This window comes from Balaenoptera physalus (assembly GCF_965194825.1).
Source record: "Balaenoptera physalus genome assembly, chromosome: 10".
NCBI lineage: Eukaryota > Metazoa > Chordata > Mammalia > Artiodactyla > Balaenopteridae > Balaenoptera > Balaenoptera physalus.
The window spans coordinates 113595202-113696988 of record NC_138889.1 but is presented as its reverse complement, the minus strand read 5'-3'; the positions used below and the strand labels follow the sequence as shown (position 1 = coordinate 113696988).

The window sequence follows — 101787 nt, the reverse complement described above, 5'->3', positions numbered from 1 at the left end:
CCGGAATTCCACGTTCTCTATTGAACGCGGGAATCGCCTCTCCAGGCTTTCCTCCTACCGCCTGGTGGCCGCCCCCCAGCCTAGCCCTCCTCCGTCAGCCCCCATGTCTCCCTGGGTGAGCTCTTCTCACTCTTTGGTTTTGGTCACCATCCAGGGGCCGGTGGTGCCCACAACGCTGTCTGGAGCAGGGACACGTGCTCCAGGCCCTCTGGATGGCCCCTGAACATCGTAAATCCCACATATTCTAGAGTCAGTGCTTTCTCTGTCCTCGCCTCCAGGAACTGTGGCACTTCTCACATGTAGATCCCACAAAGCTGGAACTCTCCAGAGGCTAACAGTACCTCCCCCCCCCCCCCCCCCCCCCGCCAACATCTCAGCGCGCCTCTGGGACGGATTGAGGGCACAGTGGCCAGCAGTTTTAATCACAAGGCATTTTACACCTGATACGTGCTGACAGATCCTCCACCCATCCCTAGCTGTTCCCAGCAGTTTCCTGCAGAAAACCGCATAGCCCGTCCCTGCTCGGCCAGCCCTGGGACCTGCTGCACGGCTGTTTCCCCATTTCTGCTGCTCAAGAGGCTACTCCCTGAACTGAACTTCGTTCTCTTTCTTCCTACTCAGGTTTCCTTCTTTCTCTTCCTCCTATTTCTGCCAGACGACCCCCACGGTCTTCCCAGGGGCTGGGGGCTGGTGGGTGTGATGAAGCATGTCATGTACCAACCGTCAAATGTCACTGGGCATCTCTGCGTTCCTGGCACCCAGCTCAGCCCTGAGGCCTGACCTGTGGGTAGTGACCCCAGGTCAGGCAGAGCTCTGGAGAGGGCCCCAGGAGGCAATGCTGGATGCAGCCCTAGGAATGCCAAGGAGATCCCAGCAAGGGCAAAGTTCTCTTAGTGAGGAAGACATTTAGTCGCCTTAGGGTCCCTTGAGAGCAGAGATATTTGGAGCTAAAGAACTGCAAAGTTGGCCTTCCCTGGTGGTCCAGTGGTTAAGAATCCACCTGCCAATGCAGGGGACACGGGTTCGAGCCCTGGTCCGGGAAGATCCCACATGCCACGGAGCAACTAAGCCCATGCGCCACAACTACCGAAGCTCGAGCGCCCAGAGCCTGTGATCCGCAACAAGAGAAGCCATCGCAATGAGAAGCCCGTGCACCTCAGCGAACAGTAGCCTCCACTTGCCGCAACTGGAGAAAGCCCAAGCACAGCTGCGAAGACTCAGGGCAGCCAAAAATAAATAAATAAAAATTTACAAAAATTAAAAAAGAATTGCAGAATCCACTCAGGGTTCATTCTGGTCCAGCACGGCAGACCCCAAGAGCAGGCAGGAAGGAGTGACAGGGAACCTGGCGCCAGCCCCCCTCTCCAGAGCCCCCACTGGGCAGGGTTTGGGGGTCTTCGGAGTTGTGAGCACAAAGCTGTCAGCCTCCCAGCTGGCAGAGCTGGTGCCAAGGGGCCCCAGCACCTGGATTGAAAGGTGACTTCTTTAAATGGGTCCAGCCACAGGAAGATTTAGAATGAAGCATAGGAAGGTTTAAGAGAATCTGAACCAAAGTGTTAGCATTTACAGATGAAGTGAAACTTGAACACATTTGGTAGTGCATGTTTCTGGAACATTTGAGACAACTTGGGGTTCACCATTTTAAATATTTAATCTATTGAGTGTATGCGTTCTTGAAGCACCTGAGATTTTGTTGTCAGTTCAGACAAGCTAGAGTACATAAATGGAAATGAAAGATACTTAATTTATAAATTCAGTTTGAAATGCTGAAAATGCTTGAGTTTGTCAATGGGACCAAATATTATTCAGAGGCCCCTTAAAAACAACTATAAAATCTGCTAGGCTTATGAAGGGAATATGGACTTGTAAAACTGAACTTAGCAGGTTAAAAAATTAGGTTTTGAAATTATAACTTTAATAAATCAAATCCTAATTATTTAAATTTAATGTAAATCTGAGTATAAACTCCTCGCTCAGGCCCGAAACCCTAACCCTCAGCCCCCATCCCTGGCCCTCTTGCCTGAGGAACAGCCTGCCCTGCCAGGTCCAGGCTCTGAGCTGCAAGCCCAGGTCTGGCCCACCCTCGCTCCATCCTCCTCCTTGTCCCCCGCCTGTTGCAATGGGCACCAGAGGACACGCAAGGGCAGATACAGGCCCCGTGGAGCAAGAGGGCCTTCAGAGGCAAGCTCTCCTGCTGCCACTGGGCCCCTCCCCCATGTTCTGGGGACACCTGCAGGGCCAGAGCACCCCACCTCGGGGGCACCCGGCCAGCCGAGGATCCCCAGTCTGAGGCTGCCTCTCCAGGAGGGCCTGGAGGGCATCCCTGTCTTACTATGGGGAGCCCAGTACCTGGTCGACACCCCAAGAGCACTCGTACCTTGTTGCTGGAGGTGCCCGGTGGCCGTGGGGCTTCTGGGGTCAGGCTTGTATCTTCCCTGGGGTGGCCAGTGCTCCCGGGTAGGGCAAGGGTGGGGTCCCTGGCCCCGTGGGCAGCCCTGAGCCTCTCTTCATTTGCCAAGTCAGCACAAGGTAAGTTGTTTTCCTGGCAGGGGCCACCCGTGACTTGTCGTATTTTAATGGGGAAGGCTTGGCCGGGGGTCACGCCAAGGGCAGGGCCCAAGCCACTATCACTGTCCTATCACTCCTGGGCCGCAAAACATTCAGCTTTGAGGCCGGAGGGCCAGGAAGAGGGACGGAGGCAAGGATTTCCTGCTGCCAAGCCCTCCTCCAGCTCGTGGATGGAGACACCCTCCCTGGGTGCTGGGATAAGCAAAGTCCAGAGCAAGAAGGGAGAGGGAACAGGGCGTGTCATGTGCAGCGGAAGCTTCCAGATATGGCTCCAGAGCCAGCACAGCAGATCTGCTGTGTCACACCCCCACCAGCCCATCTGGCCGGGACTGGGGTGACTGCCGTGACTTGGGCATCGTGTGCTGTCTGGCATGTAGGTGTCCAGCCAGTGGCCGGGCAGGTGCTAAGCCCCGAGGTAGGCTTCTGCGATGGGCAAGTGGCCGTGCACAGGGTTGCGTGCTCTGTGGTGTCAGTCATGGGTTTTAATGCTTCTCGCCATCCCACAACCCACGTGAAAATACCCCATAACGAAGGGGAGGGGTGGTACGTGTGTCGACGAAGCCAAATGGGCAGCGTTTCTTGGTGGCTGTCATGGGGCACGTGGAGTGGTGGACCCTGGAAGGTTGTCCACGTCCCTACCCACAGCACCTGTGACGGTGACCTTCTTTGGAAATAGAGTCTCTGCAGATGTGACTTAGGATCTCGGGAGGAGTCCGTCTTGGATTTAGAGTGAGACCTCAGTCCAGTGACTGAGATCCTTGTAAGAGGAGAGAGAGGAAGGTCCAAGATGCAGACGCAGGGGAGAAGGCCACGGGCTGAGGGGTCCCGCAGCCACCAGAAGCTAGAGGAGGCGGGAAATGGAGTCCCCCTCAGAGCCTCCAGGGGAACCAACCCTGCACACATCTTGATCTTGGACTTCCGGCCTCTAGAACCGTGAGAGAATCCATTTCTGCTGCTCCTAAACCATCAGCTTGTGGTTATCTGTTATAGCAGCTGCAGGAAACTACTATAGTGGTGCTGAAAGGCCTGAACTGATATTTTTAGGTATGTTTTCTTTCCTAAAGCTGTTTTTCTCAGGCTAATCTTAAAATTGGCTTATATTCCATCAGCCCACCCTGGCTGGGCCCTTAGAGGAAGGAGCTGCAGTGGGTGAATGTCGGCCTGCGATGCCACAAAACACCCCACAATATGAGGCCCATTCAGTGATGGACGGCTGGCTGGCTACGAGCACGGCTGATCCAGCCTTTAAGGTCAAGGGGTGTATCTTTCAACAGGTACCTTAGGGAGACTGGAGGTCATGATTCCCTGCTCTGGGGGTGAACAGGATGCCTGAACTGGCAGCATCCTGGGGGGATGCTCCCCCCCGCCCCTGGTTGGCGTCATCAGCTGCGTTGCTCCTGAGGCTGATGATTGACAGTGCTTGTAAGGCCCCTTCAAGCCCAAGGGGAACGGACGTGAAGTGGTCTTGATGACAGGCCACAGGACAGGATGGTGGGGGCATCCCGACGTGTCCTAGGCCCCTAGAGCACCAGAAACCCCAATGACACAGCACCCTCGGGCATGGGAATAGGTGTTAATTAGTATCTAGGTTCGGCCGGTGTAGCAGAGCCCCCAGCCACAGTGGCACAAACACGGGCAGCTTGCGGGCTAGCGCAGTGCAGGGTGTGGTCCAAAATGGAGCTTCAGCCATCAGAACCGTGCTCCAAGTAGGTAGGATGGAAAAGGAGGGGCAAGGATTCAAAATCATGTCGCCAAACGTCTGTTTTGGGTTGAATTGTGTCCCCTGAAAGTTCACATGTTGAAGTCCTCAGAATGGGACCTTATTTGGGGTCGTTGCAGATGTAATTAATTCAGATGAGTTCGTGCTGGGGTAAGATGGGCCCCGGGTCCAACATGACTGGTGTCTTTGTTAAAAGGGGAAATTTGGACACAGAGAGAGACATGCATCGAGGGAAGATGGTGTGAAGAGACACAGGGCAAAGATGGCCGTCTACAAGCCGAGGACAGAGGTCTGGGTCAGATCCTCAGTCACAGCCTCAGAAGGAACCAGCCCTGCCGACACCTTGATCAACAACTTCCAGCTTCCAGAACTGGGAGATAATACATCTCTGAATTCCTTTCTCTACATCATATGCAGGAATTTCTGGCATCTCAACCTTGTTTTTTTTTTTAACATCTTTATTGAAGTATAATTGCCTTACAATGGTGTGTTAGCTTCTGCTTTATAACAGAGTGAATCAGTTATACATATACAATATGTTCCCATTTCTCTTCCCTCTTGCATCTCCCTCCCTCCCACCCTCCCCATCCCATCCCTCTAGGTGGTCACAAAGCACCGAGCTGATCTCCCTGTGCTATGCGGCTGCTTCCCACTAGTTATCTATTTTACATTTGGTAGTGTATATATGTCCATGACACTCTCTTACCCTGTCACATCTCACCCCACCCCCTCCCCATATCCTCAAGTCCATTCTCTAGTAGGTCTGTGTCTTTATTCACGTCTTGCCACTAGGTTCTTCATGGCCTTTTTTTTTTTTTTTTCCCCTTAGATTCCGTATATATGTGTTAGCATACTGTATTTGTTTTTCTCTTTCTGACTTACTTCACTCTGTATGACAGACTCTAACTCCATCCACCTCATTACAAATACCTCCATTTCATTTCTTTTTATGGCTGAGTAATATTCCATTGTATATATGTGCCACATCTTCTTTATCCATTCATCTGTCGATGGACATTTAGATTGCTTCCATGTCCTGGCTATTGTAAATAGAGCTGCAATGAACATTTTGGTACATGACTCTTTTTGACCTATGGTTTTCTCAGGGTATATGCCCAGTAGTGGGATTGCTGGGTCGTATGGTAGTTCTATTTGTAGTTTTTTAAGGAACCTCCATACTGTTCTCCATAGTGGCTGTATCAATTTACATTCCCACCAACAGTGCAAGAGTGTTCCCTTTCCTCCACACCCTCTCCAGCATTTATTGTTTCTAGATTTTTTGATGATGGCCATTCTGACCGGTGTGAGATGATATCTCATTGTAGTTTTGATTTGCATTTCTCTAATGATTAATGATGTTGAGCATTCTTTCATGTGTCTGTAGGCCATCTGTATATCTTCTTTGGAGAAATGTCTATTTAGGTCTTCGGCCCATTTTTGGATTGGGTTGTTCGTTTTTTTGTTATTGAGCTGCATGAGCTGCTTGTAAATCTTGGAGATTAATCCTTTGTCAGTTGCTTCATTTGCAAATATTTTCTCCCATTCTGAGGGTTGTCTTTTGGTCTTGTTTATGGTTTCCTTTGCTGTGCAAAAGCTTTTAAGTTTCATTAGGTCCCATTTGTTTATTTGTGTTCTTATTTCCATTTCTCTGGGAGCTGGGTCAAAAAGAATCTTGCTGTGATGTATGTCATAGAGTGTTCTGCCTATGTTTTCCTCTAAGAGTTTGATAGTGTCTGCCCTTACACTTAGGTCTTTAATCCATTTTGAGTTTATTTTTGTGCATGGTGTCAGGGAGTGTTCTAATTTCATACTTTTACATGTACAACATAATAAAGGCCATATATGACAAACCCACAGCCAACATTGTCCTCAATGGTGAAAAACTGAAACCATTTCCACTAAGATCAGGAACAAGACAAGGTTGCCCACTCTCACCACTATTATTCAACATAGTTTTGGAAGTGTTAGCCACAGCAATCAGAGAAGACAAAGAAATAAAAGGAATCCAAATCGGAAAAGAAGAAGTAAAGCTGTCACTATTTGCAGATGACATGATACTATACATAGAGAATCCTAAAGATGCTACCAGAAAACTCCTAGAGCTAATCAATGAATTTGGTAAAGTAGCAGGATACAAAATTAATGCACAGAAATCTCTTGCATTTCTATACACTAATGACGAAAAATCTGAAAGTGAAATTAAGAAAACACTCCCATTTACCATTGCAACAAAAAGAATAAAATATCTAGGAATAAACCTACCTAAGGAGACAAAAGACCTGTATGCAGAAAATTATAAGACACTGATGAAAGAAATTAAAGATGATACAAATAGATGGAGAGATATACCATGTTCCTGGATTGGAAGAATCAACATTGTGAAAATGACTCTACTACCCAAAGCAATCTACAGATTCAATGCAATCCCTATCAAACTACCACTGGCATTTTTCACAGAACTAGAACAAAAAATTTCACAATTTGTATGGAAACACAAAAGACCCCGAATAGCCAAAGCAATCTTGAGAACGAAAAATGGAGCTGGGGGAATCAGGCTCCCTGACTTCAGACTATATTACAAAGCTTCAGTAATCAAGACAGTTTGGTACTGGCACAAAAACAGAAATATAGATCAATGGAACAGGATAGAAAGCCCAGAGATAAACCCACACACATATGGGCACCTTATTTTTGATAAAGGAGGCAAGCATATACAGTGGAGAAAAGACAGCCTCTTCAATAAGTGGTGCTGGGAAAATTGGACAGGTACATGTAAAAGTATGAAATTAGAACACTCCCTGACACCATGCTCAACCTTGTTTTAACACAGGGCCACTGAGTCCAGCTTCCAGGCAGTCGGCTGCCCAGGCAGACTCAGCTGACCCAGATCGCTGGGTGCCCTGTGGGACTGGTCCACTCTCTCGGAATCCATCCTACACACATTCTGCAGAGTTTGGTCAACAGAAACTCAACTTCCTGCAGTTCTCCTGGCAGCTAAGCCTTTCCAATCCTGGTCTGCCTTTTTTTTTTTTTTTTAATAAATTTATTTATTTATTTATTTATTTATTTATTTTTGGTTGCGTTGGGTCTTCGCTGCTGTGCGCGGGCTTTCTCTAGTTGCGGTGAGCGGGGGCTACTCTTTGTTGCAGTGTGTGGGCTTCTCATTGTGGTGGCTTCTCTTGTTGCGGAGCGTGGGCTCTAGGCATGCAGGCTTCAGTAGTTGTGGCACGCAGGCTCAGTAGTTGTGGCTCGTGGGCTCAGTAGTTGTGGCACACGGGCTTAGTTGCTCTGTGGCATGTGGGATCTTCCCGGACCAGGGCTTGAACCCATGTCCCCTGCACAGGCAGGCGGATTCTTAACCATGGCGCCACCAGGGAAGTCCCTGAGTCTGACTTTGTGTTGGGACTTGACTCTCTCAGGTCGTAAGGGATGGAGCCGGGACAGGGAGCTTTGGGGGGAACTGACTTTTCTCTTACAAAGTAACCTCTTCAAGGGATGTCATGACAGGGTCTTCAAGTATGGGGACAACTTTGCCCAGAGAGGGGAAAGGGGCCGTGAAGCGTGATGGGGACTCCTGGAAAGCAGGGGTTGGGGTCCCCTGGTCTGCCATATTCCCCCTACCCCCCTTCTCTGGGCCCCACCAGTGCACCAGCTTTTCCTGAGTGCAGCCGGGGAGGCCACAGATTCACCTTCTGTGTCTCTTTTTTTTTTTTTTAAATAAATTTATTTATTTATTTTTGGCTGTGTTGGGGCTTCGTTGTGGTGTGCGGGCTTCTCATTGCGATGGCTTCTCTTCTTGCGGAGCACGGGCTCTAGGCGCATGGGCTTCAGTAGTTGCAGCACACGGGCTCAGTAGTTGTGGCTCACGGGCTTAGTTGCTCCGCAGCATGTGGGATCTTCCCGGACCAGGGCTCGAACCCGGGTCCCCTGCATTGGCAGGCGGATTCTTAACCATTGCACCACCAGGGAAGCCCATCTGTGTCTCTTTTGTAACAATCTGAATCTGCCGTGTGTGGCTCTGGGCTCAGTTTTATGGCTGCGAGAGATGAGACCCGCTGTCATAGGCAGGTTCCCACCTCCCTAAGGTGAGCGGTCAGGGGCTTGAGCCCGTCCCTGTCCGCCAGGTGGTTGGGCTTCCTTCGAAGTCCCCACCCACCACAGAGTTCATATCATTGGCATATCATTCCTGGTCAGCACAGGTAGCCACTGGGGGCCCAGGACGCCACATCCTGTCCCTGAACACGCATGGCTGCTCAGGGCCTCTAGCCACGCCTGGACCAGGCTGCCAACCCCAATTTTCTGGAAGGTTATTGTCTGCAACGCACTCCAGAGATTATGGAAAGGAAACTGGGTCACTCATAAAACTGACAGGCCCAGGTACAAGTGGAGACACAGCCAGCTAACGCCACAGGAGCCCCCTGCACACCACGGCTCCCGGCTCTGGGCTCCCTGGCTTTCATTTCTTCTCCTTTACGATGCAAGTGTTGGGGCCCTCCCCTCCTGCTAGACACAGAAGGAGAGCCGGGGAACCAGCAATGGCTAGAATGGGACACATGTCCAGTTCAAACAACCCAAGAAACGAAGCACTGCATGCTGCCGAAAGTGACCTGTCCCTCGCTGAGGAGTGACCGTGCTCAGGGAGGGCCGCATCGACTCAGGCCCGAAGCCTGATGACTGAGTGATCTGCAGGGCAGTGAAGGCGGGGCAGGAGGCAGGAGGTTGGGGGCTTTCGCACAGCCAGCTGTGTGTCTCATCAGGCTCTGGGACCACCCCACACATACACACACACTGGTGGGAAGGAATCCCAGGAGGCTTGGGAAGCCCAGGGTCAGCAGTGAGAGGAGGTGGGATGCCTGCCCATCTCCAAGCCCCTCCTCCCAGAAGCCCCTCCACCGTGGGCTGAGCTTGCCCTCTGTCCATGCCCTGCATGAGCCCCTGCAGCCTCTCTGCATTGCCCCGCCCTGTGAGTGGCTGCCAGGGGTGGGTCACAGTCTCCTCCTTTGAGTCCCCTGGCCTGGCTGTGGTAGGATAATCTTCCAGCCTGGGGATGCAGGCCCTAGGGGTCTCTCCCTCAGGAAGCCCTCTGCCGGCCAGCCCTTTGGAAGGTCTTGGAAGGTGGTGAAATTGCTGCCTTATAAGGATTCGGGTCTCCATGGCTTCCGGCTCCCCCCCAAGGGGTCCCAAAGGACCAGAGCCTGGGTGCTTTGTCCTCCTGGCCAGGGTCCACCCGGGCCTGGCCTCTCAGTGGGAACTGAGGAAGTGAGCCAGGGTGGGTCTGGGCTGGTTCCAGGTACAGGGCCTGGGTGATCCCAGATGAGGAAGGATCCTCTTCAAATCCATTCTACTTCATGAAGGAGAGCTCAGCAGGGCCCCTTGCTCTCCAAACTCCCTGGATTCTGTGCCTGCCTAGGGCCCTGCAGTGCGCTGCAGGTGGGCCGCAGTGGCCGTCCTCACCTCCACCTCCCCAGGCTGCAGAGGTCCATGGTGCCAACAGTGGAGTGGCAAAGGGTGTGGTTGGTCAGTGAGGAATCGGATTCAAGACTGGGCCCTGGTCACCTGGTGCTGTCAAGGGATGGGGGTGGAGAGTTTTCTCGGCTCGTCCTCTGTAAAGGAAGGGGCTGGCTCTGGACAGCCCAGGTGATGTGCAGCAGGCCCCCAGAGCTCTGATGGAGACTGGTCCCCCAAGGCCGGCAGCAAGCTGCCCCAGGACTTCGGCTGGGCAGGGCGGTGAGAGGTCTGGGGTAAGGGTCGGGGCGGTGGGGTCAGGGTGGCGGTGCGTCCCAGGCAGGGGTCGGGCGCTGGGTTCTCTGGTGGGAATCAGGGTACTGGGGATCCGGCTCGGTGGAGACTGGTGGGCGGGATCGTGGCGGAGGTGGCCCAGAGCAAGAGAACCCGCATCTCCTAGCGCAGCCCCGCCCGCGGCGTCGGTCTTCGGGGCCGCCCCGTGCCTGCCTTTACGGGCCCGCCACCGACGTGCTCGCCCCCGCGCCCCGGCCGCCATCTGTGGCCGCGCGAGCGAGCGTGCTCGTGCGTGCGGCTGCGAGCGTGCGTGCGTGCGCGCGCGCGCGGCGGCGGCCCCGAAAGCGGCGCTGCAGCCTGGGGCGGCTCGGCTGAGGCGGCTCCTCCCCGCTCTCGCTCCCGCTCCCGCGGCCCGCGGCCCGCTCCTGCTCCGGGCCCGCCAGCCCAGGCCGCTCCCCGGGCCCGAAGATGCCGGCCGTGTCGAAGGGGGACGGGATGCGGGGCCTGGCGGTCTTCATCTCGGACATCCGCAACTGTGAGTGGCCGGGAGCCGGACCCGGCCTGCGTGGGGTGGGGGCGCAGGCCGGGGTGAAGGGCTGGCCGGCGGGGGCCTTCGGGGCCTGGGGTCCGGGGCGCGGACCTGGCGGGCGGGGGGCGGGTGGGCAGCGAGGTGAGGACCTGGCGTAGGGGCGGGGTCAGGGGTGCGGGGGTGAGGGCGGCGTTCCGCAGCCGCGCCGGGTCTGTGGCACCGCTGAGGGGCTTCTGGCGAAGGCGCCCCTCCCCAGCATGATGTCATCTCGAGCAGTCGGCCCGTCTTTCTAGCAATGGAGCATTTAACCCAGCGTTTTCCAAAACAGCGTGGCTTTTCCCTGGGAGTGGGACTAGCGAAACCCGCGTCTTGCCGAGGAAGCAGCTCCTTGACCCGGGTTCTGGCGGCTAATTAGGCCCTGATTAAAATGACTCGTTCCCGAGGGAATCTGGACACCGGGCGGTGGGGGGTTGGGATGGCTTAGGGGAACGGCTCCTCTGCCCGCCGTCTTCCATCAGGGCCAGGGTTCTTAGCGATATGTGTCCCCTCGGAGTGGAAAAATCCACCCCAAAAAGTGCAACGGCCGGGAGGCCGGTGGGTGCACTGTTGGTCCACCGATACATTTGACTTTGGTGCGCAGAAACTCCTGTTGCTTTTCAGGTAGCTGTCCCCTTTATGTAGTTAAAAAGATAGACACAAAGCCAGTTTCCTGTCTGGTTTTATTTCTTGTTTGTTATCCACCAGACGTTTGTGGATTTCAACACCTGAGGTTTCGGTATGTTTTAAAGAATGCTTGTGACTTCATCTACTGGTAAATGCTGTTGTCCTGAACCCTCCCTTGATCCCGTCACCTCCTTAGACTGGGATGGAGGACCCAGACTGTGGAAGGTTAGATTTTCTGTCCCTTCCCTTTCTCTGCAAGAAATCGGTGTGGAAACACACCCTGAGGTCTGTGTTTTTACAAGTCGGGCAGTATCCTTTTTCTCTTTCTTTGCTGTGTAATGTGATTTCATAGACAATAATATTCGTAATCGTAATGCGTCTTGGAAAGCTAATTGTGGGTGTGCTACTGCTTCAGGAGACCCCTTGGGCCAAAGCTTAGCCGCCTTAAATTAGCCATTACATCTGTCCTTCCATTTTGGAGGAAAATTGCATTGGGCAGGTCACTGAGATTGAAACCCATTTTCTTGGACAAGTGATCATCTACGAACTAGATGTGTCCTGTGCTGGGTCTGCCACATAGCGGAGACTTGGTTGTGGACTGAGTGTAGACAGAGTGTCCCCACCCCGCACGGTGGCATTTGGGGCTGGTCACTGGCTGTGCGGTGCTGTCCTGTGCTTTGCAGCATCCCTGGCCTCTGCCGCCTAAATGCTTCAGTTGTGACAACCAAAAGTGTTTCCCGCTGTTACCCTGCAGGGCACAACCCCTGCCCCCCCCACGCCCACCCTGAGTCCCTGGCGTAGACCCGTGAATAAGACAGTGTCTTCCTTGACGGGGCATCTGTAAGAAGAAGATGCGCCTAATCCTTCGGAGGGCGCGGGTGGGCGGCGGGGTTCTGTTTAGTACGGCCCCCTCCTCAGAGCCAGCTTTCCTCGCCATCCTGTTACCCCCTTGTCGGCCGCGGCGCTGTCCTCTCCCCTCAGAGCAGCGTCAGCAGATCGTGGCCCCGTGGCCCGCAGTGGAAGCCCCACGGGGTGGGGGCCACGTCTGTCCGGCCCACCACGGTGCTCCCCCCAGCTGGCAGTGTCTGGTGTGAGACGGCACCCGGTGGATGAGGAGACAGCGCCCATCTGGGGCCTGCACTGGCTGAAGGGCATCGCGGGCCGAGGCCGGGCGGCAGGCACACAGCGGGGAGGAGGAGCAGGTCTGACTGGGAGATGGGATCGGACAGCGTGCCCTGGCTGGAGCTGCCCCGAGCCGAGCCCTTAGTAGCAGGGAGAGGGGTCCCTGCTGCCCCCTGCCTGGCCGGCTCTGCTTTCCTGTTGTGAGGGTGAGCCAGGTGGCCGGGCTCTGTGGGGAGAGGGCAGCCGGGGCCACGGCCACGGAGCTTGGTCTTCTCCACTGACACGGATGGGTGGATTTGGAGCTGAAGTATCACTGAAGCGTTTCAGCCCTAAAATCGCAGCTCCCTTTTCCCTTTCTGCACAACGTAGTCTCTTGAATGTCCGCCTTAGGAGCGAGCTCTGCCTCGGGTTGTGCCTCACTTTGGGATCCGCTTCAGTGGACGGGCTTGTGAGCTGCGCCTTTTTGCGCTGGTGGCCGTGATTGTGCTCCAGGATTTGAGAGGTGCCCGTGTCCTCGTGTTCCGTGGAGCTTTGTGGCTCAGGTAGCGAACCAATTTCGTGCCCCAAAAATTAACTTGGGGACTTCCCTGGTGGCACAGTGGTTGAGAGTCTGCCTGCCAATGCAGGGGACACGGGTTCGAGCCCTGGTCCGGGAAGATCCCACATGCCGCAGAGCAACTAAGCCTGTGAGCCACAACTACTGAGCCCGTGTGCTGCAACTACTGAAGCCTGCGCGCCTAGAGCCTTTGCTCCACAGCAAGAGCAGCCACCACAGTGAGAAGCCCGCGCACCGCGACGGAAGAGTAGCCTCCGCTTACTGCAACTAGAGAAAGCCCGTGCACAGCAACGAAGACCCAACGCAGCCAAAAAAAAAAAAAAAAAAAATTAAGGTTCATTTTACTCTTGTCTGTACATTTAAAAAATGCTGACTTTTTGAAAAAATTGCTCTTCTTGCATGTTTTCTTTTGCACTCTTCTGCATAATTTACATTCCTTAGAAACCGATTTAGGAAGTATGTGACGAGGCTCCTGGGAGGGACGGACCACCGGGCTGGGGGAGGAAGGAAGGCTTTGGTCTGGTTGAACGTTTCTGCTAAGGCTGGTGGTTGCTGCTTCTAGGAAATACCTGTGTATTCTTCCCTGTGTTTCCCTTCTGGCTCTTCTGAAGGGGTGGGGGGGTCACTCTGCTTCTCTTACGAGACGTTGAAATGCCCTGGTGATAAGTGTTCTCATGCCACATACTCAGCATTACTTTTCTTTCCTCTTAAAATGATTTTCGCTCTGTTTTTTTTGGCACCGACACGTGTCAGGATTTTGTAGTTGCGGAATTATTGGAAAGGCTGTCTTTGTGGGATTAAAAGGCATTTCTGGGCTTTAAAAAAATCGAATAGAGTCAGACCCGAGGGTAAGATTCAGGAGTGCCGTGGGGAAAGGCGTTTTGCATTATTGTGACCAGAGAGAGGGGCTCTGGCGGGAGCTCTGAGCAGGAGGGGCTCTGTGTTCCTTGAATGTCACTTGCAGGTTCTTGGGCACAAGGCCGGCCTCCCAGAGCTCAGATTTCAAAACTTCTAAGCCGCCAAGGGTGGAAAGTCTTTTTGTGAGTCTGTGGCAGACTTGTCTGGCGCTGTGCTGCCATGAAGCTGTGGGGTCCCTTCCCTGTGAGCTGGCCTCCGGGACACCCTGGGGGCCCACGGTCACATGCTGTGCTTCCTCCGAAAGGCTGAGCGGTTCTGAGTTCTGGGACAAGGTGGGCCTCAGGTTTTGGATAATGGGTGGCATCTGGGCTTGTTGTGGAAATGCTGCTGGGGTTCCGAGAAATGGAGCATGCAGCCCTGGTCTCCTGAGGTGCTTGCAGACAGATGGACAGACAGGGTGGGAGGTGAGTTCCCACCAGCACGTCCTTGTGTATCGAGCACCTCCTGTGCTCAGGACTCCCGCGACAGGCACGCGCCCCTCCCGTCCTGCCCCTCCCTCTGGTCAGCGCTGGCGTTGGACACGGACGCCGCATGGGGAGCTAGAACGTCAGTGGCTTCTGTCAGCCTCTGGCGGCTGCAGCGCGGAGTAAGTTAAATGACTTCGCTGCCAGCTCAGCACGGTGAATGGGATGGTACTCACTGGGAAACAGAAATGAGCAATTTCCGCTAGGCCACGTGACGCCTACAACGTCGGATTACAAAACTGTATTTACTGATTTTGGCGTTTTCCCTTTTCAGAATCTTCCTGACTTTGGTATGAAGGTTGGCACAGTTGAAACGTGTCATTTTATTAGGAGGAGAATTGAGGGATAGGTTCCAGTGGGCATTCCCTCGTGGAGGTGGGAGCTGAGGCTGTGTGAAGATATCAGCTCTCGCCCTCTGTGCTGGAGAGAGGGTCGTAAGGGTTCGGCCAAGGTGCGTCAAATAAAGACCACGTAAGGAGGAAGCGGCCCTGTTTTAAAACGGTGCCTTGGAGACCGACTTGGGAAGAGGACCTAGAAGGGTATGGGGATGGTGCTGTGGGGTGCCAGCAAGGGAGAGGCGAGGCCCAGCCTTGCCCCAGGCACCGTCACTGCCCATGGGGCACCCCCTCTACGCAGCACCTAGATGCGGCGAGGGAAGCGGGGCCACCGAGGCTTCTGCGGGAGCCGCCAGCGGGGACGGCGGGAGACACACAGCTGTGGGGTGGGCCCGTGGTCTGGTCCTTGCAGTTTGTGTGAGTCCGGGTGCTACGGATTTAAGGAGGGCAGTGATGTGCCTGCAGCTGCCCTGTGCCCAAGAAGGAGAGGAGCCCCTTTGCAGGGAGGCTGACACCCTCTTCCCTGGTGCGGTTCTGGCCCCGTGTAGCTCCCTTAGCCTCCTGGCACCTCAGGAAACAGGGAGTGGCTGGCTGACTGCTGGATGTGTTCATTAAGGCGGAAACTTCTGGCCAGTGGTTTGGGTCAGATCCTGATGCTGTCCCTTTTTCTTTCTCACTTTTGCAAATTGTGGCCCTAGACAGCCTGGAGTCTTCATTTTGCCCGACATTTAAACCCAGTGAGGGAACTCCCTGGCGGTCCAGTGCTTTCACTGCCGAGGGCCCAGGTTTGATCCCTGGTCGGGGAACTAAGATCCTGCAAGCCATGCAGCGCGGCCAGAACAAACAAACAGACAAACAAAAAAACGCCAGTGAGACTTGCAGTGGTTTTGCGTTCAGCCCTCTCCTTGTATTCGGGATGTTTCCCGTGTGCGGTTCTTTCCACCTACCCCCATCTGCAGGATTGCTTAAAAGTGTGGAGACCAGAATCCAAATTGGGTTGCTTGGCTTGTATTTTGCATTGCAAGGTCTTTTTTTTTTTTTTCCCCTTTAAAATCCTTTCTGATGGCAACAGAAGGGTGTCGTGAGGTTTAGTTATTCAGTGTACTTACAGCACCTTGAGCTCCTTAGGGCGGGCAGTGCTGTGTGGGGATTTGTGTTTTGCTTTTTCTGTGGCCGGCCTTCCTTTGTGTGACGGGGTTCAGAGGGCAATTATGTGTTTCTATTGCAGTTTAAACAGCATTGAAAAAGGGCACTATGTTGATGTTGAATAGTTTTTTTAAAGCACAGTAGGAAAAATAGAGCAAGAAAATGAGTATTTTGGAATACTTTTAGATTGCATTTATTGCTATTGAAAAATACAGTTCAGTAGCTTTTTTGGGGGGGAGGGAGTCTTGTACAGTACAACCAGATCAGAACCTTCTTTTGAACCTCACTGTGCCTGTGAGAGCGAGCGTCTCCGGGGATGGAGCGCGTGCTGACTTGGGCCAAGTAGTCTGCATAAGCCCTCCTTCCCTGGAGCACATTTCTCACAGTCTCAGGGACTTCTGTCAGTTAGCTGGCAGCTTCTGTTCAGTTCATTCCCGGGTTCAAACTTGCGTCGCCTCATTACTTTACTACAGTTTGAGTCGTCCTTGCCTGGAGTAGCACAGCCAGCTTTCCCAGCACTGGGAACGTGGAGGAAGAGGGAGGTGGGAGGGTGATTGTCTGAGGGTCCGTTGGTGCTGAGTCGTTCAGTTCCCGAGGCTTGGCTTTTCTGAGGTTGTCGTCCATGGGGTGGGGCCGTAGGTCCCTTGCGTCTGTGGCTTCCTGAACTGTCTTACGGGAAAGCTGGTCACAGAGGGAGGAGATGCTCTTTTGTAGGAGCTGACGTCTGTCTGATGTGCGTTCTCTGATGTAGCATTTGCTGTAGATCTAATATAAATCTGCTTTATAAGTAGCCAAGGAAACATTGTTTTTCATATTATGTTCTTGTTGTTTTGCTATAATTTGATACAACCCCAAGAGTGAAGGGTGTTTTGAAGGTGTGTATTTCAAAATTTATTTCTTTATTTTTCTGGATTCTATTTTTTGACATAATTGTTTAATTCATTCATTCATTTGAGAAATCTTTTGGGTGCCCATTGTGTGCGGGCATTATTCTAGGCACCGGGGATTCAGTGCTTAACCAAATGGACAAAATCTCTGTACTTTCAGAAACTTAAATTCTTGTGAGAGTAGACAGACAGAATAAATGACAAGATGGGTTTTTCTCGTCTATTTTGTCTGTCTGCTCTCACAAGAATGTGCATTCTAGCCTCCTGTGCCCGTCTCCTCACTTCAGTGACACCTCTGGGCTCCATTTGGGTCCCCTGTCCCCAGGCAGTGAGCCGGGCAGTCGTAGGCTCCTCTTGTTTGTTTCCTGACTCTCAGTGACCGCTGTTTTCCATAGTCTGTTGTCCAGTGTCTGAAAGCTACTGTTTCATATAATTTTGTTCAGGTTTTTAGTTGCCTAAGGTGGGAGGGTAAATCCTATCCCTGTTTCTGGCCAGTAGGTTTTGGGGAGTTAGACAGCCAAGACTGGAATTCAGAGGCAAGGTCTGGGCTAGAGGTAAGACCACGGCTGCATTGTTTATAGGTGGCTTTTGATACCAGGAGACTGGGAAGCTGACCTGGGAAGCTGACCGAGGGGGTGGAAATCATCACAAGCGCTTTACCTTTGTTTACACATCTGATCTTCATGATGATACTGTACAGCAGGCACTGAGTTCCTTCCTGTTTTACGGAGGAGGGCGCCGAGGCCCGGGAGCCCAGGGCCCTGTCTCTGGAGTGGTTGCGCGAGGACCGAGACCCAAGCTGCTGGGCTCCAGGTCTTTCCCCTGAACCACAGTGCTGGGCCAGCTCTCCAGGCGGACGGCCAGAGCTCCCGACGTGCCAGCCCTAAGCAGCTGGGCAGCCTGGGCCCGTGAGGAGGGCTGGTCAGGCGGGTCACAGGAGAGAACTGAGCAGGGCTGAGCCCGACGGGGTGGTTTACAGGAGAAGAATTGGGAAACTAGAGTCTCAGGTCTCTCGGAGCTTTGCTGTAAAGAGGTGGTGATGCAGAGGGTAGAGGGCAGGTTGGCCCCTGTTGCAGCCCTGACACAGGAGCACGCTTTTCGCAGCGCCCAGCAGCGCTCCTGTAACCTCTCGTGTTCTGTGGATCAGAAGTGGGCACGGCCTGGCAGCAGGGTGCTCTGCCTGTCTCCCAGGCTGACACCAGGGCCCCTTCTGGAGACTCTGGGGGTGACGCTGCTTGCACTCGGGCCCCACATGCCTTCTCTCGCGGCCCCTCCCCGGGCCCCTTGGGGGAGTCCCTCTCCAGATTTGGCTCTCCGTGACCTCTCCCTCCAGGCGGGGGGAGCCTCTGCTCGGAGGGCTCTTGCGGTTAGACTGGGCTGCTTGCGTGGGCTGGCTCATTCCCCAGCCTTAGTGACATCTGCGGAGTTCCTTTTGCCCTGCAAGGTAGCTCACGGGATCCTGGTACTGGGGTGTGGGTGTCTTTGGGGGGGCATTCTTCCCATCACAGTGGGGTCAGGAACGCTTTTTTAAGATTAGTTCATTTGCTCAGCAAATTACTGGGTTCCTATTTTACACAGGGAGCAAAAAACAGATACGAGCGCTCCCATGCGGCTTACGTTCTAGTGAGGTAGACGTAAAGTAAATAAGTGTAACGTACAGTGCATCGCATACTATATTAAAGGGAAGATAGATAAAGGGGGGTTGCAATTCAGATAGAGAAGCTGAGGGTCAGGTGTCCCTGGGGTGCTGGTGGGCAGGTGGGGAGGCCACAGGGGCCGGACTTCAGAGCCGGGGGATGGGGAGAGGCGCGTGGTGCGGATCTCGGAGCCGGTTAGGAGAACTCTGGCTTTCACCCTGTGTGCCAGGCCGAGCCAGTGCAGGGTGAGCAGAGGCGGGACTTACCTCTGGGGAGAACTCCTGACTGCTGGGTTGAGAAGAGCAGGGGAGACCGGTTAGGAGGCTCTGAACCAGGTGAGAAAGGTGAGGACCTGCTAGGAGGTGGGAGGTAGACCGTGTTTGTTGGCTGATGGGAATGACAGGGGCCAGGGGGAAAGTGGAGAGGCAGAGAGCGGCAGAGGTGCAGGGGGCGGTGGTGCTGGTGAGGGACCAGGTGCCCCAGCCACCGGTGATGGGGGAGGGAGGAGGTGTTGGAGGAGAAGCTGTGAGGGGGCCCCTGGGAAGAGCTGGCAGGGCCTCCCTGGGCTTCACATGTGAGGCCAGCCCAGCAGAGCTGGGGGTGTGTCACCAGGCACGCTCAGATCTCCAGGCTCACCTGCCAGTTGACCATGAATTGGATTCAGCAGGGAGGGGTTTGGCCAGCAAGTGCTTAGATGGAGAAGGAGGGTCGGGACTTGGTTTATGTGATGGGATTGAGGCTGGTAAGAGGGGGTGAGGACGGGGAGAGGGACAGAGAGAGAGTGGGTCGTAAGTCCTGGGGGCGGGGCAGTGGGGTTCAGAGTTTGCTTACCTGATGTAGTGAGCTGAAAGGATGGGCCCGTGGGGTCCCTGCAGTGGAGCGTGGGGAGGGTGACTGTTGGAGCGGTGGCTCTGGCGGGACCAGATCTTCTGAGGAGCCAAGATCAGGGCTGGCGGGTTTGGGGGGGGGTCATTCATCTTGGTATGGCAGGGAGAGGGGTAGGGTTATAGTAAGTACTTGGGCAGGTCTTCCGAATTATATTCATTTTTGCTATTTTCTTGTCCTCAATTAAATGTTTAAAAAAATGAAAAAAATTAAAATCAAGAATGTAGTTTAAGAAGTTAATTATAAAACACTTGACCCTCACCTCATTCCCCCATTCCTAACCTCTGAGTCAATTATTTTCATTTTTATCCATCTCTTCTAATATTTACTTTAAAAAATGTGATTATTCTAAATTACATACCATTCGTGGGTGTTTTTCCCCATTTAGTCATTATTTATTAACTTCTTACTGTGGAAGATGAGGATTTAACTTACCTAAGCTTTCCTTTTCCCATTCTCTAGTAGGTCACAATATTTTATCTAATTAATCTGTAACATTTAATTAATGTCTGAAAATATTCTTCTTAGCTGAGAATAATGGTTTGACTTTTTTTAATTGAACTATATTTGATTTACAGTGTTGTGTTAATTTCTGCTATACAGCAAAGTGACTCCGTTATACATATGTAGTCTTTTTCATATTCTTTTCCATTATGGTTTATTACAGGATATTGAATATAGTTCCCTGGGCTATACAGTAGGCCCTTGGTGTTTATTCATTCTATATATAATAGTTTGCATCTGCTAATCCCAAACTCCCAATCCATCCCTCCCCAACCCCCTGCCTCTTGGCAACCGCAAGTCTGTTCTTTTTGTGACTCTGTTTCGTAAATAAGTTCATTTGCATCGTATTTTAGGTTCCAAATATAAGTGATATCATATGGTATTTGTCTTTCTCTTTTTATTTCACTTAGTATGATAATCTCTAGTTGCATCCATGTTGCTGCAAGTGGCATTATTTCATTCTTTTTTATAGCTGAGTAGTATTCCATTGTGTATATGTATACACACCATCGTCTTTATCTAATGGGTCAACTCTTAATTTGTTTGGCGTTAGCTCTTGCCCTTTTTTTTTTTTCCTGGCTGGGCCACGCGGCTTATGGGATCTTAGTTTCCCAACCAGGGATTGAACCCAGGCCCTCCGCAGTAAGAACACAGAGTCCTAACCGCTGGACCACCAGGGAAGTCCCTGACTTTGCTTACCTTTTAACGCACCCATTGCTCTTCAGCCCCAAGCTTTCGGACACGACTGTAAGGTCCCCCTTAATGTGATTGGACACAGCAGGTGGCCTCTCAGCCCCGCCTTCCCCTGGCGGGAACGCCCTTCCTGAGTGGTCAGTTCTCTTGTCTTCTGGACAGGTCGTTGTTGCTCACACTGTCCTCTGGGGACTTCCCTTCACATAGTCCTGAGGGTTTTGTCTCTGGCTGAACTCCTGTTTTTTTGGAGTCTGCCTGTCTGTCCTCTGGGCTTGTGCTGGTTTGCACTCGATTTGGTGGTGCACATCTTTTGTGCACGTGAGAAAGAGTGCATAGGAGGTAAAATGGTTTTGAGGTTTTGCGTTTTTGAAAAAACAAAAGCATTTTTTACCTTCATACTTAATTGAGAATTTGGCTTGGGTAGAATTCTAGACTGGAAATAACTTTTCCTCAGTTTTGAAGGCATAGCTCTACTCTTCGTTAGTTCTTAGTGGTTTGGAATGTTAACATGCTGTGCCCAGGTATGGCATTCAGTGGCTTTACTCATTCTGGAAATTCATGTCCTTCGGGTTTGGGGAAATGTTTTTGTTTTATTTCTTTGATAATTTCTTTTCACTTTCTCCTTTTTCAGTAATCCTCTAATAATAGTTGAAATGTGGACCTCTTGGCTTACATTTTCTTACTCTTTTATCTCTCGTCTTCCATTTCTTTGTCTTTGTGGTATTCTTTTTTCTGTGACTCTAGCCCTTTTGAATTTTTCTTTCTCCTATCACTTTTACAATTTGAGGGCTTTCTTTTTTTTTTTATTGAACTATAGTTGATTTACAATGTTGTGTTAGTTTCTGGTGTACAGCAAAGTGATTCAGTTATACGTATATATTCTTTTTCATATTCTTCTCCATCATAGGTTATTACAAGATATTGAATATAGTTCCCTGTGCTATACAGTAGGACCTTGTTGTTTATCTATTTTGTATACAGTAGTTTGTATCTGCTAATCCCAGACTCCTAATTTATCCCCCCTCTTCCTGCCCTTCCCCTTTGGTAATTGTAAGTCTGTTCTCTATGTCTGTGAGTCTTTTTTTTTTGTAAATAAGTTCATTTGTATCATATTTTAGATTCTACATATAAGTGATACCATGTGATATTTGTCTTTGTCTGACTTACTTCACTTAGTATGATCATCTCTTAGTCTGTCCATGTTGTTGCAAATGGCATTATTTCACTCTTTTTCATGGCTGAGTAGTATTCCATTGTATATATGTACCATATGTATACCCATTCCTCTGTCGATGGACACTTAGGTTATTTCCATGTCTTGGCTATTGTAAACAGAGCTGCTATGAACATTGGGGTGCATGCGTCTTTTTTTTTTTTTAAATATAAATTTATTTAGTTATTTATTTTTGACTGTGTTGGGTCTTCATTGCTGCGTGCGGGCTTTCTCTAGTTGCGGCGAGCAGGGGCTACTCTTCATTGCAGTGCGCGGGCTTCTCACTGCGGTGGCTTCTCGTTGCAGAGCACGGGCTCTAGGCGCACGGGCTTCAGTAGTTGTGGCACGTGTGCTTAGTAGTTGTGGCTCGTGGGCTCTAGGGCACAGGCTCAGTAGTTGTGGTGCACGCACTTAGTTGCTACACAGCATGTGGGATCTTCCCCGACCAGGGCTCGAACCCGTGTCCCCTGCATTGGCAGGCGGATTCTTAACCACTGTGCCACTGGGGAGGCCCTGCACGTGTCTTTTTGAATTAGAGTTTTCTCTGGGTGTATGCCCAGGAGTGCGATTGCTGGGTCATGTGATAGCTGTTCTCCATAGTGGCTGCACCAATTTACATTCCCATCAGCAGTGGAAGAGGGTTCCCTTTGCTCCACATTTTTTTTTTTTGGCCCCACGTGCGGCACGTGGGATCTTAATTCCTCGACCGGGGGACCAGGGATTGAACCTGTGCTCCCTGCATTGGAAGTGTGGAGTCTTAACCCCCGGACCGCCAGGGAAGTCCCCCTTTTCTCCACATTTTGAGGGCTTTCTCTCTCTCTCTCTCTTTTTTTTTTTAATTGAAGTATAGTTGATTTACGATGTTGTGTTAGTTTCAGGTGTACAGTAAAGTGATTTAGTTATACATGCATATATATCTATTTTTTAACAGATTCTTTTTCCTTATAGGCTATTACAGAATACTGAGTAGAGTTCCCTGTGCTGTGCAGTAGGTCCTTGTTGGCTCTCTGTTTTATATACAGTAGTGTGTGTATGTTAATCCCAGACGCCCCATCGACCCCCCGCCCCCCCGAGGGCTTTAGTATTGTCTGAGTGCTCCCCTTTTGGTGGTGTCTGGTTCTTACAGCTGCGTTTTCTTTTATTTATGTAGGAATATTGATTGTTTCGGAGTTTCCTTCTCGCCGTAGCCTCTTTACTCTGCATTCTGTTCCTGTAGGTTTGTTTTGGTCTCTGGCTCGTGCTGTGAGACCGTCCTGGACGCCTGGTGGTCCGTGTCTGTCCACTCACGTGGACCAGTGTCAGCCAGCACGGGTAGGGCTTTGGTGGAGGCCTCACTGTGTGGTGACGGGTGAGGGCTCCCAGTTTCACGGAGGGAAGCTGCGTGGCAGCCGTGTTCTCCAGAAGAAGTTCCGGGCTCCGCTCCGGCTCGGTGGGGTGAGTGAGTGTGGGGAGTCCGGCGGCCGTCGTTCTGGGTGTGGGCGTCTCGCCATTCAGGGAGTCCGTCGCTCACTCGTGTTTTCCGAGCGTGGAGCTTCACCCCAGCACGCGGTGGCGTCACCAGGCCTAGAGCTCCTGTGTTCCTGCTTTTCCAGAGGGCGGGCCTGTTGCCTTCTGCTGGGATTAGGGGTAGAGGTGGCCTGGCTCTGGGGTCCGCTGGAGGGGCCTGCGGCTCCTTACGTAGACTTCCAGGCCACTTCCTGATGGCCGCCTCCTGAGGCACCTGGCGTCAGGTTCTGTGACGGACAAGGTTTGCTTTTTACTGGTTCCCCCTCTTGCGGGCGGCTGGGTCCCAGTCTGCTCTGTCAGGCTGAGTCAGTGAAGCACTTGGCCATCCTTCCAGTGTCCAGAGCTGTTGTGGCGACTGCTCTCGCGCTCTTGTCATACAGTTTTCTCCTTTTAAATAAGTTTTTGACTAATTTTATACGTTACACACACACACACACACACACACACCCACACACACACACACACACACACACACCCACCAACCATGCAGACCTTCATAACCTTTGGATTTATACTTTGGATTAACCACTCCTTGAGGGAAGGTCTTGGGAGAGAATAATTTGACTTTCTGCACTTTTACCTTCTACTTCCTAAGTGGAGCAATAATACCTTTTATTATTAAATTAATTTGGGTGGGTGGTTCTCACTATGCAGCTCGTTTGGCACGAGTTTCTAAGCAGAACTTTAAAGAGAACATGTGACTCTGTGGCGCTTACTTCTTACTTGAGGAAGGCAAGCAGGGTGGGCCTTGTTCTCCGCTAACAGAACACTGCAGCCTGTACTTCTGCACACCTACTTCTTATGGTTCAGTTTATAGGACTCTGAGACCCAGAAATCAAAGCAGGGGAGATAGGCATCTCATAGGATTTTGTTTCATAGACATGGTCTGTGTTAATGAGGCAGTTTCTTGCCGGTGGTGGAATATAGTGAATGGAAATTTGTTTTTGTGGTGAAGTCAGTGGATTCTATTATGGGTAATGATGAGTCAATCCAGGAGAGTTTGGATACTTAACTTTTCCAAAGAGTTACTTTAAACCCTGAAGTGAAACTTTTAAAAATAGAAATATTTTTAGAATATACTTCATCATGGTGGAGGATGGAAGGGAGACTCCCTCAGGTAGGGTGTTCATAAAGGGCCTCTCTGAGGACGCAGCATGTGAGCTGGGTCCTGAGGGGAGAAGGGCCTGGGGTAGTCCAGGGCTAGTTCTGCTTCAGGACCTGAAAGCCAAGTGCAGCTGGAGCATCCTGAGTGAGAGGGAGAGGAGCAGAAAGGAGCCAGATTGCTGGGCCTTGGAGGCCCTTCCCTGACGGGAAATCTGAGTTCCTCTTAGGTGTCCTGTAGGAGGCGGCTGAAGAGAATCAGGTGAGTGACAGGTGTACCTGTATGTGAAGATCACCCTGGCTTCTGTGAGGAAATAGATTGGAGGAGGCCGGAGTGGAAGGTGGAAGTTGTTACAGTCCACACAAGAGACGTTGGTGGCAGTGGAGGTGGTGAGAATAGAGTCTTTTTCTGGAGGAAAAATGGACAAGACTCCCTGATAGGATGGATGTGAGGGAGAGGGAGGGCCTCAAGAGAGAGTTTTCTGTTGGAGATGAAAACGTCACCCGCATTGGTGGCAATTCTGGTGCTCAGTAAATATTAGTTGTTTCCTAGCTCAACTGCTTAAAAGCTCTTGGGGCAGTTTTTAGCACAAGTACTCAGATGTCTGCTGCTGTCATTGAGCACACACTCTACACTGGGTGTGCATTCCTCACCAGATATCTGTTGAGCACCTATTAAATGCCAGGGGCTATAGTGGTGAATAAAACACACAGAACTGCCTACTCCTATGGAGCTTACATTCTGGTGGATGGAGATAGAAAATAAAAAGAAAATCGTATCGTATGTTAGAAGACAATAAGTACAAGAGAGAAAAATTAAGGCGAGAAGGTGATGGGGAACATGGGGCTGTGGGTTTTCAACTTCAAATAGGCTGACCAGGATTGGTCTTGCTTTAAAGGTAACAGCTGAGCAAAAGACTTGAAGGCACTGGGTCATGTAGAAATTGGGGGGGGGGTACATCTTAGACAGAGGGAACAGCAGGTACAAAGGCCTTCACTGGGGGGGAGAGATAACCAGTGTATGGAGGAAATAGTAGGAGGCCGTGTGTCTGCAATAGGGAGCCAAGAAGGAGGTTAGGTAGAAGGTTAGGTCGGGGGTATTGGAGGTGGGGAGACAGGGGTCATAGGGCCTGTGTAGAGCATTGTAAAGGTCGTGGCTGTTTTCTTCTCACATGCTAAACACTGAAGATAAAGAGACTTGATCTCTCTCCTCAGAGTAGCTCAAGCCCTTGTATCGCAGAGTGGTACGTGTGTGAGATGAATAGTGAAAGTGAGGGATGGTCAGCTCAGCAGGATGGGCTGCAGATGGTCAGGAGAGGGTGGTCAGGCATCGTGACATGGGGTAATGCCTGGCCTGGGTCAGGTCTTGCTGAGCTGACAGGGTGTAGGGGGGTGGTCCATGAAAGGGGGGAGCACCATGCGTCACACTGCAGAGCGGCGTGAGTGGCAGCGGGACACACTCAAGGAGTTGCGGGTGGTTCCTGGAATGAGTAGTGCCTGGTGGGTCGGGGGATGTGGCAGGAGAACAAGGCGGGAGGAGCAGGCCATAGCCAGACCACGGGGAACTTCCTCTGGGGGACGTGGACCACTGCCATATCTTAAACAGGAGAGTGACACTGTACAATTTATTTTTTATTAGTAGAATAATAATTTTGAATGTGAAGGATGGATTTTAGACTAGGTTTAAAGGCAGGAAAGCCAGTTAGGAGAAGATTGATTGCTCTGGTCTAGAGGAGATGGCAAGGGTCTGAATCAAGGCAGTAGGAGTGGAAAGGTAGGGGTGGATTTTGCAGATACAGAAATCAGAATTGACAGGGGGGCGAATGGTAAAGTACTCTTTACTCATAGTGGCTTTGACTGTATAGCAGAAACGCCGTTTAGTAAGAATGGTGGAGTGAGGACCTCTGTAAATCTACTCCTCCAGAAAAGCAGTGAAAACACTGGTAAAAATGGTCAAAATAAACTTTGTTGGAACTCTGGAAATGAACCAAAGGTTGACATAATCTCAGGAAGATTTATTCAAGAAAAACTGCTGAACCTCCAACTTGACCTACTGTCATTCTCCTCTCCCATGATCTGTGGTAGCATTGAAAGCCGTCAGCCTTACAGCCATGGTAACTGTGAAAACCAGCAGCCTTGCAGCCATTGGAAGGGACAGATGAGATTTGGAGCCCCTCAAAAGTCCTCTTCTCAGAGTGCTGTTACTCTGACTGGCCTTGCAGCTTTCTGGAAAAGCCCCATTTGCAGAGCTGTCATTATTTGATCTCACTCACTGGGAAGAGCCCTACCCTTAGTGTCTTTGTGGCAAACGATCAGTGGCGGTTAATATCACAGTTGGGGGCAAACAAGAGCCTGGCCAAAATCTTAGAAGAAAGATACGAAGAATGACATGCTATTAGGGGGCTTTGAAAAGCTCTGATAGATTCCTGTGGATCTCGAAGGCTGCACAGAGGCAGGACTGTGTACATGCCTAGGAAAGACTTGAGAGGGCCATAGTCTCTCACCTCTCTCTAATCTTGAGTCCCTCCACAAATAAGAAGTGAAGGCAAAGGCAGAGTTATAGCTGCCTGAGTATCGAAGGTGTGCCTCAGTACTCGCACAGTTTCTTGGCAGTGTCTGGGACACTTATTAGTTCAACACATTTAAAGAAATTCCTGACCAATCATTAACTGACCACTAAGCTAACTGAGCAAAGACTTATAGTAACTGTAAACTATAGGGAATTGTAGACTTTACAGAACTAGTTGAGGAAAGTCACTAAACAAATAACTATAGCAACAACAGTCCCTGGGAAAGAGGAGAGTCTGAATTCCAGGGTTGCCACAGTGTATTACCTGAAATACTAGTTTTCAATAAGAACTTATGAGATGCACAAAGAAACAGGAAAATATGGTCTATACACAGGAAAAAAGTAGTCAATAGAAACTATCCTTGAAAGGGTCCAGATGTTGGACTTAGTAATACTAGGCAAGGACTTTAAATTGGCTACTATAAATATGTTCTAAGAACTAAAAGATAAAAGAAACTATGTCTAAATAATTAATGTATGAGAATATCTTACCAAGTAGAAGCTATCAATAAAAAGGTAGAAATTATTTTAAAAAAACCACCAAATAGAAATTCTAGAGTTGAAAATACAATAACTATGAAAAATAAAATAACTATGAAAAAATGAAAAATTCACTAGAGGGGCTCAACAGTAGATTTGAACTGATAGAAGAAAGAAATCAGTGAATTTGGGAATAGGTTTGTTAATATAATTAAATTAAGATCTCTATTAAGGTAAGTTCAGATCCAATCTGAGGAACAGAAAGTAAAAAGAATGAAGAAAAATGAACAGAGCCTCGGAGACCTGTGGAGCACCATCAAGTATACTGATACACCCATAACTGGAGTCCCATAAAGAAAGAAGTAGGAGAAAGACGCAGAAAGAATATTTGAAGACATAAACTCCCCAAATTTGGTGACAAACATTAATCTACATATCCAAGATGACCTCCAAATAGGATACACTCAAGGAGATCAATACTTAGACACATCATAGTCAAACTGTTGAAAGAAAAAGGAAAAAAAATTTTTTTTTGGGGCACACCGCGCGGCTTGCAGGATCTTAGTTCCCTGACCAGGGATTGAACCCAGGCCACGGCAGTGAAGGCACCAAGTCCTAACCACTGGACTGCCAGGGAATTCCCTAAAATTAAGTTTGTATCAAGCTAGATTGTTTTAAGTTAAGTGTTGATTATAATCCCCAGGCAATTACTAGGAAAGTAACTAAAAAAAAAAAAAGTAAAAGAAACAAGTGAATTGAAATGGTGCACTGAAAAATTCTTCTTAATGCAAAAGAAGACAATGATGGAAGAATGCAGGAACATGACAGAAGACATATAGAAAACAGCAAAATGGCAGATGGAAGCCCTACCTTATCAGAAACTATCTTAAATGTAAATGGATTAAGCCCTCAAATTAAAAGGCAGGATAGGCAGAATGGGTTAAAAAAAAACATGATCCAACTAAATGCTTTCTTCGAAAGACACTATAGATTAAAAGATACAAACAAAAGATACTAGTGAAAGGAAGAAAAATGATGTGCCTTGCAAATAGTAACCAGAAGAGAGGTGGAGTGACTATAGTAATATCAGACAAAATAGACTTTAAGACAAAAATTGTTATTAGAGTCATAGAACAACATTTTACTGTTGTAAAGCATCAGCCCCTCAAGAAGATATATCAATTCTTTTTTTTTTTCTTTTTTTTTTTGGCCGAGCCTCAAGGCTTGCAGGATCTTAGTTTCCTGACCAGGGATTGAATCCAGGCCCATGACAGTGAAAGCGCCGAGTCCTAACCACTGGACCACCAGGGAATTCCCAATTCTAAACATATTCATACCTAATAACAGAGCTCAAAATTCATGAAGCAAAATACATGAAGAGGGACTTCCCTGGCGGTGCAGTGGTTAAGAATCCACCTGCCAATGCAGGGGACTCAGGGTCGAACCCTGGTCCAGGAAGATCCCACATGCTGTGGAGCAACTAAGCCTGTGCGTCACTACTGAGCCTGCACTCTAGAGCCCACGAGCTGCAACTGCTGAGCCCGCGTGCCGCAACTACTGAAGCCCGCGTGCCTAGAGCCCATGCTCCACAAGAAGAGTAGCCACAACACCGAAATGAAGAGTAGCCCCCGCTCTCTGCAACTAGAGAAAGCCCATGCTCAGCAACGAAGACCCAACACAGCCAAAAATAAATAAATAAATAAATAAATAAAATAAATTTAAAAAAATACATGAAGAATTGAAGGGAGAAATAGACACTTCAACAATAATAATTGGAGACTTCAATACCCTGCTTTCAGTAAGAGATACAAGTAGACAAAATCAGCAATGAATAGAAGACTTGAACAACACTAAGTCAGCTAGACCTAACAGACATCTATAGACTGCTCCACCCAACAAGTGCAGAATATACACGTTTTCCTCAAGTGCATATGGAACATTCTTCAGAATAGACTGTATGTTAAGCCATTAAAAAAAAAGCCTCAGTAAATTTAAAAAGATTGAAATCATATGAAGTGTGTTTGCCAACCACAATGGAATGAAATTAGAAATCAGTAACAGGAGGAAATTTGGGAAATTCACAAATATGTGGAAATCAAACACCCTCCTAAATAACCAGTGGGTCAAAGAAAAAAACACAAGGGAGATTAAAAAAATAAGTGAAAATAAAATCACAACACATCAGGGGCTTCCCTGGTGGTCCAGTGGTTAGGACTCTGCGCTTTCACTGCTAAGGGCCCGGGTTTGATCCCTGGTCAGGGAACTAAGATCCCTGCAAGCTGTGTGGTGCAGCCAAAAAAAAAAAAAAACCAAACAACCCACAATGACATACCACTTCACACACACTAACTAGGATGGCTAGAATAAAAGTGATGGACAATAGCAAGTGGAGAAATTGGAACCCTTGCTCTTTTATAGTGGTGATGTAAAATGGTGCTGCCTTTTGGGAAAACATCTTGTCAGTTCCTCACAGTGTTAAACACAGAATTGTCATATATGACCCAGCAATTCTGCTCCTAGGTGTCCACTCGAGAGAAATGAAAATGTACGTTCACACAGAAACTTGTACACGAATGTTCATAGCAACATTATTCTTAATAGCCAAAAAGTGGTAACAAGCCCCAAATTCATCAAGTGATGAACAGATAACAAAATATGGTATATCCATATAATGTGATATTATTCAACAGAGAAGAGGGATGAGGTACTGATTCATGCTACCTTGAAAACGCTATACTTGAAAACAATCATTGGGATTTCCCTGGTGGTCCAGTGGTTAAGACTCCGAGCTCCCAATGCAGGGGCCCGGGCTTGATTCCTGGTCAGGGAACTAGATCCCACATGCTGCAACTGAAGATCCTGCATGCCACAACTAAAGATCCCACACACGGCAATGAAGATCCCGAATGCCGCAACTAAGACCCCGCGCGGCCAAATAAATAAATAAATATTAAAAAAAAAAACCCAACAATCACGCTATCTTTTGTAAGTGGTGAAAGAAGCCAATCACAAAAGAACATATAAAAATTGTATTTATATGAAATGTTTAGAGGAGGTAAGTCTATGGAGATGGAAAGGAGATTAGGGGCTGAGGAGGGAGGGGTTGGTGAATGACTGCTGTTGGGTGTGGTGTTTCTTTTGGGGGAGATGAAAATTTTCCAGAATTAGATAGTGGTGATGGATGCAGAACTCTGAATATACTCAAAGTCATTGAGTTACGTGATTTAAATGAGTGAATTGTTTGATACGTGAATTGTATCACACTAAAGCTGTTAAAATAAGATATACCTGTTAACATTTGTCAGGGTCAAACGTGGTTTTATCTTCTGTGGCATAGCAGCTTTTAATCTTCTTTGCAGTCTTTTGTTCCAGTCTGCTGTTGTTGAGGCTTTCTGTTCGGAGGCCCATCCTTCCTGTGCACAAGTAAAGAGAAAACAGAGAGAACAGTCCCGATGATGTGCGTGACAGCCTCCCGTGCAGGCTGCTCTGTGTGTGCTTTTTGATGGTCGTCTGTGCGGCCCTCATCACAGCACTCTGTGGTGCCTCATGCGAAGAAGGAGAACTGAGGCTCAGCGAGGTTAGGTTGCTGGCCTGGGGACACGGAGGGGCATTCCAGGGCAGGCTTGCTTCCAGAGTTTGCTCTGCTTCCTGCTGCGCTGACCGCCTTCAGTATCATTTTAACAGTGATACCGTCCTTCAAAAATAGGCTTTTGTTTGCTCAGTTTGGGGCTTTGGGCTTACTCAGTGAAATCATTTTATATAGAGACTAAACTTTATTTCGACCAAATTTTACTGTAAATTTCAGACTTCCTGCCGTGCGATTTTGGCGGTTTGGTGTGTTAGTTATAATAAGCTGTGATAGGCCCCTGTGCCCTTTGTCTGGAATCAGGCTGTTCCCAGAACACTAGCCCTGTCAGTTGATGAGCTCAGCTTGCAGGCCAGAAGAAATCGTCAACCAGCATGTTATTCCGGAAGAATGACCAGGGGCGGTCATTCTAGAAATCCAAGGGCTTTTTTCAAAGCTTGTCCCCCTAGAGTGCGTTCTTTGCTATTTACTGGACCAAATTGTAGCTTGTTTTCGGTCAGTGGTTGTGGGACAGTCTAGGTTACTCATTAGCTACCAGAGCGCCGACATCCACTGTGGGAATTGCCTGTTAGAAGCTTGGTATTTTCTGTGGCCGACAGACCTGCCGCGTTTTAGGTGGAGACAGCACGGGGTGGCAGAGACCAGAGCCTCTTCACTGTGGAACAGAGGTCAAGCTACAGGCATGGCGAGGCTTGTCACCGTGTCCCAGCGACTCTGGCTGATGCCTTTACCCTGTTAGAATGGGCTTCAGAAGCCAGGGTAGGGCAGTGACCTCTCCCGTGCTCCCAGAGCTGATTCTTCATCTAGAAAGATCGGATTTATTGCTAGGTCTGCTGCCAGCAGTGTGGGGTGGCTGGGCTCCCGTCGGGAGGGCAGCGCAGCTTGAGTGGGCACGAACTGGGGGCGGCGAAGACCCCAGGGCCCCAGCGCTGCTCCCGGGTGTCCTCACCGCCTGGAGGAGGGTGGCAGTTCGGTAAATTTCGGGCGTAAGTCTGATTCGAACGCGTTGATCTGTGTGCGGTGTCAGCCCCCCATGGCCATACTCGACTTTCTTTAAAGCCTCACCTTGGACGGGAGTGTGGCAACCGGAGCAATTCCCAAGGGTGTTCCCAGGGCTGCCGCTCAGGCACAGCCTCGCCCCGTCGGGTGGAAGCAGCCCCACCAGCCAGCAAGGGCCAGCGTTTGTGGGCTTGTGTCCTTGGCCCCCGAGGTCTTGTCTCCCCTGTGTGATGGGGGCACTCAGGCACAGTCCAGTCAGTGGACCAGGTGTCTAGCCCACACCTGAGCCCGCACCAGTCTGAGGTCTGAGGAAATCTGATTTTCCTCCTTGTATCAGCTGCTTTTTTTCCCAGATGTTCAAAAGATTTTTTTTTTCTTCTTCTTTTTTTCTTTTTTTTTTTTTGGCCGTGCCATGTGGCTGGTGGGATCTTAGATCCCCGTCCAGGGATTGAACCTGGACCTTGGCAGTGAGAGTGCAGAGTCCTAACCACTGGACTGCCAGGGAATTCCCAGGATTTTTTTTTTTTTTCTTTAAAGTCCAATAGTTTTATTAAAATATGTTTTGGTGTGTGTTATTTGGGGTCGGTATTCCCAGGTATGTGGTGTGGTTTTTTATGTGGTTTTAAATCTTTTATTTACTTTGTTTAGTTTCAGGAAAGCTTTTTCAAATGCCGCGCTTCAGGCCGTTGCGCTGCTCAGTTGGCTGTCTTCCTCAGGGACTCCTACTGTCCACGTGCCGCATCTCTGTCCGTTTTCAGTATTTGCTACTTTCTCCTGTATCCTTTATCTCTTTATTCATTTCTTTTTGCTTTAAATAGTTCTGTTTCTTTTCATTCTTTTCATCTTCTGTTTCTCTCCAGACCTCTGTTGTGTTTATTTCTTCTTCTGTTCCTTCTGTTTCTTAATTTATTTATTTTTAAAATTTATTTATTTTTGGCTGCATTGGGTCTTTGTTGCTGCGCGCAGGCTTTTTCTCTAGTTGCGGCGAGCGGCGGCTACTCTTGTGTGCGGGCTTCTCATTGCGGTGGCTTCTCTTGTTGCGGAGCACAGGCTCTAGGCACGTGGGCTTCAGTAGTTGTGGCTCACGGGCTCAGTAGTTGTGGCACGCGGGCTCAGTAGTTGTGGCTCGCGGGCTCTAGAGCACAGGCTCAGTAGTTGTGGCGCGTGGGCTTAGTTGCTCCGCGGCATGTGGGATCTTCCCGGACCAGGACTCGAACCCGTGTCCCCTGCATTGGCAGGCAGATGCTTAACCACTGAGCCACCAGGGAAGCCCTCCTTCTGTTTCTTATTCCTCTTTTTTTTTTTTGGATGCACCACGCAACCTGTGGGATCTTAGTTCTCCGACCAGGGATTGAACCTGGGCCCTTAGTAGTGAGAGCGCAGGGTCCTAACCACTGGACCACCAGGGAAGTCCCTCTTATTCTGCATTTTTGAAATGATTTTTTAAATTTCTAATTTACCTGATTTCTCTTACCTAACATCTGAGTTTTTCTATGGAGTTTTAAGTGTCTTCCCTGTTTTTCTTACTGTTCTCCAGCTTGTTTGGAGATGGAGGCCCCAGTGTTGCTCTGGTCTGTGTGCTGTCTGTCTGCTGGGTGTTGCTTTGCTCTTCCGCCTCTTGCTTGTCGTCTCTGTGTGGAGTGTAGCTTGCTTGTTTCACGTGGAGTTCGTCCTCTGGGCTGTGGCAGGGTTGGGGGGCAAGGTCCAAGGTGGCTTTCCTGCCGCACAGACTCCCTCCTCCACCGTCTTCACCAGGCGGTGCTTCCGGGCTTTCCTGGGCCCTGTCCACCGGCCTCTGTGGCCCTCCCTGTCCCTTGTCGCCGTGCCAGCCCCCGGTGCTCACGCTTCGCCCCGTGTAGTCCCCCGGATCTGTCTGGGGCTCTCCCTTCTACCTCCCCTTGCCCAGATGTATTGCTGTGAGGTCTTGTGGCTTTTAGTGGTTTCCCTTTTGAGGGAACTGTGCTCAGAGATGCGGAGTCATTTCCCCTTGGTTGCAGAGTGAATCAGAGTCTGCTTTTGTCCTCGGACCCCTGTGCCTCTCCTCTGGGGGAGCCTGACCTCCCCTGATTGAAACAGATGTGTGTGTGTTTGCTGTAAATGGGCTGATTTTAAAAAAGCTTTGGTTGGAAAGCCCTAGCTTCTTGCCCAGCCCTGGTTTTGTTGCACAGAGGGAGTGCAGCTTATGCATTGGCTTCTGTTTCTCCTGCTGGTTACCCCTAAACTCCAAACTACATGCTTTTGGTTTTATTTTGTGATTTACCAGTCTCGGGTAATAGCTATAGATCCCTGTAGTTTGTTTAGCATGATGCCCCCTATCCACTACCTCCTAATCTTTTTATGATTTCTGCTCTGGATGTGACCCGTCTTGACGCTGCACAACAACAAGTTCCTGCCACGCAGGGGTCTCTGTTTCCCTTGGGCTTGGGCGGGTAGAGCAGAGTGCGAGTACCGGAGAGCAGCACAGACACACAGGTTCCTGCACCCTTGTGAGAAGCACACGCGCACACAAATGTGCACACGCAGGCACGCACACTTGCACACACACGTCGGCCCTCCTGTGCGCTGTGCTCCGTCCACACTCAAGCCAGGCTGTGGGCAGGAGGCGCCCATGACCTTGTTTTCGTGGCCCTTTCAGTCAGGTCAGAAAAGCCTACTTCAACAAAGGTGTTACTTTTTCAGGAAAACTTAAGAAAAAATTTGCCCTTAACCCGCCGCCCCAGGGCATCAGGCCCGCTGCTGTATACGGTGCCCCCTTGGGTTCTCGGGGCGCCTCTTCCAGATGAGGAAGTGGGCACAGCTGGGAGCTGTCTCCCCGCAGGGCACTCAGGGCTGAGAAGGAGGGTCAGGGTCCCCTCCTGGCTGCCCCCCTGGTTCCCCAGAGCCGCCTGCCGGGCTTGTTTTGTTAAAGATCTGCAGCCCCCCCCCCCGCCCCCCCACTTGGAACGGCAGCTCCCGAGGGCAGGATGTGTTGTTTTAACCTAAGTCCTGGCACCTTGAACAGCACCTGGGGGGTAGCCTGCCTCTGTGCCCTGTCTGGGCCAGGGGCTTTCTAGGGTAGGAGTGGCTCAAAGGAGGGTTCCGTTACACTTGGGCAGATGTTAAACCCTGTTTATTAGCGAGTTAGTCGTGAAAGATAATGTGTTGTGGGAGTGCCCTGGGGAGTGGGAGGTTGCCTCACTGCGAGGTGAGATAAGCTCCAAGAGCGGCAGTGATGGAGGCTGGGCGGGTGGGCGGCGAGTCTGCAGGACGGCCTGGCGAGCCCAGCGTGTGGGCACCTGTGAGGCCCCAGCCTGGCAGTGCTCCAGTGCGGGCGGTTGCTGTGGCAGCCTTTCCTTCCCCTGGGAATAGAGTCGCCGAGCCAGGGGCTAGCCTGGGGAGGGCCTTTAATAGTGAACTTCATTCCTGCTTTCCAGAAGCGATGGAAATTTACACAAGTGTGAACTTACAACTCACCTGCCCTGTGTGATGAACAGCTTCTTACATTTTTACAGTACTTGTTAAGATGTGTGGCCCTGGAAAAATGGTCTCTGCTCTCTAGGCCTGTTTCCACACCTAGTCAAGGTGGGCTGAAGCGGAACACACGTGCTGACACTTGTCGAAGGAAGGCCGAGTTAGCACTGGATGCAGGGCGTAGGGGAAGTGTGACTGTCGTGTAGTTGTTTAATGTACCTTCCAAACTTTTTTAATGTATTGGATGATTCCCAAACTTCATTGAATATTATAAAAGTGAACCTATCAGATTTTGTAGATTGGTGAATTTCATAAAGAAAAAATTCGAAGCCTACAGTAGTTAAACCTTTATACTTTAAAAAATTATCTGTGGCAGTAAAAGTCAATTTTAGGAGTAAACTAGTAGCTGATGACGATAGCTAGCACTGCTTTGAGAGTCTCCAGGTCCAGGACTGTGGCGAAAAGGCAGAGCTAAACGTGTGCTGTGGGGTGGCAACTCCCCTCTCCCCTGGGGGCTTCGTGGACTTGCCGGTCCTGGCGGGGAGGGGCCGCACCAGACTGGGTCAGAGCCCGGCTTCTGCCTCACCCACCTCCTGCCTGGCTTCAGGTGGAGGCCGGTTGCTTCTTTCCTTGGGCTCCTAAGAGACGTGATTCTGCATTTAATTCTGATGTGTCCATTTTGTCAGGGAGTGGGTGTTTGTTTAGAAATCAGTTAAAGCAAGATGCATTTGTGTTCTCTTTTTTTAGGCAAAAGTAAAGAAGCAGAAATAAAGAGAATAAACAAAGAGCTGGCAAACATTAGATCAAAGTTTAAAGGTAAGTGTTGAATCTTTGTCATGAAATGTTCTTTTGTCAAGTTTATAAAGTAGGGACTTCATCTCATCTTTATTTCTTTTTCACTTCAAACCAAAGTGAAGGTGGCAGCACCGTTACTGCCCTGGCTTTGTTGGCGTTTCAAGTCAAGCCAGTGGTTAGTCTGGAGTCGTTCGATGGTTTGTGTAGAATTGATCAGACAGCGGGTCCCCTCCTGGGACCTGCCTTTTCCTGGAGCTGGAAGGACGCTTGTGTAGCGCGGCTGTCTCCCCCCGGCCCCGGACTCGGCTCCACAGGGTGCCGGAGCGCGTGAGCCAGTGGACCCGATGCGGGGTGTGCGTCTCGGGGGGGGAACTGCTCTGCGTAGGAGTCCTGCACAGTCACCTGAGCTCTTCCAACGTGGACGTGTCTTCCTCTGCGGCAGTGGGTAACGCACCATGTTGTCGGATCCGCTCAGGGAGACAGCCGCTCTGCGAGCCAGGATTTGGGGCGGGCGCCTCCCCTGAGCACCTTCACTTTGAGGAGTCGTCAAGTGTAGATTTTCAGCCTTGGGGCGTGTTTATGAGAGACCGGTGAATCCCTGATTTTCAGCCTTGGGGCGTGTTTATGAGAGACCGGTGAATCCCTGATTTTCAGTCTTGGGGCGTGTTTATGAGAGACCGGTGAATCCCTGATTTTCAGTCTTGGGGCGTGTTTATGAGAGACCGGTTAATCCCTGATTTTCAGTCTTGGGGCGTGTTTATGAAAGAAAGACCGGTTAATCCCTTAAGCCTTAATTTTCCGTTGAGTGTTACAGATTTGAGACCTCGTTCAAGTCTCTGAGCAGACGTTAGCCACGGGAGTGGCTGAAATTGCCCAGAAAGAATGAGTAGAGGAGGGGGCCAGGACCGAGCCCCAGGGAACGGGGGGCAGCAGAAGACAGGGTTTCTTGGGGTGGGAGCTTTTTCAGGGTTTGAGAATGGACGTCCTGTGTGATCAGATGATGCGAACACTCGTGGAATTTGAGTTGTTACTAACATATATCCCCTGCTGAGCCCTCGGAAGGTTCTACGCTTTACTGTTAACCAGGCCCGAGGATCCGCTAAGAAGGTCTGTGAAACTCTGAAATTGTATGTGAAACAGTTTGGTTTTGTGTGTGTGTGTATGTGGGGGGTGATGTATAACTTTCATGGCTTAAAAAATTTTTTTAAATTTGGACTTAATTTTTTGTAGAGCAGTTTTAGGTTCCCAGCAAAATTGAGAGGAAGGTACAGAGATTTCTTGTACCCACCCCGTCCCCACACATGCACAGCCTCCCCATTATCTGCTTCCCTACCAGAGCGGTTCATTGGTCACAGTGAACCTACATGGGCACGTCATCGTCACCCCAAATCGATACTTCATGTTAGGGTCCCTTCGTGTTGTACGTTCTGTGGGTGTGCACAGATGTACGCCGACAGTGCCCAGCATTATAGTCTCACACAGAGCACTTTCACTGCCCTAGGATCCTCTTGGCTCTCCTTATTCATCTCTCCCTCCCTCGACCCCTGGCAACCACTAACCTCTTTACTGTCTTGGTAGTTTTGCCTTTTCCAGAATGTCATAGAGTTAGAAGCATATGGTGTATGGCCTTTTCCCGTTGCCTTCTTTCACTGAGTTATACACATTTAAGGTTCCTTCATGTCTTTTAGTGGCCGGACAGCTCATTTCTTTTTAGCTGGATAATATTCCACTGTCCAGTGTACCACAGTTTCTTTATCCATCCACCTATTGAAGGACGTCTTGGTTGTTTTCAGGTTTTGGCAATTATGAATAAAATTGCTAAAAACATCAGTGTGCAGGTTTTAGTGTGGACGTAAGTTTTCAGCTCCTTTGGGTAAATACCAAGGAGCATGATTGCTGATCACATGGTGAGGGTATGTGTAGTTTTGTAAGAAACCGCCCAGCTGTCCCCCACAGTGGCTGCACCATTCGCGTCCCCACCAGCGCTGGACGAGAGTTCCTGTTGCTCCACGTCCTCGCTGCATTTGGTGTCGTCAGTGTCTGGATTTGAGCTGCTGCGATAGTGTGTAGAGGTATCTCTACACACTATTTTATCCTATGCATTTTATCATATTTTATCATATGCATTCCCCTGATGACCTGTGACGTGGAGCATCCTCTCACGTGTTCATCTGCCGTCTGTGTATCTTCTCTGGTGAGGGGTCTGGAACGTCCACTGCTTCCTGAAAGGGAGCGTACAATGTGGTGGTGAGAGCTAGGCTGCCCTGACTACCCCCAGCTCGCACCTGCTCTGATGGCCAGTTACTAGCTGGGTCACCCTGTTGAGTGACTTAACCCCTCTGCGCCTCTTTTCCCAGCCGTTAAATGGGGTGCTGATGGCCTCAGGCTGGGTTCTCTGTGAAGCAGGCCCTGCGATGGGGTTGGAGGACGGAAGATTGACTAGAGAGTGACACTGCGGATTAGAAACAGAGGAAGCAGGTTGGCTGGAGGCAGGGGACGCCACAGATAGAGGTGTTGGTCTGCCAGCGTTGTCACTAGCCCTCGAGGGAGCTTCGGAGTGCAGACTGCCTGGTAGAGGGTCTGGCATGGGCTGGGGACGTTGCTTGGCCGTGGCTCGTAAGCCAAGGAAGGCAGATCCTGACCCCGACAGAGCTGACCCACTCCTGGCACCTCCAGGCCTCCGCTGAAGGGGCGGGTGGTGTCCACTGCTGCAACTGTGTGCGTGTGTGTGGAGACACGGGCTCTTCCTGGGGAGGAACACAGCGCCTAAGAGATGTTCACCATGTGGTTAGAAGAGAGTGAATCTTCAAACTGTCTTTAAATGTTTGGGGACAAACAAGACTTCTGTAGTTTCTTCTGCCCCCGAGCCTGTCTCAGCTGAGCCCTTCTGGGTAGGGAAGGAGGCTCGCTCTTCTCTGTTAACCAGTTGGCATTTATGGAGCGTGTGTGCCCTGAGTGGCAGCAGACAAGGGAAAACCTACTCCTTGTTCTCAGAAGTATGCGCTCTGGGGGCTGCACTTGCACTTCTCCGTCCGTGCTGTCCACCGGAAACGCAGGCATACGCTGAATTCTCAGTTTGCTGGTAGCCACATTAAAAAAGAGTAAGAAGCAGCAGATGAAACTAAATTTAATATATTTTATTTAATCTAGTGTACCTAAAATATTATCATTGCAGCATGTAATGCGTAGAAAAGGTTATTGAGATATTTTACATGTTTTTCATGCCCGGTCTTTGGAACGTCCCGCATGGAACACATGCAGTTCAGACCAGTGCAGGCCAAGTACTCAGTAGCCCCACGCGGCTGAAGCTGCCACGTCGGCTAGCGCACACCTCAAGCAACTCTTCCACTGGAAGCGGCTTAAAAAGAGACACGGTATTAAAAAAATCTTGAAAGCATCACAGGGCAAGAAGAGAAGAGAACTCGTGGCCCACGAAAGCAAGCAGAGCACTCGTCTCTCTGTGCCGGGAGGGAGTTTGCTAACCCCAGGGGAGCAGCCCTGAAACAGAGCCTGGTTTGGGTGACCTTCAGTGTCTAGAGGGGCGGTTGTCCATCAGGGTGGTTTTGCCCCCAGGGGACAAAGGCCGTCGGGACTGGGGATGGGCGTGCTGCTGCCATCTAGTGGCTGGAGGCCAGGGAGGCCGCCGGACACCCCACTGCACACGGGACAGCCCCCCAGAACCAGCTGGCCTGAGGAGGCCCAGCGCTGAGGTTGAGCTGCTGGGGTCTAGGAGGGGAGTCATCCCAGAGCCCGCAGTGTGAGGCCTTCTTCCATTTTAAACTGAGGCCCTAAATAAAGGCGGTGCCCTTAGGGCAGGAGAGACCCGGGAGCGAGCCCGTCCTGCCCCAGGCCTGCAGCGGGACTTCGCACGCAGTCCTCTGGAGGAAGAGGTTACCATCACAGGCTGAGTGATTCCTACAGGTAGCTTCTCAAGGATGTTGTCCAGCACCTAGTCACGGACAGTCAGGCACGCAGAGTCAAGACTGCACAGCAAGAACCAGCAGAGAAAGCAGAAACAGAATCACAGAGGCCTCCGAGACCAGGTTCAGATTACAGTGAAGAACTAGGTTTACTGTTTTTAAAGAAATAAAAGACAAACTTGAAAATTTCAGTGGGAAGCTTGGGAAGTATAAAAAGTGACATAGCACATTTTGAAATAAGACCAAATGGAAATTCTAGAACTGAAAGATGCAGAACTAAAATGAAGAACTCGGGTGGCTGTAACCACAGGCGTGTTCTGAAAGATGGGTAAGGAAACAGCCCGTCCTGAATGCAAAGCAGCAGAGCGGGTGAGAGACACAGGCGTGTGGTCCAAAGGCCTGCAGGGTTAAGTGACCTCCTGGGAGGAAAGGGGGGCTGGTGTGACAGAACTTTCCAGAATTCATGAAATGCACTAAACCTCAGATTCAATAAACACAGTTACAATAAATAAATAAGATGAAATCTACACCTAGACACGCTATTGTGAAAATGCAGAAACCCAAGACGGGAAATCTTTGAAGTTGCCAGAGGGGGAAGAGATGGGCCATCTTCACAGGGGCCTCGTGGAAGCCGACTTGTCACAGGGACGAGGGGCAGCAGAGTGGAGGATGGTCCCAAAGTGCTGGACAGTAGCAGCTGGCCAACAGTGTCCTTTAAGAATGAGGCTAAAAAAGACCTTTGCCAGACAGAAAAGGAGAGTTTCCCATCAGAAGGCCTGTGCTGAAGGAGAGTCTAAAGGATGTGCTTCGGACCAGAGACAAATGGTCCCGGACGCAGACGGAGGAAAGGTGAAGTGGGCGTGCAGGTGAGTGCACAGGCTGCAGGTGGCCGTGGCATCTGGTGGAGTCCTTGACGGCAGACACACAGAGGTGGTGACGCTGGGGCAGGGCCCGGGGCCTCAGGGCAGCGCCCGTGTGAAAGCCTTGCCCTTGACAGAGTCGGGCCATGCCCTCACGTGCGCTGTCGACCGCTGAGGGAGGACGTGGCGTCACCTTCTAGCCTAAGCTCGTCTCCCCGGGCAGGCCCACCCTGCCCTGCCCTGCACACCCGCCAGCCCGGCCGGCCTGCTTGTGGAAGCCGCCGAGTGGGAGGTCATTAGGGCTGTAGTGGGCCTGCCCTCAACCTTGGAACCTCTAGAAAACAGCTGTTGTGTTGTCCTGCCCAGAGGTGGGAGAATGTCTTCTGGCTGGTGGCCTTCGGAGGTTTACCAGGTAACAGACGCTCACTTGCTCATTCACTGCTGGGCGCTCACTTGCTCATTCACTGCTGGGCGCTCACTCAGTCCCAGGTGCCAGGGGTAGAAAGATGAATAAAAAGCGTTTCCGTAAAGAATGTATGTTTTTACGGGTATAGAAAGACTTGGAAAAGCCACCCCATTTTATCGAGGGAACGCGAACGTATACGTATGGGGGGGCGCTGTTCCCTTCCCCGCCTGGCGGCCGTCACCTGGCTTCACCGCTTGCCGTCATTTTGCCCATGTTCTTTTTTTTTTTAAATAAATTTATTTATTTTATTTATTTATTTTTGGCTGTGTTGGGTCTTTGTTGCTGTGCACAGGCTTTCTCTAGTTGTGGCGAGTGGGGGCCACTCTTTGCCGCAGTGCGCGGGCTTCTCGTTGCGGTGGCTTCTCTTGTTGCGGAGCACGGGCTCTAGGTGTGTGGGCTTCAGTAGTTGTGGCGCGTGGGCTCAGTAGTTGTGGTTCGCGGGCTCTAGAGCACAGGCTTGGTAGTTGTGGCGTGCGGGCCCAGCTGCTTTGCAGCATGTGGGATCCTCCCGGACCAGGGCTCGAACCCATGTCTCCTGCATTGGCAGGCGGATTCTTAACCACTGCGCCACCAGGGAAGCCCCTTGCCCGTGTTCTTTCATCTTTTGCTCTTCTTTTTTTCCTGGGATATTTTGACAGAGTAATTTTTTAAAAATTGGTTTTCTGATATACAATTTGCTCACAATAAAGTTCACTTGTTTTAAGCGTGTGCTTTGAATTTTGGCAAAAATGCGTGTGTTCGTGCACCCACCCCCACAGACAAAACAGAGAACATTCCCACCCCCAAAATGTTCCCTCGTGTCCCTTTGCACCTAACCCCCTCCCTAGCCCCCAGCAGCCCCTGATCTGCTTTCTGTCACCGCACTTCTGCTCTTCCTAGAAATTTCACATGAAAGGAATCGGGCAGCGGGAGGCCTCTGGTGTCTGCTTGCTGTGACTTGCATTTGCGTTTGGGGTTTGCCCACGTCGTGGTGGGTTGCCCCACGGTGTGCTGGCTCGCTAGGGTGGGCGTCTGGGTTTGTTCCTGTGCTGACGGCTAGGCGTGGAGCTGCCGTGGGTCCTGGTGTGCGGGACTTGTGTGGACGCCTCGTGTCATTCCCATTGGGAAGGGACCTGGGGATGGAGTCCCCGGGCCACGTGGAAGGTGGATGTTTAACCTTTTAAGAACCTGCCACACGTTTTCCAGAGTGGCTGCATCATTCTGTGCCCCCGCCAGCCGTGTGTGAGTTCCCAGTCCCTCCACATTCTTACCAGCACGTGGTATGGTTAATCTTGTAAATCTTGGTGTTTCTAGTGGGTGTGCAGTGACACCTTACTGTGGTTTTAATTTGCATTTCCCTTTTTTAACGACTGAATTCAGTTAAGCGCTATGGAGAATGAAGAAGACACCCAGGTCTGTGGGGATGCCGGGGAGGGAAGGGTTAATACCCTGGTGCCAGCAGTTCTGAAGCATCTCACAGCCCACGGGGTGCTTCAACTGAGCTCCAGAAAACGACAGGGGCGCCCTCCTTGTCCATCCTCGGCATCTTAGTCTTTTTACTTCTTTGAACATAAGAAGATACTCGTTGAGGGTTAGGGTCAGGGTTGAACGCCAGTCACAGAAGTCCTCCAGAAGGATTTGGTCACCAGGGCTCAGATGCGTTTCCCTAGAGACACTGGCTCTTATCCCGTGTCACGGCAGCACCGGGGCCGAGACCCTTGACTGTTCTTGCCTGCGCTGTGGCCCTCACCTTCCTGTGCACTTGGCCTTCAAGTGCGTGCATCTGTAAGTCTCCCAGCGTTGGGCAGGGCTGTGGGAGGGACCCTGGGTCCAGGTCCTGAAGCAGCAGAGAAAGAGCCCCTTGGGCCTCCAGGCCGCATCCAGCACACAGTCTGGCCGGCCGTTCCCTGGGCTCTGAGTGGCAGGGACCACTCTCCAGGGGGTGAGAGGAGGGGGCGGCACTTTTGGCTTGCTTGTCAAAGGAGGCTTCCAGAGGTGATGGAATTCAGGCTGGTTCTTGAGGGGTGGCCGGGTGGGTAGGAGATGGGGGGCTGCTGCTTGCCGTGGGCTGCGTGTCCTGCGTCTGCAGATGCTCTCCCACGGAGACGGGGACGGGTCCCAGCCAGGAAGTGACAGAGCTGGGCTCCTCGAGTGCAGCAGGCAGATGAGCGAGTGGGGGTGGGGGTGGGAGCCAGACCTGGTCTGACGTTATGTTGTTTGGTCATTAAACCATAAGCCAGTTTGCTGCTGGGAAGGAGGGAGGGTTTCTCAGAGCCCCCCAGTGTGAGGTGTCCAGCTGGCTGGCTGACTCGTGATCCGCTGTCACCCCGGGAAATCTTGGTGGGGGGTCTTTCTTCTAGGCAGCGCTTTGAGGTCGGCCAGCGCTTGTCCCTGGAGCACGAGCGACCTGACCCCTTACCATGAGGAGCTTTGCTGTCCTTGTCGTCCTGGTTCCCGTGTCCGGCCCTTGACGGGGTGGCGGTGGCGTCACTGTGATGCCTAGCTCGGAAGACGGCCAGACTCTCTGGCTGTCATCTTTGTAGTCTGCTAAGGAACGTCTTACACTTCTCGGGGGAAATAAGAACCTCTGGTATTTAAAATGACAGTGTTTAGTGGTCCTTTTTAAAATGGCATCTTATATTCTGCCAGCGACACGTCATGAAGCCGCCTTGCTGTGGTCTCCTGTGAGAGGCGTAGTCGTGCTGTGATTAGGGTGAAGACACAGAAGCCCTTCTGGTCCTTTTGTGTGCGACTTTTAGGGTGGGTGATTTGTTCTAAAACTGGGTGTAATGAAAGATTATTTAGAATGTGTTCACCTGCCTGCCTAAATTAGTAAATGTGTTTAAAAGGTTAAGCTGCTGGTTAAGACAGGGTGGCCCTGGCAAGGTTGTGGCGGGTGGGAGTGAGGCCCCGGGGCCGTCCTGGGAAGGCCGCGCTCCGGCTGCCAGGCAGGGGTTCTGGCTTCTGTTTTGTCAGGGAAGCCAGACATTAGGATTCCGACGTGCAGCACCTGGCTTAGCAACACCGTGCACGCACGACGCTGGCCTCCTGGAGGCCGGCCCCGCGTGTCCCGCTGTCTTGTTTCTGCCCTGCCCCGCCTCCTTTCCACAGGCGACAAGGCCCTGGACGGCTACAGCAAGAAGAAGTACGTGTGCAAGCTGCTCTTCATCTTCCTCCTGGGCCACGACATTGACTTTGGGCACATGGAGGCCGTGAACCTGCTCAGCTCCAACAGATACACCGAGAAGCAGATTGTGAGTGCGCGGGGGCGGGGGGGTTTCTTCTCATCAGGTGGCCGTTCAGTGTCTTGCTCTTTCTCTGCACCTTCCGTCTAGTCTGGGGATTTCCTGTGGGTTTAGGCGGGAGCTGCACCAAACCCCCGTTTGACGCGAGGGGTGCCGTTTCCCATGGGTCCGCCTTAGAGGGCAGAGGAGAGCGTTTCCTTACCCTCAGCGCCTTGCTGATGCGTGTCCCAGATGAGTTCACCCAGTGGCCCCTCCGGCCACTGCCTGTTTCTGAACCAGGCCCCACACCCACATGGTTTGAGAGCCAAGGGCAGGTGGGGGTCCTCGCCTTGCTCCCAGCTGGCCGGGTGCCTGGGCCCTGCCCACCCCAGGCTTTGTAATTGTAGCCCTGCATTCTCTTGGAGTAACGTTATTTGTATGTTTTCTTGAGTGTTACAAAGTAACATTTTCCTCTTGTCCAAAAATTTAACTTACAGAAAGTGAAAAAATACCCTAAATGCCCCAGGAGTTCTGTTAAGTATTGGTATTTACTCAACAGGAATTTATCGAGTGTCTGCCGGACCCAGCAGTGTGCTGGGGGTCCCTCGGGACATATGCCCATAAGCAGGTGTGGACCCTGCTCTGTTCCAGGGGGGAGACGGCATCAGACAGTCCCGTACACAGAGAATAGAGCTGTGGGCAGTGCCCAGTGAAAGAGGCGTGTAGAACCCTCCGGACCCTGAGAGGCGGGTGGCTAATAGGGAGGGCTTCCGGGGGGGCGTCCTGAGCTGAGACTGAGGCCAAGGGGTGCACTGGGGGCCAGGGCAGACAGAGCAGCAGCACCCAGTCAAGGCGCGTACGCGGAAGGGTGGAGCGGCTGGAACCCAGCGAAGGAGGCGAGCTCCTCCTGAGACCGACAGGGGCTGAGAGGTCAGCGTGCCCCTGCGTGGGGAGGGCGTGGACAGTGGGGGTGACAAGGGGCTGGAATTTGGCCTGGTGGTAAGCGGAAGATGGGGCCCAGAGACGGAGTGGAGAGAGGGGAGAACGGCAGTCAGCCGGGTTGCTGGAAATCACCATAGTGTCCCCGTTCCAGCTGAGGTAGGCCTTTCCGTCCTGGTCAGGCCGTGGTGAGCACAGGTCCCCGTGGATGAGTGAGTGGGATGGGGGGCACCAAGGTGTCTGATGCCGGTGGGGACAGTGCCTCTTAGGTTCGTCCCACAGAATCGTTCGCGGCGGAATCCGGGGGCAGAGCTGGCACGTTCAGCGGAAGGCAGCTGGGTCCTCCGTGGCCTGCCGGCGGCAGCGCCCCGAGCAGACTGAGACGGTGCTGGGGCTCGCTGAGGGCCGAGCACGTCTGCCTGGAGTGTGGGGCGCGCGGGCCGTCGCGAGCGCTGTGCTCTCTCGCCCCTCTGGAACCCAGGGCTACCTGTTCATCTCGGTGCTGGTGAACTCCAACTCGGAGCTGATCCGCCTGATCAACAACGCCGTCAAGAACGACCTGGGCAGCCGCAACCCCACCTTCACGGGCCTGGCCCTGCACTGCATCGCCAACGTGGGCAGCCGGGAGATGGCCGAGGCGTTCGCGGGGGAGATCCCTAAAATCCTCGTAGCCGGGTATGTGTCCGGTGCCCTGTTGAGAGTGTGGCCACCTCTCATGTTAAGTAGATCAACTGCGTGACTGCTGAAGGATTTACGGAGTGCGCTAACCTCCCCGTCTCACGTCTTACGTGGTGGGGAGATGGGGAGGCCAGGTGGACCTTCCGTCCAGGCAGAGGGAGCACGGCCGTCCTGCGGGCACGGGGCCCCTTCTCGCCCTTTCCCAGAAGCGTTCGCGCACCCCAATCCTGAGACTTCCCAGCACCCCGCACCCCCATCCTCTCCAGTCTGGAGGGAAGCTGAGTGGGGCTGAGCAGGCAGGTCTGGAAGAGTTTCCAACAGTGCTGTGCCGGGCTGGGCTCTGCCTTGCCCCCCGTCCTGTTCCAGGACGCTCTGCGCTTTGGGAGGGTGAGCCAGAGCCCACACCCGGGCGGCACGCCTGGCTGGATAGGGGTCCCAGCCCAGGGGGCGCGTCAGGACTCAGGGGACTGGCTTCTCTGGGACGACCCGCGAGCACATGGAGCGGGGCTCGGCACCTCCCAGCGCCTCTGGCCACGGGGACGCGGGAACGACCCGCGGGCAGCGCCGTGGAGAGGCCGGGGGGTGTCGGGAAGCGCGCCCACACCTCGCCAGAGCACGTGGTGTAGACGCGGGGTTCTCAGTGAGTGCTGTTGCCCCAGCACGTTTGGTTGTCACCACAACGGGTGTCTTCCTGGCATCTCACGGGTGGAGGCCAGGCATGCAGCTACACCCCCTACGGTGCACAGAGAATGGTCAGCCCGAGGTGGCAGCTGTGCCAGGCTGAGCACCTTGGCCGTGAGCAAGAAGCAGTGCGGTGGCAGGGTGGCCACAGGCCCGAGGAGTGTCGGCTGTGTGGCCGCAGGCCTGGAGGAGTGTCGGCTGTGTGGCCGCAGGCCTGGAGGAGTGTCGGCTGTGTGGCCGCAGGCCTAGAGGAGTGCCACCGGGGTGTCGCACCAGAGGCAGACGGAGGAGCCAGGCTGGAAGAGAGGCCGCGGGACCGCCTGATGGAGAAAGCGTTCCCGAACGTGAGAGCGCAGAGGTGGCGGACCCCCAGTAGCACGAGCACGGGAGAGGCGTGGCAGAGCTGAGCAAGCACGTGGAGAACCGAGGCGACACCGTTACACGCCTGTGAACCGCAAGACGCAGAGAGCACAGCGGGCGCCCCGAGAATCAAGTCACCGAGGTGGGAGAAAGACTCGGTGTGATCAGAGTGGGCCTGAGGGGCAGGCGGGGCTGGAGGTTGGAGCGGGACAGGAGGCGGCTGTGTCCTGACCCCCTCCTCCAGCCCCGCGCCAGCCCGAGCCCCGCCCCCGCCCGGGGCACAGTTAACCTGGCTGCGGGTTGCCGGTCTCTGCTTTCAGAAGCAAGCTCCCTGGGCTCGGTAAATACATACCTGTTGGATGAGTGAAATGTAAAATAGAGGTAATCTCTGCAAGTGTTCAGATAATTACAGAACACTTCCCTGAAGTAAAGGGTGGATTGCACTGCGGGTTGAACGGACACAGAAGGGTGCGTGCTGAGACACAGCCTGGAGGGGCCGAACCCGAGGTGGAGAAGAGAGCCTGCAGCAGGAAGATCGCGGACGGGTGTGCGGGGTGTGCGGGGAGCCGGCCTCGTTCTCTCAGTGTCAGCATCACAGGCAGCCGCTCTCCCCCCAGAAGCTCAGGTTGTGTGGACCTGCAAGCCCTCCTTGAAAAAAATGACCAACGCTTGAAATCCAGCGACCTAATAGACTCAAAGTGGAGTTGTGGGGACGGAGGTGCCCAGGCGTGGAGCTGCAAGGCTGAGGGCGGTGGGGCAGAGCCGGGAGGTCGGGGAGGGAGGGACGATGGGGCGCCCTCCAGGCCGGGACTGAGCTCTGGGCCCCGACCGGAGACAGAGTTGAAGCTCAGGGGGCAGCGGTCTCCTTGCCTCGCACCGTCCTCCGGTGTTCCCACCAGGAGAGGCTGTACGGGCAGGGTGGGCCGCCAGCTGGTAGGCCCCGTGGTAGAAACCAGCCGGCTTCTTTCAGCCGCAGTGTGTGGGCGCAGACGGCAGACGCCCAGGAGGCCGCGAGGCCTGGAGGTTGCCGCTGCCCGCTGCTCCTGGTGCACGCGGCGCGGGGCCAGAGAGAGGGACAGGCGTCTCCCCCTGCTCCCCAGAGGGTTTACATCCAAGAGAGAGGTTTTTACTGAAGTAATTTTTCTTTGGCATGGAATGGGGGGCAGTTTAGGGGTTTGTCATATCCGTTGGGAGTTATTTAGGAATAAAAAAGCTAAAAGGAGGTAAATGGTAATGACAGCCCCCAGACCCTGCTCTTCCCTCCATGGAACAGGAACCCCACTGCTTCTGTCAGCACTTAGGGGGCGTGGACAGGTTCTTCTCAGGCGTACTTTGATGGCCTCCTCTGGAACGCTCCTCGGTGGGCCTGCTGCTTGCCTGGCTGCATGGCAGCGTTTGGCTGGGGTTCGGGAGGAGGAGGGGTAAACAGCGTTGGGACCATCTCTGTCCTCGGTCAGCACTAAAACCAGGACAGGAAACCTTCCAGACGCCCCTTGCCCGGCGTAGCTGCAGTTGTTCCCGGGCCTTCCCGTGTGCTCCCGCGCCCGCCCGGTGTGTAGCGGAGGAGATCTCTAGGTGGACACGCAGCTCCATGGCCGTGCAAGGCTCTCTGATACTCTCCCCTTTGGACTGTGTGTTATTAAGTGAGCTTAAAAAATACTGTAATTCAGTTAATCAGTCCTTGGAACGTTAGCTGTCAGCCTGCGTAGCTGAGGTCGTGCACGGCACTTGGGGATCGCTGCTTCGGCGAGGGGCAGGTTAACGGTGCCAGGACCCCTTCCCGTCCACCGTGTTCGGGGCGACGTCCGTGGAGGTGGCCCCTCGAGCGGACGGCTGTCTGTCACTGTGCAGGCGTGGTCCCCACCGAGACCCAGCGCGGGAGGTGGGCCTGAGCTTGTTGCGTGGAGAGCTTGAAGCGGCCTTGCCCTGAGTGTCCCTGCAGCCCCCGCACGGGTGCGCCTCTGCTCCCGTGGTGACTCTGGGGGTTGTCCGTGGGCTCTGGGCCGGGCCGCCGGCTGGGCGCAGGAGTGACTGCTGTCTGCCTTGCAGAGACGCCATGGACAGCGTGAAGCAGAGCGCCGCCCTGTGCCTGCTGCGCTTGTACAGGACGTCCCCCGACCTCGTCCCCATGGGCGACTGGACGTCCCGCGTGGTGCACCTCCTCAACGACCAGCATTTGGTAGGTGCCCCTGGGCCAGGCTGCAGCCCCTCCCGTGGAGCAGCCTCTTTCGGGCCAGCGCCGTGCGAGCAGCTGCGTGTGACTTCCGGATGCTTGGGGCGACGTCCACGACCCGTCCATCGGGCCCGGGAGCCCCTGCCCTGGGGACAGACAGGGTGGGCTAGACAGGGCCTCTGGCTCACCCGGTCCCCAGGCGTTGGGGGGTCTCCAGCTTGCCGGCTGCAGGGACGAACAAGGCATAGCCCAGCATCTTCTGGAAACACCGCGCCCACTGAGGGCTTCACAAGGCGTGCCTGTCTGCACCCTGCTTAAGGCTGTCAGAGGGCCGTCCTGTAGCCCCCCGGGCTCTGGCGTGCAGGCTGCCTAATGCACATAGCTGGCGCCCGAGCCAGGCCCGAGCCCTCCCCGCGTCGCAGGCCAGGGCAGGGAGACGTGGAGCCGTTCGGGGGCTGTGGTTGGCCGTGAGTCACGGGCCCTTGTCCACGCTGACACCGGGAGGCGGGGCCGAGTAGGAAATGACGCTGGACAGAGTGGCCTTGTCCTGCCGGAATCCCGTTGTACAAACGAGAGAATCGAGGCTCCACACAGAATTTCCTGCTGAGCTGATAGATGTTAGCACGTTAGCTGGTTACTCCATTGTTTCCCAGAAGAGAAATCTCCCTTAAAGATTAAATGAAAAGTAACCCATCGGCATATGTAGACTCAGAGACGAGAGCTGGTGGTTGGGCGGCTTGCCTGTTGGGCTGCCCGGCGAGCTGCCCCTCCGTCGTTTCCGACGCTTACCAGGAACGTTCGAGTCTGCACAGGGCAGCCCTTCCTCGGAGGGGAGGGGGCGTCTGCAGGCCGTGCTGCGGGGCTGGGGGCCTCGGGCCGGGCCATGCTCCATATCTTCGGGTTCAGGCCCTGCCGTGGAGCCGGGAGGCCAGGCTGGAGGCCGTGGGGCGTTTTCCAGTTTTGCAGACGAGGAAACTGAGGCTCAGAGAGGTTGGACGGCTTCACACAGGTCCGGGCTTGAACCCGGAGCTGACGGCAAGGCAGGGCCGTCCAGAGCCCAGGTGTGGCGGGGACGCGGCCCAGTGCTCTGAGCAGGCGTTCTTGGGTACGGTTCGTGGCATTTTACCAGGAGTTGTCATCACTCCTGCCTTGTCGGGGGAGCTTTCTGCGGCCACACGCCGACAGGTGCCGAGGCCCAAGGCCAGCGACATCCAAACCGAGCGCTTTCCAGGGTGGCGGAGCCGTGTCTCGCCGGCCAGGAGGCTCTCCTCCTTTGACGCTTCTGTGCCCGGCTGTTTGGTTCGCTTTTGTATTTTCACGTACCCGGCTCTGTGGCCAGGTGCACCGCTTGGCGCCTTTGTGGTTCTAGGCCACAGGAGCCCAGCTTGCGTTGGGCGAGGCGGAGGGGCGTCTCAGCCAGCCCAGGGTGAGGCCGCGCCCGCCGGCCAGCTCTCCCTTCGCCTCTGCTGCTCTCTGCACCTGCGCTCTGTCCTCCGCGGGGCCGCGGCTTCTGTGTCACACACCTCCTGACTTTGCCACCAAAGGCGTGAGATTTGGCTTCTTTGGTCTCAAGGTCAGGAAACCCCAGGAAGAGTGTCACTCGCCCCCCCAGAGGGAGCAAGCCCTTCCGAGAGCAGTGGAGGAGGCAGGAGGGCTGTGACGCGCGGAGCCCTGTGCCAGGCCTGGCCCGCCCTGAGTCCTGCGCGGCCCGAGCCGTGTCCCGAGCGGGGAGAGGAGGCGGCCCGGGTCGGGGGTGGGGGGCTGGGGGCTGGCAGAGCCACGGCTGCGTGGGCCCGCAGCCCTCTCCTCACACCGCCTTCCTGCAGAGACCCACCGGGCGCGCAGGGAACGTGAGGAACTGCGCCTCGGGAGCCAACCAGCCCCAACTGACTTCTGTCAGAATGTTGCCTGATTCATCCCGCAGGTGAATCTTCCTGGGGAAGCAGGCTGTGTCCCAAACACTCAGAAGCCATGGTGAAAGAGACTCTGCCCTGCGGAAGCCGCGTGTTGCAAATGCCTGTTTGTTAAAGCTCTGTGTTTGGCCCTTATTGCCCACTGAGAAGCGGACAGTGAGGCCAGTTAGGTCCGTTTCTGTAGCGTGGCTTTCGTGCTTCCATCAGAACGACGGGAGAATAGCACGGCGGCAGCCTCTGGTGAGGTCACCGTGGTGCTGGGCCTGACCCTGCCTCGCTGCAGAAACTCTGCCGCCTTCTCCCACCTGCTCAGGAGTGGGGGTGGGGGAGGGACTGGGGGGATTATGTGATGATTCGAGGGAGCTTTGTTGGCATCCTTACACCCGTTTTTGTCAATGGGTGTCATTCGTTTTGTCTTTTCTTTCTTACATTTGCAAGAGACCTTCTCTACTTTAGCCAGTGTCTCCCTCCAGGAGACGCGAGTTACTGGGAGTAAATACTAGTGCCCCAGGACGTCGGTAGAGACTCCCCTGGGCTGCGTGGAAGGTCCCCGTGTGCTGAGGCCAGGGGCCGCGGGGCTCCGTGGGGAGGGTCGGGTCTCATCCGGGCCCGGTGGTGCTTCCAGGACAGAGGGCAGAGACATGGCTTGGACTACTCTTCAAAATGGGGAAGAATGGGCTTTTCAGTTGCCGTTTTACACGATCTCAGTTTTGGGTTGTAAAGATTCATGTGAGTCTGAACACGGTGTGCCCACCCGGAATGATCTAGATCGGAGCAGCGAGTGCAGAGGCAGGCGATGGGCGGGTGGAGACTGGGGCCCGGAGCTGCTGCCCCGCACTGGCCTTCACTGAGGCAGGGTCTGGGCTAGAGGGGTGCTGGGTTTCCCAGTTTTCAGAGAGAAACTAGAACAAGAAAACAACCTATGTGTGCACCTCACTTTCTAAGCACATTGAGAGCTGATCAGAGTGGGCCTGAGGTGGCCCTGGGCTGCCTCTGCCTTTGTTCCTCTGAGTTTAAAGTTCTGTTTAGAAAATGAGTTTAAAATGAGAGGGTGTCGTCAGGAGCTTTGGCGTCTAAATGTGTGTGTGTCTCCTCTCAGGGTGTGGTGACCGCCGCCGCCAGCCTCATCACCACCTTAGCACAGAAGAACCCGGAAGAGTTTAAAACCTCTGTCTCTCTGGCCGTCTCCAGGTTAAGCAGAGTAAGTCCGTCGAGGGGAACGGAACTCGGTGGGTTTTGGTCTTAGTTATTTTCTTAATTAATATATGTACTTTTTGGAATGCAAGATGTTTGGGTCAGTTTGTAAGTTCAGGGGTGGACATGTCTTGGTTAATAGCTGATCGGCTTTTCTTTCGACCTTTTTGTCAGAAGTGCCCTGTTCGCGCGGCAGAGTGCACAGAGCGGGGCGGCTCAGCCCCTGGCCCCGCCACGGGGAGGGAGCGTCCTCAAACTGCATTCAGCTCTGCGCTTTAAATTTTGTGTGGCAAGATCACACAGCATATGTTGTTTTGTGATTGGCTTGCTTTGCTCGACACGTGAAGTTGGCGAATTGTTTCGCGTGCCGATGGCTGGTCCCTGCTGCTGTGCAGCGTCTGTGCCCCGCCCGCCTGTGCCTTGTCTTGTCCAGCACTTAGCCCTCCCCCGGAGGTGACTGTGAGGAGCCTGGCCCCGCCCAGCGCTGGGCGCTCTCTCGCGTTGTGACCTGGTCTGCGTTTTCCTGATTACCTACGAGCTGGGCAGCTTTGCACGTTTACTAGCTCTTGGAATACCTTCTTTTGTGAAGAGCCTGTCCAGTCTTTCACCCACTTTCCCATGGCGTTGTCTTTTTCGTTGTTTTATAGAAGTTCTTGTTTTATTTTGTTAATTTACCTTAATTTTGTATTTCTTTTTACATTTATATTTACTTATTTTTTTGGCCGCGCCACGTGGCGTGTGGGATCTTAGTTCCCGACCAGGGATCGACCCCGGGCCCCCTGCAGTGGGAGCGCTGGAAGTGAGGAGTCTTAGCCACTGGGCCGCCAGGGAAGTCCCCTTTATATATTATAGATACGAGCACTTTGTTGGTTAGATGGGGTTGAACCAAACAGAATTGCCAACTTTTAACCATTATTGATCTACAAAAATGCCAGCTTCGTATGGTTCAGCCTACTCTGTGCTTAAAAATCTTGTCCTGCGCTGTAACTTGCCATTTCAGTCTCTTATGAAGTCTTCTATGATCAGAAATTCCACATTTTCATATAGTCAGACTTACTAATCCTTTCCTGTATGGTTAATGCCTTCGTGTCCTTAAATGTCTGAAGTTGTTCCCTGTTCTGAGGGCTCGCGTGCAGGTCGACGAGCCACCTGGGACAGGTGTCTCTGTGTGGTGCTGCTTTCTCCCCGCAGGCTCTGCGCTGCCCCTTGGTCCCACACCAGCAGCTGAGTCTGTGCTGCACTCCCTTGGTTTCTGTGTACCTCTTTGCACCAGTGGTGTGACTTTGGGTTAATTTGATGCCTCGTGGGGCCAGTGTTCCCCCACTCAACAGAATCCTACTGGGGCTGCCTTTAACCTGTAGGTCAGTTTTGGGAGAACTCAAATCTATGTAGTATTGAGATTTTCAATCTATGACCATGGTATTTCTCTCCATTTACTTAATCTTTAATTTCTCTCAAAAATGTTTCAGCTTCTCGAGTAGAGGTTCTTTTATTTTTTATTCGTCTTGTCTTTATATACTTTACTTAAAAAATGCTGTTCTCAATGACACCCTATAAATGTTATTATACAATAGCGTATGCTGGTTTGCACAGTTGGTTTTTGTTTATTGCTCTTGATGTTGGCAATTTTGCCAAACTCACCTATTAATTTTGGTAATTGATACCTGGATTGCTTTGGGTCTTCCTCGTATTCCATCATGTGGTCTGTGGACCATGACAGTTTTTTTCCTTTCCCAGTCCATATTTGTTTATACTTTCTGCTTTATGGCTCCAATCGGGACCTCCACTGCAGTGTTGAACATGAGAGATAATTGGTGTCTTGTTTCTACTCTCGAAGGGGGAAGGTCTATGATGTTTCACTGTTAAGTACGACGTAGGCTGGTTTTGTCAGTGTTCCTTCTCTTTGCCACATTAAGGAAATTCCTTTCTATATCTTTGCTAACATTTTTATCATTGATTAACTGGTGAAGCCATTTGAATTTAGGGTTTTCTTTGTGAGACAACTTCTAATTATGCATTCAATTCAAATTCAATTCTTGACATTTGCTGACTTGTGTAAATATTCAGACAGATTGGCGGGAAGTTATTCTGTGTGCCGGCTTCACACTGACGTCTCTCTTCTCCATTTTGACGCTGCATATTTGCCCTTTTCGTGTTTTGCTTGATTAATCTCATCAGGTGTGTAAGAATTTCTTTTGACTTTGTTGGTCCTATTTTGATTTTTCTACCTATTACTTTCTGCTTATATCTTTATTGTTTTCTCTACTTTCTTTGGGTTAATTTGCTAGTCTCTTTCCGAACCCTTGAGATGAATTTTTCAATGCTTTTGTTTTTGTATTTGTTTCATTGTGTGCATTTAAAGCTGTAAGTTTGTCTCTAAGTGTGGTGTTAGCTGCATGAGACGTATTCGAAAGGCAGCCTTTGTTGGCCGGCTGTGTCCACGCGGTGGTGCGGTCCTTCTTCCACTCGGTGCGCCCGCACCCGCTTCTGCTGGTCCTGTCAGTGCTTTACACGGCTTGGAGCTCACCCACTGCAGGAGTGGCCGTGTCTCAGGTCACTCATGACCTAGTGTCTCCACTGCGAGCTTGTGACAGGAGCCGCTCCGAGCTCCCAGGCGCAGGACGTGGGGAGGCGCTGGGCTGCGTGTTGGTGGGCGTGTGCTGCCTTAGGGACAGTCCCGTGTTCAGGAGGCTGAGGGGGTGTCTGTCCTGCCCAGACTGTGTGGGACAGGCGGGTGGCAGCGTGATGGGAGGCCGCTTGCTCTCGGGCCTGGGCAGCTCGCGGCGGGGCCTGTGCTCGGGGCGGTGTGGGTGCAGGGCCTGGACCGAAGGCCTCCCTTCTGCGTTTAATGCACTTTCCCAGTCCAGGCTCCGAGAACGCTGTACCGAGGGCGGGGTCGCTGTGGCGCTCTCGAGGGTCCGGTGCCCAGGGTTTGTGTCCCGCGGGGGAGGGGCGTCATCGCGCAGTGGCTCCTCCTGGGGCCTGGGCGGCTGTGCTCCTGCCCCTCAGACACAGACAGGTGCGCCGCACGCTCTCAGCACACCTGCCCACGGTGTCTCATCCCCCGTGCTGTTTTGCAGATCGTGACGTCGGCCTCCACAGACCTCCAGGATTACACGTACTATTTCGTCCCGGCTCCCTGGCTGTCAGTCAAACTTCTGAGGCTGCTGCAGTGCTACCCGCCCCCAGGTGACAGTGTGCAGCAGAGGCCTCTCCGCAGGGGTTTACTGCAGCGTGTTAGGGTTAGGTCTCTTGTTTGCTATCTTTAAAGTCCTCTCCGGTGCTGGCTCTTGTTCTCTGGATCTTTCTGTGATGCTGCCATGGCTCTTGGCTTTCCCCAGCAGCTGGTAGAGAAATCACAATTTTGGTACGGCTCGGGGTGATCTCTGTTTTTATGAGTAATTCTGGAAACTGTTTGAAACCTTACATCCTAAGTTGTTAACAATCTGTGTAACCTTAAAGTACACATCACGGATATTGTTATGTTCGTGTTTTATTCTAAAACATTACGTTTGACTAGTATGATAGGTATCTAGAAATAGAATTTCCTGGTTGAAGAATGCACAAGAGAATTTGTGTTCAATACTTCCAAATTGCCTCTACAAAGATGGTTTTATTGTTGTAACCTTCACATTTTAATCTTCATTTGTGTTTGTACAAGGTATGTCTTTGTTAAATTCCAGTAACTTTCCATTCTGAGTCTGTTTTATGCTAAAGCGTGAGCCACACACCCTGCGGCAGAGCCCTCACGTGGGAGCGGGAGCGGGACCCCACTGTTGCCTCCCCCTCCCGCCCGCCGGCCGCCCCCGTCTCCCCTGCAGCAGTAGTTCTCTCCGTGGAACTGACCTCTGCCTCCTTTATTCCGAGACCTGGGGCGACTCCGACCCCCGATGGGGGTGAATCTCATCACCCTCCTCCTCCTTTCAGGCCCCTGCCCCCCATCCCGGGGCGGCTTTGGTGGCCCTGCCCTCCGTCCGCTCAGGTGTGCAGGGCCTGCCCTCCCTGAGCAGCTGGTGGTTGGGTAGGTGCCTTAGATGTGCTGCAACAGTTTCTGGAGTTTTGGTATTTTTAGTGCTTTCTTAGTCTTTTTTTGGTCCGTTATTTCTTTTCTTCTGGTTTGACTAGAACTTTAAAATTTTCTTTCTCATTTTATTGCTCTTCATAGCGTTTTCTCTGTTTCTGTTGGTAATAGCAGGTAGAGGAAAAAACCTTTTGCTCCCGCTTCCCTCAGACTTTCATATCCTGTGTTTTGTCCACGTCTCTGAGATTTTATCTTCCTTGACTTACGTAATCTACATTTCAGCAAAGCCTCGTGTATGTGATTCTGTTAAAATGTACGTGTCGTTACCCTGGCTGTCAGCTCCTCTTACTTGAAGCAGCCACACGGTTTGAGTAGGGGTCCTCGCCCTTCCTTTCGGGGTTGTGAGATGAGGGGTACCAGTACGCAGGTGGGGCGGCCGTGCGGGCCGAGGGGAGCCGGGCCAACGTCTGTCTGTCTCGCCCAGAAGACCCTGCAGTGCGAGGCCGCCTCACCGAGTGCCTGGAGACGATTCTGAACAAGGCCCAGGAGCCGCCCAAGTCCAAGAAGGTGCAGCACTCCAACGCCAAGAACGCCGTGCTCTTCGAGGCCATCAGCCTCATCATCCACCACGACAGGTGGGCCCCGCGCCTCCCCCCGCGCCGCCCTCCCCGGCGGCCTGAGGGCGCCGCGCTCTGAGCCGCCCCGCGCGCGCTCTGGCCTCAGAGCCTCCACGCCGTGAGCTTGACTGCCGTGGTCTCACTTCCCCCAGAGGGCTCCCCTGCTTCTCTTGGGCGTCCTGCCCGACCTGCTGCTCCCAGGGCCACCCGGGAATGCGGCGTGAGCACGTGCGCCCTGTAGGCTTTGTTGGTCCGAGGCTGTGGTGGGAAAGCGTGTGGAGGTGGCACGGGGAGGGGAGGGGGAGGCGGAGGGAGGGGAGGGGGTGGGGGGTGTTCCTGCGGCCCCGCCTTCCTGCAGCGCTTCCGCCAGGTGCAGCTGCCTGAGCTCTGCGGTCCACGGGGCTGGGCACTGGTAACAAGACTCTCCCTCTCGGAGGGGCCTCCTTGTCCTTGTTGACTGTGTTCAGAGGGCAGAGTAAAGAGCGAGCAGAGACTTACGCCAAGTTTCATGTAGTCGGTACTTAAATAGCCAGTAATCTCTTTTATATCATCTCCGTCCGTGCGTCTGTCTCTTGGCGTCGCAGCTTTTGTCCGGCTGTCGGCCAAGCGGGTTCTCTGGCTGAGAGCCCACCCCTGGGTGAGGCTTGGTGAAAGCCGGGTCCCCCTGCCACCCCCGCCCCACCAGCTTGGCGTGGAGGCTCAGGGTCTCAGCTGCCCTCGACCCTCTGGAGTCAGGGGTTCTGCAGATGCACTCAGAAATGCTCTGGGGGACGCAAGGCGCGGGTCCTCGTGTGGTGCCAACCAGAGTGAGCGTCAGGCCTTGTGCCCCGGGAGGCCGTGGTGGCCGTGAACGTGGCACGGCCTAGGCTGATGGGGGACCCCTGCCCGCCCACTCTCCCGTCCGCACAGCGAGCCAAACCTGCTGGTCCGCGCCTGTAACCAGCTGGGCCAGTTCCTGCAGCACCGGGAGACCAACCTGCGCTACCTGGCCCTGGAGAGCATGTGCGCGCTGGCCAGCTCCGAGTTCTCCCACGAGGCTGTGAAGACGCACATCGAGACGGTCATCAGCGCCCTGAAGGCAAGTGTGCCCTTCCGGGGGCTGCCTGGCCACGGGGGCGCCTTGTCCCTGTGTCACTCGTGCTGTCACTCATGAGCTACCGGTGGGGGGGTCCCGCGGTCACTTGGGGCCGTGCTCTCAGGCCCCGGGCGATCTGGCCGGCTGTGTGCGTCCCCGGGCGGTTCTGGGTTCTGCCCGCGAGAGACCATGACCACACAGGGCATCTCCCGCTGGGCCAGGCACGTGAGCAGAGTCGCAATAAAAACTGGGATCAGTAGAAACTGTTCTTTTTGGTAGAAGGATGAAATATTTTGTCCATGTCGCCGAGAAAACTCACTCCTTGCAGAAGAATATTTGCTTTTTCCAGGGAATTGAAATTCCAGAGCTGGAAGAGCCAAGCTGAGGTCTTCTGCTCTAATGAGGGTTGGTTCCTCAGGGTCAGACATAGCCACATCCACTGCGTTCCTACGTGTTAGAAAACTGAAGGCAGGTGGGGAAGCTACAGAACCCACTGTCTTGGTCCTGGGCTTACTGCTGAGAGCACGTCTGACCCTGTTCCTTTGGGTTTGCATGTATTTAATAGACATTTTTGGTGTGTGTTTTGAACAAGAGGCCGTACAAAGGTTTGGAATTTCGCTTTCTGGTGTTTCGAATTCCTCCTGGGTGGTTTTGGCGTCTCTTTCAGTCACTGCCTGGATGAGAAAGACTTGCTCTTGCCGTGCCTGTGGCTGGGCCCACGGCAGCGCCTCTCATGCTGTCCTGTGCCGGGGAGCAGCCGTGCTCTTGTTTCTGAGGGTCTGCGGTGGGGCTGGGAGCCAGCACGGGGACAGGCTCTCAGGCAACGCGGAAGGGGCCGGTCTGTGACCACACGGCGGGCGGCCTCTGACCCACCCCCTGGGGATGGAGCGGGGTCGTGATCTTGGCCGGTCCAGAGCCGCCTGGTCCGAGTACCGGAGTGAGGGGGGCAGTGGGGTGGCAAGTGAGGGGCTCTCGGGGCCCTGGATTTGGGAGGTGAGTGGGGAGAGCTCCGAGTGAGCATTGGGACGGGGTCGGGGGGGTGTGCCTGAGCCGCCCGGCTCGGGACCATGGGAGGGTATGTGTCACAGCGGACTGCCACCGTCCCCTGCCCAGGCTCCTTTCATGTGGCTGTTGGCTCTGTGCTCGTTCCCCAGACGGAGCGGGACGTGAGCGTGCGGCAGCGGGCCGTGGACCTCCTCTACGCCATGTGCGACCGCAGCAACGCCCAGCAGATCGTGGCCGAGATGCTGAGCTACTTGGAGACGGCCGACTACTCTATCCGAGAAGAGATTGTGAGTTCTGGCGGCCTCTGTGTCGTCACCGGCACCGATGCTTGTGTGTCTCAGCTGAGGTACTTTCTTACAGCCTTTGTTGGGAGTCTCGTGCATACTGGATGGAAGAGTCCTTTGCTTTAGTTTTTTATCAGCGTTTTCAGTGGAGCCTTCCGGTCTTTCAGAATCACTTTGCAGAGGCCCTCCCCCTCCCCCGCCCCCTCCTCCCCTCGCCCTCCCCTCCTCCCCTCGCCCTCCCCTCCTCCCCTCCCCCTCCTCCCCTCGCCCTCCCCTCCTCCCCTCCCTCCCCTCCTCCCCTCCCCCTCCTCCTCCCCTCCCCCCTCCTCCCCTCCCCCTCCTCCCCTCCTCCCCTCCCCCCTCCCCCTCCCCCTCCCGTGCGGAGGTCCCGGGAGGGAGGTGCTCAGCACGGAGGGAGCAGGGCATGCGTGGGGGGCGGGCACAGCGGGGACACAGGCCGGCGTGGCAGTGAGGGGCCCCCAGCGCCCAGCTTTGGGGCCAGCTCTGGGCTCGAAGGACTCCAAGCCGAGGGCGGTGACAAGGCGGGTGTCCTGGAACGACACTCTGGGGTCGTTACGGAGGGTCGACTTGGAGGCCAGAGGGTGTGCAGAGCAGGTGGACGGGGCCTCTGGGGCACGGTCAGGAGGTCACCCTGGGGAAGGTGGGCGTGAGGGCGGCAGCGCGGGGGGCCGGGCTCCAGGTCGGCGGCCGATGCTGCTCAGGGCAGGCTCAGTGCAGGAGGAGGCTGTACCCTGGGGAGGTGAGGGGTCTCCTTTCCACAGCCCAGAGCAGGGGCCCTGGGGAGCTGGTGAGAAGGGCTGTTGGAGCAGGAGGCCCAGCGAGCGCGGCCGGCGCTTTGCCAGCGGGGCTGCCTGGACTGCGGGCCGGGTGGGCGGGGCGGGCGGGGCTCGCCATGCCTCCTGCAGCTGTGCCCGTCTCGCCTGTTCTCCCTCGACACGTCCTTCCACGTCTGCTCCTGGAACCTTAGACTTACGGGCGCCTTTGAGAGGTGGGGGTCGCTTTGGTGTGGGTTCAGGCCCTTCTGAGGCCCTCCCTGAGTGGCTGTGCCCTGCAGGTGCTGAAGGTCGCCATCCTGGCGGAGAAGTACGCCGTGGACTACACGTGGTACGTGGACACCATCCTGAACCTGATCCGCATCGCGGGCGACTACGTTAGCGAGGAGGTGTGGTACCGCGTCATCCAGATCGTCATCAACCGGGACGACGTGCAGGGCTACGCCGCCAAGACGGTGTTTGAGGTGTGGCCCCGCCCCGCCCCCGCCAGCCTTCCTGCAGGCCGGGCTCCGGCACTGCTCCTGCCTCCGCTGGAGTCTCAGTGCCCTCTCTCCCTGATTTCAGCACGGCGGCCCCGGGTGGGAGGCTCTCGGTCAGCGAGCGGCCTCCTGAGCAAGCTGCCCAGGCCGGGGCCTCGGGCTGGCCTCTGTGTGTCCGAGAGCAAGCGTGGGGCCGCCGCGGGGGGTTCGCGGTCTCCGTCGGCGAGGGCTGTGTGCCCCCACCCCTGCCCAGGGCCCAAGCGTCAGTTTTTGGGAGCAGCTCTCGTTCCAGGGGTGGGGTCGGCCGCGGCCCTGCCCGTGGGGCTCCCCTGCTGCTGATTCCTCTGCCGAAGTGGCCAGGAGGGAGGATGGGGCGGGGAGTGCATTCGGGAGGGGCTCAGCAGGCTCCCCGGGAAGGCAGCCTGAGCCCGCTCTCCTGGCTCGTCACGCGGCTCGGTGGCTTTCTCCGGAGGCCGAGCGCCACCGGTGCCTCCTCTGCCTGGGCAGCAGGCTCACCGCGCGTGCTCTTCCGTAGGCGCTGCAGGCCCCAGCGTGCCACGAGAACCTGGTCAAAGTCGGTGGCTACATCCTAGGGGAGTTTGGGAACTTGATAGCAGGAGACCCGAGATCCAGGTGAGTCACCCGGGGGCCGGGAGTCCCGCGTCCAGTGCCGGGCCTGTGCCCACTGGTTCTCACCTGATGGCCTAGTAGAGGACAGCTGATGTCCCGAGCTCCCCAGGACAGCCCGGAGCGAGGGCACGTCCACTCTGGTTGACTGTACGGAACACGGGGATTCTGGGGGGAAAGGAGGCGTGGCCGATGGCCAGCGCTGTTCAGAGGGAAGCCTGGGCTTGGCTTGGAGCTGGAACGCGCAGGTTCTGGCGGAGCGTGGGCTCACCTCCCCGCGTCACTCCGTGCTCACTCCCCGTCCGGCGGGGTGGGCGAGGCGGGGCGTGAGGCATGGCGGTGACGCCATGCCCTGTGTGCCCCCCCAGCCCCCTGACCCAGTTCCACCTGCTGCACTCCAAGTTCCACCTGTGCAGCGTCCCCACCAGGGCGCTCCTCCTGTCCACCTACATCAAGTTCGTGAACCTCTTCCCGGAGGTGAAGGGCACCATCCAGGACGTGCTGCGCAGTGACAGCCAGCTGAAGAACGCTGACGTGGAGCTGCAGCAGCGCGCCGTCGAGTACCTGCGGCTCAGCACCGTCGCCAGCACCGACATCCTGGTGCGCCACGCTGCTCTCTTCCCCCCCGCCTCGCCTTGGCCGCCCTGTCTGGGGGCCGGGGGCCATGGGGCTTTGTGCTGCGCTCACCCAGGGCTCCTTTCCCCCCAGGCGACTGTCCTGGAGGAGATGCCTCCGTTTCCAGAACGTGAGTCTTCTATTCTGGCCAAGCTCAAGAAGAAGAAGGGCCCCAGCACGGTGACTGACCTGGAGGAGGCCAAGCGGGAGAGGAGCGCCGACGTCAACGGGGGCCCCGAGCCCGCCCCGTCCAGCACCAGCGCCGCGGTGGGTCGCCTCCTGAGGGCCGTACCCTGCGTGAGCTCCTGGGGCACCTGGTCCCCGAGATCCGTGACCCTGGACTGTTGTCGTTGGGGGGCGGGCTGACCCAGACACCTGTGTCTGTCGGCCAGACTGTGTCTGTCAGATGGTTGTCTGGGGTCCGCGGTCAGCTCCCACGTCTCCCCTCGGCTTTGGATTTAGAAGACGTGGTCACCCGTCTCTTGCACGACTGCCGTATAGTCCTGCGCCGCTCGCTGGTTTCCAGTGGACCCGCCTCCTGCTGTCCTCAGAGGTTTTTCACTAGTGAGCACATCAGCGCGCGCGTCCTGTTCGCGCACGATGCCCTGAGAACGTGTCCTTCGGCGTTCGTCGGGGAACATGCCGTTTGGAGAGTTGGGTTTCCTCTCTCGGCTCGCTGGAGGGAGCCCGGGGAGCAGGTGCGTCAGCCCGGCTGGGCAGCAGCCCCCGCGGCCCTGCGCGCGGCTCCCGAGGACCTTGGGCTTTACGCTTGGCCCGTCGGGAGGCAGCCTGGAGAGCTGTGTCTCCCCTCCAGGACGCCGGTCCAGCGCCGTGGACGGTGCTGCTTACACTGTCCGGCGGCCTCTGTGAGGGCGGTGCGTGCCCGCCTGTGGATAGCCCGGGACCCGGGTGGTTTGCTCATCCAGCGCGTGCTCGTGTCTGAGTCCTGGTGCTCCGCGGGGGGCCGCTCGCCTGGCTCCACATCTCCCTGTGTGCCCCGGGGCCTCGGGCCCGCCGTGGGGCCTGTGCTCAGACCTGGCCTGGCCCTTGACTTGGGGCCCCGTCACAGTCAGGACCTCTCACCTGAGCCCTGATACGTTCTCTCCAGGGGCGCCCTTCGTGGCCCTGTGGATGTGAGTTCCCGTTTGTCCTCGCGGCTCAGGGAGCTGGGGCAGGGGGAAGGCCTTGGCGGGGCTGGGGAGTTGAGGCAGAAGCAGCAGGACAGAAGAGGCTGGGGTCCCTCCTGGCTGGGATTCTCCTCCTGGTGTCTTCTTTCTCCTGTCTTCAAACTCAGAAGGGAGGCCCTGCCTCAAAGTGGCATTGAGATGTCTGGATTTTACAAGAAAACCTGTGACGCCTTTTGCTTTGTGTAATATCGGCCAGAATGCCTTTTGTTTAGGCTCACAGGTCACGCCAGGAAGTGATTTTCTTTGTGGCCTTCCTGGGAGCTCAGCTCAGCTGTGGCTTCGGGGTGCTTGTCTGTGCGCCTTGAGGGTGGGTGTCTGGAGGCCGCCAGTCCTCCTGGGGCTTTGGGCTGGCGGAGGAGCCCGGAGCCGCCCTGCGCCCTGTGGTGTGCGGCGCTTCGAGCGGGTGTGACCTGTGCAGAGTGGGTGCCAGGCCGGCTCCTTGGGGAGGGTCTCCCCGAGTCCTGAGAAGAGGCGGGGGGTCCCAGTGCTGCAGGGTGGAGCCTGCACGTGGGGTCTGGGGAGGGAGCAGGCGTCCTAGCGGGGCCTCCCCAAGGAGCAGCCTTGCTTTTGTCTGTCCGTGTTTGACTTAACGGGACAGAAGGGTTTTCCTACTTTAAAAAGCATTTGCGCTGTTCTTCGGGAACCAGTGGAGACATTGTGCGGTAGGTGGCAGAGGTGCAGTGACCCCGTCAGGCTGCGGGTTCTGCGGCCCAGGCAGAGGCCTTTCTCGCGTCACTCACAGGAGGCTCGGGGCCCCCCGGGAGCAGCTCCTAACCTTGGGTGGCCGGGCTCCCGAAGATGGCCTCGCTGGCGGGAGGCTGTTGTGAGGGGCTGTGTGTGCGGGAGTGTCGTCCCAGGTGCAGGGCCGAGAGCCCCCGTGGCCGTTTCATCCAGACTCTCTCCGACGGCGCAGAAGCTTCTGATGAAGCTTGACAGCTCCTCTGGGGCCCCCTCCCCTTCTCCTGGGGAGCCCGGCCTGGCCTGTCCGCTCTACCCAGGAGCCCCTTGCACCCGGAGCCGCCCGCTTCCGGCCGCAGGGTGGGCCTGGCGCGCTGCCTGCCCTGGAGCCCCGGGAAGGAGGGCCCGGCACGCGGAGCGGAGCTCTCAGCCAGCTCAGGCCCACGTCCTCTCTGCGGGACGGGACACGTGTTCTGTGACGCCTCTTTTGTCTCAACGTGGAATCCATACAGAAGATCATCTGCCTACATGTGTGATTTTGCTAGAAATTCAGTGCAGTGCTCTAAATATAAAAGGGAAATAAGTAGTTATTTATGCTAACGTAATGATTCCCGCGTGTACGTCCTCAGCATGGCCTGAGGGCGGACTGGCCAGTGCCCAGGGTGGGTGCATCCACACTCCTGAGAAAGAAAGGGCGTTGGCCTCCTTTGGCTCTCAGCGTGGCTGCCAGCGTGGCCGCGTTCCTGGAAAGATGAGGGAGTGTGTCGTAAAACCGAGCAAAATGTTCACTGCAGTGATCAAAAGCAGCTCTCGGATGTAGCCTCAGGTGACTGTAAGTGGATATTTGCCCTCAGGACGGTCCAGTGGGACATTTAAGCGTCATTCCAGATGAGTTCTCACAGGCCTGGTTCTTGCTACGACACGATCCTCGTGGTCATCTGGACCCTGCACGTTTCTGGAACGTGTCCGCCCTGGCAGGGGCGGCACCAGCTCTCTGTGCAGCCGGTGGGGGGACGTCTGGGGAGTGAGCATATGGTGACTGCACTGTGGTGTCTCCTGTGAGTCTGGAGAGTGATTTGGGAAGGGCTTTGGCTTTGTTCTTTGTCTTTTGCCTAGGATCAAAAAGCAGCTATTTAGGCACAACATTGTAAATCAGCTATACTTCAGTAAAAAAAAAAGACAAAACAACGAAAAAAGCAATTATTTAAAAAAAAAACCCTGTTCTGCAGGCATTTTATCTGCTTTTTCTCTGTAACGAAATGGAACATAGAAATGATTAAGGATGCACCCTAATAAGCTGCTTACTTTTACTCCTTTCATGTTTTCAGACTGTTTTAGATGGTTGACAGTGACGTGCGCGGGCTTCTCTCTGCAGCCAGACACCTCTTTTCAGGGTGCGGGGGGCGCAGGCCCTGTGCCTGCCCGGCGTGCTGCCCAGAAGGCTCCGCGCTGACCCTCCCCGCCCTCTCTTCCAGTCCACGCCGTCTCCGTCAGCAGACCTCCTGGGGCTAGGCGCTGCGCCCCCCGTGCCCACCGGACCGCCACCCTCCGCCGGCGGGCTGCTCGTGGACGTTTTCTCAGACTCACCCTCCGCGGTCGCTCCCCTGGCTCCCGGCTCCGAGGACAACTTCGCCAGGTAGTCTGCCGCCTGCGTCCCGAGGACAGGGGCTCCCCCCGCCCCCGCCAGGCCTGCGCCCTGGGCGCCCTGCCCTCAGGGAGGAAGGAGGCTCAGGCTCTGGGCGGGTGAGGGAGCGGCGGGCGCCCCGCGTGCTCTCTGCTGCTGTGGGCTGTGCCTGCCCTGCAGGACGCTTGTACTCTGCTCTCCGTGCTGTGCCCCTGGGCTCTCTGATCACGCCCGTGTCTGCCCTCCAGGCACCTAGCTTTTTTTTTTGAAGAAACGCTCTTCAGTTCACAGTCACTGCTTTGTCCTGTGGGGTCTGCTTCCAAGGCCCGCTTCCTGCTCCTCCGCTGACCCGTTCCATCCTTGTCACCTCTGTCTGACCGGTGTCCCGATGTTCACACCCCTGCTGTGGGCCAGCAGAGTCCTGCGTGCGGTCGACTTGGCCCCGTTCCCCCACTTTGAAGGCGAAATCCCAGGCTGCTCTTGGCTGCGCTTTGCTGCGCGGGTCCTGTCGCTTTTCCCTGCTTGCTCTGTGTCCCCCTGTCTCTGCGGATCTAAATCCAGCCAGGAGGTGGGGGGCTGCCCTCCGAGAGGAGCGCGGGTGTGAGTTCTGTTGTCTCTGAGGAGCAGCTGCTCGTCCTCGGTCTTTGTGACCACGGAAGAGTTCTTGGGTTGTCTAGTTTCTCCAGTCTCTCTCCGTTCACCCCGCACGCTAATTCGTCTTTCCTGTTGCTTGTTGGAAATGACCGGGGAAGGGCAGGTTTGCAGTGCCGCTGGTTGTCCGTCTCTGGCTGAAAACAGACTCTCTTTTTTTTAAACTGAGGTATAGTTAGTTGATTTACAACATCATATTAGTGTCAGGTGTACAGCGTAGGGACTCAACTGTTTTAGGTTATATTCCGTTTAAAGTTATTACAAAATAGTGGCTGTATTTCCCTGTGCTGTACAATATATCCTCATAGCTTATCTATCTTACGCATAGCAGGTTGTACCTCTTACTCCCGTACCCTGTCTTCCCTCTCTCCTCTTCCTTCTCCCTGCTGGTAACCACTAGTTTGTTCTCTATATCTGTGAGTCTGTTTCTGCTTTGTTATATTCATTTATTTTTCAGATTCCACACGTGAATGGCAGCATGCAGTATTTGTCTTTCTCTGTCTGACTTATTGCACTTAGCATGACGCCCTCCAAGTCCATCCATGTTGCAAATGACAGAATTTCATTTTTGTTATGGCTGAGTGAGTGAGTGTGTGTATGTGTGTGTGTGTGTGTGTGTGTATTCCATTGTATATTATACCACATCTTTATCCACTCATCTGCTGACGGACACTTAGGTTGCTTCCATATCTTCACTTTTGTAAATAATGCTGCTGTGAATATTGGGGTGTGTGTATCTTTTCAAATTAGTGTTTTCATTCTCCTTGAATATACCCAGGACTGGAATTGCTGGATCATGTGGTAGCTGTATTTTTAGATTTTGGAGGAACCTCCATACTGTTCTCCAGTGTTTGCACCAGTTTACATCCCCACCAACAGTGTGCCAGGGCTCCCTTTTCTCCACGTCCTCGTCAGCATTTGTTACTTGTGGGCTTCTTGCTGATGCCATTCTGACAGGTGTGACATGTTGTCTCTTTGTGGGTTTGATCCCCGTTTACCTGATGATCAGTGCTGTTGAGCATCTTTTCATGTGCCTGTTGGCATCTGTATGTCTTCTTTGGAAAAATGTCTATTCAGGTCTTCTGCCTGTTTTTTAATTGGGTTGTTTGGTTTTTCGATATTGGGTTGTATGAGCTGCTTATATGTTTTGGAAATTAGCCTCTTATTGGTCTTACCATTTGCAAATATTTTCTCCCATTCAGTAGGTTGTCTTTTTGTTTTGTTGATGATTTCCTTTGCTGTGCAAAAGCTTTTAAGTTTAATTAGGTCTCGTTTATCTTCGCATTTGTTTCCTTTGCCTTAGGAGCAGATCCAAGAAAATATTTGCTGCGGTTTATGTCAAAGTGTGCTCTGCCTGTGTTCTCTTCTAGGAGTTTTATGGTTTCAGGCTTACATGTCAGTCTTTAATCCATTCTGAGTTTATTTTTGTATGTAGCGTGAGATGTTCTAGGCTCATGCTTTTCCATGTAGCTGTCCAGCTTTCCCAGCACCAGGGGAAGGGGGAGCGGGGGAGAGGGGAGGGGAGGACGGGAGGCGCGGGGAGGGCCGCCTGGGTGTGGGCGTGGGTGTGCGTGGCCTGCGCACAGCCCCGGTGGCATGTCAGGTGGCCGAGCCTGTGGGCCGACCTGAACAGACGTGTGTGCTTTTGCCGTGGCGCCCGTGTCCTGAGTCAGTGGAAGCTGTTCACGGTTGAGCAGCACCTTCATGGAAGGCAGACGACCTGCTCCTGCGGTCATTCCTTGGTTGCGCCGTGTCACCCTCTCAGCTTACCTCCCATCTCTAGCGGGCGCTTTTAATGGTGTTTGTTGGAATATTTGCTGCTTTTCCCTTCCCTCATGTCCCAGAGAGGTTTTTCTGGTCTTCGTGTTCTTTAAACCCTTTTTCAAAACTGATCTTGGTATTTTCGGTGGGTGGGTGGCTTTGAGTGACTCACATGCTGTCCCTTGTCCCCCAGGTTTGTCTGTAAAAATAATGGTGTGTTGTTTGAAAACCAGCTTCTTCAGATTGGACTGAAGTCTGAGTTTCGGCAGAATTTAGGTACGTGTTTTACTTTACTTAATGAAAACTTCTCTTAGAAGTTATGAGGAGAAAGTATTTCCAAATCACATATCTCAAAAGGGTCTGGTTTCTAGAATATATAGAGGACTCCAAATCAACAACAGAAAAACAACCCAGTTGAGAAATGGGCAAAAGTCTTAGACATCTCTCTAAGGAAGACATGCAGATGTCCAAAAGAGCATGAAAAGGTGCCCAGCATCGCTAAGAGTCCGAGAAACGCAATCAGACCCGTCGAGGTACCACCTCACACGCATCGGCACGGCTGCTGTAAAAAACAAAACAAGTGTTGGCGACGACGTAGGGAAATTGGAAGCTTGTGCGCTGGGGGGATGTATTTGCTGCTGTGGCAAACAGTCTGGAGGTTTCTTAAAAAACTAAAAATAGAACTCCCATATATATGACCTAGCAATCCCACTGCTGGGTATTTACCCAAAAGAATTGAAAGGAAAGCAGCGACTGGAACAGGTACTCGCACGCCCACGTTCACAGTCACCAAAGGGTGGAGGCAACCCGAGTGTCCGTCCGTTTGAGTGGATGCACAGAATGTGGTTTAAACACACAACGGAACACTACGCAGCCTTAAAAAGGAAGGAAAGTGTGACACAGGCTACACAGGGTGAGCCTTGAGGACGTTACACTCAGTGAAATAATCCAGTCACAGGAGGACAAATGCTGTCTGGTTCCACTCCCAGGAGGCCCCTGGAGGAGTCAGACCCACAGAGACAGGAAGTAGACGGTGGGGCCGGGCTGGGGGAGGGGAGGGGGTGAGTGTTCATGGGGACAGAGCGTCCGTTTGGGAAGACTGAACGTTCCGGGGAGGATGGTGGGGAAGGTAACACGACCATGTGCATGTGCTTCGTGCCCCGCCCTGTGCACCTAGAAGTGGCTGAGATGGTAAATTGCAGGCTGTATACTGTATGTTTTACCACATTTTTAAAAAAAGCCTTCTGTTTCCCCCAGCCCCCCAGAATTATGCCCACTGACTACTGGGGCTGCTGCCGAGGGGCCCTGTGGGCTGCTGGCCCCGCCTCCCTCTTGGCACCATCGTGGAGCCTTGTCTGCAGAAACGAGTGGAGGGTGGGAAGGCAGCGCGTCTGCCCCACAGGGCCCCTCAGACTCCTTCTCACCGAGGACGGACGGAGGTGTTGGTTTCTCATTTGATGAAGGGGTTAGACTCCGGGCCACGGTGGCGTCACCCAGGAGCCGTGGTGTTTCTTAGGCTGTGGGAGAGGCATGCCCACCTGTGCGTCCTTTTCAGGAGATTGGAAGTTCACGTTCCATTCTGAATTCTGAGGACGTAAAGATGTTCACAGAGGTCTGTTTGGCGGTTTCTGCTGTGCTGGCTCCGAGCCCCCCAAGTGCCGAGGCCGCGGGCTCGGGGCGTCACTTGTGTGGGGTGGGGGCTCTGGGTTCCTCCGTGCAGCTCAGGAGGCTGTGGCGTGGCGTGGGAACAAGCTCCTCTGCTTCCTTCTAGGCCGGATGTTCATATTTTACGGTAATAAGACCTCCACGCAGTTCCTGAGCTTTACTCCTACGCTCATCTGTTCGGACGACCTCCAGGCCAATATCCTTGGTTCCGTTGCCCCTCGGCCCCTGGCAGAAGCGGGTGGAGGGTAGACTAGGAGGACGTTTCCAGGTGCTGTTACTGCAGCCTCGGGGGACCTTCCCACACTCACGTTGCTTGTTTATAACGCTGGTGAAGTTCATGCAGGCCTGTTCCGGCCTCCACATCCGCTGGGGCTCTGGTCTCCTTGGGGAGTCTCCCAGGGAGCTGCTGCCGAGGCAGAGCGAGTGATGGGCCACCTGGGACGAGCTGCGACCGGAGACAGTCCCATATAAACGGCAGAACTGGGACGTGAGCTTCTCCAGCCCATCAGCCTTGCCATCCAGGTGTCTTGTTCCCGCGAGGACGGGCCGCCCGGGTAAAGTGAGGGAGAAGGAGGCCCAGCTTGACCACCAAGGATGCCGCCTTCCCTGGAAAAGCCGTGTGAAGCAGGAACCTCCTTACTACAGGCCAGATCTATTTTTATTTTAAGATAAGCACGTTTTAAACGTGGACCGTTAAAGCTAAGTGTTTCGGGATAGTCATTAAAAACACACGTACGGCAGGTTTCGTCCGAGGTCAGGATGTGAGCGCCGACTCCTGCCGGGCCCCTTCTGGAGCCTCTCTGACCTCGGGGCTCACGGGGCTCAGCCCGTGTTCCCAGCATCGCCACAGCTTCCTTGACACACGCACATCTGAGCCTGCAGACCAAGCCCGTGGACCCCACCGTGGACGGGGGCGCGCAGGTGCAGCAGGCCGTCAACATAGAGTGCGTGTCCGACTTCACCGAGGCGCCCGTCCTCAACATCCAGTTCAGGTGGGAGGCCCCGGCCGAGGCACCAGCCGCTCTTGCTGGCCGCGGGGGTGTCAGGCTGGGCCGGCGCGTGGCTGTGACGCGGGACCTCTGCATCCTTCCTTCAGAGGGTGTGTTGAGGACCGAGGGGTGACCTGCCGTGCACACTCCGGCGTCTGCTACAGGGGGTGTGGGAGGTGGGGGAGGGAAAGCGTGCCCGGGGTCTGGGACGCCGGGTGGGCGGGGCCTTCTTCCCAAGGCCCGGAGCTTTCAGGCCAGAGACCGAGGGCCTGTCGCGCCGCGGCGCTGCCCGGCCTGCTGCCCCAGAGGTCAGCTGCAGGGTGGTGGGCCCTCCAGGTCCTTGTCGGGTGTGTGAGCCCCTGCGTGTTGTACTCTGAGCACACAGGCCTGTTTGATGATTTTTTGTGCCGTGTCTGTGTTGCTTCTCGGCTCGTTCCTGCCATCTTTCAGTGACTGCGGTAGAGTGTGCACACCAGCCTTCCCTGCTGGCTATTTGTAAGGTTAAATTTTGAAAAAGCACCTTTCCAAATACGAAGTATACAGAGACTTGCAGATGGTGTACTTTGTAAAATATAGGGAAATAGACGTGCAGAATTTTTGTTTCATTCTGTAGGCGCACTGTTTTCTTTTAGTCTTTTCATGGAAAAAAGAAAAAACCCACATGATTTAAACTTGGAGTTGTAGGACATGGACTGCTCGGGAACGGGAAGAGGTGGCGCCTGTCCCCGGTGGTGTGACCAGCCCGGCAGCCTTGGCCGGGGGTGGCAGGGGCACGTTCCCCGACGTCCTCGGCCATCGATGACGGTGCGCCGGAGACGGAGCAGCCTCCCTGGAGCCCCGGGCTGCCCTTCCAGATCTCTCCGCCCCGCCTTTTGCACGCGGCCCCTCTGTGCCCTGGAGGTGGCACGCTCGGGACCTGGACTCTTCCCAGCGTGCCTCTGTGTTGCTCACAGGTATGGGGGAACCTTTCAGAATGTGTCTGTGAAGCTGCCTATCACACTCAACAAGTTTTTCCAGCCCACGGAAATGGCTTCTCAGGATTTCTTCCAGCGCTGGAAGCAGCTGAGCAAGTGAGTGGCGCCCTGTGCCCCCGGATGGGCGGGGGGCCTCGGCTCTGGCTCAGCTGACGGCACCCGCGCTGGCCTCTGTTTCCCACAGTCCCCAGCAGGAAGTGCAGAATATCTTCAAGGCGAAGCATCCAATGGACACAGAGATCACCAAAGCCAAGGTAAAGGTCTTGCTGTGGACGTTCCCAGGGTCGGGACACGACCGGAGCCCTCGGAGGAGGCTGGCGGGTTCTCCCCTCGGAGAACCTCCACCTCTGCTGGCGCCGGTGCAAGGGGCTCCTGTTTCTCCCGGTTCTTCCCGCAGATTATTGGCTTTGGTTCTGCACTCCTAGAGGAAGTCGATCCTAATCCTGCGAACTTTGTGGGAGCCGGTATCATACACACCAAAACCACCCAGATTGGATGCTTACTGCGTTTGGAGCCGAATCTGCAAGCCCAGGTCAAGCGCCTTGAGGGAATCGCTGAATACGCTTAAATTTTTTTTTTTTACTGTGGTGTAATTCATACACAGTGAGATGTGCAGATAGATCCCAAATGTGGTAGTTTGATGTGTTTCGACAGATGTGTACACCTGTGTAACCACCACCACCTGTTGGTGCGTGTAACATTTCCACTGCCCCAGAAAGTTCCCTGGCACGCCCGCATCAGCCCCGGCCTCCCTCGGAGGCAGCACTGTGTGGCCCAGTGTGGGGCCCGCCTGGCCCCGGTCTCCAGCAGTCACCGTGTTGCTGCCGTGTCCACGGTGGGTCCTCGTGGAGCACGTGGCCCTCCTTTGCAGGGAGGTGCCACGCTGGTTTGCCCAGCCCTCCTGTCGATGGACATCAGGCTGCCCCTGTTTCAGGAGGCATTGAATAGGGCTGCTGCAAACATCCGGACGTGCCTTTGTGTAGGACACGGACTGCTTGGGAACGGGAAGAGGTGGCGCCTGTCCCCGGTGGTGCCGCCAGCCCGTGTTTTCATTTCACATGGGGAACAGTCCGGGTGGGATTGCCGGCTCATGGGGTCCGGGCACGGTAAGCATTGCTGCCCTGACAGCGATGCGGTCTCAGACGCCCACCAGCCGCGCGTGAAGGTTCCAGTTGGTCCACATGCACACGAGCACTTGTTATTGTCAGACTGTTTTATTTTTGCCACTAAAGCGTGTTCGATGCTTGAGTCTGTCAACAGTGGGCGCCTCCAGGGAAGGACTGAGCAGGGGGCCTTGAGGGGCCGTGGGGCGGGGCTGGCCCCACAGCGTCTGCCCTGGCACCGCCACTGACCCGCTGTGTCCTTTGTTTCAGATGTACCGACTCACGCTGCGGACGAGTAGAGAAACCGTCTCTCAGAGATTGTGTGAATTGCTTTCGGAACAGTTTTAATCAACAAGGACAGAGGGTCAGGCTCCTGTGTCTGCGTTTTTCTTCATCTCCACTGTCGTCTTCGTTGCCATGCTGCAAGTCCATGCCCTGTCTAGCGTCGCAGCCCAGGCGCCTCCCAGCCCTGCTTCTCTGGCCTCGTCCCTTCTGGGGACGGATGGGGAGCCTGTGTGCCGCTGAGGAAGAACAGGCTCAACCTGGACCCAGCCGGCCTGCCCAGTCAGGAGGAGAGGGGCGTGGATCCCGGGATCCACTCTTATAGAAATCAAGACAGTTCTGTGGTTAAGTCTACAAATTAAAGGGAGTTTAGAAGTTTGAATGAAAATGGAAAGTTTTTTGAAATTTTATCAAGATGCCAGTGCTATCTTACTGATAGTTCATCTCTGATGCTCTGAGAGGAGAGGCGGCGTTCTGTCTGCCATGGGAATAGATCTTGGCTACTTGGATGGGAGACGGGGAGGTGGCCCAGGGGCTGATGGGTATGTCCACATGGGGCCCAAGCGCCGACCTCGGCCAGGGTGAGAGCACAGTCCCTGGGGGCTTGCCGGGGCCGGGTTCTGAATCTAGAAGTTAGACAGGGTTGTGTTCTCAATGACAATCAACAAAAACACGTATCCTGGCTAGATTTAATTCTATTTTCCTTTTTCCCAGCACTGTGTTCTTAACGTGAGATTTGTAAAGCCGCCTGACTGAGACCTTATGTTTGCAGTGCTGGGGGGAGGGTTCCTGGTGGCTCTAGAGGGTGTGTACCTAACCTCATGCATCTTTGGGTTTCAAATGAGTGCACCGTCACCACAGTGGCCCAGGACTGGTTCCCGATTGTGATGGCAGCGTTTGCTGTGGGCCAACAGAGAAGATTTCTGGAGGGTGAGCTGGTCTCTTCCCCGTGCAGTGGCCTAAATGTGCTGGGGTCATGATTGCAGGCGAGGAGGGAGGCCTGCGTGTGGTCAGGAAGCAGAGAGCAGAGCGGGCATGAGCTGGCCCCTGTCCCCGCCCCCGCCCCGTGCGCGCGGCTCTCACGTGCCGTCCCCTGCGCCTCGAGATGCCGAGGCGGGGCCCGTGTCCTGTTAGCGGCAGATGCACCAGGTGGGCGGCAGGCACAGGCTGCAGGTTTGTCCTCGACAGACAACGTCTGCTTTCGGCACTGAGGGGCCCAGGAAGAGCTGGGGCCCTTGTTGGTTACCCTGGCTTTCCAGCAGGGACCGGGCTCCCTGCCGCGCGGTGGGGAAAACCATGTGGGGCAGGGCAACACAGTGGCCCTCTGCCGTGGTGCGGGTCGCGGGGAGGCAGCTTCTGGGAGTCGCCATGTGGGTACTGGGGCCCCCCGCGCTGCGGACGCCCCACTCAAGGTTCCCACACCCACCAGCCTGTGCGACCCCTGCAGCGCGCAGTTGTGGAGGCTGAGGCCTTGCGCGTGTGGCAGCGTGGCCGCTGGTGGCACCGCTTTGCACTGCAGACGGATGGCGTGGCCGTCGTGCTTTTGTTCAAGGTGCTGGACGGTATGCGGTGCTTGGGCTCCAGTGTTCGGACTGCCAGCTCAGGGCTGGTTTCTTATGTCAGCCGACGCCCTCCCTCCACCCGCCGTTCTGGGTGAGCATCCATCAGCAAAGAAGAACAAATGCTGGGATGGCGATCGGAATGTGTGTGGTCTTTGGAGGGAAAGGCGCCCGGCATACGGCTCAAGGTCCCGTCCTGTGGGGCTGCATGGGGCGCTGAGAACCGATGACACGGGCCCGTTGTCTGGAACCTGTTCCCCAGTCACGGGGGTGGAAGCTTAGGTGTGTCGAGGTGACGTGCCTTTTGTTCTGCACTTGGGTTTGGGACGTGGGTTGAGCCTGTGGGACTTATCCTGGTGGGGTCTGCGGCCTGGCCTTGGCTCCCCCAACTCCATGGTGCGCGTTGGGGGCCTGCCTTCTGGAGGCCTGGGTCTAGGGGACCAGTGGGCCCAGGGGTTCCTTCCTGGGGAGTGAGGCTGCTGAGCTCAGGCGGGGTGACCCCAGCCACAGGCAGGGTACAGGGTCCCACGGGACGGAGGGCCTCACAGGAGAGTAGTCCTGAGCTGGGAAGGGTGAGAGGGCCTGCAGGGGAGGGGAGGGGAGGGGAGGGGAAGGCCGGGGGCCCGCAGTGGCATCCCTTCTTGGCCCAGACTGGTGCGGGTCCAGCCCCATGGGCCGGCCGTGGGTCTGGGGACTCAGGAATGCCCGAGGGGCGTGGGAGACAGCAAGAGCAGAGCTCAGGAGCCTTTGTGCCTTGACCAGTGCCAGTTTATTTGTTGTCTGTTCATGCGGGGCTCATGGTGCACAGGCGCCTGGTGTCCCCTCCCCAGGGTGAGCTTTGTTGGTGGGCAGGCGGTGACGCTGGCCTCTCCCTTCCCTTCCCCGACTCCAGGGCCCCTCTCCTCGCTGTGACCTGAGCCTCTCCCCAACCCTTTTCTGCTTGGGCAGCCCCTGTCTCCCCAGGAACCCCCTCTGCAGCAGCCTTCCCGGCTCCTGCCACCGGGGGCGGGGTTCTGGTCCCGGCAGGACCGGACGGCTGCCCTCAAAGGCCGGGAGGCTGTGTGGAGGAGCGTGGGCAGTGCCCCGTGCAGTCCCAAGGCTGGCAGTCCAGTGCAGCCTGCTGGGTTTGGTCAGGGTCTGCAGGACCCCCGCCTGCAGCCCCTTTCTCTTCAGATGCCTGGGGGAGCTGCATCTGAGGGCTCTTTGAGGCCATGCCCTGTGCCTAGGAAAGGGGCTGCTGGGCACAGTGAGTCGGGGTGAGCGGGTGTCGGGGGCGCGGCTTGGTCCTCACTCCCGGGGCTAGGTCTCTAGTCTCTGCAGCGCTGGGAGCGGCACGTGCAGCTGCTGAATACCTGCAGCGTGAGCGTCAGCCGCTGTCCCCTCACCCTGGGGTCCGGGCAGGGCAGCACGAGCTGCTTCTCGTGGGAGCTGAGCGGGTGGCAGCAGCTACAGTTGGTGTCCACTCGCATGGTGTCGGTGTTGAAGCTGCGGAGGGGCGGCGGCGGGGAGCGCAGGTCAGGGCCGCTGCCTCGGGAGCGCTCCTGCCCCTCCCCGGTCGCTCGGAGAGGTGGACGCCAGGGTCCCAGGCTGCGCCTTCGGGGAGGGGCTGGCCTCGCATCGCTGACCTCCCCGGCTCCCGGCAGGTGTGGTGGAGGTGGGTGCGGGCCGGGGCCACCCGCTGGGGCGGCACGCTGCCTGGGCCGGGAGCTCTCGCTGGATCTTCCCCAGCTCCCACTGGGAGCGCCTCTGTCGAGCAGGGCGGGTTCCAAGTCTGGGACCTGGACAAGGACCGCACGGGGCCGACAGCTCACCTGGCTGAGGAGGCGCAGACGCCCTCGCAGCGGGTCACCGTCACGTTGGCCGTGCACCCCTGGTAAGTGACCTCTTCCTCAAACTCCCTCACGCTGCAGGTCCCTGGGAGCCGAGAGGCAGGCATCAGACGGCGGCCCCGCGGCGGGGCTGGAGGACAGGTGTGGCCTCTCGGGGCTCCGCTCCTGGCCCTCTCAAGGGCAGGAACTGACATACCTGGCTCTGGGCCTCGGGTTTTTAAATCCCTTTTCCTGTGGCACGGTGGATAGTGCCGGCTCCACCAAGGGAAGGCTGCCAGGTGCCCGACAGCTTAGATGATCTGGATGTGGCCGTGTGGGCACCCGCCAGCACTTTCGTGCCCACAGTGGCATCTTCCCTGGGCCCCCGCCCTGCACTTGGGCCCCTGCCCCAGGCCATCTCCCCTTGTCCGAGCCCCACTGAGCTCAGACCTCATGGCTTTGCATGGGAACAAAGCCTGATATCAAGTCTCTCATTGTGTGTTTTCTTCCTGAAAGTTGGCTACACTGGGAGTCCCCCAGGGTCAAGGGTTTTCTCAGAGGACGAGGCAGATTCCCAGCACTGGCCCCAGCCTCCCTCTCCACCTCCCCTCCTGGCCTGACACCAACCTGTGGGCAGAGGTGTTTCTGGTCTGCTGGGCTCCGTACCTGCGGTCGGGATGGGGTAGGATATCAGCATCCCCTGAGGGGACACTTGGCGTCACAAGAGCTCCCTGCAGGGGTGTGGACCTGGCTGTGAGCTCTGTCCTGCATCTGTCCCAGGGGACAGACTGTAGTGGGTTCCCCGACAGTCGGCAGAGCAGTGTTGCCATTAGGAACTGCCAGTGTGGGACTTGAGTGAAAAAGCAAAGACTGGACTGTCTCTCCTGTCTTCCCACCTGCCCCCCTCCAAGGTCTCCCTGTGGCCTCGAGCCCTGCCTGCCCTGCTTTTCCAGTGGAGGTGGAACAAGAGGCCCAGCGGGGATGGGGCTCTGGGTACTTCGCTGTGGCTCCCACTGCCCCCAGCTCCCCTCCCCTCCTGAGCTCCTGCTCCCTCGCCCCACGTCCTGGGTCCCCTCTTCATGGGCGGCCTCCACCCCGTCCTTGTCCCACAAGAGAAAACACTTCTTTTTTCAACACCGTCATGCGGTGGTGGACAGTCCTGCCGGGGAAAGACTGGGGGTGTGAGAGGGGAGCCCGCTCCAGGGGACGGGGGCTGTGCAGGGGAGGGGGTGTCCCTGGAGGACAGGGTGGGCTTAGGCAGGCCTGGGGCAGGAAGGTAGAGCAGAGCTGGAGGCACCTGCAGCACTGAGACCTGGGTGGGCGCCAACCCTGGAGTGCAGGTGCCCCGGCCGCTAGTCCCAGCTCGGGCCCCGACGATCACCTGGGGTGAGGCGCGTGCCTGCTTTCTGCAACCAGGGGGAGGGTTGCGAGAGTTGAAACTCAAGGTCCTTCTGAGCTCTGCAGAGGGTCGCTGTAGAAGGCTGCTGAGGGGGTCACCTCAAAGGGAGGCCAGGACTGCAGCAGGGACATGGAGGGGCGGGGGGCTGAGGGAGGCAGGTGCAGGACAGTCAGGCCCTGAGGTGGGGAAGGGGGCCACCTGGGGGAGGCCAGGCGCCCATTTAGGCCAGACTGGAATTCACTGGAGCTGAGCCCTGAGAAGAGGGGAGAAAGGATCTGGGACCTGGCCAAGAAAGGCTGAGGAGAGGCCCCGAGGACACGTAAGCAACATACAGCAGAGGACAGGCTGGAGAGGGGGTTGGGGGAGATGTGACTTGGCCACCGCCTGCTGGTGGGGGCCCTGTCTTTCTAGACACCCCCAGGGCACAGCTGAAGCACCAAAGCTCAGAGACCTGGAATGGCACTCCAGGGCTGGTCAGAGGCCAAGCTGGGGCTCCCCCAGGCTGTGCATGACCCCGAGTCTGCTCAGTGCCCTGTGCTGCCTGGCCATCCCCAGGCAAGGGAAGTGAAGGCTTTAGGAGGAGGAAAGGAGACACACCTGCTGCAAGGGCTGGGCCAGCCTCTGGGGGTGTGTGCAGGTCATGATGGGGCGCAGCAGAGGTGGGAGCAGAGGCTGAGAGGCAGTGCCCATAGGGTCATCAGGAAGTGTGAGGGGACGAGAAAAGGCGGAGATCCCATGGGAGTGACCCAGAGTGTTGTCCAGAGTGGAGAGACAAAGCTGAGAAAAAGTGTGCACCACAGGTCATGAGGTGGCTGCAGAGATGTCACTCACCTGGAGAACTGGGTAGAGATGTGATGAGAGAGGAGATGGATTGGCCCCTGGTGGAAGAGGACCCGGCAGTGGGCAAGGAGGAGCTTCCATGCGCAGTGATGGAGCTGGTCAGGAATACGGTGGCCGGCAGCCCGGTGGTACTTGGCTGTCTGGTGGTGAGGTTGGTGGCTGGAGAATTCGGGATGGCTGTCACCCCCAGGGTAGAAGACAGGAGGCCCTGCGTGGGGGCTCGGGTCGTGAGAGAGGTGGGCTGTGAGGTAGTGGACCGAGAGGACAGAGCTGAGGAGGTGGGGTTGCTGGCTGTGGTCCGGGAGGTAGGCAGGACTGTGGTACTGGAAGTGGGGAGAGGGGACAGGGTGGGAGAGGATGGAGGTGAGAAGGAGGACCTGACAGGCATGATGGTGGCTGGGGAAAAGGGGCTGGTAGACAGGGAGGCTGTATGTGATATGGTCACGGGTGCAGAGGGGGAAGGGCTGTGTGGAGCTGAACTAACGGTTGGGATGCTCTGTGAAGTGGAAACCGCTGAAGGTGATGGGGAAGATGATATAAAAGGAGGAGTGGTGTGTGAGGACACGTGAGAAGGAAGAGAGGAAGTCGTGGGCAGGGAGGAGAGAGTGGAGGTGCTGGATGAAGACGAGGGGTAATGTGGAAGATTCGATACAGAAACAGAAGTGGTGAAAGGACTTTGGCTTGGGTTTAGAGGAGTTGGAGAAGATAATGTAGAGCTAAAGCTAGAGTTTTGTGGTAGTACTGTGCTGACCGAGTTCTGGGCTCGGGTGGTCCTTGTTGTGGTCTTTGTCAATGGCGGGGCTGTGGGTGTGGCGGTCCCTGTTGTGGTCTTTGTCAGTGGCGGGGCTGTGGGTGTGGCGGTCCCTGTTGTGGTCTTTGTCAGTGGTGGGTCTGTGGGTGTGGCGGTCCCTGTTGTGGTCTCTGTCAGTGGCGGGGTTCTGGGTGTGGCGGTGCCTGTTGTGGTCTCTGTCAGTGGCGGGGTTCTGGGTGTGGCGGTGCCTGTTGTGGTCTTCGTCAGTTGCGGGGCTGTGGGTGTGGCGGTCCCTGTTGTGGTCTTTGTCAGTGGTGGGTCTGTGGGTGTGGCGGTCCCTGTTGTGGTCTCTGTCAGTGGCGGGGTTCTGGGTGTGGCGGTGCCTGTTGTGGTCGTTGTCAGTGGTGGGTCTGTGGGTGTGGCGGTCCCTGTTGTGGTCTCTGTCAGTGGCGGGGTTCTGGGTGTGGCGGTGCCTGTTGTGGTCTCTGTCAGTGGCGGGGTTCTGGGTGTGGCGGTGCCTGTTGTGGTCTTTGTCAGTGGCGGGGCTGTGGGTGTGGCGGTCCCTGTTGTGGTCTCTGTCACTGGCGGGGTTCTGGGTGTGGCGGTCCCTGTTGTGGTCTTTGTCAGTGGCGGGTTTCTGGGTGTGGTGGTCTTTGTCAGTGGTGGGGCTGTGGGTGTGGCGGTCTCTGTTGTGGTCTCTGTCAGTGGCGGGGTTCTGGGTGTGGCGGTCCCTGTTGTGGTCTTTGTCAGTGGCGGGTTTCTGGGTGTGGTGGTCTTTGTCAGTGGTGGGGCTGTGGGTGTGGCGGTCTCTGTTGTGGTATCTGTCAGTGGCGGGGTTCTGGGTGTGGCGGTCCCTGTTGTGGTCTTTGTCAGTGGCGGGTTTCTGGGTGTGGTGGTCTTTGTCAGTGGCGGAGCTGTGGGTGTGGCGGTCTTTGTTGTGGTCTTTGTCAGTGGAGGGGTTCTGGGTGTGGGCTCTGTTTCTGTGACAGGGACGTGTGTCGATGTGGGAGGCGTGCCAGTTGGGTTTGGGGTGGAGGAGGTAGCATGGGACTCTGTTGGGGTGATGACTCGGTGAGAGGTTGGAGCCGAGGAGGTGGCAGATGTTGACACGTGGATGGGAAGGGTCTCTGGGTGTGATGTGATGGGATAGGTGGTAGTGGTCTGGAAGGGTGTTCCTGTGGATGGAGCTGTTGTGTGGGAAGTGGTGGGGACAGAACGGGTGGGGATGGAGTGAGTGGTGAAAGGGGTGTGTGGCCCAGTGTGGGTGGCCGTGGTGGTGTGTGTCACGGGTGTCCCTGTGCCTCTACTGGTGGATTTAAGGGAGATGGTGGTGAATGGTGGGGACGTGGTTACATGGAGGGCATTTGAAGTAGAGTGTGATACCGGGGCCGTGGAGGTTGTGGCTGTGCTGACCGAGTTCTGGGCTCGCGTGGTCCCTGTAGTGGTCTTCGTCAATGGCGGGGCAGTGGGTGTGGCGGTCCCTGTTGTGGTCTTTGTCAGTGGCGGGGTTCTGGGTGTGGCGGTCCCTTTTGTGGTCTTTGTCAGTGGCGGGGTTCTGGGTGTGGCGGTCCATGTTGTGGTCTTTGTCAGTGGCGGGATTCTGGGTGTGGCGGTCCCTGTTGTGGACTTTGTCAGTGGCGGGGCTGTGGGTGTGGCGGTCCCTGTTGTGGTCTTTGTCAGTGGCGGGGTTCTGGGTGTGGCGGTCCCTGTTGTGGACTTTGTCAGTGGCGGGGTTCTGGGTGTGGCGGTCCCTGTTGTCTTTGTCAGTGGCGGGGTTCTGGGTGTGGCGGTCCCTGTTGTGGTCTTTGTCAGTGGCGGGGTTCTGGGTGTGGCGGTCCCTGTTGTGGTCTTTGTCAGTGGTGGTGCTGTGCGTGTGGTGTTCCCTGTTGTGGTCTTTGTCAGTGGTGAAGCTGTGAGTGTGGCCGTCCTTGTTGTGGTCTTTGTCAGTGGTGGGGTTCTGGGTGTGGCGGTCCCTGTTGTAGTCTTTGTCAGTGGCGGGGTTCTGGGTGTGGCGGTCCCTGTTGTAGTCTTTGTCAGTGGCGGGGTTCTGGGTGTGGCGGTCCCTGTTGTAGTCTTTGTCAGTGGCGGGGTTCTGGGGGTGACGGTCCCTGTTGTGGACTTTGTCAGTGGCGGGGCTGTGGGTGTGGCGGTCCCTGTTGTGGTCTTTGTCTGTGGCGGGGTTCTGGGTGTGGCGGTCCCTGTTGTGGTCTTTGTCAGTGGCGGGGCTGTGGGTGTGGCAGTCCCTGTTGTGGTCTTTGTCAGTGGCGGGGTTCTGGGTGTGGCGGTCCCTGTTGTGGTCTTTGTCAGTGGCGGGGCTGTGGGTGTGGCGGTCCCTGTTGTGGTCTTTGTCAGTGGCGGGGTTCTGGGTGTGGCAGTCCCTGTTGTGGTCTTTGTCAGTGGCGGGGCTGTGGGTGTGGCGGTCCCTGTTGTGGTCTTTGTCAGTGGCGGGATTCTGGGTGTGGCGGTCCCTGTTGTGGTCTTTGTCAGTGGCGGGGCTGTGGGTGTGGCGGTCCCTGTTGTGGTCTTTGTCAGTGGCGGGGTTCTGGGTGTGGCAGTCCCTGTTGTGGTCTCTGTCAGTGGCGGGGTTCTGGGTGTGGTGGTGCCTGTTGTGGTCTTTGTCAGTGGCGGGGTTCTGGGTGTGGCGGTCCCTTTTGTGGTCTTCGTCAGTTGCGGGGCTGTGGGTGTGGCGGTCCCTGTTGTGGTCTTTGTCAGTGGTGGGTCTGTGGGTGTGGCGGTCCCTGTTGTGGACTTTGTCAGTGGCGGGGCTGTGGGTGTGGCGGTCCCTGTTGTGGTCTTTGTCAGTGGCGGGGTTCTGGGTGTGGCGGTCCCTGTTGTGGACTTTGTCAGTGGCGGGGTTCTGGGTGTGGCGGTCCCTGTTGTCTTTGTCAGTGGCGGGGTTCTGGGTGTGGCGGTCCCTGTTGTGGTCTTTGTCAGTGATGGGGTTCTGGGTGTGGCGGTCCCTGTTGTGGTCTTTGTCAGTGGTGGTGCTGTGGGTGTGGCGTTCCCTGTTGTGGTCTTTGTCAGTGGCGGGTCTGTGGGTGTGGCGGTCCCTGTTGTGGTCTTTGTCAGTGGGGGGGCAGTGGGTGTGGCAGTCCCTGTTGTGGTCTTTGTCAGTGGCGGGGTTCTGGGTGTGACGGTCCCTGTTGTGGACTTTGTCAGTGGCGGGGCTGTGGGTGTGGCGGTCCCTGTTGTGGTCTTTGTCCGTGGCGGGGTTCTGGGTGTGGCGGTCCCTGTTGTGGTCTTTGTCAGTGGCGGGGCTGTGGGTGTGACGGTCCCTGTTGTGGTCTTTGTCAGTGGCGGGGTTCTGGGTGTGGCGGTCCCTTTTGTGGTCTTTGTCAGTGGCGGGGTTCTGGGTGTGGCGGTCCCTGTTGTGGTTTTTGTCAGTGGCGGGGTTCTGGGTGTGGCAGTCCCTGTTGTGGTCTTTGTCAGTGGTGGTGCTGTGCGTGTGGTGTTCCCTGTTGTGGTCTTTGTCAGTGGTGAAGCTGTGAGTGTGGCCGTCCTTGTTGTGGTCTTTGTCAGTGGCGGGGTTCTGGGTGTGGCGGTCCCTGTTGTAGTCTTTGTCAGTGGCGGGGTTCTGGGTGTGGCGGTCCCTGTTGTAGTCTTTGTCAGTGGCGGGGTTCTGGGTGTGGCGGTCCCTGTTGTAGTCTTTGTCAGTGGCGGGGTTCTGGGTGTGACGGTCCCTGTTGTGGACTTTGTCAGTGGCGGGGCTGTGGGTGTGGCGGTCCCTGTTGTGGTCTTTGTCCGTGGCGGGGTTCTGGGTGTGGCGGTCCCTGTTGTGGTCTTTGTCAGTGGCGGGGCTGTGGGTGTGGCGGTCCCTGTTGTGGTGTTTGTCAGTGGCGGGGTTCTGGGTGTGGCGGTCCCTGTTGTGGTCTTTGTCAGTGGCGGGGCTGTGGGTGTGGCGGTCCCTGTTGTGGTCTTTGTCAGTGGCGGGGTTCTGGGTGTGGCAGTCCCTGTTGTGGTCTCTGTCAGTGGCGGGGTTCTGGGTGTGGTGGTGCCTGTTGTGGTCTTTGTCAGTGGTGGGGCTGTGGGTGTGGCGGTCCCTGTTGTGGTCTTTGTCAGTGGCGGGGTTCTGGGTGTGGTGGTCCCTGTTGTGGTCTTTGTCAGTGGCGGGTTTCTGGGTGTGGTGGTCTTTGTCAGTGGCGGGGCTGTGGGTGTGGCGGTCTCTGTTGTGGTCTTTGTCAGTGGTGGTGCTGTGCGTGTGGTGTTCCCTGTTGTGGTCTTTGTCAGTGGTGAAGCTGTGAGTGTGGCCGTCCTTGTTGTGGTCTTTGTCAGTGGTGGGGTTCTGGGTGTGGCGGTCCCTGTTGTAGTCTTTGTCAGTGGCGGGGTTCTGGGTGTGGCGGTCCCTGTTGTAGTCTTTGTCAGTGGCAGGGTTCTGGGTGTGGCGGTCCCTGTTGTGGTCTTTGTCAGTGGCGGTGCTGTGGGTGTGGCGGTCCCTGTTGTGGTCTTTGTCAGTGGTGGGGCTGTGGGTGTGGCGGTCCCTGTTGTGGTCTTTGTCAGTGGCCCGGCTGTGTGTGTGGCGGTCCCTGTTGTGGTCTCTGTCAGTGGCGGGGTTCTGGGTGTGGCGATCCCTGTTGTGGTCTCTGTCAGTGGCGGGGCTGTGGGTGTGACGGTCCCTGTTGTGGTCTTTGTCAGTGGTGGGTCTGTGGGTGGGGCGGTCCCTGTTGTGGTTTTTGTCAGTGGCGGGGTTCTGGGTGTGGCGGTCCCTGTTGTGGTCTTTGTCAGTGGCCGGGTCCTCGGTGTGGCGGTCCCTTTTGTGGTCTTTGTCAGTGGCGGGGCTGTGGGTGTGGTGGTCCCTGTTGTGGTCTTTGTCAGTGGCGGGGTTCTGGGAGTGGCGGTCCCTGTTGTGGTCTTTGTCCGTGGCGGGGCTGTGGGTGTGGTGGTCCCTGTTGTGGTCTTTGTCAGTGGCGGCTCTGTGGGTGTGGCGGTCCCTGTTGTGGTCTTTGTCAGTGGCGATGCTGTGGGTGTGGCGGTCCCTGTTGTGGTCTTTGTCCGTGGCGGGGCGGTAGGTGTGGCGGTCCCTGTTGTGGTCTTTGTCCATGGTGGGGTTATGGGTGTGGTGGTCCCTGTTGTGGTCTTTGTCAGTGGCGGGGTTCTGGGTGTGGCAGTCCCTGTTGTGGTCTTTGTCAGTGGTGGGTCTGTGGGTGTGGCGGTCCCTGTTGTGGTCTCTGTCAGTGGTGGGGTTCTGGGTGTGGCGGTGCCTGTTGTGGTCTTTGTCAGTGGCGGGGCTGTGGGTGTGGCAGTCCCTGTTGTGGTCTTTGTCAGTGGCGGGGTTCTGGGTGTGGCGGTCCCTGTTGTGGTCTTTGTCAGTGGTGGGTTTCTGGGTGTGGTGGTCTTTGTCAGTGGCGGGGCTGTGGGTGTGGCGGTCTTTGTTGTGGTCTTTGTCAGTGGTGGGGTTCTGGGTGTGATGGTCCCTGTTGTGGTCTTTGTCAGTGGAGGGGTTCTGGGTGTGGGCTCTGTTTCTGTGACAGGGACGTGTGTCGATGTGGGTGGCGTGCCAGCTGGCTTTGGGGTGGAGGAGGTAGCATGGGACTCTGTTGGGGTGATGACTCGGTGAGAGGTTGGAGCCACCGATGAGGTGGCAGATGTTGACACGTGGATGGGAAGGGTCTCTGGGTGTGATGTGATGGGATAGGTGGTAGTGGTCTGCAAGGGTGTTCCTGTGGATGGAGCTGTTGTGTGGGAAGTGGTGGGGACAGAACGGGTAGGGATGGAGTGAGTGGTGAAAGGGGTGTGTGGCCCAGTGTGGGTGGCTATGGTGGTGTGTGTCACGGGTGTCCCTGTGCCTCTACTGGTGGATATAAGGGAGATGGTGGTGAATGGTGGGGATGTGGTTACATGGAGGGCATTTGAAGTAGAGTGTGATACCGGGGCCGTGGAGGTTGTGGCTGTGCTGACCGAGTTCTGGGCTCGCGTGGTCCCTGTTGTGGTCTTTGTCAGTGGCGAGGTTCTGGGTGTGACAGTCCCTGTTGTGGTCTTTGTCAGTGGCGGGGTTCTGGGTGTGGCAGTCCCTGTTGTGGTCTTTGTCAGTGGTGGGTCTGTGGGTGTGGCGGTCCCTGTTGTGGTCTCTGTCAGTGGTGGGGTTCTGGGTGTGGCGGTGCCTGTTGTGGTCTTTGTCAGTGGCGGGGCTGTGGGTGTGGCAGTCCCTGTTGTGGTCTTTGTCAGTGGCGGGGTTCTGGGTGTGGCGGTCCCTGTTGTGGTCTTTGTCAGTGGCGGGTTTCTGGGTGTGGTGGTCTTTGTCAGTGGTGCGGCTGTGGGTGTGGCGGTCTTTGTTGTGGTCTTTGTCAGTGGCGGGGTTCTGGGTGTGGGCTCTGTTTCTGTGACAGGGACGTGTGTCGATGTGGGTGGCATGCCAGTTGGCTTTGGGGTGGAGGAGGTAGCATGGGACTCTGTTGGGGTGATGACTCGGTGAGAGGTTGGAGCCACCGATGAGGTGGCAGATGTTGACACGTGGATGGGAAGGGTCTCTGGGTGTGATGTGATGGGATAGGTGGTAGTGGTCTGCAAGTGTGTTCCTGTGGATGGAGCTGTTGTGTGGGAAGTGGTGGGGACAGAACGGGTGGAGATGGAGTGAGTGGTGAAAGGGGTGTGTGGCCCAGTGTGGGTGGCTATGGTGGTGTGTGTCACGGGTGTCCCTGTGCCTCTACTGGTGGATTTAAGGGAGTTGGTGGTGAATGGTGGGGACGTGGTTACATGGAGGGCATTTGAAGTAGAGTGTGATACCGGGGCCGTGGAGGTTGTGGCTGTGCTGACCGAGTTCTGGGCTCGCGTGGTCCCTGTTGTGGTCTTTGTCAGTGCCGGGGTTCTGGGTGTGGTGGTCCCTGTTGTGGTCTTTGTCAGTGGCGGGGTTCTGGGTGTGGCAGTACCTGTTGTGGTCTTTGTCAGTGGTGGGTCTGTGGGTGTGGCGGTCCCTGTTGTCTTTGTCAGTGGTGGGGTTCTGGGTGTGGGCTCTGTTTCTGTGACAGGGACGTGTGTTGATGTGGGTGGGGTGCCAGTTGGCTTTGGAGTGGTGGAGGTAGTGTGGGACCTTGTTGGGGTGATGACTCGGTGAGAGGTTGGAGTCACCAAAGAAGTGGCAGATGTTGACACAGGGATGGGGAGGGTCTCTGGGTGTGATGTGATAGGGTAGGTGGTAGTGGTCTGGAAGGGTGTTCCCGTGGATGGAGCTGTTGTGTGGGAGGTGGTGGGGACAGAACGGGTGGGGGTGGAGTGAGTGGTGAAAGGGGTGTGTGGCCCAGTATGGATGGCGGTGGTGGTGTGTGTCATGCCTGCACCTCTACTGGTGGATTTACGGGAGTTGGTGGTGAATGGTGGGGACGTGGTTACATGGAGGGCACTTGAAGTAGAGTGTGATACCGGGGCCGTGGAGGTTGTGGCTGTGCTGACCGAGTTCTGGGCTCGTGTGGTCCCTGTTGTGGTCTTTGTCAGTGGTGGGGTTCTGGGTGTGGTGGTCCCTGTTGTGGTCTTTGTCAGTGGCGGGTCTGTGGGTGTGGCGGTCCCTGTTGTGGTCTTTGTCAGTGGTGGGTCTGTGGGTGTGGCAGTCCCTGTTGTGGTCTTTGTCAGTGGCGGGTTTCTGGGTGTGGCAGTCCCTGTTGTGGTCTCTGTCAGTGGCGGGGTTCTGGGTGTGGCGGTGCCTGTTGTGGTCTTTGTCAGTGGCGGGGCTGTGGGTGTGGCGGTCCCTGTTGTGGTCTTTGTCAGTGGCGGGGTTCTGGGTGTGGCAGTCCCTGTTGTGGTCTTTGTCAGTGGCGGGGTTCTGGGTGTGGCAGTCCCTGTTGTGGTCTTTGTCAGTGGTGGGTCTGTGGGTGTGGCGGTCCCTGTTGTGGTCTCTGTCAGTGGCGGGGTTCTGGGTGTGGCGGTGCCTGTTGTGGTCTTTGTCAGTGGCGGGGCTGTGGGTGTGGCGGTCCCTGTTGTGGTCTTTGTCAGTGGCGGGGTTCTGGGTGTGGCGGTCCCTGTTGTGGTCTTTGTCAGTGGCGGGTTTCTGGGTGTGGTGGTCTTTGTCAGTGGCGGGGCTGTGGGTGTGGCGGTCCCTGTTGTGTTCTTTGTCAGTGGCGGGGTTCTGGGTGTGGCGGTCCCTGTTGTGGTCTTTGTCAGTGGCGGGGCTGTGGGTGTGGTGGTCCCTGTTGTGGTCTTTGTCAGTGGCGGGGTTCTGGGTGTGGTGGTCCCTGTTGTGGTCTCTGTCAGTGGTGGGGCTGTGGGTGTGGCGGTCTCTGTTGTGGTCTTTGTCCGTGGCGGGGTTCTGGGTGTGGGCTCTGTTTCTGTGACAGGGACGTGTGTCGATGTGGGTGGGGTGCCAGTTGGCTTTGGGGTGGAGAAGGTAGCATGGGACTCTGTTGAGGTGATGACTTGGTGAGAGGTTGGAGCCGCCGAGGAGGTGGCAGATGTTGACACGTGGATGGGAAGGCTCTCTGGGTGTGATTGGGTGGGGTAGGTGGTGGTGGTCCAGAAAGGTGTTCCCGTGGGCGGACCTGTTGTGTGGGTGGTAGTGGGGACAGAACGGGTGGGGGTGGAGTGAGTCCTGAAAGGGATGTGTGGCGTGGTGGGTGTGGCCGTGGTGGTGTGTGTTAGGGGGTTGGATGCAGAGTGTGTGGTGTGACTGGTGTTCCTCTCGGCCCTAGCAGTGGTGGCTCTTGACAGTGGACTGGTGTGCATTGTGCTGTGGCCTGTGGTGCTCTCCGGGGGTTGTGGAGGGTCCGTCTGCTGTGTCTCCTGGCTGACGGGGGTTTCAGGGGTCCAACGGTGTGTTGAGGACGCTGTAGAAAACAGTGGTGGTCAGTTCACTCCCTCCTCCTTGTTACCCTATCTTGGGGTGTGACCTGTTCATCACCCACACCTTCCACATCGTCCTTCTCACATGTGGCTTCTGTGTGTCCCTGGTGGTGTGTCCAGGAGTTTTCTGAATGAGTATCTCGTTCCTCTCCCAAACCCCACCCCGGCATTCTCTGTGGACCCTTGTTGCATCTTAGCTGCTTGTAGTGGGTTTTGGGGTCCCTCCCCAGCAGCCCTGCATGGCTCTGCCCCCTCAACGCTGCTCTCAGGGCGGCCGTTGTTCGGGTGGGCTCGGCCGTCCCTCCACGGCTCCCCTGCCACTGGCCTCGGGAAAGGGCCTCTCTTCTCGCCTGCTGTCAGGGGACTCGGAGGTTTGTGGCCCTGCCCCAGGGTCGGTGCCTGCACTTGGGTCAGGGGCCTTTTGGAGCCCTGGCCTCCCCTGGGGCCTGTGGACTCCCTTGGTGGGGGTGGCCGTGGTGGGTGGGGGCTTGGGTGCTGTGGCCGGGGAGATGTGCAAAGAGGAGCGTGATTAGCCAGCCAGGCTGCCCCCTCCTTCGGGCCTGAGCCAGCCCTGTGTGGTCGTGGGCGTGGCCCGAGGCTGCCGTCTTCCACGTGGCCCCACACAGCTTGGGCTGGGCGCTGGGGCTGCCCCGCCGAGGCCCCTCTGTGGGGACAGGCAGTGGTGGCATGCTTACTTGCGGGGGACACTGTGGAGGTCCCTGATGTTGCCGGGGTTGGCGGGGCTGCTGTGGTTCGCGCCGTGGACCGAGCTGTGGACCGCGTGGCTGTGCTGGGGGAGGATCCCGTGGGCTGCGTTGTGGCCTGGGTCACGGTGGGTGCTGTGGCTGTCGACCTTCGAGTGGCCGTGGTGGTCGGCGCTGCTGTGGCCCGTGTGGTGACAGTGGAGGTGGTTCGAGACGAATCTGCAGAGAACAACGCCCGACATCCCCTTCAGCCCCGTCCGCACTGCCACGGGCGCCTCCTCACCCACCCCGGGGCCCTGGCCCGGGGGCCTTACCTCCCGAGGAGAATGTTGGTTGTGTCCGGGTGGTGGGGGCTGTGGCTGTGGCTGGAAGGCTGGGTGTCCGGGTCGGGGCCTCAGGTGTGGCCGGGGAGCTTGGCGAGGGTCTGGGGGAGCTCAGCCCAGTGGTGCTGGGGGTCACTGTGGTGCTGGCCGTGGCTGTGGTGGGCCTGGTTTCTGTGCCAGGCAAGCCTGAGTGTGGCACACATGCTGTTGTTGTAGGGTAGGGAGCTGCTCTGGCACTCCCTTTGGGAGGAGCCCTTCGCTTCCCTGCTGGGCCCCCAAGCCACGCAGGCTGGGCAGGAGCCCTCAGGGCAGTGGGGGCCCCCGGCAGGGCATGTGTCCTTTGGCCCTGCTGTGCTCGGTGGCCAGGCAGCAGGGCCCAGTGGGGCCTGCCGAGCCCCTCCTGTCTGACTTCCTGGTCAGCACCTGCTGCCCCCACGGTGCCGAGCAGCCCAGGGCCAGCCCAGGTACACCCTGCCCCGCCCCACACCCGCAAGCCTGGCTGCTGCCGCTGGGCGGGCAGACACAGGCTGGGCTGGCTGCAGGCCGGCTGGTGGAGCCGGGGAAGAGCCCTGGGAGAGAGCCTGCTTCACCTTGGCACCTTGCATGTGTGCAATCACCTGCTGTGGGCAGCGGCACGGTGGGCGACGACGCTGCAAGAGGAGGGTGGTCGGGGGTGCTTCCTCCCGCCCCGCCTCCGCCTGCCTGGGCCCTTCAGAGCCTTCGGCTGTGTCCCCAGGGTGTGAGTCAGAGGACACGGGGGATGGACGTACCGCAGACGTGCCGGGACCCCTGCTCCCCACCCTCCTCCCCTCCCCATCTTCTCTCCCCTCCCCCCACCTCTGCATTGATGGGCCTGGCAGGGAGTGGAGGGGCCAGCCGGGGTGCTGCCCAAGGGTAGCTGCAGGTAGTGTCCAGTGCCCACCAGGCCGCCTGTTGCCGAACTCCCAGGAGGTCCTGCTCTGCACCCACACACCCCAGCAGGCTGGCAGGACCCGGGTGTGCCCTGTGGCCGCAGGCTGGGTGAGTGGATGTTTGGGGAGGGGAGGGGAGGCGAGGGCCAACCCCTTTCCCTGGTCTCTGGCTGCCCTGGTCTCTGGCTGTGCCCCTGGGGAGTGGGGGTGCTGGGGGGCTGGCCAGAGGTTTGGGCTGGAGCTGGGAGCTCTGTGGGGGGGGCATGAGGGGCTCTTGGGCAGTGGACTGAGCTTACTGCATGGCAAGCACATCCCCTTGTCGTGGTCGAAGTACTCGTTCTGGGAGCAGTTGTAGCAGCCTGAGGGGGGCGTGCAGAGAACAGGCAGACCTCAGTGTCCAGAGCCAGAAGCCCCTCTTCCCCAGGCCTGGTCCCTCCCCTCTCTCTGCCGGCCTCTCCCCCGATCCCCAGGGTCCCCACTGTCAGACACGCCTCCACATCCTGCCCGCCAGCACTCCCAATCCCTCCAGGCCTGCCCCTCCTCCCGTCTCCTTCTCTGCGCCCAGTACCTTCGATGTTGGCGCCCGGGACGCTCTGCGGCCACTCGGGGCAGAGGCATGGCTGGTAGTGCCATGTACAGTTGGCCTCCTGGGCATACTGGTACTTGCCGCCGCCCACCTGCGTGTGGGTGTTGTAGAAGTCGCAGTAGATGGCTGGGGGGAAGGGCACCGTCAGGCGGCAGAGCTGGCCCGGGAGCCCGCACCTGCCAGCGGGCCCCAGGCGCCTGTGCCTCCCTGGGGGTGCCGCCCACCCGGGAGAAGCGCTGCAGCCGGACATGCCGCCTGTGGCCCCGCGGGGGCCTCTGGGCAGGCGCGGGACTCACGGCAGAAGTCTGGGGACCGCCAGTCCACGCACACGCCCTTGTCCAGGCAGGCCTGGGCGTAGGCGGCCACGGCGTCACACAGGCACTCGCAGTCCCCGCCGGCGTCACACCCACACGCGTCGCGCACGCAGGCCTCATAGTAAGGCAGGCGGTACACCTGTGGGGGCCGGCCCTCCGCGTCAGGCCGGGGCCAGGCTCCCCGCGGCCACCCCTCTCCCCTGACGGCTTGGCCACGGAGCCCAGGGCGCCGGCCAGGGCAGGACGGGGCACTTGGGGGGGCACCTGGCCGTGGCAGGCGGCGAAGGTCTGGCTGTTGATGATGGCGCACTTGCGCTCAGCCCAGGAGCGACGGAAGGTGTTGAGGCTGCAGGGGTCCAGCGTGAAGGTGGTGTCCCCGCACAGCGGGCTCTCCTTCCAGGAGTTCACGAACTCCAGCTCGCTGGACGCCAGGTACTTGCTGCGTGTCTGGAAGTCGTCCTTCATGTTCCCGTTGTAGTTGCCGCACAAGCCGCAGAGGGTGTCCTGCGGGGGCTGGTGTCAGGTGTCAGGTGGCCGGCAGGCAGGGACTCACCACTCCCTGGGGCTGTGGGGCAGGGGCGGCGGTACCTGGGAGGCACGGGCGATCTTGATGAAGACGGTCATGTGCTTGTTCCAGATGAGGGTCAGGTGGTACGTGCTGCTGATGGTGGCATCCAGCACCAGGTGCAGGGAGCTGGCCTTGACCCGGAAGTGCATGCTGGGGTCCTCCCCGCTGACCGTGTAGTTCCTATCCGCCAGCACGATGGACAGGCCCTGTGGGGTGCGGCTGTCACAGGATGCCTGCCCACGTCCTGGGTGGCCGCTAAGTGCCGCTGGGCTCTGCCTCCCGGCCTGAGCTCTCCGTGGCGGGGCCAGCCCTGGCCTGGGGGGTCTGCCCTCTAGAGCCTGCTGCCGGCAGAAGGTTCCAGAACATGCTGGAAACTGTGCCGAGGGCTGAGGGTCAGGCTTGTGGGAGAACCCCTCCCTGCTGCACGGTTGTCCAATTCCGGGGACACTGCTGCCGTGATGTGGACGTGGAGGCCAGGGCACAGGGCCGTGAGGGCCCCGAGAGGCCAGGCCCTGGGGCCCCAGGGGGAGGTTGGGAAGGCCACCCGCCTGCTCACCCCCAGGAAGATCTTGATGGCCCGCGAGCAGGTGACGCCTGACTTCCCACACACGACATTCTCTGTAAGGATCTTGAAGGTGGGCTGCGAGTCGCTGGCACCGCAGCTGTCCTGTGGGGAGACGGCGCTGAGGAGGAGCCGGCCCTGCGGCCCCCCGGGCCCCCCGTGGCCCCCCTGTGGTCCCCTGGGGCCCAGGCCGGCACTCACTGTGGCCAGGATGTACTCGCAGTTGCCATCAAACACGAAGCGCTGCCCGTCGAAGGTGACCACGTGGCCCTCCCCGTAGAGGGTACAGGTGGATGGGCAGTGGGCACTCTGCTGGCACGTCCATGTCCCCCTAGAGCAGATGCTGTGGGAGGAGCAGGGCATTCTGGGGTGACCGGGGTACACGCACCCCCGCAGGACCCTGACCTCGCGGGTTGGTAGGGACCCCTGCCCGCCCCAAGGGCTCACGGGCAGTTGGGCCACCAGGGTCTGCGGGTAGGGCTGCGGCTCACCAGCTCTTGCAGTCCGTGTGGAGCTCGGCGCCCTTGGGATAGGAGACGCCTGCAAACTCGCACGGGCACTCCTCGGGGGGCACACACTGCCCGTTGGCGTTCTCGTAGAGCCCCTTGGCACAGACACAGCCAGGCTCACACTTGGTGGGCACCTGCAGGGAGGAGGGTCAGTGGCCCCTGGAGGGTGGCCCTGCTTGCAGCCCTGGGACCTTCTGAGACTCCCCAGCATTCTCCCCAGACCTGCTCTCTGCGTCCATCCTGCTCTGGGCCTTCCCTTAGCACAGCTGCCCCTCTCTGAGGGGCATCACCTCTGTGTCATGGCTGGGCTGTTGTATGCCCACCCCAAGCTGGCAGGGCCCACGGTCCTCAGGGAGCTCACAAAGGAGCACACGGCGGCCACGCCACCGGTCACGTGCATCACGGGATGGTGGGAATGGAGCACGGCCCGCCTTTCATGAGGGGTCTGTGGGAATCTTCTTGTGGGCCAAGGAGAAGATGTTGGGGCGTCTGCCGTGGGTATATCTAGCCCAGGGTGTCCCCGGCACCCCCAGGCAGTGGGACCTGCCCTCTGAGGAGCGCGCGTGCCCCTCGCTCCACCCGGTCTTACACAGGGGGTGCCGGTGGCCAGCATCTGACAGGTGGGGGCGCAGGCCGCCCCGAACTTGTCCTCCGAGGACCGGCTGCAGGACTGGAACGTCTTGGGGGCCGAGCAGGTTGCTGCAGAGACAAGGGGCCTGGGGTGAGGCGGGCCCGGAGGAGCCGAGGCACCCACAGTCCAGCTCCGCCAGCCTCGGCCGCAGCTACGTACCCAAGAGCATCTGAGGCTGTGCCGGGCAGCTCAGCCGCCCGTTGACGCAGTAGCTGCGGGAGAGAGGCCCGGTGAGCGCCGCCTGGGCTGGGCTGCAGGCCGGGGGCCGCCCTCTGGACCCCTCGCTCACCAGATGACGCCATTGACCATGGTGGACTGGTCGGCCAGGATGAACTTGGAGCCGTCCAGGAGGCAGGGACACTGGGCCTTACGCACACACTCGGTCTTGTGGTTCAGGTAGGTGCCCTCGGGGCAGTTGCAGCCGTCCACGGGTACGGCGCTGGGGTGGCACTCAGCCTCGCGGTCGGACAGCGACAGGCACGTGCGGTCGCAGGCCTGGCTGTCGTAGCTGAACGTCTGGTTGCCTGTGCAAGGGGTGCCTGCGGGGGACCCGGAGTCAGGCCCGGTGTGTGTGTGTGTGGGGGGGGCACCATCCCCGCCAGCCCCGCTGGCCCGTACGCACTGCAGTTGTCCACGCTGCTCCTCCAGCCCTGGAGCAGGACGCCCCGCGAGGTGCATGCGAGGGCGTAGTCGCCCAGGGCGGCGCAGATGTGCGGGAAGGTCTCCTCGTAGTTGCAGGCCTGGTACACGCACCTCTGTGGGCAGACAGGGGCCGTGGGTGCCCACCCAGGACCCCAAGGGTGCCCCCCGCGCCCCCCACACCCCCGCTGCCCACGGGGCCGCCCACCTTGTAGAAGGGCTTGGGGTCCACGGCGGCATGGCACTTCTCGAACACCGTGCCCTTCTTCACCAGCACCGCGCAGTGGGTCTCCGCGCACACCTCTGGGGGGCAGGCCGGCGTGGGTCAGCCGTCCGCTGGGGTCTCCCGCCCACCCCGCAGCCCTCCCGGACGGCACTCACTGTTGAGCTGGCTCATGGAGCAGGGGTCGGTCTCACGCTCGAGCGCGGCTGGGCAGTTTCCTGCCCGCCAGGAGTCCACGAAGAGCGAGGCGGTGCCCTCGGCGATGCCCACGCTGGTCGTGAAGTCGTCCGTCGTGTCCCCGTTGAAGTTGCCGCAGAGCCCTGGGCCGGCCGGGCGTGAGGGTGGACTGGCCCATGCCCCTGTCCTGCCCCGCCCTCCCCAAAGCCCGTCTCCTCCCCTAACCACGCCCAGGGTGAGAGGCCATGGCTGGCTACACCCCTGGGAGGACCAGCCGGCTAGGTGGAGCCGGCCTGGGCCGTGAGCGCCCGACACATTGGGTCAGTGCAGGGCTCTGCTGGGCCCCTCCTCCTCTGGAGTGGCCGAGCCGGGTGGGGACGGGGCAGCTGGGCCGACCCTGGGCAGCTGGGGGAGGGACTCACCTCTGGTCTGGCCTCTGAACTGGGGCCCGACAGTGATGTACACCTGGAACACGGGCCACAGCTGGATCACGAGCTCCAGCCCGAAGGTGGTGACCATCTGGATGTGGGTGGATGTCTGCCTGAAGACTGTGATGTTGCCTGAGGGGATAGGGGGCCTCAGCAGGCGGCCTGCTTTGGGACCCGGCTCGTGGGGCCCTGGGTACCGGGTGGGGGCTGAGGACGTACGAGTCTTATACGGCAGCCACTTGGTGTCCCTGTTGTTGGTGATCACCTCGTCCTGAGAAATCACAATCTTGTCCTGCGGGGAGGGTGGCTGAGTTACGGGGGGCCGGGAGTTGTGGAGGCCTCCGCCTCCCGTGGGCCAGGCAGGGTGAAGGGGAAGCTGGGACGCATCTGCTCGGGGCCCTGGGTGGGCGCAGGTGGCAGGCGGGGTGGCCTCACCTGGCTGGACATGTAGATGACAGCGGCCAGCGATGTCTCCGAGCGTGAGTACCCAGACTGGTCGTACACGGCCATGAGCGAGCCCCCGTCGGGGAGCTGGGGGCTCTGGGAGGAGGGGCGGCTCAGCACAGGGGGCCCGGCGTGCTCACGGTGACCCCCCGTGGCGGGCCCCCGCGCGGAGGCCGTGTCCTACCTGGAGGAGGATGTAGGTGCAGGTGCCGTGGAAGCGGTAGGGCCTGGCGTCGAATGTGGTGACGAAGGAGCCGCCCTCCAGGGCACAGCGCCTGGGGCAGGGCCGCTCCATGCACTCCCAGTGGCCCCCGGAGCACCGGCTGTGGGCAAGGAGGCATGACCCAGGTGGCCCCCGGGGCTGAGGCCGCCGCGTCCCCGTCCCTGTCCCCTGCCTGCCTGCACGCCTCTCCTGCTGCCCTGCACTCACCAGGTCTGGCAGGCGGCTGTCGTGACCTCCCCAGGGGCGTAGACCACCCCGCTGAGCATGCAGGGGCACTGGGGGACAGGCACGCAGCTGTGGTTTTTGGAGATGTCGTCCAGAACCATACCTGCAGGAGAGGGGCTTCCTGGGGCTGCGGGCAAGGAGACCCCTCCCGCCCTCCTGCTGGGCAGCCCCTCCCCCACCCTGTCCTGCGGCGGGGGCTGGGGGCGGGGACTGGGGGGCGGGGCTGGGGGTGGTGGGGCTGGGGCGGGGCTGGGGGCGGGGCTGGGGGCGTGCCCCAGGAGAGCCTCCGCCTTCAGCCCCGCCTGCCTCGCAGACTCCCGCCCCCTCGTGCTAGGTGCGGCTCCTCATTGGGCAGCGGGCCCTGTCCAGCTCCGACCCCGCCTCTGCCCTCCACCTTACTCCCCGTGGACGGGCACATGCGGCCGTGGCCCGGGGCGGCCGTGAGCACAGTGCAGGCAGAGCCCTCCCCGGGCCAAGTCCCAGCAGAGGGTCCGGGGGTTCCGAGCATGGGTGTGGGCGGAGCTGATGCCCTGTCTCTGGGCTCCTTTCCAAGGGTCCTGGGAGAGCAGCTGTCCTCACCTTCCGGGCAGAAGCAGCCGAAGGTGCAGAAGCTGGAGCAGCTGTGCTGCGGGTTGGAGCAGGTCCTCACGCAGGTCTCGCCGCACTCCCGGTACACCTGGTTGGCTGGGCACTGGCCCACAGCTGCAGGCCCGTGTGGCCCTCGTGAGAGGGGTCGGGCGCCCAGGGCCTGGCCACCCACCCGACCCTGGCCGAGGACTTAGGCCAGCCCCTCCTCCACCTGGATCTCCTCTGTCTCACAGACAAGGGGGGATTGGGGGCATCGTGTCTGGAGCCCTGGCCCTCCCCCCGACCCTCCCCAGGACTCACAACAGAGGCCAGGGCCCCGCCAGCTGTTGACGGGCTGGCCGGCCATGCTGCACTGGCGCGAGTACTCAGATAGCGTGGCACAGCTGCAGTTGTGCCGGCCGGGTTGGGCACACGTGGCCATGTCCACCTGGCAGCTCAGCAGGAAGGGCTCCTTGGGCACGTTGCACTCGGGGGACACCAGGGTCAGCAGCCGGATGCAGGTCTGGGCCTGGGCACAGGGACACTCAGGGTCATAGGGGTCAAGGCCACATCCCACACCACGCATGTGACTTGGAAGTCTGGGGGTGTCGTTGGCCTCGGGACCCTGCCAGATCCCGTGAGCCGGCCCCACCCTGGCTGAAGGGCCCCCCCGGCCCCGGGGAGCCTGACCGCCTCACTTACGTTCCCCGCCTGCAGGACCCGGGGGCTGGGGACGGCCTCATAGGCACAGATCTCGCTGGGGTCATCCAGCTTCTGGAGGGCAGCGTACTTAGGGGGTTCCAGGAGTTGGCCTGCGGTGTGGGGTGGGGCAAGGTCAGCACCATGGTTGCTGGGCCACAGAGGGGTCTCCCCACCACTTCCCCCTACCTACCGTCCTCGCTCAGAAACTCATTTGTCTTCTCACCGTCGAAGTTCCCACACAGCCCACACATCTTGCCCATGTGCTTCTTCTCCACCAAGACCTGGAGGGGTCGGGCACCGCCGTCGGGTGGGCGGGGAGACGCACAGGACTCCCAGGGCCCCAGGACCCCTCGGAAGCTGCTCACGCCTGCTCCAGGGGCCCAGAGCACCCCTCATGGGGAGGGTCCTGGCGCCACGCCACCCCGGGGTCTGCCCGCCCGGCTCCTCCCAGGGGACCTCCATTCTTGCTCGATGGAGGGAACTGAGCCAACAAAAAGCCCAGGCTCCTGGCCGGGGTCAGGGCCCCCATCCCCAGGAGGGCAGCTCCGCAGCCCGGTCCCCCGACCCCTGCCGCGTCCTCACCATGAGGTGGGTGCCCGGACCCCACATGACCACCAGCTCCAGCTCCAGCTGCTTGGCCACCAGCCGCACGCTCTGGCCGAAGGGTGTGATCTGGAGCCCGTTGCTGCTGTAGGGCAGGCTGACGGCCCTGCAGGGTGACAGCAGTCAGCAGGCGCCCCTCGGGCCCCCGGCCGCCCGGCCCGGCTCTGCAGCCTACCCCACGTCCTTGACGGAGACGACCGCCTCCTCCACAGTGACCACAGAGGCCCCCAGCTCCACGATGACCCGGGAGATGTTCCCGCTCGGCCCTCGCCGTAGCTGCACGCTGAAGGTGGACGAGGCGTCCTTGCACATGGCCGCAAAGATGTAGTTGCAGGTCCCCGGGAAATCATACACGTGGCCGTCGAAGGTGGAGAAGTGGCTGGCCCCCCATGTGGAGCACCAGCCCCTGTCTGGAGCTGCGGAGAGAGCGGGCGGGGTCTCGGAGCCCTGCGTCCTCCCGGCTGGTGGGGCAGGCCTGGGGCCCCGGGGAGCCCACACTGGGAGACAAGAGGCTTCCCAATTTCTAGGCCCTCCTAGGGTGGGCGGGAGAAGGCCCCGCCCCACACACCCATCCCCTGCCTACGGGAGCGCAGGCCTGTGTTGTGGTTGGGGTCTATGGCGCCATCAGCCCTGGGGTCTGTAGGACAGGAAGCTGCAGCTTAGCCCCCATCCAGCAGGGGCAGCAGGGGCTTGTCTCCCCCAGGCGAGGGTGGTCTGAGGCTCTTCTGTAGCTGGAACCTCTCGTGGAAACCCCAGACACGGTTACCCTGTAGCAGGGCCGTGGCCGGTGGACACGGGGACAGGGGGCTGCCGTGACCCTCACCTGTCTGCGGGGAGTCCTTCAGCCTCTGGAGGCCTGGGGGCACCAAGGAGCTGTCGTCCAGACCTGCGTGGACAGAGCCCGCGGTCAGCGTGGGGCTGCCCAGCTCTGCTCGAGGGCTGTGGCCGGCAGCGTGTTTGGGGTGAGCCGGGCCCGGGGCACGGCGGGGAGCGCCAGCGGGGCCGCTCCCGGGCTGCACAAGCTCCGCCGTCCCCGCCGTCCCTTCCTTTGGTCGCCTCAGAGGGACCTCTCTGAGCTGTCACCTGCTGGGGCTGGGGACACAGTGGGGATGAGGCCCTGCCCCCAGGCACACGCACGCGTGGAAGGGTGGTGAGTGGGGCCAGAGGGTGAGGAGGGGGCAGCCGCAGGCGCTGGGAGCCGGGAGGTCCCTGGGGAGACGGGGTCCCGAGCGTGGGGCTCAGGGCTGGGCGAGCTGCGCCCTGGCTGCCCGTGGCGGCGTCTGGTCCGCAGCACCTGCAGGTCTGCCTGCCGGGCTCCAGGCACTGGCTCGCTCCCCAGAGAAGCCCGGGCGCCGCGCACGCAGGTGGCGCGTGATAAAGGGGCTCCCGGCTGCGCTGGCTCCCAGTGGGCTCCCGTGTGGGCCTCGTGGGGGGTGGTAGCTGCAGGTGGGGGTGAGGAGCCCTGAGCCCAGAGGGGCTCGGTGGTCTGCAAGCGGCGGGAGGGTCAGGGAGAGCTGGGCAGGGGTGCCCGGGCGTCGGTGGGTGACTTGGCCGGCGGCGTGCCGCTGTCCGGCTACACCCGCCGAGTTCCCAGCTCAGCCCACCTCGGGTCCACTCCCTCTGGGGTCCGTGCCCGCTCTGCCGCCAGCTCAGAGGCTGAGTGAGGCTGAGGCCCACGGAGGACTTCTCCCTCTTCTGGGCCCTAAAAGTGGCTGTTTCTTTGCTTCCTTCCTCCCTGTCAACCTCCCGGCGCGCTGGCCATCGCCAGAGAAATGCCTGGTGAGGCTGCTCACGGTGACTGTCGGGACAGGAAGCACGGGCCCAGCCTCGCCTCCCCCATCCCTGCCCTGCTGCAGTCCTCCCTGCGGCCCCGTGGGCCCCGTGGGAGATGAGGCCCGGTGCTGGAGGGCGGCAGGGTCGTCCGCTGAATGCGGCCCCCCGGGGTCCCGTCCCTGCTGCTCCCCACCGCGCCCCCTTTTCCCCGGGGTCTGTGCGTTCCTGGGTGACACTGACCTCCCGAGTCACGGTGCTGGTCGCTGCCAGTGTTGTTTCTCTGGGTGACGCCAGGGAGCAGGGGTGCCTGCCCGATGGCACAGGGTCCCTAGGCTGGGCAGGTGGTGACACCTGGCCCCCTTCCTCTGCAGTGCCCACCACGCACGTCCGCGCCTGGGGCCCCGCCTCTCGGCTCACCGCTGGCCCCCACGATGCCTAGAGTCGCGTCCGCTGTGCCCCCGAGGGTCACTTCCAGGTGCCCCCTCGCAGCGGCTCCTCCCTTCTCCGCCTTGTCACCCAGCACCAGTGTCCCGAGCCCTGTTGCGTTCCGGCCCTCGGCTCTGCCCAGTCCCCGCCCGGCCCTGCGGCCCCACTGTCTGAACGACAGCCCCCCAGCAGCGTCGCTGCTGCCCGCCTAGGACTGTCTGAGCTTCCCATCGCGCTCAGGTCCCTGGCTGGGACCCGCGGGGCCTGCAGGGCAGGCTGGTCCGCCGCCCCTGGCCTTTCTCAGCCCCTGGACGGGCCCTGTGGTGGCTGGGGCACAGGCTGTTCCTTCTGCACGCTTGGCAGCCCTGCATGGCCTGCCCGTTCTGGGTCAACCCTGGCCCGGCTCAGGGGCCTCTGTCCCGGAATCCCCAGCCCCCAAGACCCTGATGTCTGAACTGGTGCTTTGAGGCCTCTGGTCCAGGAGGGCAGGGCCTGCCTCTCGCTCCCCCTGATGCCAGCACGGAGTCGGTGCTCAAAGAGTGTTTGCTGAAATGTGGAGAGGCCCCTGTCCCCCCCGCCCCGTGCAGCATTCACAGCCTGGACCCCCGTGGCTCCCCAAAGCCACGCCTCTCACTACACTTGCTGGCCTACACCCCGCCCTGCCTGGCTCCCGGGCACCTCCCTCCTCGCCCTGGTTCTGGGTCCAGGTCTGGGGGTCCCCAGGGCCAGGGATGGGCCCAGGGAGGCGGCCTCGGATGGGCAAGGTTCCTGAGTGCTCAGAGCCACCCTTGGTGGGTAGGCTGGTGCCTGGGGGGCGGGGAAGGGGCTTCGTGGGAGGCAAGGGGTGGAATGGGCCCGGGGGGGCCTGCTCTACTCGGAGCACCCAGCCTGCCCCCAGCGCCTGGGCCATGGCCAGACGGCAGGCCTGGCGCTTCTCCCTGGCTCCTAGCTGAGGCTGGTGGGGCTCTGGGGCCGCCAAGGAGAGGGCAGCGGGGCAAGGACCTATGAGGCAGGCAGGAGCGAGTCCCGCTGGCTCGGAGACCGGGGCTCTGGGGCGGGCGCCTGCAGTCAGCGGGAAGGGGCTTCCCCCCTGGCCATCAGGGGACCCCTTGGGGCTGGCCCCTCCTGGGGGGCGGGGCCGCGGTGAGCGCCTCCTAGGCCTGCGGCATCTGCCGTGCCCGGGGGAGTTGGCCGAAGGGACCTGTGGGAGGAGGAAGGGGACCCCCATCCCAACAGCCTGATGGGTGAGGCTGGGGGCACTCGGGCGGGCGGCCCCTTCCGGCCTCCCAGGTCTTCAGTCCTCCCGGCAGCCACACAAAAGGGAGGCGTCGCCCGCGCTTGTACAGACCTGGAAACTGAGGCCCAGAGCCCACATCGTGGTTTGTCTGTTCGCAGCCAGGACCCGGTGGAGCCGGGGTCTCTCCCTGAGACTTTTGACTTCAAGGCCCACAAGGCCCCCTACATGCCCTCTGGCTGCCCCTTGGGGACCCCCAGAGGCATCTCGGGACCCAGGGCCCAGTGGGGAGAGTGACAGGGCCAGGCTCTGAGCGCTGAGGCCCTAGCACTGTCCCTGCCTCGCACGCCCATGCCTGCCACACCCACTACTGTGGAGGAGACTGCCTGTCGCCTCTGATTCCCACGGGCTGGGCCAGGCTCCGAGGCCGCCGGCGGAGACCGGGGCCTCGGCAAGTGTGGGGCAGCCACGGAGCGAGGAGAGGCCTCCTGGGCCTGGCTTCCCCTCCCGTTCCCATTCGTCAGCGTCCCCACGGCCAAGCCGCAGAGGCGAGAAGGCCTGGGAGAACTTCCCACGCGCAGGGGCCCTCGGAGGGTGTCTGGCCAACCCTGGTGCACGGCCTGCAGCCCCCCCCAACTCACCGGCGCTGAGCAGGGCACCCCCGCAGGAGAGGAACAGCAGCAGCCGGGGCCCGAGCATGGCGCGGAGAGGAGAGCGGTCACTGCCGGACCCGACACCTCCCACCGTGGGACACTGGGCAGGCTCGCCGCACCTGTGCGGCCTCAGTGGCCTCCCCCGACGTCTTATATAGGGGCCAAGGGCCCTGCCCTGCCACGCCTGCTTGTGCCCCACGCTCCCGTCCGGTAATTGCCACGGACAGCCAGTCCAGTGGTGGCCAAACAGGATCTGGGGCGCAGCTTTATCAGGACCTGGCCTTTGGAAAATTCTTCAGCGGGCAGCGGCCCCGTTGTCACTCACCTCTGAGCAGGGGGCTGGCACACACCCTCCGGGG

At 57.1% G+C, this 101787-nt stretch overlaps 3 protein-coding genes across 7 annotated transcripts; 1 reads left to right on the top strand and 2 right to left on the bottom strand.

The window, feature by feature from the left end:
- The first annotated feature begins 10351 nt into the window (after positions 1-10351).
- Positions 10352-73271, top strand: AP2A2 (adaptor related protein complex 2 subunit alpha 2). Of its 5 annotated transcripts, none has more exons than XM_082476477.1 (22): positions 10352-10562; positions 36018-36086; positions 44402-44544; positions 45935-46128; positions 49222-49351; positions 52358-52459; positions 55533-55641; positions 56961-57108; positions 58000-58168; positions 59320-59457; positions 60530-60712; positions 61263-61360; positions 61723-61954; positions 62063-62236; positions 65310-65470; positions 68064-68146; positions 69642-69733; positions 70406-70527; positions 71478-71594; positions 71683-71752; positions 71896-72030; positions 72872-73271. In XM_082476477.1, exons 1-22 carry the CDS (start codon positions 10496-10498, stop codon positions 72947-72949), a joined length of 2814 nt encoding a protein of 937 aa, XP_082332603.1. In that variant the 5' UTR covers positions 10352-10495; the 3' UTR covers positions 72950-73271. The 5 variants fall into 5 exon arrangements, with proteins under 5 accessions (XP_082332603.1, XP_082332602.1, XP_082332606.1 ...); XM_082476476.1 differs by having other exon boundaries at positions 56958-57108; XM_082476478.1 differs by lacking the exon at positions 10352-10562 and adding an exon at positions 31547-31580 and having other exon boundaries at positions 56958-57108.
- Positions 73272-75095: 1824 nt separating this feature from the next.
- On the bottom strand, positions 75096-79406 carry LOC309668021 (mucin-6-like). The gene is made up of 4 exons (XM_082477184.1): positions 78481-79406; positions 76878-76916; positions 76254-76356; positions 75096-75927 (listed from the first exon to the last, which is right to left on the bottom strand). The coding sequence occupies exons 1-4, from the start codon at positions 78875-78877 to the stop codon at positions 75750-75752; spliced, it is 717 nt and encodes a 238-aa protein (XP_082333310.1). The 5' UTR covers positions 78878-79406; the 3' UTR covers positions 75096-75749.
- Positions 79407-86525: 7119 nt separating this feature from the next.
- MUC6 (mucin 6, oligomeric mucus/gel-forming) lies at positions 86526-101494 on the bottom strand (the record flags this gene model as incomplete). The annotated part of the gene is made up of 31 exons (XM_082476824.1): positions 101417-101494; positions 98166-98228; positions 97518-97758; positions 97322-97448; positions 96930-97020; positions 96740-96849; positions 96359-96566; positions 96050-96172; positions 95453-95573; positions 95207-95345; positions 95014-95118; positions 94798-94870; positions 94573-94710; positions 94132-94293; positions 93959-94053; positions 93734-93866; positions 93401-93650; positions 93271-93323; positions 93070-93179; positions 92463-92614; positions 92173-92314; positions 91966-92076; positions 91430-91615; positions 91106-91345; positions 90824-90980; positions 90510-90653; positions 90238-90300; positions 89022-89216; positions 88699-88926; positions 87248-87987; positions 86526-86855 (listed from the first exon to the last, which is right to left on the bottom strand). The coding sequence occupies exons 1-31, from the start codon at positions 101472-101474 to the stop codon at positions 86526-86528; spliced, it is 5088 nt and encodes a 1695-aa protein (XP_082332950.1). The 5' UTR covers positions 101475-101494.
- Between the last annotated feature and the right edge of the window lie 293 nt (positions 101495-101787).

Coding starts and splice junctions, on each gene's coding strand:
- LOC309668021 (XM_082477184.1), bottom strand. CDS start 78,877: ATGCCTGTCAGGTCCTCCTTCTCACCTCCATCCTCTCCCACCCTGTCC. Junction 76,357..76,877: donor AGAAACACCTCTGCCCACAG/GTTGGTGTCAGG, acceptor CTCGGCTCCCAG/GGACCTGCAGCGTGAGGGAG. Junction 75,928..76,253: donor GTCTGCGCCTCCTCAGCCAG/GTGAGCTGTCGG, acceptor GCCCCTCCGCAG/CTTCAACACCGACACCATGC.
- AP2A2 (XM_082476476.1), top strand. CDS start 10,496: ATGCCGGCCGTGTCGAAGGGGGACGGGATGCGGGGCCTGGCGGTCTTC. Junction 49,352..52,357: donor TCCTCAACGACCAGCATTTG/GTAGGTGCCCCT, acceptor GTCTCCTCTCAG/GGTGTGGTGACCGCCGCCGC. Junction 58,169..59,319: donor CGGTCATCAGCGCCCTGAAG/GCAAGTGTGCCC, acceptor CTCGTTCCCCAG/ACGGAGCGGGACGTGAGCGT.